A 139,367-nucleotide genomic window follows, 5' to 3' on the forward strand; every position below is an offset into this window, starting at 1 on the left:
AATTTATTTAAAAAAAAAAACTATCCCGCAGAAACGCAGTAACAATATTTAAATGTGTATCAAATAAACGCGCTAGCGCATCATGGAAAATATGCCAGCAGAGCAGTTGCTATTCATAACGCCATGTTCACTAAATAATCGTTCTTTATTACTTATATTTGCATTTTACCACTCGCAAATACCCTGTATTAGCCTAGACCTTGACTTTAAGCCATTGCATCAAAAATAAACATTCAGACTGTAATGTATCTTTTTAATCACATAGATTTGTTAACAGAATCAATGATATGTTATAACAGTAATTCCTTTAAAATGTTTTTATAGGACATGTTTCAATATTAAATACATCAATTTTATGGAGTTGGAGAAAAACACATGATGTATCGTATAGTGGTTTAAATCTACTACGTCATGGAAAAGTATATGACGTCACACCTTTATGATGTCATAGTATACAGGCAGAGCAATTGCGATTATAGAAAAATAAACAATGCATATGCAAATATACAGCAATGTTTCACATTTCCCATGCAATTGCTTTATTACGGGGAAAGAGGGATTCTATAAGGATACAAATTTCAAAGCTTTAGTACATGAAGACTGAACAAAAAAATCTTTAACAGAAATTTTTTAATTCATTTTTTGGGCAATTTACTGGGGGCCCTAATTTACATCATCCTGAATGAAAAAATCAATCTATTATGCCCTCACCTTTCCCTGGCGTTAAGAGCTAAGTGTTAATCAATCAAAGAGACTTACTGATTCATTGTGAAGCATCATTTTGAACTGGCGGAAATATCTATACCCTTTGTCATCTTCGTCTTCAGCCAATTCCTTGAAGATTTTCTCTGCTTTATAACCAAATTCTATAACTTCGTTATTTTGGTTCAAAAGCAATGATGTTGGAGTTTTCAATGATTCCAACACTCCCTTTGAACCAGTATTCCATTTCCCTGTGGTAATTTCTGAAGGATTTTCTTCTCTCCAAAAGGCATATCCGGAATATGTTGTTCCAAAATCCAGGGCCACCACAACTGGCCACTCTTCTTCATTTTCTAATTTTAACATTAGGCAAAATAACTTACTCTTCCGCTTTCAAAAATTAATTAAATTAACAAACACATGCACAACTAAAAACACCAATTTTTCAAGCTCAAATTTTATCTGATTGCATATGTAAGTTTTGAGAGCTACCTTTAGATCCCTCTTCACCAGAACGTCCATATATTGTTTTAGGTACTGCAACCTGAGATTGTCGCACTGGCCTTGGTTTGGGGTCCAGTATTTTCTTTGGTGCATATTGTTTTGGTTTAGGTACATCTGTTTGTCTCTCCATGTCGCAATAGGAACTTTCCCAGTCCATCTTTCCTTTATGAAAACATAGGTAATCAAAGATTACAGAGCTTACAAAGACAAGGCATCACCTTCATGAGACAACCATTCATATATAATTTAATATCTTTTTACACAATATTATATTGTATAATATTATGTGATACATTATTATATCATGAATGATTAATTTCAAACTCTCTGCTTCCCTGATATGCAACACTCTTAAAACCAAAACTTTATAATTACCTGCATGTGACCTACGAGATGAATAATACATTTGATTTTTTCTACAATGGACTGAATATAGATGGGGTATTTCCGAAATACTACAATATTGGTTATCATCATTTCTGTCTTCCAATGAAATATCACTTTTCTCATTGTGTTCAGCTTTGGCTTCAAACTAAAAGAGGATGAGGGTTTTTTTTTTTGAAAACACTCAATTTGATATGTTTGTATCAATTTGTCCCTGAATCATATAATAAAACAATTATTCATGTATTTTCTATCAATACAGTGGATTCTGGTTTTACTGATAGTCAATTTGTCAGGAAAAATTTAGCAGACAAACTGAATACATGTATAAGTTTAACTGGTTTAGCATTTTTGTGGTCTAGCTGATGCTAGTATATGATAAGATATAACCTGTTCTAAGATGTAACTTGTAGATTTTAAAGTGTAGATAGGGTATCTGATTACCGTAAAGTCTTGTTTTTTTCAGGGTTTTTTTAAGCCAAACTTTGATCAAAAGTGGGTGGGGGTGCATATTATACATAAGAAGAAAATGTTTTCCCATTTTTAGAGGATGTTTCTGGATACTGTTGGAGTATGACTGCCAATATCATGTGTTATGCAGGTTGTATGAGTGTATATAGACTGAACTTATTTTGTCGTGGTGTTAATCATAGAGTTATCATAGGAATTAAATTCATCAGATCTTGAAGCATGTAGTGGCAATTGTGTTAATCGGAGAACATTTTTAGACTGTCAAAAAAAAGAAGGAAAAAAAAGTATTTTTCTATGATCAACACGATAAATTTTCAATGGTAATCATTTGTTACCATCATATCAGATAACACTGCATCATTACTTAGTGCAGCATGTCGCATTTAATCATTCCCCCATATCGTCTTGATCTGGATCAATCTTTGGGGAGGCAAAAACCACTCTAAAGGAGCATACCTTTCTTATGTCATTGAGACCATACCCATAAGGTATTTGTACATACTGTAAATTTCTAATTATACATGAGGAATTTATATACGCGTTAAATCGCGACACGCACGCCTCGCAGATTTTAAAACCTCGCCATTATTCTTGAGAGTTGGGAACTATAAGATATATGGATAAATGTTGTGCGTTCGCGATTTTTAATTCTAGCGATTTGATACAAAACAGCAGGATTGCGAAATTAAGCACCGGTACTCGCGTAATATAAGGAATTTACAGTAAACAACAATATCATATGGGATAAGTCACTTTTACCATTATACTACTATAGTTTGCCCAAATTGATAGTATTTTGTTATGGATAGTCTTTTTTTATGAAATAAAGATTTGACTGTAATAACTATAATAATGAAGGTGGCTAAAAAATTACCCTTTATCTAATTTTAGTGTTTAACAACAACCACATCTATCTATCAAGCAGGTTTGAGTGACGTAGGAGATTTCTTTAGCATCCTTAATAATGGAGATCAGGCCCTGCATCTGAAGCTACCTCTGCGTTTCATTACATTACAGTCTAATGTCTTCCACTGGTATGGGAAGGCGCTCATGCTCAACCTTATTTCAATTTATTTATTCACATTATTGTATATACCATCCGCACAATCAGACATGGCGGCTTACCTAATCGTACACGTTTAGTCTGACTTCGAGTCGTTCGTACTTAAGGTGGCTTACTACATATCACATCAGCAGGAAATTAGCTCATTTTAAATGATAGATAGCATTTTACATTAGAAGTATTAGAATATAAGTAAAAATGGTGAAAAAATTTGTAATTTTGGATAGAAAAGTGAACAATATGAACAAAAGCCCTAGGCAGATTCGAACACCTGACCAGCGGTTCACTAATCTGATACGTTAGCCACTGAGCTATGATGCTATTCAATCAAATCGATTGATGCAATCAATTTAACAAAACATTTAAATTAATTGCCATCTTTTGACGTACTGTCTTAAAAAGTATAAGCCTTGATGTAGTGAAGTACCCTAAGTACATGTAACTTGAGCTGAAACCAAATAATAGCAGTTCCTTTCCATTTTGTATGCTGGCATAGATCTGCCACCACTTGTTAGATAATCATGTCGACTTGTTATATCTTGATGTCGACTTGTCAGATAATTATGTTCACTTGTCAGTTCTTTAAGTTGACTTGTCACTTATTCACGTGTTTAGGAATTCAACACTTTAACCTTTCCACGCCCAATTTGTGCCATCCATTTGAAATATATTTTCTGACAAGTCGACATCAGGATCTGACAAGTCGACATAATCATCTTTTAGTCGATATAATTATTTGACAAGTCGACATAATTATTTGACAAGACGACATAACATCTGACAAGTCAACATCATTATCTGACAAGTCGACTAACAATATGAATGATAATTTTCTTGAAACTAGTGGCCATATTATTTTTTCTGTCAGATAATTATTTTAACTTGTCAGATCTTTATGTCGACTTGTCAGATAATTATGTTCACTTGTCAGTTCTTTAAGTCGACTTGTCACTTATTCACGTGTTTAAGAATTCAACACTTTAACCTTTCCACGCCCAATTTGTGCTATCCATTTGAAATATATTTTCTGACAAGTCGACATAAGGATCTGACAAGTCGACATAATCATTTTTTAAGTCGCATAATTATTTGACAAGACGACATACGTCTGACAAGTCAACATCATTTTCTGACAAGTCGTCTAACAATATGAATGAAATTTTTCTTAAAACTTGTCAGATAATTATGTCGACTTGTCAGATCTTGTTGTCGACTTGTCAGATAATTATGTTCACTTGTCAGTTCTTTAAGTCGACCTGTCACTTATTCACGTGTTAAGGAATTCAACACTTAAACCTTTCCACGCCCAATTTGTGCCATCCATTTGAAATAATATTTTCTGACAAGTCGACATAAAGATCAGACAAGTCAACATAATAATTTTTTAAGTTGATTTAATTATTTGACAAGTCGACGTAATTATTTCATAAGACGACATAACATAAGACAAGTCAACATCATTATCTGACAAGTCGACTTACAATATGAATGATAATTTTCTTTAAACTAGTGGCCATATTATTTTTTCTATCAGATAATTATGTTAACTTGTCAAATCTTTATGTCGACCTGACAGATAATTATGTAAACTTGTCAGATCTTTATGTCGACTTGTCAGATGATAATGTAAACTTGTCAGATATTTATGTCGACTTATATGATATTATGATGACAAGTAAATGGCAGTTAGTGGCACTAACAAGCTTTGACACCAAAATATTGAGTCTCTATGGTGGCATGGATCTGCCACCACTTGTCAGATAATTATATTGACTTGTGAGATGATTATGTCGACTTGTCAGATATTTATGTCACTTTGTCAGATCTTTTTGTTGACTTGTCAGAAAATTATCGTATTGCGTAAAAACTCAATAATTTGTTGTCAAAGCGTGTTATTGCCAGTAACTGTCATAAACTTGTCATCATAATTATCTAAAAAGTCGATAAAAAGATCTGATAAGTTAACATAATTATCTGACAAGTCGACATAATGATCTGACAAGTTAACATAATTATTTGACAGAAAAAATAAAATGAAGAAAATTATCATTCATATTATATGTTGACTTGTCAGATAATTATGTTGACTTGTCAGATATTATGTCGACTTGTCAAATAATAATTTCGACTTGTCATATAATTATGTCGACTTGTCAAATAATGATGTCGACTTGTCAGATGATTATGTCGACTTGTCAGATCCTTATGTCGACTTGTCAGAAAATGTATGTCAACTGGATGGCACAAATTGGGCGTGGAAACGTTTTAGTGTTGACTTTTTCCAACACGTGAATAAGTGACAAGTCGACATAAAGATCTGACAAGTCAACATAATTATCTGACAAGTCGACATCAAGATCTGACAAGGCGACATGGATATCTGACAAGTGGTGACAGAACTATGCCACCATAAGTCTCTATTCACTATGGTTATTTTCTGACAAGTCAACATAAAGATCTGACAAGTTGACATAAATATCTGACATGTCAACATTATCATATAAGAAGTTAACATAATTATCTGACAAGTGGTGGCAGATCTATGCCACCATAAGTGGCCATATTATTTTTTCTGTCAGATAATTATTTTAACTTGTCAGATCTTTATGTCGACTTGTCAGATGATTATGTAAACTTGCCAGATATTTATATCGACTAATATGTTATTATGATGACAAGTAAATGGCAGTTAGTGGCACTAACATGCTTTGACAACAAAATATTGAGTCTCTAGTCACTATGGTTATTTTCTGATAAGTCAACATAAAGATTTGACAAGTTGACATAAATATCTGACAAGTCGACATTATCATATGGGAAGTTCACATATTATCTGACAAGTGGTGGCAGATCTATGCCACCATAATTTTGTGTCATTAGAGCTTATAAATTCTAGGCGCGCTTACCCAGGCATGCATTTGAAAACTGGAGTTTCAATATGACTACCAAAAGCGAATCTAGTGTTGTCGGGATCACAAGGTTTCAATTCAATTTATCTACATGTACAAATGGATAAACAATGAGATCAAGTAAAAATCAAATTGTTTGTAGAAAACATCCCTAAAATAAATTACATTTCTTGAACTGGCTTGTTTCTGCCAAAAACTTACTAAAAACTGTTGACAGAAGACAAAAATGCAGTAAATATAAAATATTACATGTTGCAATTGCTTTGTATGCAAATTGCGCATTCAAGTACAGAACGATACATTTTTTAATAACTTAGAACAGCACAGCTGTAGACTTAAATTGAAAGTTTAGAAAACTGAAAAAATATAAAGGTAGGTTATTCGTGTCCATTCGACAACTATTTGTTGAAAATAAAAGGTTGAAGCTTGCCCGATAAAGTTGTACCTTTGTATAAAAATAAAGAAGCCCGTTTAAAAATATGTCTCAGAAACTTCCAGTCGGCACGAGATATATTTGTGTATGGAGGTACATTAAAGTTATATTTTCATTGAAAATATATGTATATCTTTCATTTACGACAATTGATTTCTTTTGTCCCTCTACCGCCTTCTAAAAAGAATTTACATGTACTTTAATTTATACCTAAAATACTGAAAAACAAACTTGAGACTGGTAAGAATAGAGATGTCTGTCACATTCAACACCGATTGTTTTGAATTGACATATATTTTTTTTCTAAAAAAAAATTACAACGGCAATGTGCTTTATTTCTAGGCACAGAAATTCTAAGATTAGTATAAACTTTATTGTTTTCCTTTTCCAAAAAAAAAATCCCATGTCGACTGAAAAGAATAGGGTATCCTTAAACATAAATGTAAAAGATTCACCCTTTTTCTCAACAAATGACTGTAGAGTGGATACCAATGACCCCTTTTCATATTTTTACATACTTGTGTACGCAATTTATGCAGGGTATTAAATCGTCTTCAAATATCAAGACATGTAAACTTGTAAATCCGAATATGTAATCGTGTTGGTGTGTGAGTCTGAGAATGAATATGTGCAATTCTGATCGTGTAACTTATAAAATTCGGGCATAAACACGTGTAAGATTTGACTCAGTTCCTTCGCATGATGCACAATTTGCAGCGTTATTGCCTTCATCAGTTAATTAAACATACAACTTTGCACACTTTCAATCCGTAGTTTCTGCATTTGTATCTTCAGGCTCGGCAATAGCACATCTGACATAATAAAAATTGACAAATGTAAAGTCTACAAGTTTGTCGAATTTTTACATGACCTTATATGGCAACTGCCTTGGTGCGGGGAAACGGCATGCCGTAATCGCCGGAATAGATGAAAAATAAACATAAAATTCTGCTTAACTGTTGCGATAAGCTACATTTTTTCTGCCAAAAATACCGTTATTATTTTTAAAAAAAAATTGAGGCATGATTGAAACTGGACCAAACAGGAAGAGAGTCATGCATATAAAAACCGTCGCCGATGTGACGAATGCACTAATTTCTGTATTATAATTCTTATGCTATTATACGATTAGGGTTAAAAAGAAATGCCTAATATCTTATTTCTCTAAAAAAAAAATTGACATGTAATTTAAACTTGAAATTAAGTTAATGCATACTCTTTTCTAGAAATGAGACGGATCAAGAAATTTCCGAGGGGGTAAATATATTTTGAGCGGCATGAGGTTCGCAGACCGCCATGAGGTCCCATGTAGCTCCATTGCTTCTGAATTCTAAGAATTTTTAGAGAGAATATTTAACCGGGTTTTTCGATTGTTGAAAAAGTGAAAATGACGGGCGGGCGAGTGGCTGCCAAAAAGGTACCCTTATTGTACCGACAACTCGTCGTACAGTTTTCGAGATAGGAAATTGTTCTTTTGCATATCAATGCATATTTCATATGTTATACATATGTTATACATATATCAGAGGTATGCAAATTGCTAGGATTTTGATTTCTAATAATCTATAAAAAAAATATCAGCTGTTGAACATCATCATTTTTTGGCAAAAACACTGCATAAAGAGTACCCCATTTCTTTGGATAGATAGTATTTATCAATTCAGGATTGACAAATGGATTATGGATACTGTTCACACAAAAGAAAACCAGGTTTGCTGTCACATTGACAGCTTTTCTCTTGTTATTTTTGTTATTTAGTTAGAATAAACAACCTGCAAAGATTTCGTAATTTTTTGCGGAAAAATGTATGTAACTATACATGTATTTATACTTTTTTTAAAAATATCAAAATGATTTTGTTGTGCAAGTGAAAGATAAATAATAAAACATACTATAACTGTTATAAATAAAAAGAAATTTTATAATTATTAAATAAAGCACCAAGTCTTGTTAAAAAATGAAAGGTTTTAAAGAAATAGTAATGGTATAATAGTATGTTTATGTTTTTGCAATTATGATTTTTCTTCGGAAATTGGATTTCTGAAAGTAAGGAACGGGGTGGGTCAGATGAATTTGATTGTAAATGAACTAGTAGAGTTTAAATCATAAATTATTTGAAAATACATGTATATACTGTATTGACGATAATTTTATAAAATTAAGTAGTTGCTTTATCACAAACAGTACATGTTTACAAGTGGCTGTAAAGCTGTATTTTAATAGGTCTCCGGAAAATTTTTTTATCAACCAATTTCACAAAGTGAGTCTGTATTGAACCGACATTCAGGACGTCATGTTCATATCCCATAATAAATGCTTGAAACTTTAAAAAATGCCAATTTTCACCTGCATGATAGGCTTTTTTCCCCTAAATATTGCCGACATAAAATGAAACATTTTGAAAAATAATTTATACACATTCTAATTTCACGACAGTTAACCTTATCTTTGGAATTTTTATTTATTTATATTTATAGGGGTGTCGCTTCTTATGTCTCATATTAGTCAAAATCTCAAAACCAATGTCTTAAAATTCTTTGTTTTTCTTACCGATAACTTTCCGAAAAATCATACTTTCTAAGAAAAGTTGTCATCCAGAGATAATATGGTTATAGACCTACCTTATTTTTTTTCTCATATTTATTCCGTCCCTATTCCGGCGATTACGACATGCCTTTAGCTGCAGCTAGCCTTTTTCTATCGGTGACGTCACTGTTTCCATATATGGTCATGTCAAAATTCGACAAACTTGTAGACTTCACAACATGTCAGCCATGATATTAAAAAACGGAAATACAAATGCAGATACTACAGATGGAAAGTGTGTATTATAGTGGCAGGTTATATGTAAATAACAAACAGCATTTTACAGCTGCAATTAGCATCTATAGGAAAAAATAGATTGAAGGCCTGTGGGGTCAACTCTAAATTGTTTATCACTGAGTTTTATAGGTTACATGATCAGAATAACACACATTTATACTCAGACTCACACACCAACACGATTACATATTTGGATTTTCAAGTTTACATATTTGGATTTTCAAGTTTACATATCTGGATTTTTGAACACGATTACCCTCCATAGCAATTTGCATACGAAACAACGCGTATATCATCGTATTTATTGCATTTGTATCTTTTAACAGTACACATTGTGTCAGTTTTTGGTTTAATCAAGACAGTTCAGTAAATGTTTATATTTTGGTCCACATGTGTACAAGATGGCCGTACATACAACGTAATATGCAGAAGGCCCAATGTGGGATATTTTATTTACTTTTTAGATTATTTCAATTGCCTTGTCAGTCTGAAAGAAGCAACAATCATTTTCAAACGGGTTGTGACTTAGAATGAGTTTTATCATGACATAATATCATAATAGACACTTATTTAAAATTCCTACTTTCGGTTTGATAAGTTTTGTAAAGTTTTGTAAATTTCAATTGAATAAACACGAATAAAATATTTTATATATAATTGATAATTTGATTAGATATACAATTTTGAACACAACAAATACACGATAAATACAATCTTATTTCCAAGGGAATTATTGTTGTCCACCATCAACAAAATCAGACATGGCGGCTTACCTTACATTGCACTTTTAATCCGATTTCGGGTTGTTCCTGAGTATGTTCTTACCTAACCTGAGCTGCAACCAAATGATGGCAGTTCCTTCTAATATTGTGTCATTAGACCTTATGAACTCTACCCGCGCTTACCATGGTATGCGGTTAGAATCTTCAGGTTCAAGAAATGCTAAATTTTAAAGGAAATACCTGTTAAATGTATCAGAAAGTGCACACCCTTTCTGATTCGGTCGGTCGATTAAAAAACCAGGGCTGCATTTAACAAAAGATTAAGTATTTACAGTCTCGTTAAATTATCTTTAAAGAACAAAATTGACATAAAACCATTCGTTTACAAATATTTCAATTCCCATAATTATATTTTCAAGCCAAAAGAATAAATCATTGATTGGCTGGTAATTAATTAGCATTCATTAATTTGGTCTTAAGTCGTAAGTTCTTTTGTAAAACACAGCCCAGGCCACTAAATTATCTATAAAATGACATAAAGATATAATCCTTTTTAGTTTAAAGGTATACTAGATGATACCCCACGCAAGCGCGGATAACACTTTACACATTATAATAATATAATACTTAATATGTTGAACAATTTTTTTTTTTTCAGTTTTATACTTCGTCCAAATTTTTCCTAATTTAATCCTTTTAATTTGAAATAAAAAACAAACTGCATTCTTGGATATTTAAAGGAACAAGCAAGAATGAAAAATCTAAAATAAAATTGATGATATACACATGCACATGTACGTGGTCTTAATCCAGTTTGTTGCAGCTGACTTGAATAAAAATAAACTTTTTTAATTCTACATGTATTTATTTCAAACCAATCAATAGGTATTTAATGTATCTCTCTAAATTTGGTTCTTTGGGTAAATTTATAATATGATTTCTATTACTGTCGCAAAAAAGAATCTCAGATAAAAGAAAACCAATCTGGAAGGGGGGGGGGATCCCCATTAAACTTTCCCGTTTTATGCATGTATCGTTTATCCATACAGTATTATAATTATAGCAATCGCAATTTTCCGAGAAGTTGCGATTGACATGCAGTATATAGACGTAGAATACAATTATCTGTTCATTAATGTTTAATATTTACAACCAATTTATGAAATTAAAACACGCTAGGTTATGCATTATTATCCATTTGCTACATATTTTAATCATAAGTTGTCAGATTCAATGTAGCTGGTCAAAGCCGATGGTTAACTCTCCCTACACTTTCCGCCATGATAACTCGTTTCTAGGCACCCCGTTCTGGAAAGTTCTTTCCATTAATACGAAAATCGTATTAATTGTTCCATTTTATTTATTAACTTTTTGTATTAACCGAAGTCCGATCCAAGGTATCTGCCCGCGATGCGTGATGAACTCGTCCCGCACTTTTCGTTGATTAGTCAATCCACGTTCTTGGTAACCCCGTTCTTGAAAGTTCTATCCCATTCTCTCACCAGAGGTCGTGCTACGCACGCGAATGAGATCGCCCACTAAATACTAGTTGTCACAGATTTTCGATCGGAATTAATTACAATTATATTTACTGTAAAACAAAGAATAAGAGAATAATTTTACATTGTTTTTACATATTTAATATAGTTTGAATCAATACACATAGAAAGTAATTGTCCTAGTATGGGAACTGGTAAGGTCCTCCACTGTTGTCTATTGCCACTTGGTCTTGACAAGTATGGACTTGTGAGGTTCTCCAAGGGACAATGTTCTCTACTGGCCACTTAGTCTACACAAGACCTCACCAATATTCGGCCACCATCGGTGAAAGTGGTTTACACAATAGATGGAACAAGGGACCTGCGCCAACATAGTACACAAACACATTAAGTACATGACAAAAGCAACTGTGGCTTTTACACCAATACGCACCATACTTTACTTACAGGCTATACGGTCATGAATGACACACTTAGCATAGACGCTTATTACACACAAAATACTGATATACAGTCTTAAAGAAGACTTACTGTAAAGCATGTTAGCTTTTACACTCACAAAATACTAACTCAATTACTTAAATGCAGTGTTGCATAATACTACTAGTGACTACAAAAGGAATATGACCATAAAAGTCCGCCATACTTATAATAGATTCAAACACGTGTATCTTAACATAGACATTTAAATTCAAACGTAACAAATAAGCATAAAAATGATTGGAATACCATGACTGGGTGTTTTAGAACAGTAATGAACGAAATGACGATAAAATTGACAATTAATAAACCTCACCTCAGAAAAAGCCAGTACCAGGTTCACTCCAGAGTTAGCACACAGCTATTTATATTAACTAAATGCATAATGACTGGATGGTATGCACGAGAGAAGTATAAGTGCGTCCTTCCCTCTGGACTGCCGCGTCCAAACTGATACTGCACGGACTGGCGGGTTTAAGGCCCAGTGAACTGAGGTTCAATATGGGTATTTACAAATACGTATGACTAAAACACTAAAGGGCGCACCACGGGATATGTGGTAAAGTTAAAATACGAAACTAAATATATACAATGATAAATTTTAATGTGACACTAGTAAACGAATTAACTTATTTTATTTATTGAACATTTGTCAAATTTTAATTATTAGCTCACCTGAGCCAAAGGCTCAAGTGAGCTTTTTTGATCACAATTTGTCCGTTGTCTGTCGTCGTTGTCGTTGTCGTCGTTGTAAACTTTTCACATTTTCATCTTCTTCTCAAGAACCACTGGGCAGGTTTCAACCAAATTTGGCACAAAGCACCACTAGGTGAAGGGGATTCAAGTTTGTTCAAATGAAGGGCCACGCCCTATTCAAAGGGGAGATAATTGAGAATTATTGAAAATTTGTTGGTATTTTCAAAAATCTTCTTCTCAAAAACTATTAGGCCGGTAAAGCTTAAACTTGTGTGGAGGCATCATCAGGTAGTGTAGATTTAAGTTTGTTCAAATCATGGTCCCCGGGGGTAGGGTGGGGCCAAAATTGGGGGATCAACTTTAACATAGGAATATATAAAGAAAATCTTTAAAAATCTTCTTCTCAAAAACTATAAGGCCAGAAAGATTCAAATTAATATGGGAGCATCCTCATGTAGTGTAGATTCAAGTTTGTTCAAATCATGGTCCCCGGGGGTAGGGTGGGGCCACAATTGGGGGATCAAGTTAGAGAGAATATATAGAGAAAATCTTTTAAAAAATTTCTTTTAAAAACTATTTGGCCAGAAAAGCTCAAATTGAAATGGAAGCATCCTCAGGAAGTGTTGATTGAAGTTTGTTCAAATCATGGCCCCCTGGGGTAGGGTGGGGCCACAATTGGGGGATCAAGTTTTACATAGGAATATACAGAGAAAATTTTTAAAAAATTTCTTCTCAAAAACTATTAGGCCAGAAAAGCTCAAATTGAAATGGAAGCATCCTCAGGAAGTGTTGATTCAAGTTTGTTCGAATCATGGTCCCCAGGGTAGGGTGGGGCCACAATTGGGGGATCAAGTTAGAGAGAATATATAGAGAAAATCTTTTAAAAAATTTCTTTTAAAAACTATTAGGCCAGAAAAGCTCAAATTAAAATGGAAGCATCCTCAGGAAGTGTTGATTCAAGTTTGTTCAAATCATGGTCCCCGGGGGTAGGGTGGGGCCACAATTCGGGGATCAAGTTTTACATAGGAATTTAAAGAGAAAATCTTTAAAATCTTCTTCTCAAAAACTATAAGGCCAGGAAAGCTCAACTTTGAGTGGAGGCATCGTCAGGTAGTGTAGATTCAAGTTTGTTCAAATCATGGTCCCCGGGGTAGGGTGGGGCCACAATTGGGGGATCAAGTTTTACATAGGAATATATTGAGAAAACCTTTAAAAATCTTCTTCTCAAAAACTATCAGGCCAGAAAGACCCAAATTAAAATGAGAGCATCCTCATGTAGTGTAGATTCAAGTTTGTTCAAATCATGGTCCCCAGGGGTAGGGTGTGGCCACAATTGGGGGATCAAGTTTTACATAGGAATATATAGAGAAAATCTTTTAAAAAAATTCTTTTAATAATTATTAGGCCAGAAAAGCTCAAATTAAAATGGAAGCATCCTCAGGAAGTGTAGATTAAAGTTTGTTCGAATCATGGTCCCCGGCCGGGTAGGGTGGGCCACAATTGGGGGATCAAGTTAGAGAGAATATATAGAGAAAATCTTTCAAAAACTTTCTTTTAAAAACTATTAGGCCAGAAAAGCTCAAATTAAAATGGAAGCATCCTCAGGAAGTGTTTATTCAAGTTTGTTCAAATCATGGCCCCCTGGGGTAGGGTGGGGCCACAATTGGGGGATCAAGTTTTACATAGGAATACATAGAGAAAATCTTTAAAAATTTTCTTCTCAAAACTATTAGGCCAGAAAAGCTCAAATTAAAATGGAAGCATCCTCAGGAACTGTAGATTCAAGTTTGTTCAAATCATGGTCCCCGGGGGTAGGGTGGGGCCACTATTGGGGGATCAAGTTTTACATAGGAATATATAGAGAAAATCTTGAAAAATTTTCTTCTCAAAAACTATAAGGCCAAGAAAGCTCAACCTTGAGTGGAGGCATTATCAGGTAGGGTAGATTCAAGTTTGTTCAAATCATGGTCCCCGGGGGTAGGGTGGGGCCAAAATTCGGGGATCAAGTTTTACATGGGAATATATAGAGAAAACCTTTAAAAATCTTCTTCTCAAAAACTATTAGGCCAGAAAGACTCAAATTAAATTGAGAGCATACTCAGGAAGTGTAGATTTAAGTTTGTTCAAATCATGGTCCCCGGGGGTAGGGTGGGGCCACAATTGGGGGATCAGTTTTTACATAGGAATATATAGAGAAAATCTTTTAAAAAATTTCTTTTAAAAACTATTAGGCCAGAAAAGCTCAAATTAAAATAGATGCATCCTCAGGAAGTGTTGATTCAAGTTTGTTCAAATCATGGTCCCCGGGGGTAGGGTGGGGCCACAATTCGGGGATCAAATTTTACATAGGAATATATAGAGAAAACATTTAAAAATTTTCTTCTCAAAAACTATTAGGCCAGGAAAGCTCAACTTTGAGTGGAGGCATTATCAGGTAAGGTAGATTCAAGTTTGTTCAAATCATGGTCCCTGGGGGTAGGGTGGGGCCACAATTTGGGGATCAAGTTTTACATAGGAATATATAGAGAAAATCTTTAAAAATTTCCTTCTCAAAAACTATTAGGCCAGAAAAGCTCAAATTTGAGTGGAAGCATCCTAATGTCGTGTAAATTCAAGTTTGTTCAAATCATGGTCCCCGGGGGTAGGGTGGGGCCACTATTGGGGGATCAAGTTTTACATAGGAATATATAGAGAAAATCTTGAAAAATTTTCTTCTCAAAAACTATTAGGCCAGAAAAGCTCAAATTTGAGTGGAAGCATCATCAGGTATGGTAGATTCAAGTTTGTCTAAATCATGGTCCCTGGGGGTATGGTGGGGCCACAATTGGGGGATCGAGTTTTACATAGGAATATATAGAGAAAATCTTTAAATTTTTTTTACTCAAAAACTATTAGGCAAGAAAAACTCAAATTTGAGTGGAAGCATCCTCATGTAGTGTAGATTCAAGTTTGTTCAAATCATGGTCCCCGGGGGTAGGGTTGGGCCACAATTGGGGGATCAAGTTTTACATAGGAATATATAGAGAATATCTTAAAAAATTTTCTTCTCAAAAACTATTAGGCCAGAAAAGCTCAACTTTGAGTGGAAGCATCCTCAGGAAGTGTAGATTCAAGTTTGTTCAAATCATGGTCCCCGGGGGTAGGGTGGGGTCACAATTGGGGGATCAAGGTTTTCATAGGAATATATAGAGAACATCTTTAAAAATCTTCTTCTCAAAAACTATTAGGCCAGGAAAGCTCAACTTTGAGTGGAGGCATTATCAGGTAAGGTAGATTCAAGTTTGTTCAAATCATGGTCCCTGGGGGTAGGGTGGGGCCACAATTGGGGGATCAAGTTTTACATAGGAATATATAGAGAAAATCTTTAAAAATCTTCTTCTCAAAAACTATCAGACCAGAAAAGCTCAAATTTGAATGGAAGCATCCTCATGTAGTGTAGATTCAAGTTTGTTCAAATCATGGTCCCCGGGGGTAGGGTTGGGCCACAATTGGGGGATCAAGTTTTACATAGGAATATATAGAGAATATCTTAAAAAATTTTCTTCTCAAAAACTATTAGGCCAGAAAAGCTCAAATTTGAGTGGAAGCATCCTCAGGAAGTGTAGATTCAAGTTTGTTCAAATCATGGTCCCCGGGGGTAGGGTGGGGTCACAATTGGGGGATCAAGGTTTTCATAGGAATATATAGAGAACATCTTTAAAAATCTTCTTCTCAAAAACTATTAGGCCAGGAAAGCTCAACTTTGAGTGGAGGCATTATCAGGTAAGGTAGATTCAAGTTTGTTCAAATCATGGTCCCTGGGGGTAGGGTGGGGCCACAATTGGGGGATCAAGTTTTACATAGGAATATATAGAGAAAATCTTTAAAAATCTTCTTCTCAAAAACTATCAGGCCAGAAAAGCTCAAATTTGAATGGAAGCATCCTCATGTAGTGTAGATTCAAGTTTGTTCAAATCATGGTCCCCGGGGGTAGGGTGGGGCCACAATTGGGGGATCAAGTTTTACATAGGAATACATAGAGAAAATCTTTAAAAATTTTCTTCTCAAAAACTTTTAGGCCAGAAAAACTCAAATTAAAATGGAAGCATCCTCAGGAAGTGTTGATTCTTTTTTTTTTTTTTTTTTTTTTTTTTTTTTTTTTTATATATTTATTTCATAACATACAAAAGAGATTTTGAGGCAAAACCTCCACAGAGGCCCTCTAACTATTCCTCACCTTGGGTGCCAGGGGCCCCCTGGATCGGAAGTTTGTTATATACAAAACATTTTTAAATATAATCATAAATGACATAAGTTGATAACATAACATACAAAAGAGATTTTGAGGTAAAACCTCTACAGAGGCCCTATAACTACTCCTCACCTGGGGTGCCAGGGGCCCCCTGGATCGGAAGTTTGTTATATACAAAACATTTTTTATATGTAATCATAAATTGATAAAGTTTACATTCTTATATTGGTATCTGGTTCAAAAGTAGATAAAACTGAGAAATAAGAATATACGTGTCTATAAATCTATACATATAATGCCTTTTTAAGCATACGCATGCGTAGTTATATAAATATTCTGATATATAATTATGTTATATAGTTCAAAATATAAATATGCAGTATAGTAAGGTATAACAAAGCAAGTGCAAAGTAGCAAAATATAATGTATTAATACATGAGCCACTCTCTTTCAACCGGAGGTAGCATCCCAACACATCTCCAGAGTCTCTATAAAGCTACCCCCGGACTGAATTACCTACATGGTGGCTGATCTACCATGTAGTGAGTTTTGTACAATTATAGCTTTAAATATAATTTTTTAAAGAAGATTCCATCACAGGTCTTACGCATATATTTTAAAACATTTGAGTAGATCAAAACAGAATCTTTTACCGCATAAAACAAAGATTGTTCTGTTTCTTCAGTGTTCTCAAGTCGACAGTACATTTTATGTTTATATATTTTATATGAAATAAAAGAGAAAAGTAGTGTTGATTCAAGTTTGTTCAAATCATGGTCCCCGGGGGTATGGTGAGGCCACAATTGGGGGATCAAGTTTTACAATCTTTTTAAAAATATTCTGGGAAAGTTTTCGGTCCACAACTCAGTACTTAGTGTAAAAGCACAGGTTATGAGATTAAAGGTATATTTAAGTTTGATGAAACCATGATTCCCTAGAGAATAGTGGGGCCACGAAATGGGAAGGGGGGGGGGGTTATAGGAATAGAGAAAAATTTTCTTACAGGTACAACAACAAAAGGGGCTTGGTATTTACCAAACAATAAGAGGTGGATAAAAATTGGCAGATTTTCAATTTTTTTTTAGCAAGATCTACTGTACTCAGTTGTCAAGATATGTTGATACTGTAATGCTAATTTGATCAGAATTAAGGCAATTGTTGCTCAGGTGAGCGATGTGGCCCCTGGGCCTCTTGTTATATATTCTCTAAATAGGCTCACAGTAAATTTATTCACTCTATACGTAATCATTCAATATTATTTCGTTGCAAGTATATATTTTGATCGAGATTATCCCTGACTTGGATCCACCAGAGCGTGCCCACAACCTTACTCTCATTTTTGCTGTTTCGGACTTGTTTATCGAAACTAAGAGTAGGTTTTTGATTAATTTCACAATAATAAATTATCAGATAAAATTCAATTATACCTTACGGACATCATCTCACATCTGTTGAAATACCAAATGTGTAAGCAAGTACTCCTACAAACATTAGAGAGACTCTCTGCTTGTCGGAGATTTATGGAGTCAGCCGAGTGTCGAGTTAGACTATATTGAATACATACGACTACAACAAATATCGAAATTGTTCGTACCATTTCCAATTTATCTATTTTCAAGGTATTTATAAATAAGTTTCCTTGAAAAACAATGCTTTAGCATACATTACTTCGAATCTATCAATTATTTTCAAGAACAAAGTCTTGTCAGCAGCGATGGTTTGTGCTGAGGTCCAAACACTGTATCACTTTCGGTTTGTCTGAGTAACTACATAGGAGAGTTGATTAAAATCAACTCCCAAAAACCTAAAAGAAGTAAAAACAAGTTTTGCACGCTAACAACATGCAGGCGAAAATTTTTAACAGATCATTTTTGATTTGCGTTTGACCAAAATATGCCACCACATACATGTTGCGATAATTGTGAGCTGAAGTGCGAATATGACAAGTGTATCTTAGCCATTGTTAATAAAATTGAAGACAACGTTGTAATGAAGTCGCCAGAACCAAGTCACAAGAATTACAATGCTACATTACTGTTAGAAGTTTTACGTTCATATTTTGACGCTAAAAACAAACATCTACATTCGAAACCCTGAAATTTTCACTGATCTGTCTCGTTCATTGTTAATAGATCTTACCAATTCATTTGAAGATATTACAGATGAAAGTTGATTTTAACGAAAGTTTAGTCACTCGCAATCTCATTTTTTTTTAGCAAAGTATACGAAATTATACAGAATGTAATTAATGAAATCTAATTAATTTCCATGTTCAACAGAAAACTGGAGCTTTTTTGTTTCTATCCAGCGATGGTAGTCGGTGATATTAATTTTTGTTAACGATGATGCTTGTATTTTAGGAAAATGTTCATGTCGGCGACCTTCTGCAACCTGACATTTCGTCATAATGTTCCGCAATTTCTCTTATGCTCGATATTGCACTTGATCTGTTTCTAATATTTCTTTCTGTTTTGTTTGAAAACATGTGTTTGATATGTTCTTTTACTTCTTTTATCAAATACTAGTACTCCATCCTTCTGTATGCAGGAATATGTCCGTTAAAACGTCCCGTGGTGTTGACAAAAAATCCATAAAACTCTTCCTTTGCAGCTTTCTCTGACAACATACATGTTTGGTGTACAAGTAACCTCATGATTTCATATGCATATTTATGAGCATAGTTTTTCTTCAAAGACATATGCCCCGATCTCTAAGGGGCATCTTGCATAGGTTTAACCAGTCTTTAAAGAGTAAACCAAGTTCTAACAATCGCTGTGAATAACGCAATACTTTGTCAACTTTTTGGGGTTTTTTTTTGTAGGGGGGTCGTTTTAATACAGACAATTTTGTATGTTTGTCGTTTGCCAACTTAAAGGGTACCTGCAGTGCCGGTCATTTTTTGATCTAATGGATATCTATGTGTAAAAACATCATCCTGAATATTTTACAGCGATTGCATAAGTAATTTTCGAGATATTTGGGGAAAACCCGATTTCACACCTGAACGAGTTTTGAATCAAGCCGATTTGGCGCGAGATGAACTGTGACGTCACGGGGTCAACTCCGCTATATGAGATACAGGAATATCGTATGAAAACTGTTCGTTTTCTTGCATTGTTTTATCGATATATGAACATTTTTTCTGTTGTTCTATTTCCTTATCAACTCTGGATGACTAATTATACTGTTGTTTGAGTTTAACCCGTATTTTATCGAACAAAAATGCCGAATTCGGACAATTGTTTGCTTCATGAATTTCGTCAAATGTATAACACATTTTACATATAAATGCACACCATATGTAGCAAAATGACAATTAATCAAAGCATTATTGTTATAAGAAACATATTTTGTTAATATTGCCATTCTTTCGAATGATTTTTTAGTGACATTATTAACTGATTAATAATATTGATAATACATAATGAGATTTCGTAAAAAGGTAACTCGGGGTCTATTCCTCGTATAAGGCATAAAATTACAAATGATGTCGCCCGATTATCCAATAATATTGATATCGGACCAATAACAATCAAAATAGTATGCATTCTTTAACAAACAAACACGGGATGATAAACGGATCAAGGCGAAAGTCCAAGATGGCTGCATGAATTTGATTAAGTCTGTCTCGTATTATTTTACAAATACGATAATAGAATTTAATTTTACATATATTTACATCCTTTGTTAAAATGATCCAGTTTATTCAGATTTCATAATGATTCGTTGTCAGTATTACAATTTAAGCTATACGGAGTTATAAAGCGTTTAATTGCTGACCATAGCGCTCGAAAGAACGTTGCACTTTATTAAATAAGAAATTATAAAGAACAATGTAATTACTTCCGAAATAATTACTTGATCACATAAAAAAGGTTTCAATTGCTGAATTATAAATTTAGTCATTATTAAGTGATTAGATAAGTAACAATAAAGGCATTTACTTCGAACATTAGTTTTACTATTTAATAGTATCATGCATGATTCTTTGATCACTGATTGACGGACTATACACATGTTTTAGCTGACGAATGCTTGATTTTACACAGTCTAATTTATTTCTCTGTTTTATCTTTTAACAACTGAGTAGCTAATTATACACAAATCAATTTACCCGCCTAGAGGTGTGAAACCCTCTCTTTGTTCACCAGACTCGTGTACCTTGTGTATACATACACCAGATACACGTGTGTCTGGAGCAGTGGCTTCGTTAGTTTACCTGTTTACCTGTGTCATCGTCTCGGATCACTCGTGTGTGAAAGGATATTATGTAATCAAAAAAATGAATAATGAACATGAATTTGCCCATGTAAGCGTTTTAAGATATCGTATTCATTGGAAAAAAGGCGACGAGAATAACAAATTTTAAAACCCTTTTAAAAGAAATCTGATTGTAATAAAATAATAACGGATACAAATTTCTAGATCTACAATACTTAAATAATAGGGTTTATCATCTCTGGATAAACCAGGTTATTTTAAGCATAGGTGTTATGTTAATGTTTCAAGATCCATAACTCTTGTTAACTGTCATTGTTGCAAGATCCATAACTCTTGTTTAATACAACTATATAACTGGGCATGCGCGGTTGCTACTTCCTTTTCCTGCTCAAATCAAAGTTGATAGGTGGCACAAATTCATCTTAGAAAAACCCTCCCACGCACCTCTTGCCAATATTGGTTATTTAATGATGTATTATTAGGTGTGAAGAACAGCTTGGCATTAATATATAATTTTCTTTACAATTTAAAAGGTTTTCCTTTTGTCAATTATTGTAAGGCTGACAATTTCGTATGACATGTATGTGTATGATTAGAACAAAGTTTTTGGCTTTTGTTTTTATTTCTACTTTCAGCGTCATGGTCTCAATGTTTCATCAACACCAGTTAAGACAGAAGATTATGCGCGTGTCTTTTACAATACAAATAATGGCAGAATTTTGCAAAGAATGCCACCTCCATGGGGCACTGTTATTTCCAGGTCCCTTGGGTCAAGGTGGTATTTCTTGTGCTTGGACTCGTTTTTCGTGTATGCTGCCATATCGATTTGATGATCGGCGCATAATTTGTATTTTGATGATTGTGAATAAATGGCCATGACAAGCACTTCCAACAATTAGTTATAGTTATTGTTTAAGATTCCAAGGTCAAGGTTAGAAAAAGGTCATTTGAATAATGCTGCCAGAATTAGCTACTGTTTACTATGTAAATAAATAATTTTATTAGTGTCTTAAAATAACAAGATTATAAGTCAAAACATCAGACCTATGTCAATCATTTTGGCTGAAAAATCGAATTTAATTTGTATACGTTGAAAGGAAATTTCCCTCCTGTTGACCTCGTGACGTCACTTCCGCTGAAGCCTCGTTATCGCCTAATTCTGTTTTTTCTTGATTAGTTTTCCCAAAGCAGTTAAAAATAGCCACTTTGAAGAGGCGTAACTCCGTTATTTTTGCACCGATTTCGATGCGTTTTTTTGCATTAAATTTTGGTAAATAAACTCTTTAACATATGTTTCACATCGGCTGGGCTGCAGGTACCCTTTAATCTCAATAATCTGCACTTCTTTTTCCACTGAAAAAGAATGTTTAAGTATTTATCAATCAATGCAACTGATATTTAATAAAGGATTTTATTTTCAAATTGGGTTTGAATTTTATTTTTTAAATTAATTTTTATGATGCCTCAATATAGATTTATTACTTACCTTCAACTTCTTCTTCAGTGACAATGCTGGTGTTTATTTCGTTTTTAGCATATTCCCTACTTCGTCAAAGAACCCCGATTTTTTCATCTCGTTGTCAATGAATTCAGAGGGAAGGTGCTAAGTAGGCGCGGAATTCCAAAATACGCCAGAACACATTCTACAATGTACATAACGACAACAGATACAAAATAGTCATTATCTGCATCGTAGTGGGTGTTGATATTTTCATTGACGTTTGTTCTGGAGATTATGTTTTTCAAATGACTTAATGTTCCCCTATCTCCGACACTGTTCTCTTTGTATAAAATTTTGAATGCCATTTTCAGGAAATTCATTTGCATATGGAATAGCTCAAAGGTTATGGGGCTTAAATTTACAAAACGGTCTTTACGATCATCTTCATGTGCCCTCATAGCCATTGCCCCAGAAAATCGTTCTCTTGTCAACTGATCTCCTCCAACATGAATGAAAAAATTTGTTTCATTTTTGTCGCTCTTCATGACAAACGTCAAGAACAAGTTCATCATAAAATTCAAAATATCTGCAACATCTTTATAACTTTGTTCATTTTTGTAGAGCACTAGAAGAGAAATTACTTAAGACTTTTGGAGGAGTTCAGGGCAAGTTGATAGACTTATAAATGCAGGGACAATATCTCGAAACTGACGAAAGTACGGCAAGTGTTTGAAAATAACCCTAGCAGAGATGATCGTATAGTCTCTAATTAAAATTTCATTGTCTTCTGGCGATGGTAAAAATGCATGTATTGGTGTCGTACAGAAGTCTCGCTGTGGATAGGTCTTTGATAGATCATATATGAAAAGAGTTAAATTTAGCCCCCATAATTCGACATTTTTTAAAGTGTTTCGGGTACAATAAAATGTTATATTTTAGAAGAGTTAATGTAGAATATAATTTTTACCTATTTATTTGCACTCACTGGCGGTATATGACGTCAGAAGTGACGCTATTTCTAAAATTCAATCAAAATCAGTCAAAAGTGGACATTTTTTGTTATCTTTTTATGAATGGGAAATATAGAGCGCATGCTTGAACAAAGAAAAAATTGTTGTCACTTATTAGTCTTGGCTAGATACATCTCTGATTAAAATATTTTGTTTGTTTTCTGAAAGAAAAACTGCTTGAAAACAATCTGTTTTATGCTAAAATGCAAAAATGGCGGGAAAAGGTTGTCTTTACGATGTCATATTTCTAAATTGTGGGCAGTTGAACCAAAATGAACTTTAGGTTAAACATCACATATATATTCATACAAAGAAAACAAAGAATTACAGTAAAATGATGATGTTCATATTAGGGGGCCATTTAAGGCCCATATCATATATAGTCCTTTGCCAAGAATACAACAGAAACATTAAATTGTTTGGCGTATGCAGAATTCCCGACTTAAATCGAAAGTGATCAATCAAAAGATATCAAGTTAGTACCGAGAGTATATATGAATGCTCAAGAACTACTCGCGCTAACGAGAAATAACTTCAGATGTAATAAGTATTTTTTCATCGAACAATCTGCCATTCCTGGTATCCAAATACCTATCAGCATCTGCAACACTGATCCTTTCCTATTTGCCATGAAGTCACTGGGTTGTATTCTGGATGCACAGTTCATTAAACGCCAAATTTTACGACAATTTAGGGAATCCTCCGGTATACTTCGATTCTGTTTTTGAGTGTTTTTACAAAACGATTGTACAATTATAAACAATGTTTGTTCAATAATTTTCCGATTCAAAACAGAGAGAGAGAGAGAGAGAGAGAGAGAGAGAGAGAGAGAGAGAGATTCGTGTGGATATCATGTATCGTTTTATATATGGATGATATGTTATAATTATTCCATGTTGCAAATAATAAATATAATAGTATTACACAAATGTATTAAACCCGATGCTTATGCGAAAGAGTTTGTCAATAAATATATGTAGGAATTTAAAAAAAAAACTCTGTTGTTTTGCATATATATAACAAAATAGTAAGAAGATGGCTGAATAAGGCGTGTAAATGAGGATAGATAAGATACTATAAAATTAAAATATGAAGAATTCTCATTATTTCTTTCTAAATTATTGAAAACAATGTATAATTACCACAACATCGATTTATAACCTTTAAATATGTTAAATATTTGGCATTAATAGGTTGATTTAAACTGGCGTATGCGTGTCAAAACTTCCAAATGGTGTCATTTTTGGAACTTTAATGCCTTTTCTTTTAAAGAGTGGGTCTGGGCCCCATATTTTTTTCATAGTCTTTATAAGGTCTTTTTGAAAATGAAACCGAAACGTGCAGAGATGACCCACTAAACTTTAAAATGTCAGTGTGTATCCCAACAATTGAACGTTTTAAAGAAATACTACAAGTCTGTAAATTCTTGGTTGAAGTTGAATTTAACAATGAATTCGTGACTGAAATAGCTCAGTGGTTAGAGCACCAGACATAAGGTAACATTTTAGAGCTGGGGTTTTAAGGTTGTGGGTTCGATACTACCAAAACTTTAGAATTTATTTTTTTTCTTATCGTTTGTTAAAATATTCAAAACTGAATATAGTTAGAAACTGTACTTTTGTAAACTTGAAATATAACATTATCTAGTATATTCAGTTGGAAAAAAATTAATTTGAAATTGTTTTTTACGACTAAACCAAATGGGCATTTGCGCTATCTTGTTCCCCCATCTTCTTACTGTTCTTCAGTCGAGCTCTGGTATTTAAAGACGAGAGGGGTGAAAGTATGTATTGGTGGGAAATTGAATCCACTGTACAAACATTACGATCGCCTACAACCTGTGTGATATCAGGCGGAACGATGTCACGAAGTGTTCGAAATTCCACCTCAAAAATTGATTTACTGTTATTATAATCAACCTTTATTCGACAATATGGAGCAAACCATTCCGAATCTTTTATTATATCATGGACTGCCATCTAGAGATCAGATAGAAGAATGGACGGAGACTGAAGCATAAGGTGTTGATTTTAGACGATTTAATGACACAAGTAGCAAAAAAACGAAGAAACTGTTGCAGTCTTTAGCATCACGGCGCATCACAAGGATTGCACTGTGTTGTTGTTTTTTCATAAAATTTATTTTGTCAATCTAAGAATTCGTTGTTTGTCTTTACTGTCATTACGTCGTTTTATTCAGATATTTAAGAGACTCGAAACAAATATTGTCCTTTGTAGCCCAAGACTACCCAGGTCAATCCTCATATTTTAAAGATGCGTATCAAAAAGCAACATCGAAACCCTACGGATACCTACTGGTCGATATGAATCCAGCCAGTGATGATCGTTATAGATTGCACACACACACACACGGAGACACCATAGTATATTTACCGAAAGAATAATAAAAGAAAGAGTTATTTTTAGAACCATGAGCCATCTGGTAACATCAAATGCAGCATTTCTCAAAATGTTATATTCGGCGGATCCTAAACAAAAACAAGCCTTATTAAAAACCATGACAGAAAATCAACAACAGGCTTTGTATGAAGTAATCTTTAACGTTTACAAAGGGACCTTTCCACTAACAAAATACTTTATTAAAAAATTGTCTCCATGTCGAAACATCATTTGTAAAATAAGCAGCAAGACGGTAAAGAAGAGTGTCAAACGAAAACTACTGCTACAGGAATACACAATACTACCGATCTTAATTAAACCTTCTTTGGGTGTTCTGAATGATAAATTGAGACTTACTTCTACCAAAAGAAAAGTATGACAAGTAGTATAAATTTTTTAAAAGGGCCTCAATGGTACTTTCCAGTCATTTTTGTTAATTCTATTACTTTTCAACAACATGTATCATATAAACCAGTATGCTATTATTACAGGTAAGTACCTTTTTATGTAGAAAAGGCTCAATTTTAAGTCCCAAAGTGAAAGATACCAATTAATTTATGTTTTTAATTATCCATGAATATTTTACAATTTCTGTTACTTTGATTAACATATCAGAATCATCACCTCTTAACAACCCCATCACCCTGCCTGAACTATTTCATGTAAATATGCTCTCTCTCTCTCTCTCTCTCTCTCTCTCTCTCTCTCTTATCTGGGATTTCCTTTAAATCTCGTCACGTGTCTCTCTCCAGAACTAAATATTCAATTGATTAATTCGAGCACTGAAAACCAATTTTACATGATAAGTACGGGTTATTTTGAACTGCTAACGGAATTTTACTCTGTTTTCTACATTGTATATATTTTTTCAAAACCCTTTTTGGTAAACGTTTTTTTCTTTTCTTGGTTAATAGAATAAAATTTAGAGAAAAAATAGCATGAACAATGAATGATGTCTCGAGAGTTACTTCTTCTAACAAAAGAAAAGTATGACATGCTTCTGAAATCATCATCAAAAGAAGAAGAAAAATCATTAATACCACCGACTACTGATGTACCACACGAAATGACAACAAAGAAGATTCAACAAGGATTTGGATTTGTTAAAAAGAAAACAAAAGGACCTCCGCCTGGATTTTCCGTGCAAAAGACTATACAAAAGAAAAAGATTTCCCGGAAATGGTTAAAACTTAAATTGTTGGTGTATGATTTTAAAAATAGAAACAAGCATATTAGTAGTTAAACTTTCCAGATTGGATATCTTCATTATAATTAGTGCCGTTTGAGTGACAAATCGTATTATTCAGAAAACAAATACTTTAGAACGGCAGTCAAGAGACTTCAGCTACACAAGAGGAATGTACATACATGTATTCGGATAGGTGAGGAGCAATCAACTCGGAATTCTAAAGCAGTGAGAATTCCTTTTCATTGAACACAAAACAAACTTTTTTAAATGTTAAAAGGTTTAAAAATAATACCAAAAATGCGAGAAATTTAAAAGGAAGAGAAGACGCTTTACACATGGGTAAGATGGTCATCTAACCTGTGTCTTTTACTAATTAGTCATGGACTCATTGACAATTAAAAATTGTTAATTAGTAAAAGACACATGTAAAAAACCGTTCTCCTAATTAGAGACAAGTCGCAACGTGAGAAATTAATCTTGTGGAGGAAGACAGTACAAATGAGTTTCCAAATCAATTGATTCCTCTGGTTGAAATCTATCCGATAATTAGGCAATCTTATTTCAGAAGTTTCTGCAGAAACGCGTTATTGCATTTGCTGATCCTAGGGGAAAACTGCGTTGAAATGTAAAGACTGACAAAAAAAAAAACTACATACAACGGCATACAATAATTATTATTTTGTATGTACACTTTAAAAAAATAGGGTTAAAGTTATAATCTGGATTTTTTAATCGTTATACTTTGTGATTTTGTAATAGACAAATGTGTGTAGCCCAAATGTGTGTGTATATATATATATATATATATATATATATATATATATATATATATATATATATATATATATATATATATATATATATATATATATATATATATATATATGGTGTGGATGGTTCCGTCTACAAGCACCTGTGCTAGTAATAAAAAAATATCCCTTATATCAAGCCGATATGCTTACCATTTGGTACGCATATTATTAGATGGCGACAAGCTCTTCAGTTTCGGAAGTTATATGCGTATATTGATTTAGAAATAAATGTCCGTTTTATCAAATTAATCCGGAGAAGGCTTTGTATAGGAATAAAATGTTAATTTATGATTTAAATATGCTTGTTCGGAAATAAGAATACTTGTCCGGAATGTCCAAAATCCAAATGTTTGATTGGTTGGTTGTGTCCGGACAGAAAAGGACAAGTACTCGTTGGTTGGAGAAGTTTATAAACACAAGTTAGTTCCAGCAGCAGTATCATTTGATCACTCGATCATATCCCGTTCGTTTGAGCACTCCTCGGAGAACTCCATATAAGGTAGATAAGCAAGATGAACGTGGTCGTAGACGATGCTAATTTTTTTTAGGACTTCGTCGTCCGGACAGAATCTGGATAGTATATAAAAGTAGACCCGTCTTTCCAGTGTTATAGTTCTTGTTTTTAGTTGTGGTCTATAAAAGGAACTGTTATATTTATTTGAACTGTTTCAAGTTTAGAATTACGAGTTGTCCGGATTGTTCGTTTTATTGCTGTTCAGATTTTCTTAATTCATTAGTTCAAATAGGTTATTCATTTTTATAACGAGTTGTCCGGGATTATTTACAGTTTACTGGAAATTATGAGGACTTAATTAGCTTACCTAGTACAAATGGGGAGGTGGTGTGATTTTACCAGATAGAATTAGACTGCGTGTGTCGAGTTTACTAGCTGTCCGGATCTGCGCAAGTTTATGCATATAATATTTATTAATTCAGTACAATTCTTTTACGCTGTTTATTGTTGATATTGAGCACGAGAACAACAAATCCTGCAGATACGAGAACTAGTAGCATTTTCTTTATTTTTTATGACGAGTTTTTAAACCGGTGATAGCCCCGGGACAGGTTGTATTGTTTGAAATGGTCAGCATCTTAGTCTGTGTTGTGATATTGATATTTTGCCATCCTGAATAAATTGTTGTGTGTTAGAAAAACGGTGTTTTTCTAGATTTTTGTGGCAAGGATCGCTCGACTTGTTACAATTATTGGGAGTTTATTTTAATCAACTCTCCTATGCACTTTCTCGGGCAAAGCGAAGTGAAACAGTGTTTGGACCTAAGCACAAATCAATACCGCTGACAACACTAAATTCTTAAAAATAATCGATAAATTCGATGCTATGTATTCTGAAGCATTGTTTTTCAAGAAAACTTATTTATTAATACCATGAAAATAATAAGATTTTAAATTGTATAAACAGTTTAGATATTTTTAAAGTCGTATGTATTCCAACGCTAGAGTTCAATGTAGTCTCGTTCAACCATACGCTTGGCTGTCTCCGTTAATATCCGACAAAACAGAGTCTCTCTTGCTTGTCGGAGATAAACGGAGAAAGCCGAGCGTTTGGTTGAACAAGAAAAGAGTTCAATCTTGCCTGGATCCATACAATTTCTCAGAAATATATCGATTACTGATACTACTTGCCATGCAAAATCGCATATCGTTGATTTTGAATAAATGATAATTGATAAAATCAACTCCCGTCAGTACTTCAGTACTTTGATATGCATTAACACCTATACATCCATTTTCACACCTCACAGCCTTATTAGCATAATCGGAACCTTTCTGGTTTTTATATTCACGAAAGAATGAAAAAACCCGAGAAAGTCAAAACTTCGTATATCTCGGGATTTTAACGAGACCAGTCTCATACTCGTGAAAATCGAGAGAGGAGTTTAAATGGAAAAAGTAAGTAAAAGTTTTTGTTTCTTATATTGGCAAGCTTTTAAATTATTTAAAGTTGCAGAACAATTGGTTATTAATGTGAAGTCGAAGTTTGGGGTGATCAGCCTTATCTCGTTAAATTTTGTTCAGCATGAAACAGTCTGAACAGCAATCCTCGATTTTGTCAACAATCTAAAACGTGCTATGGAGTAGTCATTCGTCGGTAAGAACATACTTACTTACATTGTTAAACTACTCAAAAACTCTTTTAAAAACCTACAATGCATTAAGTCTAGTACACATGTTACAAAAATGTCGATAATTACTAGTAATAGTCGTTGGTGAAATGTGACTTGAAAGACATGTTTTAGTATGAAATGTATATGCAGGTGTATTATAGTCAGTTTTTACACATATTGTTACGAAGCATACGTTAAAAAAATATTGTATGTTTTTCCTAGAATATTGAGTTTGTGTCAATTATGCTTTCAGTCATTTCCATACAGAATTTTCTCGACACGTACAATGTACACTGTACACGTGGTTTTGATATCTGTATCTTATTCAAACTGTTAACTTTATGTCTTATTTAACTATTAATGATGAGAGTGTTTATGAATCAAGGGTCTGCATTTGTTATGTAAATATAACATTATACGATTGAGAGTATGAGAGAGAGATAGACTCAGAGAGAGAGAGAGAGAGAGAGAGAGAGTGAGTGAGTGTAATTACAGTGTACATGTAATTGTTATTGATTGCCTTGCTTCCATGAACTCAGGGTTGTCTCTAAGACCTGGGAGGCGGGAAATCCCCCCCCCGCCTATAATGCCTTAATTACCCGGCTATTATTTCATTTCAACACAATGCAGCTATAAGCAAGACCTCCAGACCCCCCTTCTACTTTTTCATTTCTTCCTTCTACTTCAAATTTTAGAGACAACCCTGATGAACCATATATATATTTCAATAATGCCACATTGCACTAGAAATATTGCTGACAAAGATGTTGAGAGAGATCAGAGAGAGAGAGAGAGAGAGAGAGAGAGAGAGAGAGAGAGAGAGAGAGAGAGAGAGAGAGAGAGGAGAGAGAGAGAGGAGAGACAGACAGACAGACAGAGAGAGAGACAGACAGAGACAGAGAGTATGAAAAGCCATAACAAATTGTATAGTTATATGTCATTTCCCACGTTTAATATAGCTGTTATCATGGTAATGTTTGGACCATGTCTCAGATACTGCATGTGCCAATAAAAAAGTGTAATCTAGGACACACCCTATTGTTTTGATAATGACAGCATTTAGTTTTGTAATGATAGCTAGTGTATCGTTTTTCTTCTAATCTACAGATTTACCTGCGGCTTCCAGATGATCTGAAGATCAGGGATATAGAAAATATTGTCAATTTGATATTGCTGATGATCCAGTCAAATCTGCTGAAGCCCAGAAGGTACTTCTTTGTCATGTAATAAACTTACAACTTGTCTTCCATATGTAGATATATTTGGTTTAAGCTGATTAAAAGCCAAGCAAGGTCTTCTAAATAGCTACAATGTCTTGTGTAAAAGGGAAAGGTTTATACGGGCATCTTGTTGCAAATCTGCTTGATTATTTGTATTTTAAGGGGTGGGAACCTCTGAAATCCGGAATACCAGGAGTTTGAAAATATTATAAACTTTAGGAGATGTGTTTTACACTCTCTGAGAAAATGGGATTTGCGGAAATCCCATGAATTTCTTATGCTGGAAATATGTTTTTCAGATTAGTTTTTGTTATTGACGCAATCATATTTTGGTGTACATAGAATGTTGATAGTTGAAACTCATACAGACAATCATATGTTACATAAGTGTTACATAAGTGTTTATGACTTTGATCTTTGTTCAATATATTTAATATCTTTCTGTCCACTGGATATCTAAATATCTTTGAAGTTACACCATTGAAGTTACGGTACACATTCATTACATTTATCATGTGTGTGCAGAATTGATTGAGCCAGGTTTCCTGATGTTTTCATATAAGTGATACATTGTACTGCTTTAAAAAGTATATATCACTTGTGACTTACTGGTATATTAGTACATATTTCATTTGTAAAATTATTTGACAAATTTAAAGTGTTTTGTAGTACTGAAATGTTTTTATGGCTTTTAAAATTACTGAAAGTACATGCACATGATGCAACTATCTTTTGACGCTGTTTATGTAACAAAAAGAAACTGTCAGCTGGGTTTAAAATTAGTGGCAAAATGATGTAATACATGTATGTACAATATTAGAAAAGATTACATTGTTAGTAATTGCACATTCCATAAATAACTTCATTGAATATATACATGTAAGTATTTGATGAGTGCACAATGTTTGCAAAAATTACATGTAATTCTCTTAACACTTTATGTTTACTCTATTTTAGTTTCCAGACCATGACATTAATGAATATTTCTTGAATGGAATGCATGAGGATTAGAATGGAACCTTATTCTGCCTTTTTACCAACTCACACCATCTTTTCAAGATTTATGGAGCCAACCACAGAAGAATTTGTTCTATAAACATCATTCATAACATTCTTATTTATGTTGCATAACTTTAAATGTTACTGGATGAATTGTGTTCACATAATGAATACCAGCAAACTTTTTATCGAGTGCACTTATTTTGTATTTTTCATACCCATCCATCTAACATATGTTTTTATATATTCATATACATGTAACATTTTTGAAAGCAGCTATTTTTTTTAAATTGGAATTTAGCCTTACTATTCTATACAAGTTTTTTTTAAAGGGACTTGGACGCGATTTTAGATGAAAATTTTGTTTTCAATTTCTTTATGCATAAAATGATTTACTTGCACATTTTGAATAATTGACCATAATTTGAATGTTAGAAGTCAAGTTATAAGAGAGATACAGGGGTAAGAATTTATTGTTATGTAAACAAAGCCCGAGTCTTATGTTTGTTTACAAATAATATAAAGTATGAAATTACCACTTTTTTAAGAAAACGATTCATAGAAAAGAAGGTAAACTGATTCGATGTGATCATAAATGATATTATTAATAGAAAAAAGCAACATTTGAATGAAACTTACACCAATAAAACACATATGTAAACAATAACAAGACTTGCGCTTTGTTTACAAAACAAAGAATATTTAATTCTTTATCTTTCTTTTAACTCAGTATTTGACTTTCAAATGTTGACAAAGCATTAAAAATACCCATATCAACCATTCTAAATATTGAAAATGGAAAGATAAAATTTTGAATTTTAAAGCTCAAACCGTGTCCCTTTAATATACTCTTTTGTATACAAACAGAACAAAAATACTTAGTTACAATGGGAAATGGACATAATATATATAAAAGTGTCTGATAAAAGTATAGGTCTTCTTAATGAACAGAAGAAATTGACAGAAAAATATTCAGTTTTAGCCATGAAATACAAATATTAATATTTTTTAAGAATATTATTTAATCTAAAGAAGTTATGAAAGTTTTTTCCCCTTTATTCCAATGTTTGGAAACAAATCCAATATATAATTAAAATTGCTGTACAGTATATCCTATTGATTCCTATAATATATCACTTTAGTTTCTTGAACAGCATGTTTATTACTTTTTTTTTCTTAAAATGATGTATACAAGGTCATTAATTTATTTTCATTATATTCAACTAGATACAAATAGGCCTTCTGCAACCTTTTCATTGTTTAAATGGTATGGAGTTGTAGTTACCTTTCATATGAAAAATGACATCTAAATCTTAAATTGCTGTACATTATATCCTATCCATCTAATGTATCACTTTATTTATGTTGAACTTCGTGTCTATTAGTATTATGATTTTTTTTAGAATGATATATGCAATTTCATTAATTTATTTTTCATTTTAAGAAAATTCATTTTAAAAAAGATCTCTTACAACCTGTGTATTTTTTTTCAGTTTACATAACACAGTTTATTATATTGAATGTAGTTTTGTAGATTTATACATGTAGCTACAAGCAATATACATGTACATTTAATATTCACCAGGTACATGTACCAGCCTACTATATTTGATAAATAAATGTACTTCTTTCATGCCTTTTACTTATCGTTATATGTATTATTTATAATTAAAATACTTAGAAAACTAATCTCAATTTATTTATTTTAATAAGATTAAGAAATGGACTATAGTTAATGCACGTTTTCAAGAGTTGTCTCTCTTGGGGACAATAATGAATGCTCCCCAGGGTTCATGACCCTGAATATTGAGTAGGCTGTGAGGTGTAATTTTGACCCTGGCCTAGAGTCAAAACCCATACTTTAAGGGACATGAAATTTAAAATTTTAGTAGAGGACTTCCTGGTTAACATAATTATGAAATAAGTTTTTCATAAAGATGTGTGAGAATAGAGAAGAAGATTTTTAAACATTATATGCCTTAACACTATATTGCCATATTGCCCCCCCCCCCCCCCCCCCCATGTCCTGAACACCTGACCCAAGGGCCATGAATTTCACAATTTAGGTAGAGGAATTAGTGGACATCATAACCAGGTTTTCAGTTTTTTCCCACATGTGTGAGATTAAAGAAGATTTTTAAAGATTTAATACATTTTTACTATATGGCCATATTGGCCCCACCCTAGAGCCTGAACACCTAACACATGGGTCTTGAATTTCACAATTTTGGTTGAGGGCTTCATGGACATTATATTGGCCCCACCCTAGAGCCTGAACCCCTGGCACAGGGATCATGAATTTCACAATTTTGGTAGAGGGCTTCATGGACATCATAATCATGCATTTAGTTTTGAACAAATATATATGGGAGCAGAGATGATTTTATACATTTTTACTCTATGGTCATATTGGCCCCACCCTATTTCCAGAACCCCTGACCCAAGGGCCATGAATTTCATAATTTTGGTAAAGGGCTTCAAGGACATCATAACAATGCAAACAGTGTTTTCCTCAAATGTGTGGGAGAAGAAAATAGGATTTTTGAAAATTTGGCTTTTTTTGCATATTTGGCCCCACTTGTAGTGCCCCGGGGGTGGTAGAGCCACGAATTTCACAATTAAGATTATTTAAAAAATGGTAACAGTTAACTTGTAATTTTAAAGAAGAAGTTAAAAACATAAAATTGTTGACGGACGACGCACGTCGCACGACGGACGAAAACGGATAGCAATAGGTCACCTGAGTTACTCAGGTGACCTTAAAATGCTGTCTTTGATGATTCATGCGGGATATGAAGGTGGCGATACTGCAGAAAAAATACATAACCCGCGTCAGAAAAAATACATAACCCGCGTCAGAAAAAATACATAACCCGCGTCAGAAAAAATACATAACCCACGTCAGCGTTTGCTGACCGGAGACGCTGCAAGAGCACAGAAACATGTTGATCAAAAGTGTCAGTAAAGATGAAAATATCAGCTATTAACATTGGAAACATTTTGCAACACCTGACGGATAAGACGACAAAATGTTGCTCGTGCTAAGACCAACCCAAAGGGCATTTTAGTGAACTGAAAATGACCTAAAAGAGTCTGAAAAGCATTTCAGTGATAAACACTCGCTATTTAGTTGATGTTCAATATGCAAGGACATACTATCATCAGATTTATTTCGAGGAGTCCGGGATTTTGTTCAGGTCGCTAAGTTCAACCAATCGATAAACGGGACGTGTAGATTTCAGTCCTGTCAGTTTCAATAGAGTTATGAATTAACAATAAGTTTCCGTAAAGAAATATTGAAGAAATATATGAATTTGGTTGGTCACGTGATCAAATCCTGTAAAGCCCGAAGAACTTCTCATAAATATCACAAGTATATTGTAGACGCAGTCAACAATGTTGTATTGTAGTTTGTTAAAGAAACTGAACATCAAATACATCAGATAGACGAATTTCATTGCTGTACTTCTTACATATGGTACGTATATCTGTTTTGGTAGGTACGAATATCATAGGAATAAACTCATTTTCATAAGGCCAAGGATGTTGTCAAATTCGAATTGTTATAAAGTTCAATGTCATGAGTAAATTTTATTCTAAACACAAAAAATATTCATAAGATGAATTATTATTGACATAAAATGTGTTATATTCACTATATTATGGAATTAGGTTCAAACGAAAATAAACTTATAGCAAAACAGAGGAAATTCAGACAAAAATTTTCAGATTTGGTTTCCGCTGAAACGTTTTTGCCAGTGCCTTAATAATAAAAGTTTTAAAAAAATCGTTAGTAAACGTAATTTAACATACTTTCTCCCAGTTTTATCTCAATTATTCATTAAGATAATTGTATAGCACACAATGAAATAATAATGAAAAATGCTTTAAAACGTTAAAAAAAACCCACCATATCAAAATTTATATCATTGACCTTATATAAGTTTTATGCCGGCAGATTAAATTCAATATCAGTAGTTTGATACCATAAATGTTTTCATTTTATTATCATTCAGTTTTATGTTAAATTGAATAAAAAATATGAAGGGACTTGAAATTCGGACTGGAATATTTTTTAAAATTGTTACTGAAAACTTACTCCTTTGTATCTATTTAGTGTCACTGGCATTTATAAACTGTATTTCATTTTTAAAAGAGTTTGGTTATTTGTAATACATGTATTTTAACAATTAAGAAAATTGCAAATCATAGTGTAAAGTTTTAAGTGTTTGTTCTTAATTTTTTTTTTAATATTCAATAGCCATAAACTCAACAAGAGGCCCAGGGGCCACATCGCTCACCTGAGCAACAATTGCCTTAATTCTCATCAAATAAGCATTACAGTATCAAAATATATTGATAACTAAGTACAGTAGATCTTACTTTAAAAAATTAAAATTCTGCTAATTTTTATCCACCTCTTTTTTTTTTTGGGGGGGGGGGGGGTAAATACCAAGCCCCTTTTGTTGTTGTACCTGTAAGAAGATTTTTCTCTATTCCTATACCCCCCCCCCCCCATTTCCTGGCCCCACTTTTCTCTAGGGAATCATGGTTTCATCGAACTTAAATCTGCATAACCTGTGCTTTCACACTAAGTACTGAGTTTTGGACCGAAAACTTTCCCAGAATATTTTTAAAGTTTTTCTCTTTATATTCCTATGTAAAAATTCAAACCGCCATCACGGCCCCGCCCTATCACTAGGGACTGAGATTTTGCAAACTTGAATTAACATTACACAAGTTTAAGCTTTTCTGGCCAAATGATCTTTATAAAGAAGATTGTTAAAGATTTTCTCTATATATTACTATGTAAAAATTCATCCCCCATTGTGGCCTCACCATACACCTGAACTATTAATTAAACAAACTTGAATCTATACGATATGGGGATGCTTCCACTCAAATTTGGGCTTTCCTAACCTAATAGTTTTGAGAAGAAGATTATTAGGGCCCCGCAAGGATTTGCGGGTGCCCTATAGTAATCACTCTGTCCGTCCGTCCTTCTGTCCGTCCGTCTGTCACTCTTCCGTCCACAAATTTCCTGTTTTTTTCTAATAACTTTTTTTATGGTTGCCGAATCAAGTTCAAATTTGGTATGGTAGTTCAGTAGGCAGAAATATATATTCTGATGCTAAGTTTGGTTCTCTTTGTCTTCTGGTTTGGAGCTGGGGTGGTGGGGTAGATTCCTGATTAACTATGCATAAGAATGAATGGGCAAAGAGAGATAACTGCTGAGAATGAATGGGCAAAGAGAGATAACTGCTGAGAATGTTACCATTGTATACATGGAAGGCTGTGCAATATTTGTCCCTTTGGATTAATTAACCTTCCACAGGAAGAAAATCCTAAGCTTTATCTTTATCTGTCACATTGAGATTAATTACTGCACTGCCTGTGTCTGCAAATGAACTTTGTTTTGAAGTTAAGGTCAATTTTGAATTATGTGTAGTATTGTGTACATTCTTTGAAATAATTTTAACAGGTAATCAGATATTGACCCCATTCTGTCATTTCTGGAAAAAAAATCTTATTGTTAATTTAGAAGAAAAGGACGAGAGAGCAGAACATGGGATTTGCGTAGGCATAATGAAGTAAAATAATGTGGAGTTTTATAAACAGTGTAAATATTGATTGTGGTGTATAAAACATGGGATAAATAGAATCTCATATGATTTGTAGTATAATATGATTTTTATCCAACTTGAGTGTTTTATCCCCTCACTAAGGCTCAAGAAAAAAACATTAAATTGTTGGATGAAAATCATATCCAACTACAAATCATGAGATCCTATATATTGCAGTTCTTTACATCTTATGCCGGGCATTTATTTTTCATCATTGTTAATATAAAGAGGATGGAATTCAAAGTTTTTTTCACTTCTCTATATTAATTGTCATAGCAGGGCCCTTCCTGACTGGTCAGTTTTCTAGTTAAAGAATGTCTTTATATATAAAAATTTATCCCCCATTGTGGCCCCGCCCTACCCCCAGGGACCATAATTTGAACAAATTTGAATCTATATTATCTGAGGATGGTTACACGCCAATTTGAGCTGTCTTGGCCAAATAGTTTTTAAAAGACATTTTTTAAAAGATTTTCTCTATATATTCCTGTATAAAAATTTATCCCCTAATTGTGGCCCTACCCTACCCCTGGGGACCATGTTTGAACAAACTTGAATCTACACTATCTGAGGATGCTTCCACTCAAATTTCAGCTTTGCTGGCAAAATAGTTTTTGAGAAGATTTCTTCTATATATTCCTATGTAAAACTTGATCCCCCCATTGTGGCCCCATCCTACCCCCGGGGACCATGATTTGAACAAACTTGAATTTACACTATTTGAGGATGCTTCCATTTTAGTTTGAGATTTTCTAGCCTGATAGTTTTTGAGAAGAAGATTTTTATAGATTTGGTCTATATATTCCCATGTAAAACTTGATCCCCCTCTTGTGGCCCCTCCCTACCTCCGGGGACCATGATTGGAACGAACTTGAATCTACACTACCTGAAGATGCCTCCACACAAGTTTAAGCTTTTTAGGCCGAATACTTTTTGAAAAGAAGATTTTTGAAAAATACCAACAAATTTTCAATAATTCTCAATTATCTCCCCTTTAAAGAGGGCATGGCCGTTCATTTGAACAAACTTGAAGTCCATTCACCTAGTGGTGCTTTGTGCCAAATTTGGTTGAAATCTGCCCAGTGGTTCTTGAGAAGAAGATGAAAATGTGAAAAGTTTACAACAACAACGACGACAACGACAGACAACGGACAAATTGTGATCAGAAAAGCTCACTTGAGCCTTTGACTTTCTTTTCTGCAAGTGAAAAATAACACTTCAATCAAAGGTCCATAACACACAATAGATGTTTTTTCATTACCATATTTTTCATTCTGAGTAAATGTCATCCTTGATGGAGAATATGCATTTTTGATTTATTTTGCAATGCTATTGATACTTTGCGGGACGGAACCAGTTAAGAGGCACCCAGTCGGTACGCAAAAGTTGTTACATGAGAAGACTCAGTAGGCTAGCCCTTAAAAAATCATTTAACCCGCTGAAAAACGACATAAAAATATAGCAGTGCTAACAACGTTTGCCGCCATCTTATGATATGTGTACAATATTTCGGAATGCTTATATATATATTTGTTATATTCAGTAGTATATTCTCACTATATAACTCTTTATAGACAAATAGTCAATAACTGTAATATTAGCTCGTCCGACAAATATTGACCGGTCAATATTTTTTTGATATTGACCGGCTAGGAATAATATCTAGAGAACATTCCCTCTATTTCAAATAATCGCCTCTGATTTGTTGATTCGTTAACGATGACGTAAATAACTCTTCGCGACTCCAAAACAAGATGACGTCATAATAGACAGCCAGTCTAGGCAAATAAACAATGGACGCGCAATGCGACGGTTTGTGATCATAACGGATATTAGGATTTGCGAATTACTGTGAAGTAAAATCAGGTAGAACATCTGTATTTTAATTCTTACGGTCGGCGGAATATCACCAGTGACCGTTTGATCTGAGGATATTTTGGAAATTAACTTTGCACAAAATTGAATTCTTTGTTGAACTGAGAAAATTTCGGCGATCTGTTTTCAATTACTTTCTTAAATTTTGGTTTGTTTCTTCGTATAACAAAACAAATGTTGACTGTGTTTTCGGGCAACATTGATTATATTAGCCCCCTTGGGACGAAAATATTGCCCTCCGCTTCGCGTCGGGCAATATTTCGTCCCTCGGGGGCTAATACATGTATAATCAATGTTGCCCTCAACCCCAGTCAATATTTGTATATTATATATATATATATATATATATATATATATATATACACAAGCTTTTTTCAAAAATATTTGATCAATTGTCTTCTTCTTCAAAGAAATAAATTTCATCGGCAAGCGGCTAAAAAATGCAAGATCAAATTAGAAATAAAAAAAACCCTCTAAGATATGTAGCAGTTCTTTCATTTATTTAGGTAGCCCATCCATAACTGAGTCGAATTTAACAATATTCCAAGAGATGATTTGTCTACTGTTGAAAATGTAGGAGGAGTTCAAGGAATGATCTAAACTACAATAAATACCGTACATGTACGTACTATTAAATTTATCATGGGGCTGATATAAACCAAACTCAGGAGTATGTAAACTATGTAGTCAATTAAATGAACTTTTTGCACTTAAAACTTTTTAAAAAGTTTTCTCCCCTGTGCAAAAAAATAGGAAAAACTAATTTTCCCCAAAATATGAACAGTTAATAATGATAATTTTGGCATTTAAAATATCAAAGGTAAATCTTTATTATTTGATAAAGCCCTTAAAATCACAAAAGACTTCAGTGACCAAACTTCCAATCTATAAGATATGAAATGTGGTTGTTATGGATGGAATACCTAAAGCACACACGAGGCCAATGTGCCACTTCGCTTAATTATACCCGCACTTTCTAAAGAAAGTTCGGATATATTGTTGTTACCCTGTTCCTTCCGTCCGTACGTCTGTCACGTTTTACTTTCTCAAACTGCTCTTACATCTTATAAACCAGCAAACTGAACTCTTTGAGTTTAATTTGGGGTATCATGTTGTTTTGTAAAAAGGTTTCAAAAATTCTCCGTTAGTCCGGGGGGTCGAATAATTGGTAAAAAATGACGGGTTTTTTTTCTCACAAAAAAACCTTCTTCCTTGAACTCCTCCTACATTTTCAACAGTAGACAAATCATCTCTTGGAATATGTTTTAGAGTATCCTATAGATGCGCAATACTGTTTCAGAATTTTCAATTTTGTCCTGGGGGTCATTTAATGGCTGAAAAATGACATTTTTTAAACAAAAAAAAAAAAGATTTACAGTCAAGTCGTACACAGACCAACTCGTATACAGGTCAACTTGTATACAAAATTTTCCGCATAAAAAACCGAAGTCAACTCGTATACAAAAATTTCCGCATAAAAAACGAAAAGTCAACTCGTATACAAAAAATTCCGCATATAAAATTGGTATGCTTAACACAGTCAACTCGTATACAAAAAAATTTCAAACAAAATAATAAGGAGTATCTTTATTAGCCTTTGAGAAGTCATCGGAGGTTTGGAGAAGCAAGAAACACCGCGCTTGATGTTTTAACAATTATTGTTTTGATGTGTAAAAATAATTACCAAATAATGATTGGATTGACACAATTAATTATCGTTATTTTTTTGTTGTAATTTCACATCGTTACTGTGTTTAATGATAATGCACAATTATACATGTATGAATTTTGCAATCTTTGTAATAGTTGATAACATCCATTTTATTTTTTACGCTGAATTACGGAAGCAATATATAAAGAAATTTTATTACAAGAAACCAAGTGTTGGGAATTTTTGTATACTGGTTTTAAAAACGTCATTTTTTTTTTGCAGTAGCCAAATGATATTCTAGAATATAATTGGGGGTGTCATATTGAAGTGTAATCAGGTTCCAGAGTTTTTTTTTTTTAAGAGGATCAGTGGGCAACAAAAAAAAATGACGTTTTTTGCTAAAAAAAAATATGGTTCCCAGAACTCCTCTTACAACTTTTGGAGTAGCTACGTCATCTCTTGGGACATAATTAGGTTTGTCCTATAGATGTGCAATAAGGTTTTCAAAATTTAAATTTCATCCAGGGAGTCAAATAGTAGCAGAAAACTGACGTTTATCGCTAAAAAAAAAACACACCATAGATCCAAGAGGTCCTCTTATGATTTAATGGATAAACACATCATATCTTGGGATATGATAGAGACTGTTCTATAGATGTGTAGTAAGGTTTTAAAAATCTAAATTTCGTCCAGGGAGTCAAATAGTAGCAGAAAATTAACGTTTATCACTCCAAAAAACATAGATCCTAGAACTCCTCTTATGATTGAATGGATAAACACATCATATCTTGGGATATGATAGGAACTGTTCCATAGATGTGCATTACGGTTTTGAAAAATTAAATTTAACCCTGAGGCCCATTACCTACATACCTTTGATGCCCTTTAAGGATCAAGAATATATACATGTATGGTTAAGGGGTGGAGATCTCAACCGTTTTCGAGATATTCGTTCACTTCCTGTTCGAGGGGGTCACGACCACCCCTGGGGCCCATGACCTACATAACGTTTGATGCCCCTTGACACAAGGAACAAGAATATATATGGTTATAGGGGCATGGTCACGATTTGGGTCAAATTTAGAAATGCATTTCTAATGATCAAATGATATTTGGGTGTCAGTCGATGAGTTTTAAGCAAGATACAGGGCTCACAATTCTTCGTCATGTAAACCAGGCTCGTGCCCTGTTTTTGTTTACATAGGTTCAATATACCAGTAAAAAAATATTTTTCAGGCTGATTTGTCTTCTTTTTATTCATTTTAAGCATAAATAAATAGTTACTAATGATTAACACATTTATTTGAGGTCTAAAACTGGAATTTTCACTTCAACATTCAAAATGTAAACAAAAGCTTTGTTTACATAGCGAAGAATTGTAAGCTCTGTGACTTGCTTACAACTCAACAAATGACAATCAAATTTTGGTTGCCTATTAAAAATGCCTTATTGAAGCATTGTAAACATTAAAATCGAAAAATAATTTTTGACCAAAATCGTGACCATGCCCCTTTAAAGGGTGGGGATCTCAACTGTTTTGAAGATATTAAGGGACTTGCTGTTCGAGGGAGGTCAGGACCACCCACAGGGTCCATGACCTACATAACATTTGATGCCCCTTGACATCAGAAACATGAATATATATGGTTTAGGGGTCATGGTTATAACAGTTTCTGAGATATATGGTAATTCCAAATTCCTGGGGGGTGGGGATAACCCCAGGGGTCAGATCTAATAAACCCTATATATTGCCAGTAACAGTCATTATATGATTATGAAAACCCTATATTATTATCTTTGTCCGTTTTCAAGTTACCATTTACAATAGAGTCTACTAATCTTCCTATAATGTTCAATGTTAGACCCCACACCCTTTTGACACCCCCCCTCCCCCGAAAAGTGGTTGTCTAACCCAAAATGAAAAAAAATCAAACCAGGGTGCACAACTGGATATGCAGTTGTATCATATCCTAGAGTTTTGTACAATTCTATTGAGCCATCTCTGAGAAACAAGTTCAGACCGGGAGAGAAGAAACAGAAGAAGACGAAGAATAATAAAACATGTATTAAGAACTGTACAAAAACAATCAGTCTCTAAAATTTCATTTGGGAAACTTAATAATAAAGATTAAATAGAGATAGGATCATCAAACATCAATAATTTAAAGATAATTGACAATTTCTGACTCTAAGGGGGTCAGGATGACCCCTTAGGGTCATGACTTACATGCCATAATGATCTGATGGGCCATGACCTAAGGAGGAATAATATCTTTGGATTAAGGTGGGAATCTCAATGGTTTTTATGATATTTGTTAATTTCAGGAAGAGCACTTGGGATCATGACCTACATAATATCTGAAATGCCTTGAACAAAGAAACAATAATATAATATGTACATGATAAGATTTAATTTAAGAACCCAGATATAGATCAATCATCTATGTTTTGTAATACTTCCTATGTATATATACATGTATGTGTTTGTGTTTTGTTCTATACTATTCATGTTCATGACTGTAGTATGGCTTAGTCTTATTTTAAATTACATTAAAAAATTGTCAAGTGTATGACTTGGAACCCCCACCCCCAAACAAACTCAAATATAAACTGTTCTCCCCCCCCCCCTTAATTGTCGAATGATCGATTAAAATCAAAATATAATTTGGGTGTCTAAAATCTTTCATAAACTGGTAAAAAATATCATTCTTAAAAAAAATTACATTATTTACACCTTGCATAATTTACAAATGATCTGTTGAGATATGATCAGGTCAAATTTCTACCTTGGGATCAATAACTAATATTCATTAACAAGTTAAAATTAATAACAATAAATGATTCAAATGATAAATGTTTATACTCCACATTCACACCCCCCCCCCCCCCCAATCTAACCTGGTTCTAAAGATTCAGTCTTCTTAATACATTCTTACATGTGTACAGTAGCAAACTTTAAATCATTTCTTAATTGCTTTTTCTCTCCTGATGCAAATTAACATTTTGGAAATTGCTTAATTCAATTTTTAAGATTTATAAACAAAATATGTTATATGCATCTGTATTTGCCTATTTGGGGCAAGTCTTTTGTAAAGTCTCCTAAACAAAGCAGTGTCATCATTAGGCTAGGAATTACCCACATGGATCAAACACTACATATGAATATGATAAAATACTTTATTATTTCTAGTTCTAGAATATCAGTGTCTCCAAGGGGGCATAACCTATATACAATTTGACGCGCAATGACACATAGAGCAAGAATACATTATATGGTTTAGGGATGAGGATCTCAGAAGTTAACAAAATATACAGTGTATCATCATGTCCTATTTCATAAGGGGGGGGGGGTTAAAGACAACACCTGGGGTCATTAATGTACTTTACACCATTTGATGCATCATAATGACATTAGAAGATATTTTGTATTTTCCTGTTTCGTGGGTCAGAACAGTCCCATAAGGTCATGACCTACATTGTATTTGATGCATTATAATACATTAAGAAAGAAATACTCCTTCCTTCCTATCATAACTCATAAAAAAATGATAAGTGTCTACACTTACTTACATGTAATACACAAATTCAATACGAAATTGTTTATACAGGGTCAATATGGTCAACTCAATAGTGTTAATAAGTCTGACAAATGAAAAAAATAACTTTTGCAATTAAAATGACAGAAACTTTTCAAATGCGATAGGATAGGAACCGATGATAAGCTTATTCAAATATTAAAAATGATGATACAGTATGATGTCAAAGGGAGATCACCTTTAGAAAGTGAAAGTAACCATACATGTATGTATACACGTGAAACTGTAACGTTTCTGGGTTCAGGTATTCGGCTGCTCTGCCTGAGCAATTTAAGAAATATGTAAATAAATTATAACTTTCTCAATCAAATATTTTAATCAATAATATTTACAATATCCCATTCTTTTATGGAGTGCGCGCGCTTTCTATTAACCTTAACAGCTATCACAAGCTAATACAATAACAAATCAAGTCTCGAAAGCCTTATTCAGGCATATAAGACTTATACTAATACCAAGGCTTTGTCCTCACCTATTACGAAGTGAACACCTTCAGCTTCAGACTACAACTGCCTAACAACCACGTTGTAGCCGCTTATATACTATCACAACCCACGTGATCAAAGAGGATCGAAAGGGAGTGATAAACCGGAAGCGCTTATTACTCAGCTCCAGTAGGACACAGACCACAATTATTTTTCCCGCTTATTCCTAAATACAAAAATAAATTATATAAAATATTCCACGGGCTCAAATGAGTTCAAATACAGCATACCTATAGAATGACACTAGTCCAACAACATATCCAAACTACAGGAAAATCAATCGAGATGGGACTGAGATATGGCCCCAAAAATAACCCCTACCATGAAAAATTCACTTTCACTTTGGAATTTGTGTAAACATTGGCCTCTTTACACCCTTTCTATTGCGCCTGTAAAGATAATTTTTCTAAATTTGTTCCTGCCTGTATTTTTTTCAAACCTTCTTCTTTCCATCCATGCCATAAAAGGAACCAAATTCGACCATTTAGTACCCCTAGGAATTTTTAGAATGGAACTACTTGCGTCAATGAGCACGGGGTAAAAATAGTGGTATGTGACCAGTAAACAGAATGGGATAAATGATCTACTCTTCAAAACCCCTTGCATAGGCGTCGGAAAGGGGGGGGGGCTGAGGGGAGGGGGGCTCAGCCCCCCCCCCCACACACACTTTTTTTGCTAAGTTAGACCTAACCATTAGGCACATAGCAGAATAGAGGGTTCAGCCCCCCACCACTTTTTTTTCGCAGGAAACAGCATTGTTCTGTAATGTACGTTTGAAAGATTGAGAAGTTGGAGACAAAGGCATACCCCCCCCCCCCCACGGATTAGGATTTTCATGATTTAGGGGGGAAAAATGTTATGGTCGGAAAGATTTTGCTTTGGAAGTAAAGGATACCCCCCCCCCCCCCCTCCCAAGGATTAGGATTTTCGTGATTTTGGGAATTAGGTTTTTTCTATCAATATTTCTGAGGATCAGTCAAGCCCCCCCCCCCCCCCACTTTCAATTTGCTTTCGACGACAGTGCCTTGCACTATTTTATTAGGTAAATAACAGCTTTAAGGTGGTGCAGGACACCTGCATATTGTGATGTATACTTCCTATTGAGATAAACAAAGTATAAATAATATTTAAATATTTATCCCCAAAATAATGTTACCTAACATTGAAGCGCAATGGGTTTGAGCGTTTACATGTCTGTAAGAGGTGTATTTTTTATAATCTTGCTTTTGATATAAATGAATTTTCATTGGGGGGGGGGGGGGGGTCTGGACCCCTCACTCCCACCCCTTCTCTAAATCTGTGCACTCGATGATGTACATGTAGGCACACAGAAGCAAATCTAAAGCCGGCAACCGCCACGGGGAGGGGGCATAATTTAATTTTTAATTGTGTTTGTAATAATTATATAGACCAATATACTTTCTATGACACGATATGTTAAGATTATTGATTAACTGAAAATTCACTGCAAACAGATCAACCCCAAATTGCACATAAAGTGCTGCTCATGTGTATTATCATATGGGAAGGGATTTCATTCTTCAGTTATGAAAATTATAATTTTTAAATGTATTACCAGAGCTTGCATGTGACCTTCATTTTTAATTAAACTGGTACAAAACAGTGTTTTAGGGGCAAACACTTGGTGCGGGTATTACTGTCTAATGACAGCATCTAGTTTTACTTACATGTATTTTTTTACAATCACTTTATTGATTTGTTAAAAGATGTAAATATACACATTAAAATTCTTTCTGCATTGCCGTCACCTGCATATCAAGCATGAATCACCAAAGAAAGCATTTCGTTGTTGAAAGGGACATGGTCACGATTTTGGTCAAAAATTATTTTTCCGATTTTAATATTTACAATGCCATAGAAAGGCATTTTTAATAGGCAACTGTTTGAGTGTCATTTGTTGAGTTATAAGCGAGTTGCAGAGCTTGAAATTCTTCGCTTTGTACACAAAGCGTTTGTTTACATTTTGAACGTTGAAGTAAAATTTTCAGTTTTAAACCTAAAACGAATGTGTTAATCGTCAGTAACTCTTTATCTATGCTTAAAATAAATAAAAAGATAGACAAATAAGCAGGAATTTTTTTTCTGGTATATTGAACCTATGTAAACAAAAACAGGACACGAACCTTGTTTACATGACAAAGAATTGTGAGCCCAGTATCAGCTTATAACTCTTAAGAATGACTCTCAAATTTAATTTGATCATCAGGTATGCATTTCTAAAGCATTGTAAATAATAAAAACCTAAAAATATAATTTGACCAAAATCGTTAAGAATAAAGAACCTACACCATCTGGGGATGCTTACATATTAATTTCACAAATTGTAGTATTTAGGGAAAGGAATCATTCTTTGAGTATTATGAGGTGAAAAGTTTTGTCGGGGCGTGATCAAATCCAATAAAGACCGAAGGAAAGGAGTTTTAAAAAGACATTTACCTATATTTTCATCGGTTCGTGATCATATCCTTTTTAAAAAGGGTTTCGTTCTTTATTTTTATAATTTAAAACAATGTTTTGTATTGTATTTGTTTGATTAAATTCAGCTTAGTGGTTCTGGAGAAGAGGTAAAAAATGTGAAAAGTTTACAGACAAACGGAAGGATGGACGGCAGAAAAGTGATGCACAGGTAAAATCTCAGTCACTACTGGCCGTAAATGATCGTGTGTGTGCTACGGGGAGATCACTGCAAAATTGTATAATAATCCTGCCCCTAGTGAAGTTATCTATACATAAAACACAGGGAATATAGGGCTCACTCCTTTCAAAAACAAAATTCAGCTGTATGGATATCATTTATTAACGTAATGTTGTTACAAAAAATGTTAATAAAAGATTCAACTCAATTATAAAAGATATTATATTAAATGTTTAAAATGGTTATAACACATAATATGTAGTAGTTTAAGTTTGTTTATTACCTATATAAATCTTTTCATATTTAACATTCAGCTGGTTATTTAAACGAATAGTTTGATAACAACAAATAATCCTCTTCCAGTTGAGACTGAGAAATATTGAAGAGTTCCAAAAATGGAGGGAATTTGTCTTATTTGTAACAAGGGACATGAAACTTTCAAGTTTCCCACTGTCCTGGAAGCTTATTTTATCCGGATTGCAAAAAAAAATTTAAAAAATAATACAAATGAAATCAGACACAAAATTTAGAAGACAACTATATACACAATGTACGATAAATTTGCAAATATTTTCATAATACAAGATGATGAAAATATACTGCATTGTTACAATATCCAAAACGAGCAATTTAATTATATTCCATACAGCACAAATTTTTCTTTCTCAAAAGTCAAACGTTAACTTTTATATTTGCATAAATTCCTTTGCATTGTATCCATATATTGATTACATGTACTGACGTACTCATGATTATAAATTGTTTGGAAATAACGTATCCGATTTACATAATGATCCAATTCTTGATTTTCTCTTTTCATGATCACTTTAACATTGAAAAGCATGCAATACGTAAAAACTTATTCTGGCACTGTATGATATCAAAAGCCTTTTTAAACACGTTAATGACATGTAAAAATAAAAGAGTTACAGATTTATCTCATTTTAACAATTACATCTTACTAGTTATTCATAAATATTTTAGAGTTATATACGTATACATATACAATCAAGCATTTATTTTAATTTAATGGTCAAACTTGGACTTTTATAGATAAAAATAAGGTTTGACACAAGATTAAAAAAATAAAAATAAAAACAACACAAAAGTACCCATCTAAAAAACCAACAAATTTTTTTTCTTTGGATGAATTATTGTGCAACAAAAGCTTGTTTCTTGTTTAAGTTTTCTATTAGATATTGTCAAAACTTGTTTGCTCTCATTTAGCGTCTCCCAATAAATCGAGCACGGTTTCTTGTTTTTTCCCGGTTGTCTTGTCCACACCGCAAACAGTGATTTCTGTTTCACCAAATTTGATAGACACCATCACTGACCGTTTTGTCCCGCCACTTAGATCTGGCATTTCCACCGAGAGTTTACCAATACATTCACAGCCACGATCGCTGACAAACTTTGGATCTTCTTGATCTGACTGATAGAACTTCAAAACCATCGATTTCATGTCCTTTGATGATGCAAAAACCTCTTTTTCGACTGTTTTTCCAGCATCAACTGATTCTCCAATGGCGACCATTTTCTCAAATACACCAACACAATAATTAGCGTCATCATACTTTCTCTTTCTGGTTTTGGGATCCCCTTCAGCAAAGATTCGCATGCAATCAAAACCATAGGTATGTCCAGTTATTCTTGATGAAATAATGTCAATGTCTTGTCCAAACATCACTGCTCCGTTTAGGACAGCAAGAACTGGGTCTGTGGGAATAATAACATTGTATCCAGAGAACCTCTCCTTAAACTGCCTAACAATGAAATCTGCCTGGGCAAATCCACCCACAAGAATGATGTCTTTGATGCCTTTCATATTTTGATTATGTAAGGCTTTACCCACACTGGTATAAATGTTGCTGATTTTGGTCAGGTCAAATATCTCCTCAACCAACTTTGGTTCAAAACTTAACTTCCCTGTGCGCACCTTAACTACATCAGCATACTCCTTCGACTGAGTGATCAATTCCTTATAACTCTTGCCCTTTACCGTTTTGCATAGATCTGCCAAAGATGGAAGAATTGTTAACTGGAGTTTACTACCAACAGTGATATCTCTCTTTTTAAGCTCTATGTTGGACTCCATATCCATATAATCTGCAGTTTGCTTTTTAAATTCCTCAATGATTTCTTCTCCAAATATACTACACATGATTTCCCAGATTTTCTGGTTGATCAGATTTCCTCCCCATGAACCTCCAAAGGATCTGTGCAACTGCTTCATAGTTTTGTCCTCGTTTAGCTCTAAAACTGTCATATCTGCTGTTCCACCTAGTAAGTTGAAAAATGAAAACATTCTTAAAAACATTTTTTTTGCTTGAAAGTCTTATTTAAATTCATTAAGTCTCCCCAAAAGTAAAGTGGATTTGATGCAGATCTTCACAGAACTGGTTATCAGGTTTGTGAAAAATTGCTCTTATCCCTTAACATGGGCTTCCTTACAAAAAGATTTGATTTTGTAGAACAGTTGTATTTAACTTTCACTGTTGTTTTACTTTCTCTCCTCTTTGCAGCATTTTTTTTAATTCCAAGAAATGCTTAAATTCATTTACAAGTGAGTATCAATATAAGCATAACATGATTTCTTTAGACCTTGTTGCTTCAAAAAACAGGTGGGCAGACAAACTATCTTAATGAGGTAACAAGCATTATTCGATTTATCAGATCATCTCATTTTAAAGAGGTCATTGACAAAATTTAATAATTAAATTTCATAATTCATAAACTCATTTGGAGTTAAATAAGTATCAACTTACCTCCAAGATCAGCCACCATAATTTTGGTACCAGGCTTGACTGTCGTAACAGACTCTTTTCCAAAAACTGTTTTTGCCCCTTTGACTACATAGATAGCTGCTGCCTCTGGCTCCAAAGCAAGTTTCAGTTGATCAGATGGAATTTCAGCCTATTGTAAATTTTTAAAATATCATTTTTCAGTTTATATATAACTCAAGCTCATGCAAATTCAGGTATCATAAAACAAAACATTTCAATGATTAAAAAAGTAACAGTGAAAGAACATTATTTCATGTAGATTCAGTGGAACATATGGAGCTACCTGTTCCGCAGCCTTTCTCATAAACTGTTTAGCTGATTCACCCCATATTGCTGGCACAGTCAGAATCCATAGTATTTCATCATAGGGAATCGTCATTCTTTTCTTTTGAAAAAGTTCAATACACTCATCCTTCAGATATCGAATGGATAGAGAAAACACATCTAGTGCCTTCATAGGGTTGTTCAAGTGATCTTTTATTTCCATGTCCATGTTAAATAACTAAAGGCAAAATAAAACAAAATAAAATATGCAAATGACATTAGTTCAAAAACACATTACGGCTGCGTTTTACCATAATTAAAACTAACGACTTAAGACCAAATTAATAAATGATAATTAATCACCAGCCAATCAATGATTTATTCTCATGGCTGGAAAATATTATCATGGGTATTGAAATATTTGTAAACAAATGGTTTTATGTCAATTTTGTTCTTTAAAGATCATTTTACGAGGCCCTGAAATTTTACGACTTTGTCCCAATTTCTTCTGTAAAATGCAGCAAAAGTTTCAACGAGAGGCCGCTTGTTCAAGATTACATTTCATGATACGTTATTTACAATTCCTTGCATTTGCCTGGCTATGAGGAAAAGGAAAACTGAATATCAATGTGGTAGCCCAACGATTAATTCTATTTTTTTCTTTTAAATTGAAGTTATTTATGAAATAAATAGCAATTTTAAAAGTTCACTGGGATATGAACTTGGTTGGTCATGTGATCAAATCCTGTAAAGCCCAAAGGGCTTCTAAGAAGATTTGATCACGTACCAACCAAGTTCATATCCTAGTGAACTTTTCAACATTGCTGTTTATTACTTATACCGAGCGCAGCGAGGATTAATGGTAACACGTATATATAAGAAAATCAGTAAAAAAAAAAAAGAGTTGAATCAGGGGTACTAAGGGATAAAAAAAATCTTCCAGCCCTGGGCGCCGCCATATTGGCCTCCATTTTGTTTTTAAAAGTTAGTTCATTCATTGATTGACTGGCACTTATCGATGTTTATTGCTCCTAAACTAAATTAAAAACTTTCCAATGTTTCAATTGAAGGTAATTTAAATTTTAAAAAAATTAAAGTAAAAAACAGATAAGTTTAAATAGTGCTTCAATCAAGAAATACGACTAGTTTTACGTATATCTTATCAAATTATTAGATTGAAAATAAAAACATTAACATCAAGGAACTGATCTTTTATATGGATACTGAATAAAGTTTTTAATTTTTATTACCGGTAGCCGAGATATGAATTAAATGAAAGAAGAAATAAAATTTTGTCGGAATCACATAACTCTCTTCGGCTGTTTTCGAAGACAAAACTTGTAAAACTGTTGAATAATAAAGATTTTAATATATAAATATTCATTGCATTGTATCTCCTCTTTTAAAGTGATTGTAAAGTCAGTTCATCCCCTTTTTAGCAGTAGACATTTTTTCTTAAACCTACATATAAAACTTGACTCATTATGTAGACTGAGCACGCGACGTTTAGTTTAACTTTGGCTAGATCCTACTGTGTGCATTTCAAATAAATTGTTGTACACGTATCAAACTGTACTGTGTTAAATCTGCGCTCGGTCCAACGGTCACACTGAATACATATCATTTACATTTGAGAATGGAAAACTGTTCAGAATCATTAATATAACGGTGTTTTCACGTTTACAATATTGCAACCGCCAAGCGATAAGCGCGTGCGGTTATCATTGTGAAGTCACGAAAACGTTCATACAGAATTGAACGTTTTCGCTTCTAAATAGGTTCATATAAGGAAGCATATTTGCAAATGTATAATATATTTACTTTTGGACCCCACAATTTTTCAAAAGTTCATCTTTTCATAATATGTTTTACGGTGCGACCGTTGGGGCGAGCACAGCATGTGATCAAACAATGAATTATAATAAATCAATAAAAATAAAATTAACAACGTAAAATTTGAATGCAAAAAAATAAAACATACCTATTTTTCAGTAATTTTTCATTATTCACAGTTTTTAGATTTGTTATAATTTATTTATTTATAAGTAGAACAGTAGTTTAATCTCAGATACAATGTTGTTGTATAATAAAGATGTTAATATATAAATATTCATTGCACTGTATCTCCTCTTTTAAAGTGATTGTAAAGTCAGTTCATCCCCTTTTTTTGCAGTAGACATTTTTCTTAAACCTACATATAAAACATGACTCATTATAGAGCCCCCCCCCCCCCCATGTTAAAAAAAAATGTCATTTTTTATCTATTTACACATAGATAATCGAATTATCATGGATTTGCCCCCTCCACTTTAAAAAAAAAAATTAATGTTTAAATATTCTTTTTTTAATTTACGCTTTAAAATATTTGCTTATCAGATTAAAAGAACATGGTGTTTTTACTGACGCCGAAAAAATCTATCGGATCAATGTGTAAACCTTTGTGACGTCACTCGATTATTTTTTATTCAGAGTGTACTGACGTGAACTTTAGAGGTAGCACTGACTGTATGTCGTATGTACATCGTTATTGTTTTTATATTGTCTTGCTGATTCTCGCGAGAGTGTGAAGTGATAAAAATTGCCATGATTACAGGGAACTACTGGGACGATTAAAACAATGCATTACTGGTCCGATTTACTGACGCCAAAAAAATCCGTTGAATGAATGTGCAACTAGTCCGAATTTTCTATTCCACACACGCCTTGCCGGTAGAGCTCGCTTCGCTTCGGCGCTGCGCGCCGGCGAGCTGCGCTCGCTATAATATATGATTGCGCCCAAGAAAAAAGGGCCCTTATGGCATTTGTATAAAACGAAGAAAAACCATCATAAAGATATGACATTACGTAAAGAAAAAAAATTCTTGTTGTGTACAAAAGTGCCCGGTAATTTTGTTACTTTGTTTATGAAGACGCAATTAATCCAAATTCGGAGAAAAATGTGACAGAAATTTTTGTTGCGAACGCACAAACGTACAAACAAGAGTAAGTCAAATGTCAGTATACATCTGTTCTTCCGAATGAGGATATTATTTACAAATATGGGTAATCACAGGCATCACCTTTACGAGACCACTGTTATCATATGATATGAAAGTCATAGTTAACAAATGATGATTTTGGATATTCCTGGATACTGTTTTGACACAAAAAATTGTATGATAATCATATATTCATTTCATACGGTATTATAAGATGCAATGTTTTTCAATACAATAATATAAATACAAAATTGCATTATATGATACTTACAATTTATATCATAATATGTAAACGGTGTGACCGTTGGGCCGAGCGCAGATTTAACACAGTGCAGTTTGATTTTTGTATAATAAAATCTATTTAAAACGCACACAGTAGGATCCACCAGCATGGTTACCTACTCAAATCATTCGTCACAGTTAAACTAAACGTCTCATGCTCAGTCTACATTATGACGTCATATTTCAGACGTAAAACGTCTTCGGAAATAGCCAAAGAGACTTACGGGATTCCGAAATATTTTTTTAATTCTTCTTTCATTGTTCACCAATTTAATTCATATGAATGCCAATGTAATAAAATTGAATACTTAATTTAGAATCTTAAAGATCAGTTCCTTGACGTTAATGTTTTTATTTTCCATCTGATGATTTGATAAGACATACATAGAACAAGTCGCGTTTCTTGATGGAAGCACTATTGAAACTTATCTGGTTTCCTTTTTTAAATTCTTTTATTTTAAATTACCTTCTATTGAAACACTGGAACTTATTAAATCGAGTTTAGGGGCAATAAACATCTATAAGTACCAGTCAATCAATGATCGAACTAACTTTTTAAAAAACAAAATGGCTGCCAATATGGCGGCGCCCAGGGCTGGAAGAAAATTTTTTTGGCCTTAGTACCCCTGATTCAACTTTCATTTTTCGCTGATTTTCTTATATATGCGTGTTACCATTAATCCTCGCTTCGCGAGGCGGGCTTTGTCCGCCTCTCGCTGCGCTCGGTATAATACAATATAATACTGTAATAAATAATGATGACATTTTAACATGTGATACGACATTGAATCATGCTATACATTATTTTGTTTTCCCCCGGACTGAAATGTCACATTTTCACTGGTTTAAACATAGCACGTGATTGCCTCATACATGTATATCTCTATATTTGTTCGGTGAAATATAATATTAAGCTATATGGCCGTCATCGGCCGATGCTTTGCTTACTCATTTCGACATTTCATAGTATTTACTACTTAAACCGCATGCCGTAAGTTCTTTTAAAAGTATTTGGAGTAGTTGCCCTTTGAAATTTTTTCAAATTAGACGCGATGGAAACAAAGCGTACTGGTTGTTCAGGTCTGCTTAAGTACGAATTTAACATGTTTATTCATATAATTATACAAATCATACTATACAAGAGGCCCACGGGCGACATCGCTCACCTGAGGAACAATAGGTATGATAAAATCAGCTTAATGGAGTCATAATACAAACTATCTGGACAATGTACAATAATACATGTACATCCTGTATAAATAAAATCCATTTTCCCCCCTGGTTTTCTTATGTTTATAATCATTAGTCCCTAACAGGATGATTTTAAAGTCATTTCATATGTTGAGTATTGCAGTTCTCAAGAAGATCCTTAACAATAGTTTATACATGGGATATAAACCTACATCAAACTCTTAACCTTCTTGTGAGGCCAAAAAATTATCCTGGGGCCAAAGTCTTAACAACAAGAGATGTTTGTGAAACACTTATGCCCCCCTCCCTTGGAAAAATCCATAAATAACATGAACGTAAACTGAAAATAACTAGAATTTTTCTAAGTCCAAGGGCCATAACTCTGTCGAAAATTTCTCTATCATACCCAAAATAATACTTGACCTAGATATTATCATGATAAACCTGTATACCAAATTTCATTTCAATATGTTCATCCTCTGCGAAGAAAATGAGCGGAAACTGCAAAAAACTAGAATTTTACTACGTCCAAGGGCCATAACTCTGTCGAAAATTGCTCGATCGTACCCAATAGCGAACTTGACCTAGATATTATCATGATAAACCTGTATACCAAATTTCATTTCAATATGTTCATTCTCTGCGAAGAAAATGAATGGAAACTCTTGGTGAACTGACCGACCGACAGACAGACAGCAGCAAAGCAATATGCCCTCCCTTCTTCGAATGGGGGCATAAATTATAAAGAATCATCTGATTGATAAGCTTCAAAGAAGAATATTTTTAAAGATTTACTCTATATATTTCTATATAAAACTTCGACCCCCCATTGTGGCCCCACCCTACCCCTGGGGATCATGATTTTCACAACTTTGAATCTACACTACCTTGGGATGCTTCCACACAAGTTTCAGCTTTCCTGGCTGATTAGTTTCTGAGAAGAAGATTTCTAAAGATTTACTCTATATATTCCTATGTTAAACTTTGACCCCCATTGTGGCCCCATCCTAACTCCGGGAGTCCTGATTTTCACAACTTTGAATCTACACTACTTAAGGATGCTTCCACAAAAGTTTCAGCTTTGCTGGCTGATTAGTTTCTGAGAAGAATATTTTTAAAGATTTACTCTATATACTCCTATGTAAAACTTCGACCCCTATGGTGGCCCCACCCTACCCCCGGGGGTCATGATTTTCACAACTTTGAATCTACACTACCTGAGGATGCTTCCACACAAGTTTCAGCTTTCCTAGCTGATTAGTTTCTGAGAAGAAGATTTTTGAAGATTTACTCAATATATTCCAATGTTAAACTTCGACCCCTCATTGTGGCCCCACCCTATGCCCCGGGGGTCCTGATTTTCACAACGTTGAATCTAAAATACCTGAGAATGCTTCCACACAAGTGTCAGCTTTCCTGGTTTTATGGCTCATGAGAAGAAGATTTTTGAAAATTTCTCACAATTTTTCATAAATTCCTAATTATCTCCTTTTGCAAAAGGGCGTGGTCCTTAATTTTCACAACTTTGAATCCCCTTAGGCTAAGGTTGCTTTGTGCCAAGTTTGGTTGAAATTGGTCCAGTGGTTCTTGAGAAGATGTTGAAAATGTGAAAAATTTACAGACAGACGGACAGACAGACGACAGACAAAATGTGATCAGAATAGCTCACTTGAGCTTTCAGCTCAGGTGAGCTAAAAAGGTACTTAAACAAGCCTGCGCTCAATGTTTCTTAGTCGAAAAACCGTCGGGAAAACACCCATTTTTTGCAACAAACCATCAATTTTACAAAGTAAGACTATCTTCATGACGTCATCTCTACATTATTACGTCGCTGTAGTGAAAACCTATTACACACTTATTTTCAATTTGATTTCAAATATCTTCTACCTTATTTTTAAAGCTTTATATAAAACTTTAATTTTGGGGGCAAAAAATGCATAATACCGCACATAGTCCTTTTCATGTTTTGAGAAAATGCAGGAAAAGGCCCATTTACGTGATGTCATTGCAGCATGTGGAATGATCAATGTTGAAAAACCTCTAGATTTTTGTAACTAGCATATTCAGTTATAAGTTTTATCCATATATCTTTATATGATGTTTTTCTCTAATCAATAAAACATGGGGCCAGAAATTGGACATTATAGCATATACCAGTAGTTCTCTTCAGTTTTTACCTAAATGTTGAGCCCCCTTTAAATTGGGGGTTGTGAACTTCACAATTTATATATATTAAAGGGACATGGTCACAATTTTGGTCAAATTTTATTTTTCTGTTTTTATTATTTACAATGCTTTATGAATGCATTTCTAATGATAAAATGAAGTTTGGGTGCCGGTCGATGAGTTTTAAGCAAGATACATGGCTCACAATTCTTCGTCATGTAAACAAGGCTCGTGTCCTGTTTTTGTTTACATAGGTTCAATATACCAGTAAACAATCTTTTTCAAAATGATTAGTCTATATTCTTATTCATTTTAAACATAAATAAACAGTTCCTAACGATAAACACATTCAATTCAGGTCTAAAACTGGAATTTTCACTTTAACGTTCAATATGTAAACAAAAGCTTTGTTTACATAGCGAGGAATTGTAAGCTCTGTAACTCGCTTATAACTTAATAAATGACACTCAAATTTTGGTTGCCTATTAAAAATGCATTACTAAAGCATTTTAAACATTAAAATCGAAAAATCGTGACCATGCCCCTTTAATGATAACACAAATCTTAGTCAAGATATCCCTAGTAGTTTCAAAAAGAAGCTGAAAATGTTAAAACAATAATGCTCAGCAGTAATGACAGAAGAAAACGGATAGCACTAGGTCACTTGAGTGACTCAGGTGACCTAAAAATCATTTCAAATTTTGTGTCACGATTTTGATCAAATTTTATTTTTCTGTGTTCATTATTTACAATGCTTTAGGAATGCATTTCTTATGATCAAATGAAATTTGGGTGCCAGTCGTTTAGTTTTAAGCAAGATACAGGGCTCGCAATTCTTCGTCATGTAAAAAAGGCTCGTGCCCTGTTTTTGTTTACATAGGTTCAAAATACCAGTAAAAATCTTTTTTTTAAACTGATTTTTCTATTTTCTTGTTCATTTAAGCATAAATAAACAGTTCCAAACGATTAACACATTCATTTCCTGTCTAAAACAAGACTTTTCACTTCAACAATCAAAACGTAAACATAAGTTTTGTTTACATAGCGAAGAATTGTAAGCTCTATAACTCACTTATGACTAGACAAATGACACTCAAATTTTGGTTGCCTTTTTAAAATGCCTAACTGAAGCTTTGTAAACATTAAAATCGAAAAAATAATTTTTGACCAAAATCGTGACCATGCCCCTTTAAGAAACGTCTAGAAAATCGAAATGCCACAAGGAAATTTTGATGGTCTAAATGTTGGACAGAGTTGGGTTATACTACATGTCCAAGCTATTTCTGGCACTATATACCATGTTTCAAGGGGAAAATCATTTAGAATATACTAATCATACTGATTAATGGTACCTTTTCATTGTAAAGATTCATTTTGAATTGGCGGAAAAATCTAAATTCTTTGTCGTTTCCATCTTCCAATAATTCCTTGAATATTTTTTCTGCTTCAAAACCAAATTCTATTACTTCATTTTCTTTATTCAAGAGCAATGACGTGGGTGTTTTAAGTGATTCCAACACATTCTTTGACCCAGTGTTCCATTTCCCAGAAGTAATATCTAAAGGGTCAGTATCTTTTTTCCAGAAGGCATATCCAGAATATGTTGTTCCAAAATCCAAGGCCACCACAACTGACCACCACTCTTCTACAGAATAAAAAATTTATGGTAAGCATAAAAACTTACTCTTTCACTTTCAAAAGTTAAAGCTAAACACTGCTCATAAAAATTTATATTGCAAATTCCTATTCAAATATTAGGAATTAATATCTAAGTAAAATCATCAGAAGCACATCTTGCATATTCCAAAATCTCACTTATGTAGTTTGGTCCAGTGGTTTTAGAGAAGAATTCAAAAATGTGAAAACTTTACAGACAGATGGACAGACAGACAAAAGGATAACAAACAGTAGGTGATCAGAAAAGCTACTTATATCTTTGTTTTAGGTGAGCTAAAACTACGGTAAGTTTAAATCTGAAAAGTTTCGCTGGTATCATGTAAATAGTCTGCTCACAATCAAACTTGTCTTCAAAATTTTTTAACAACATTCGTACCTGTTTATTTGCTGATGGTTTTCTTCTGGTTCCGTAAAGAACTATATATGATATTAGTCAAATTTGACCCCCATCATTCGCAATTTTTAAAATGATTCAGGAACATTAATTTGTTGTGTTATTTTATAAAAGAGTTGACATGAAATATGTTTTTCACCTATTCATTTGATTTATATGCACTCACTGGCATTATATGATGTCAGAAGTGGCGCTATTTTATAATTCAATCGAAATCAATCAAAATTTGACATTTTCTTATCTTTTTTCGAATGGGAAATATAGAGCGACTCTTTGAACAAGAACAAACTTTTTGTCACTTATAAGTACATGTATTGGAGAAGTACATTTTTGGTGAAAATATTTTGTTTGTTCAAGCAGTAAGCTCAATGTTTCCTTAAAGCAAATATGCTTTAAAACCAGCCGTTTTATGCTAAAAATGAGAAAATGGCGGGAAAAGGTAAACTTTATGATGTCATATTTTTAAATTGTGGGCACTAAAATCAAAAGGAAAATTATGAAAAAATTTCAAATTAGAATTTGTACAAATAAAACAAAGAATTACAGTAAAATGCCAATGTTCATTTCACGGGGCCATTTTAGGCCCAAACCATATATAGTCCTTTGATAATTTTATCGCAAGCAAACAACACAAGGTCTGCATCCACACAAGTCAGACCTCTAAGGTGAAATACTTTGAACTGTTTTAAAAGAAGTCTGCCGTTTATATAGTGTAGGAATTGTGGGGATAGGCGATGAAAGAGAAATATGGTGGAAATGCCTTTTACAGGTAGTGCTCAGCTTTAATTACAGTAATAAACAACGGTACAAGAGATTTTTAAAACTGAATTGCATACAAAGGAGTTGAGAGATACCTTTAGATGTATCTTCACCAGATCGTCCAAATATTTTTTTAGGTGGGATTGCAACTTGCGCTTGATATGTTGGCCTTGGTTTTGGCTGAAGTCTTTTCTTTGGTGCATAATGTTTTGGTTCAGGTTCATCTTTTTGACTCTGAACACCTTCCCAATCCATCATACTACTTTCATCTGTTTCAGTCAGGTCTAAATCTGAAACTAACAAAATTATTTTTGCAAACTTTAATAAATATCTTTCTCCAAATTTTGTTTAAGAAAAAAGATGTATTTAAACTTAAATGAATCTTAAAACCACATAATATCAAACATGCACTTATATTAAGGTCACCCTTGGCTACTGTAGTTACCCTATAGCACATTACCGATTAATTTGTTGTAATAACATGAGGGAGCTTACATATACAGGTAACTCTTGACAGCTCGAAGTTCATGGGACCAAGGAAAATCTTCGAGGTATCAAGAGTTCAATTTTTCAAGAGTTTGGAATTTTCCAGGTTGACCGACGGGTTTTAAAATATAGTCCTACCGGATGTTATGATTAAACCATTTATTTAGTGGTAACCCTACGCACGTGCTTAAGCAACTTTTTCTTTTAAGTCAAATATATACAGAACTGAATGTTTTAAAAACTAAATATTGAATGAATTCAAAATAATTATTTATTTTATGCATTATATTAAGACCAGATTGCTCAGTACTACTGGACTGCGAGACGATCGACATATCATAAATGAGATATTTGAGTATCACCCATTGTTTCTACTGTATGGTTCCCTCACCAGTCGAAGAACTAGTTCAGCTGTAATCATTATAATGACAATTTTGCTGATAAGCATAATTTTTACAGTTTTATAATTCTAAAATTTGACCATGACTCTATATTATCGTTTCGTCATTTCTCGTTTTCATTGCGTCTCCAAATTATCGAAAAAATGGTTGGTGTTAATTATAGATTAGGTATCAGTTAGGTCAACATCAAACGATTATCACCTTGCAGGACAAGGCTCGCCTGAATAAACAACCCCCGACTCTGGTCCCGTGTCTAACGCCTATAGCCATTTAAATGACCAATTAGGTGTTAATTAGGTTTAGCGCTTGGAGATACACAGCGACTTTGAGGTATCAAGAGTAAAAAACTATAGACTATGAATAACGGAACTGCAATTTGACTTCGAGGAATCAAGAGTTTCGAGAAATCAAAGAGTACGGGAAATCAAGAGTAAATTTGCATAATTATATAAAGAAAAAAGTTGGGACCCTAGACTCACTTCGAGCGATCAAGAACTTTGAGCGATCGAAGTTAGAGCCATCGAGAGTTACCTGTACCTCTCAAATATGCCATTATGACCATATCTAGAAAAATTTGCAAATAATCAACAAAAATATGAGGAAAGTCACTTGTACCATTGGTTTGTTAAAACTAATAATACAGGCAGATATCTATATCTCGATGTTTGGGGGACCACGGAAAAACTTTGAGATATCCAGATGTTCCAGATATCCGAAGGCAAAATTGTTGGACTCCATTGGAGTTTTCTTCCGACATATTACATGGGATTTCCTATATGCACTACAAGTTGAGAACCGGTGTGAACTGTAGTGATTGTGGACTTATCACACATGTGGGTTGATTATAGCCTGTGACATCACCACCGGAGGATTTCCAGCATGAGATGCTTTTACTGCCAGTTACAAGTCTGCAGCCACAGACTCAAAACGTGTGTAGGACAAGGCGACTGGCGAGTCCAGTGGTACCCTACCCACAGATTACTGTGTTGTTGTAATAGTAAACAACATTGAGATGGTGACCATCTTAAAGGGCCCCACTTAAATCATGGACAATAGAATGAAAAGCATTTCAGAGAATATATCTTCGGTCTTGACCTATAACTTAGAAATTTTCCAGCTGGCATAAAACTTTTAATTTATTCTCATTACTCCTTACATACAGGCATTTTTGTTCAACCTGAGCACGATTAAGCAAATGGGAAATAATCTATGGTCTAAAACTGATTATAAAGAGATCTGCTATGACCTTCACATTGACTTGGTTCATAAAAGTTCTGTTAATGTGAAGAAGGAGCCAAATAGGGCCAAGTGGAGAGTATACATATGTTCTAAAAAAAAAAAGAATTTTGCATGATACAATACAAACTTGACACTTGCCCTACAAACATCATTCAAGATCACTGTAAACCATTTGATCATAGCCAAACTGTGAGTGAAGTATGAGCAAGATTGGACCAAAGGGAGAAAAGATATTTTTTACTATAATCCCGCAATAACCTTCACATTTGACTTTGGTTCAAGGTTACTGAACACCCTTTACTAAGAAGCTAATAAGGTTAAGTGGAGAGTGTATATACTCTAAAAAATATTACCTTGACCATAAGATATGCTCCAGACAAGTATTTTTTATATGATTTTGCTATGACCTTCAGCTTCAACCAAGAAACATGGTTCAAGGTCACTGCATATCCTTTACCCAAAGGCACTCTTAGGGTGAAGTATAAGCCAGATTGGGCCAAGAGGAAAGAAGATATGCTCTGGACAAGTGATCTTGGACGGACTGACAGACTGATGGATGGATGGACAGAAGGAAAGATGGATGGATGAACAGAAGGATGGACAGACTTATCACTTGGGGCGCCTGCAGAGTGAGACCCTAATAAATACTACATTGGCGCCAAACTTGAGGCCCTGGGCTTGCTGGATATTGGGAGGGAAAAAAATTTCTGTACAGTAAGCTGTAGACTTTTTTTAATAAAAAGTTGCGCTGAGGCCAACATGTGGTAAAATTACTTGCCAAGAATTGTAAATTTTTCCATCTCTGCAAATATATTCCTGCGCGGGCATGTTAAGGCTTCCCGATGGATTTTACAGCGATATGTAGAAAGTAACTTGTCTGTACTTCATACGATATGACGTCATAATTACCTTTGACGTCACGATCTGCATTCCTGTCGATAGTTCTCAGGGAATGTACATGTATCTTAACGTTAAAAGTGAATTATATCAAACCAGTATAATACCGCATGTTTCCTTTACATAGATGCTGCAATTAATTCTAGACATACAGAATTAATTCATAATAAAAACCAGTATCAAATAATTTGCAGTTTTAAAGCTTCGTTTTAAGTAAATGACTATTTATAAACTAGTGGTTTTGAGACTATCCCTGCTACTTGTAAACAACTGAATGAAGAAATTTTAATGCATGTAAAAACCAGCTTGGCGCAGGTGAAAGATCAACACAATTTTAGAATATTTTACGTAAAATTGGTAGAGAATATAAGTACCAATGTGAATCGTGCTTGGGAAACCTACGGATTTACCCCAATCTTTTGTTAATCCTATTTAATTAGTAACAATATGCTTTATTTTGATGATGTTGTGGAATGTTTCAACAATATCTTCCATAAACGAAATATCTATTTCTTTCCCAAGCAAGAACTTCAAAGTATATGACTTAACAAAGGATTATTATTAAAAATATGTATGATTTAATGTCATTAATCACCTGCGCCGATGCGATTTAAATAGATCATTTGCAATATAAGTATTCGCCCGTCACGTGATTACAAAGTACATATGACGTCACGAAAATGCATCAAATATAATGTTTAACATCGATGTCAATAAATGTAACATAGATTTTAAGAAATACACCAGGGGATCTATTCACAAAAAATCGTACGTCTATGATTACACCTTAAACTTACGTCAAACGTACGTTTACGTTTATGGTGCTATTCACAAAAGCAGTCGTAAGATAATAACGCTGTCGTACGTCTGTTACAGTCGTAAGTGCGTCTAAGTTCCTAGTTACCGACAATGTTCATGCGCAGTGGGCATTGTGGAAAAATGACGTCACGCTATCATTTACATTCGCGGAACTTTTATAGCGCCTTTGAGCACAGATGTATATAACGAAGTCACTTCTTTTCTTCCCATACGCCTATTTTAATGTATGTATGTTTACAATTATCGACAGAAAGAAAATCCACATGTGCCTGACGTTAAAAATAATTCTTATGTACATGTATTATGATAAAATATTTCCCAGTTTTATAATAGTGTTATTATATTCCTGGGAATAATTTTGTTGTGAAAAGAAAATGTTTGAACGTCAGACGCATGTGAGAAAATCCAAGTTCTGTATGAAATTTATGTCATGTTTTTAACTTACAAAATACAAAAAATCTACTGCAGAATTTGTTTGTAATAAAACGTGGCATTTTTAAAATACTGTCAAAAACACTTTGAGTTTATCGCTACATGTACATTCTACATATGCCGGTTTATTTTGTCTGCTCGGCGATTATAAAATTACTAAGAGTTATTACCCAGGTCGGCGTGTCCATTGATAATTTTCCTTTCGATATTGTGAATTTTTTTAAAGGTCTTCTGAAGAATAAATGTAATATTTCTTTCATATTTTTTCTGTACAAAAGTGAATAAGAAGTTATTTAGTTCATGACTTTCATTAGATTTTTATTAAAAATATGACCTAACATGGTGAATTTTTGTGCATAATTTAATAACTCTTGAGATCATGCTTCATTGTATTAATATTTGGCGGTTGAATATTTGGATCTTGTCGTGAGCTGAAGCTCACAATAGGAAAACCAACGTGCAAAGGTATAAATATTTCGGTCTTTTTAATAAGTTTAAAAGTTGTTTCAAAAAAAAAAAGATTTGAGCTGGGTCTACCAAAAATAATTAAATTTTTTAGGGGGACCAGACGGACCCCCCCCCCCCCCCCCGACCCATGCATGATATGTAGTACGCTGGTTACATTAAATACTGATATCTTATTAGTGTGTATGCATATGACTACTGTTTAACTGATTTAATGCATTTGTAGGAATAAAAGAAAACGCCTATAGTATCAAATAATTTTCGTAGTTTTAACTAATACTGAGTCGATATACCCGGTATAACGACAAAAAGTGACCCTGTAGAATACTGACCCGGGGGTCAAATTTCTACGGAGAAAACTGACCCAGGGTCAGTATTCTATGCCAAGTAGGGTCCTTTTTCTACAGTAGAAAACCATTCCAAACCTGTAGATCTACGACCCCCACACGTTGAAAACTGGCCCAATCAAATTTTGACCTCGCTTAAAAACAACATCAAAAAGTTTCTACTTAAGAAAAAAATAATTGCAGAGACCAGTTAGTGTATTCCAACAAACACGAAAGGTCGCAAACTGGTTTGCTTTGTTCAAATTCTTATATCAAATTTCCCCCCATAGAAGAAAACTTGTTTCCTTAATATACAAACAACACGTGCAAGAAACTTAATTCTAATCAAAAGGTAATGATTAACGCTTAAATAAGTTATTGGAGGATGCGATTTTGCAGTGATTCACAAATGACATTATATTATGCTACTGTAAACGTATTATATTTGGCGTGTACGATATTTGGCGGAAATTAGTTTATGAACATGTCGGTGTAGATTTGAATTCGCGTATTCCTGAATGTGACTATTCTTTTACATATATGTATGACATTTAGCGATGTACTTGATTTAGCGGAAGCCGCATTCCGCCAAAAACGCTAAATACACAGCCAAGTGTAATACTTTTACAGTATTTACATGTAATATTTCACATAATAAAATATTGTTTAAATTATTAAACATTATACATGTATGTATTAGACCGAATGCTTTTTACCTGACAGATCATATATTTTGCCTCAAATAAACTGTAAAGGTCTTCCCTTCCAGACTTTCTGTATGCAACATGTTGACGATGACTTAATTTTTTACTTATCGGCAAACATATCTCAATAGATGATATACTTTATTAACACTCAGTTAAGAGTTCACTTTTTCAAGAATATTAATAAAATAACCACTGTTTTTTTCTAGATATTCTAGATTGAGTATAAATGCCTGGAACACTTACATGTTTGTGCTAAATCAAAGGAGAGTTTAATGTTAAGTCAGAATATGCCGATATTAATTGCTAGATTCAGATGTCGTTTATACATGTAAGTACCGCGGTTGTATTCAATAGGAGTCAAAGTCAGTGCTACATGTAAAGCCCTTTTAGTGTCGTTGTTACTTTGCGATTTGCTATCACTGTTATATACCGAAGTTTGCAAGTACATTTTGATATTGATTACGATAGTGATCGATTTCAAACTCACACAGAATCATCCAATATGTGTAAGGTTTTTAGTGGTGATTTTGGATTATATACTTGAATGATTATAATTGAGCTTCAAATAAGATTAAGAAATTTAAATTTCAACCACCATTAACATATTTTGCAATACGGGATACAAAAGGATCTCCGGCACTGTTTTTTCATGGCAAACCACAGCGCGTTATCAAATAGGAGTTTCTTCTCTTAATTCTGCTTATGACAAAAAGAAGGTAGAACTGTCATAACTCAACTATAAACATATCAATTATAGACTTACGTCAACCCAATAGTAGACGTAAACTTACGACTGTTTTTTGTCGTAACGTCACACGTACGACATTTTGTGAATAGCCAAAATCCTACGAAAAAATCGTACGTCAAACTTACGTCTAAGATTAAACGTACGATTTTTTGTGAATAGATCCCCAGGTCAAAGTATTTTTGTGATGATTCAAATAATATCGTTTTCCAGCCGTATTTTAGCATCGGGACGCCTTAACTTTGCTGCATGATAAGACAGACATTTCAGTATTAATTTGTGCAAGATTTCATCGGATATAGTTGCAAATGTATTTCCACTGTTTTTGTGTATTAACCAGGTGCTATCAAGTGCGCCATTTTGAAAAAAAACGATATGTTAGGAAACGCATTTCTGTCTTAAGGTTAAGCGAAAGTGATAGCGAAGACACCCTTATGCCCACAGGGTAACCTTTTCCTCCTGTGCATGTCAGCGCGTGTCTTGCAGGCATAGTTGATCAGAGTACCCCAATCCTACTAATGGGCTTAGCGATGAGAAGACTGTGCACTTTGACATGCCTAATCCTTCCTTTATGTCCTCCCACTCGGTAGTAAGTGATATTCTAAGGGTGGGATCAAGCTCCCAAGCAGTCATACGAGGGGGGTTAGCAGTGCTCATGGTAGCCATTATATTAGACCAGCATGTTCCAGGGCAGTCAGTCATTATACTCTGGTGTTAGTCAGGCATCAGTAGTAAGTAGCTAGCCAGTGGATGATCATGATCATGGTTCTTATGTGGCTCCTACCCCTGGAAGACTCCCAACAATTAAAAGTGTTAGTACTACATCTAAGTCCAAGAGTCACATTGTTGAAACCCCACAGCCCCTACCCACGGCCAGTGGTGTACTGACACCCAATACCTTTGTCTTCAATTCCCCATGCACCCAAGGTAAGTTGCCCCACCTCTCCACACCCACAGGGCCTACACCCCAGCCCTCAGGAAGTCAACATGCCAGTCCATGGGGGACTTCTTTAGGGACTAAGCATTCAGACCGGGGGGACAATTGAACACAAGTTTCAGCTTTTCTGGCTAATTGGTTTTTAAGAGGAAGATTTCTCTTTATAATCTTAAGTAAAACTTTATTCCCTCTCCATTGTGACCCCACTCTACTCCTGGAGACTTGGCCCAGTTGCTTTGCAGAAAAAGATGAAAATGTAAAAAGTTTACAATGACAATGACAGACAAATTTTTATCAGGAAAGCTCACTTGAGTCTCTTGATCAGGAGAGCTATAAATGCTAAAATTATAAATTGTGTTAAAGAAATTTTAACTCACTTCTCATTTCCTTCCTCTCCACCTCATATTGGCATTGATAGAGCACTTCACCTGGAGTGCGCTTGTGTTTATCACCCATTACTGGAAATGAAATGAAGCATAAACATTAATTGTTGCTATACTTTGAATGTTCACTTTTCACTCCAATTTATTACTTATATATAACTTTGTAATATATACTTACACTGATCTGCAAAGTTCCTGTCTTTGGGATACTCTAAGAGCCATGTTAAACCTCTGTCATTCAAAACTTTCTCTATACCAAGAACATAGGCATCATTCAACAAAACATATGTAAGAAATTGAAGCGCTCTGTCTTTGCGACTTTTGCCTGACTCAGAACTAATGAAGTTCACAGAATGTTTATCAATGCCACACAATTCAAAAGTTTCCTCCATGTGGCTTGACTCAATTTCATCAACTGCTTCTGCAATTTTGGAAAGCAATCCCAAACGGACTTTTTCTAAAATTTAGGTAAAATACATTGGGCATAAATGAATGATTTATCATAAAATTGAAAACAGGGTCAAACACTTAAAGAGGCATGGTCACGATTTTGATCAAATTCTATTTTTCTGTTTTTGGGAGTTGATTTTAATCATCTCTCCTATGCAGTTACTCAGACAAACCGAAAGTGAAACAGTGTTTGGACCTCAGCACAAATCATTGCTGCTGACAAGACTTAGTTCTTGAAAATAATTGATGAATTCGATGTAATGTATGCTAAAGCATTGTTTTTAAGGAAACTTATTTATAAATACCTTCAAAATAGTCAGATTTTAAATGGCACGAACAATTTAGATATTTTTTGAAGTCGAATGTATTCCTACGCCAGAGTTCAATATAGTCTCGTTCAACTCGACGCTCGGCTGTCTCCGTAAATCCTTGTCGGAGATTTACGGTGTCAGCCGAGCGTTTGGTTGAACGAGACTAGAGTTCAAAATTGCTTGGACCCATACAAATTTCGAGAAATATTTCTATACTGATACATAGTTTGATTGAATTAATTTTATCTTTATATATTATTCAACATGATTCATATGGGGGTCCAAAAATTCATATTATAAAAATGTGCGTAATTCAAATTAGGAACTACATGTATTTGTCATGCAAAATAACATATCATTGATTTTAAAATAAATAAACAACTACAAAATCAACTCCCGTCAGTTCTGCAGTACTTTGATTATCATTTACAATGCTTGAGGAATATTTCTTATGAAATTTTAGTGTCAGTTGTAGGCAAGATACAGGGCTCACAATTCTTTGTCATGTAAACAAGGCTCGTGCCCTGTTTTTGTTTACATATGGTTAAATATACCAGTAAAAATCTTTTTCAAGCTGATTTGTATATCTACTACTTCGTCTAAAGCGTGAATAAACAGCTCCTAACGTTTAACACATTCATTTTAGGTCTTACACTGGAATTTTTACTACAACATTCAAAATGTAAACAAAAGCTTTGTTTACATAGCAAAGAATTTCAAGTCTGTAACTTGTTTATAACTCAGCCAATGACACTCAAATTTTGGTTGCCTACTAGAAATGCCTTTTTAAAGCATTATAAACATTAAAATCGGAAGAATAATTTTTTACCAAAATTGTGACCATGCCCCTTTAACAAATCTTTTAAAAATTAATATACAGCTTTTAATTTATATTTGTCATTTCTGACCTGCTTCTTGATGCATTTTTTCAGATGGCTTGATTTTAACAGCAATGTCATCTTTTCCCAACTCATCTAAAGATCTGATGAATGCATCAAAGGCATTCTCGACTTCTCTTTGTTTAGACAGCAACAAACTAAGGAGGGTTTCTACTTTCTCTTTCCTTGTTTTCATACTTGAAATTTTTTTGGTATCATCTTCATTGAAAACATGCTTTTCAAACAATTTTTTTGCCATGGTTGATGGTTCCAACTCTTCAACAAGCAAGTTCCAGTTTCCTCGTATTTTTATTTCGTCATCAGTTGGTAATTTATCTGTGTTTATCAAATTAAGCACATATAAACAAATACAAAATATATATATATATTTTAATGATCCAAAAAATAAATAATTATTAAATAAAATCATTTTTGCCAAGTAGAAACTAAATTATTATGGATGTTCCAAATCCCAATTTGATCAATAGAGCCCAGCTCTTTATCATCAGGACCCCCTACATAAAGATGGAATATTTCTTAATATTCACAATTGCATCTATATTTTCTTAAATGAACCTACAGAATAGCGGAAGTGTATGAAATTTTTCACGACGTCACAATGATCATAGCATGCGCTTATCACTTGTCTTATTGTAAATTAAACATAAACATAAATCTCGGTAATTGTAACAATTCTGAACAATTTGCCTTTTTCAAATGTACATGTAAATATAAGTAATAAACAGCAATGTTGAAATGTTCACCAGGAACTTGGTTGGTACTTGATCAAATCCTCTGACAAGCCATTCCGGCTTCACAGGATTTGATCACATGACAAACCAAGTTCATATCCTGCTGAACTGTTTAACTTGCTGTTTATTTCTTAAATGTTTGTAGACACGTTCTTGTGTAGCTCAAGGTAATGCAACAATATCATTCTAAAACTAAGCCTGATAAAAAGCTACTTACTTCCAGTTTCCTCCTCTGGTACACTGACAGTGACCTTAATATTTCCTTTAATCATATCTTCTTTTATATTAGAAAAACGCAAAAATGTTTCAATCAATGTCTTCATTTTTTTCCCATTTTCATCAAATAGCATCTGACAGGCATCATCAGTCAGTGCAATTAATCTTAGTACCACTGACCCCAAAGAGATACTTCTCACCATCACCTGGGAAGACAAAACTTCTGCATGGAAGTCAGGGTTAATGATTAGTTGATCAATTTTTTGTTGTAACTCCTCTACATCTCCATCTTGTACAGGGATTGACATAAGTATATCTGATCCCGGGGCTGCTTGAATTTCTTTGAAAATAAAAAAGGCATAATGGTACTTCATATTACTATGATCTTGTATTTTGTTAATCAGAACATTATTCCTTTAGTAATAATTGTTAAGTATAAAAAAAGATATGAACAATAGCTCTTTATCTTTTCTTTCTACAAGACCTTTTAAAAACTACTTTTTAAAAACACCCGAGATTAAAGACAACTGGCTAAATGGGCCTCATCGCTCACCAGAGCAACATCGGCCTTATATGGGCATTCAAAGGATATTGTGCCATATGGCCCCTCGGTAGATTAACCAAAAATGAATATCCAAATTTTACACTCATTTCTGCATATACATAATTTTTTACCTTAGTTTATGGAATATTATTCTTACCGAAAATAAGATTATATGCAATATAAATAACTAAATTTTCAGTTGGTGTTCACAGTTAACTTCCTTAGGTCTCTTTATTTTGGCCCCCCTCCAATCATTTAAAAAAACGATTAAAATACACGAGGGCATCAAGTTACATTTTCTCCCTCCACTACTTACTAGTTATTGTATTTATTTTTAAAAATCCTATATGTGAAAGAAGAAGAAAAGTGAACCACAATGCACCAGAATGAATTTGATCAATTCCTCAAATTAAAAACATTGAAAAATTTCATTGGCCTTCTCCATTATAAACGTTTGTCGTTTACCAGGCATGAATTCATTTGTATGACATTTCATATTTTTACTCACTTGTCTGATGAATAAACTTAACTGAAAAATGTTGTTACATATGTTAAAGAGCTATAATTCAAATCAATGCTTTGGCAAGCATGTCGCTCTATAGTACCAAGGCCCACCCATTATTTTCATCAACAAATGTCTACAAAGATGTCATGATTTTCTGTTGCAATAATTAACAAGAATTAATAATTAATAAGAACAACACTTATGCTTTTATCCTCATTATAATAATGTGTCAGGACTATGGAAACTGTTTAAAGGACGTCGTTTTTATTTTTGCTCTAAAAACTATCAAAAATTTGTGTAGATTTTATGCAATTCATCGTTTAAGAAGGGACATCAGAAAGTAGTTACAGCATATCATCCTTTTAGCAAGACATTTCTACTGATCAACCAATATTTCAGCGTCAATCATAGAATTATAAACAAGATATATAGCTTGGTTTGAGTCATGTTTTTGTTCACGAGTTTATTACATTCAACTTAAGACTTTTAAACTTGGTATTTCCTATTTAGCATAGCTGCATGAATTTAGAATATAAACGAACTCAGCAGGCCTCTCACACCCATTTTTGGTACTGGGGCCAGGGCCATTGGATTGGGAACAAGAGGCCCATGGGGCCACATCGCTCACCTGAGCAACAATAGGCGTTCAAAAGATATTGTACCATATGGTCCCTCGGTAGAATAACAAAAAATAAATATTGTAAAGTATTCGAATTTTACACTTATTTTTGAATACACGTAATCTTTGACATTTTACCTTCATGAAATACTATTTTTTTACCGGAATAAGAAAATCGTACGTAAGATATAAAACTAAACATTTGGTAGGGGTACACTGTTAAGTTGTTGACTTCCAATTACCTATATTTTCGTTCTGCCCCCCCCCCCCCCAACTTTGTAAAGCGATCAAAATATATGAGAGCATATAGATACATTTTTTTCATCAACTACTTACTAGTTATTGTATTTTTTTAAAATATATAATAGTTATTATTTTTTATTTTAAAAATCCTACATGTACAGATGTGAAGAAGAAAAGTGTACCTCAATGTGCTCAATTCCTCAAATTAAAAACATTTGTCTTCTCCATTATAATTAAATGACTGTTATTTACTTCGCATACAAACCAGGATAATTTTCCGCTGTGATATTTTCTTAGGAATAGTGATAATTACTTTATCCCCGCAACAGAAATGTGTCAGAACTATTGGAAACTGTTTTAAAGATGTCGTTTTTATTTACTCGTGTCTTAAAAACTATCAAAATTGATGTAGATTTCACATTATTTATTGTATAAATAGGGGGCCCAGAGAGAAGGTATATACAGAATATCACTCTTTTATGTTGTTTGTACAAGTATTTAACATACTCTAATTCATATATAATTTCTAATGTTCAACCAAAATTTCAGCGTCAATCGTAGAATTATAAGCAAGATACCGAGCTCACAGTTCGTCTAGGTTTGAGTCATATTTTGTTCACATGAGTTTATTACATTCAGCTTAAGATTTTGAACTTGGTATTTCCTATTCAGCATTTAAAATGGGAAAAAAGAATGGCCTAAGATTTTCAATTCTTTTATTCACTCAAGACCAGTTCACTGGTATTTATTTGGGGTTCAAAATCAGTTTATACAAATGTACACAAACACAGTCAAGGATCACATGTACAGTAGGAGTAAAAATGACGAAAAAAGGTTTTACAATACAATAAGTTGTTTAAGTTGGTTTCTGGAAGAACCGACTTTGAAAATTTTATTAATAAATATTGACAGAATTTTTACTTTTTTAATCTTTAGTTTTTAAGATCTGTGTACAAACATAGAATTGTGAGCAAATCTCTGTATCTTGCTTATAATTCGAAGCTTAACACTCAAATATGGTTAGTAAATAGAAATTGTAAACAATTAAACACAAGAAACATGCACTATAACAAATAAAGAACACAATTTATTTTTTCGAAATGAATCATATATATATTTATGTATATACCTACAGATTTCGGTCAGCGATATCAATCTCTATTTAAACTGAATAAACTCGAGAAAATGCCGAGCATCTCAACAAAACCTATTGCATTAATCTACCATTACGCAAGAGATAATGCCGAATTAAAGATAGAATGAATTGTATTTCTGTACTTTTTTGATACATCAGATTTTGCTTAATTTGCGCAGGTAAACAGTTAACTGTTTGATTTACCGAAATCTCTGTTTGATTTGATACGTAAAAATCACGAAATACAGACGAAAGTTCCCAGGTTACAAAGCATAAATAATGAAAACGAAACGAAAATCAGAACAAGCTAACACCAACGTCATGTGTGAAAACTGTCAACGCAATGAAATATTTAGCCTTACTTTACTTCACAAAATCGGCACCAATATATTTTGCATGTTTCAAAAATTTCCCTTCATACGCGAACTGTTGCACAACAAGCAAATTCATCATAGTCAGATCGACCCTTTTTCGTATAATGTCATGGCTGCTTTAAACAAAGAACCTCGTTTTAGAAGTATGGAATACGAGTCTTGGTAAAATGGGTATGCAAACCCGGGCCGTGGTAAAATAAAAGCTGGGGCAGATCGGCAATCGGCAATTCCAAATACGCATTATTTTGCAGCAATATTTACTGCGAATACAAATATACTGGTCCATCAAATATCCTGAAATTCTAATGAGATTGGCAGATTAATAACTGCCAATCTTTTGTTTTGCCCAGGCCAAGTCTTGCCTACCCATTTTACCTGATGCCGAACCCTAAGCTATTAAACTGATTGAAACACGCCTTTCCTTTATTATTATTTTCGTAATAACTCAGATTTGAAACAGAATTAGCGCTTAATTTTTGCAATTTATATTTTCCTTTCCATAAGGATAATTTATGCTAAACTTGAAATTACTCAAGTTTGAAACAGAATTAGCCCTTAATTTTTGCAATTTATATTTTCCTTCCTCTAAAGATGATTTATGCTAAATTACGTTGAATTTGACTCAGTAGTTCTTGAGAGGAAGATTTTTAAAAATGCACCCCCCTTTTTCTACAGTTTCGAGGTTTTCTCCGCTTTGAAGAAAGATTGGTCTTTCATTTCTGCAATTTATATAATGATGCTTTGTGCCAATTTGGTTGAAATTGGCCAAGCGGTTTTAGGGAAGAAGAAGAAGAAGTTCAAAATGTAAAAAGTTTACAGACGGACGGACAGACAGACAGACGACGGACAAAATGTGATCAGAATAGCTCACTTGAGCTTTCAGCTCAGGTGAGCTAAAATGATTCTTCAACAATTTTCATTAAAAGATCTTGCTGAAAATATTTGTTCAAAAACTCATGAATAAAAGAATATGGCAGATTAAAAAAGATGTCTAAAGCCATCTACACGTAAATTGCAGTGTCCAAAGGCATCATTATAAAGGAAGGGGTTAATTAATACAAGCTGTATTTCTAAGAATATTCTCATGCTTAAAGATTTCTTTACTTCAATGAATTAATTTTTGTACATGATGAGAAATAATCAGAACATCTAAATAGCTTTTCCCCTAAAAAAGTAATAACAAAAGTTCATAAACCATTATTTCTTCTGTCATTAAGGTACATGTATTCAATTTAAAAAAAATAGCCTAACAGATTGCTGTTTTATTAATCAACAATTAATTACCTTCTACATTTTCAGGTGCTTGTCCAATATGCCTGATCTGTATATCACTTTGGTTAGCTTAAATAAAAACAAGATATTCAGCAAACCTGACGCCATCCTTTTTCTGCAGAAAAATCTTTAGGCCTTATCACAATAACCTTATCAATATCTATAATATTTAGATCAGATAGCACTTTCAATGTTATAGAGATTTTAATTAGTTTATGACACACCTGAGACTTTGTGAGTATTGAACAGTATAGTTTTGTTTCATTATGTTTTATGTAAAAAGAAAAAAAGAACTCTAGTTTAGCTGAAATGTCTTGAGTCGAAATTGCAATATTCTGGAACTCCTTGAGCAAAGTGTCATTGAACAGCTTGATCATGTCTTGAAATATTAGGGTTTTTTTTTTACCCAAATGTTTTTGGGCCAAAGTGTCTAACATTTATTTCAAATTCATTCTTAATTAAATCTGTTTCATATCAGTCTTTCAAAAGAAAGAAAACAATTTTCCATTTTTGTTAACTGTATAAGCAAGTTAATTAGTTAATCTAGTATTTAGAATGAAATTTGTCTGGCAGTTCTTGAATAAACAAAAAATATCAAAATTTTGGGGGTTGATGACATTAACAAATGCTAGAAAAAAATCTTAAAAGCTCACTAGAGTTATGTGAGCATTAGAGAAAACTCATAATTTATCTAAAACACAAATCTGCATTCTTTTCTTTACAGTTATCATTTAAAGAAAATCTAAAGACAATTGTAAAAGAAAACATATAGATCTCACTTGGTCTTTGTTGTGTTACGGGTTGCTGTCCAGATTGCCTTCTCCTTATTTCATTCGTAATATATTGGTTTTTTCTCAATGCATACGAAAAACTTTCCATTGTTAATTCAGACCCATCTCTTAACAGTATGCCACAAATAGCTTCAGCCTTTTTACGCCTGCCTCTCGTGTTTTCCACTTCATCATGATCATCAATTGAAAATGCCTCTTCTTCTAAAAGAACATGAGAAATGCGTGCTGGATCTAACTCATCAAGAAGACAGTCGTTCATATCCATCATCATTTTAACGTTGAACTGAAGGTCTACTCCCTCTCTTCCTAAAATTCAACAAGAGGCTCGATTGCATTAACAGTCACCTGAGTATGATACAATCCTTGTAATGGGTGTGTTTATTATAATTAATGTTAATGTAAAAAAAAAAAGGATTGTGGAAAATTTGCTGCTCACAATGAAATGAAATGGTTAAAAGCATTAATGTGGAGAAAGTTAGGAAAGCAAATAACATAATAACAAGCTTGAAATTACTCAAAATAAATTTCTCATGTATTAACAAGTTATTGTTGAAAAGAGTGTAACTTTGTACAAATTTTTTCCCTATATATAACTAATAAAACTCTGCATTTAAACAGCGCCCTCACCCAAAGGTAATGAAAATCACACCCTTACCATCTTTTCCTCTTTTTTCAAGTCGTCCAACCAACTTCTTCAGAAAAACAAAGTCTGTATTTTTAAAACATTCCAGAATACAATCACACCAAGGCTTCCCATTCCGTAGGGCTGTTTTGATTATATAGCTCTCCTTTGGTACCAGTTCACCAGTACTGGTTACCTTGCATCCATTAATTTCCAGGTAATCCAACAACTTTTTTTTACTTACACAATCTTTAAAGTACTTCAAATTTTTCCTGAAGTTGAATCTAACACACTTTACTGCACTCATTTCTACAAAAGAAAATAAAAAATTTAAAGGGGCATGTTTCCAATTTTGTTGTAATTTTACTTTTCCAAGTTTAATATTTACATAACTTAATTAAGGTATTTTCAGAGTTTCTTAGTTTGTATGAGGAAGAGTTAAAGCAGCATTTCTTTGTGTATCGATATACCGTATAACCGGTATTTTTACATGCTGCACATTTTTACTAATTTTTATGAGTTTTATAAATCCGTAAAAATTAAACGCATAAATTTTCACAAAAGTAAAATAACACCACGCATAAATTTTCTACATCGTATTTGAGCGTTTTTGGTCACGTGGTGAAAACAGTTCAGATCTTGATTTTTTTAAAATCATAATAATTAAAGACTTGTAAACAGAAAATCAATTTTCTGATTTGTATGCCTGTTAAATGTAACAAAGTCATGGTGAAATTTTCCCCCTTTTACCACAGAAGATTTTAATTTTTATGGACATGTCCAATTCATAAAAAATTTACGCATAAAAATTCAAATCTTCCAATTGTAAGACAAATTCGTAAAAAATCAAAGCAGTAAAAATTCTGTTATACGATATTAATTTGATTACAAGACTAGGTTTCAGAACAAACAAGTGAAAAGCTGTCAATGTGACAGTAAACTGGGTTTTCATTTATGTGAACTGTATCCATAATCCATGTCAACCCTTATCCTGTGAAATGGAGTACCCTATTTGCAATATTTTGCCAAAAAATAACTAAGTTAAAAAGCTGTTTTTCATAAATTATCGGAAATCAAAATCCTAGCAATATGCACACCTCTAATATAAGTACAATTGATTTGCAAAAGAACAACTTCTAGCTTATCTTGAAAACTGTAGGAGGAGTTATCCGTACAGTGAGGGTACCCTGTATGCAATATTTTGCCAAAAAATGACTTAGTTCAAAAGGTGGCATTTTTTCAGAAATTATCGGAAATCAACATCCAAGCAATATGCACACCTAAAATATTATGTAAAATTGATCTGCAAAAGAACAACTTCCTATCTTGAAAACTATAGGAGGAGTTATCTGTACAATGAGGGTACCCTTTTGGCAGCCGCCCACCCACCCTCCCGCTTGCTTGCCATTTTCACCATTTTAATAACCGGATTTTTCCGTTGGAAAACCCGGTTAAAAATGAATTCATCTTTGATATCATATGCATTCATTGGTGGATCCAGAGGGGGGGGGGGGGTTCCGGGGTCGGACCCCCCCCCCCCTTTCTCTGGGACATAGGAATTTTTTTTGAAAACTTCTAATGCCTATTTAAAGGCAATTTTTCCCATTTATAATATAAATACTGTAATTATCTCAAATAAATGCTATCCAACGAATTTCTCACAACGTACAGTACACGTAATTTACATGTATTTCTGATATGAAAAAACCCTGACTATTTTTTTTATCGAAAAAAAGTACTCCACTTCAGCATCCGGTGTTCAATTCCACGAGTAAACATACAGTTTTGAACTGATAAGCCATTGGGTAAAACAACACTCAAGTACAAGTACACACATTTGTTTTACTTTTAAAAGCTGCTTTCAAATGTATTGTACACACATTTGTTTTACTTTTAAAAGCTGCTTTCAAATGTATTGTTTAGTTAACATAAGTAATTATAATAAAAAAGTTTTACTTCGTTTCATATGGAAAAAAAAGAAAAATCTATTTTCTGGAATGCTAGCTACCTTCATACCCACATGAAACATAAAAGAAAGTCTTTTTTGTTTTGTTTCCAAGAATAAGAAATTATGTTACAAAAATAAAGGGTTTATATGTAAACCATTATGAAAATGCACAACTTTTCAAAACTTTCCTGAATATGATCGCATATAAACTAGTGCCGGTTTATGTGGCGCACCCATTACAGAGGTCACATCAATTAAGTTCCCTGGGACGACTATATTGCTTGTACAATTGTATTACCCGGTACATATGTTCCATCTATTCTGCAGATAAACTTTTCCAATTTTGTGTTAAATCCTATCATTTAGACCTTTCTTTAAGAAGGCAATCGATAGAAATCAAAATCGATAAATAGTTCAGAATTTACACATCAAAGACATGAAAAAATTATCAAACAAGTGAAAAGCTGTCAATGTGACAGCAAACCGAGTTTTCTTTTATTTGAACTGTATCCATAATCCATGTCAACCCTGAATTGATAAACACTACCAAACGTATCCAGTGAAATGGAGTACCCTATATGCAATATTTTGTCAAAAAATGATTTAGTTCAAAAGCTGGTATTTTTTTCATAAATTATCAGAAATAAAAATCCTTGCAATATGCAAACCTCTAAATATATGTACAATTGATTTGCATAAGAACAATTTCTTATCTTGAAAACTGTAGGAGGAGTTATCCGTACAATGAGGATACCGTGTATGCAGTATTTTGTCCAAAAATGACCAAGTTCAAAAGCTGGTATTTTTTTTCAGAAATTATAAGAAATCAAAATCCTTGCAATATGCACACCTCTGATATATGTACAATTAATCTGGAAAGGAACAACTTCTAGCTTGAAAACTGTAGGAGGAGTTTTCTGTACAATGAGGGTATCATATATGCAATATTTTGTCAATAAATGACTAAGTTCAAAAGCTATAATTTTTTTCATAAATTATCAGAAATCAACATCCAAGCAATATGCACACCTAAAATATTATGTACAATTGATCCGCAAAAGAACAACTTCCTATCTTGAAAACTGTAGGAGGAGTTATTTGTACAATGAGGGTACCCTTTTGGCAGCCGCCCGCCCGCCATTTTCACCATTTTAATAACCGGATTTTTTCGTTGGAAAACCCGGTTAAAAATTTATTTTATAATAGCTTGTTTTCTGAATTAGTCTGAATTATGTTTTGTTTCTTAGTGTTTCTTTCTATTAAGCACAGACGCACGTTCTCATTGCTGTAGACTTGGTTTTTGTAAGGCTAGAAATTATGCAAATCTTCCTTACCTTAACCAAACACTTAACTAGTGGGTATTTTTTTTTTTTTACAAAAAAAACACATGTCTCCCCTTCTCTCCAAGGATTGTAATATGGGGCAAACGACTATTATATGCTTTGAGCCTAAATTGGCCCCCTAAAATGAACATTGTCATTTTACTGTAATTCTTTGTTTTATTTCTACAAATATCCATTTGAAGTTTTTTCATAATTTTCATTTTGATTTTAAAGCCCATAATTTAAAAATATGACATCATAAAGTTTACCTTTTTCCGCCATTTCCTCATTTTTAGCATAAAACGGCTTGTTTTGAGGCAGTTTTTCTTTAAGGAAACATTGAGCGACTGCTTGAACAAACAAAATATTTTCACCAAAGATGTATTTTTCAAATACTTATAAGTGACAAAAAGTTCGTCCTTGTTCAAAGAGTCGCTCTATATTTCCCATTCGAAAAAAGATAAGAAAAATGTCAATTTTTGATTGATTTTGATTGAATTATAAAAATAGCGTCACTTCTGACGTCATATACAGCCAGTGAGTGCATATAAATCAAATAAATAGGTGAAAAACGTATTTCATGTCATCTCTTTTATAAAATAACACAACAAATTAATGTACCCGAATCATTTTAAAAATTGCGAATTTTGGGGGCCAATTTGACTAATATCATACATAGTTCTTTTTTCTTGATCCGCACATGTAAAAAAAATGATGATGTTATTTTATTTATAATAAGTGAAAAAGAATGTCAGCTACATGGTATATATCATCCATATATGATAAAAGTCATTATTGTAAGGAATATTTTCATGATAATTGACCCCTAAATCTAAAAAGGTCAAGGTCAGAAAGTTGGGTTTAGTTCACTTTTTCGCTAGATCATCTAACTGTTTTAAGTTCAAAGTCTCTCTGTCAGAGAATTTTGAAGTTATGGTCTAGAAAACAAAAATGATTTTTTTTTTATTTTGGTAGGTTCCATCTAGGTAACTTACTATCTATATGTGATACAAGTTTAAAATCTGTATGTTTAAGGAATCTCATGTTATGATTCATACAATATTTTTTTAGAAATCGAATCAACTTGAGACAAAAGATTGGTCAAGGTCACAAATTATGGTGCTGTGCACTCTTACTCAATACCATCTACCTATGTTCCAAGTTTGAAGTCTTATTGTCAAATGGTATTCAAGTTACAACCCAGATAAAATTTTATTATTTTTTCTTTATTTGACCTTGAGTAAAACAAGGTCAAGGTCAAATATTAATCAATAGAACACCTCAGTGTATTATTATTGTTCTTTGTTTAAAGTTTAAAGTCCTTCTGTCAAAGTATATTTAGGAGTTGAACAATGACGTTTTTTCCAATTTGACCTTGAAATAAAAAATTAAGATCAAGGGCAAACATTTTGGTAAGGTTCAACTTGGTTATATACCATCTATCTATGATACAAGTTAAAAGTCTGTATGTCGAAGGAGTCTTAAGTTATTGTCCGGACAATACTTTTTTAAAAACGCTTTACCTTGAAGAAAAAATAAGTCAAGGTCAAAAAATTTGATGGCATGCACTCCTTCTTAATACCATCTACCTATATTCTAAGTTTGAAGTCTTAATGTCAAAGGGTATTCAAGTTACAACCCAGACAAAGTTTTTTTTTCTCTTAATTTGACCTTGAGTAAAACAAGATCAAGGTCAAATATTAATCAATAGTACACCTCAATGTATTATTAGTGTTCTTTGTTTTAAGTTTGAAGTCCTTCTGTCAAAGTATATTTAGGAGTTGAACAATGACATTTTCTCTAATGTGACCTTGAAATAAATATTTTTGGTCAAGGTCAAAAATTATGGTAGGGTTCAGCTTGGTTATATACCATATATCTATGATATAAGTTTGTTTTAAGTCTGTATGTTGAAGGGGTCTTGTGTTATGGTCTGGACAATATTTTTTAATATAATACTTGACCTTGAAGAAAAAAATTAGTCAAGGTCACAAATGTTGGTAGTGTGCACTCCTTCTCAATACCATTTACCTATATTCCGAGTTTGAAGTCTTAATGTCAAAGGGTATTTAAGTTACGGCCTGGACAAATTTGGATGAAGAAGAATAAGAAGAACTAGACACGATCTCGTTGCAAGCAACGAGGAGGTCTTCAGTCCAATTTTCAGAAGTTGATATGACGTCATCGACTTTAATTTTCGACAACAAAACATGATCAGGAAATAGAAGTTGAGTACTAATGCTTTCCTGTAATGCTTTTTTAAAGTTCTCTTACGTTGCTTTTTTAAATACTTGCATTTCTTCCAATTAAGATAGAAAAGATTAAACTTTTTACCTCTGGCCCCTAAAAACCCTAGTAAGGTGACGCTTGAGAAAAGCAGGATATTTAAACGTATTATACTTAATTTTGTTTTTATATCCTATTACAAAACATATCTTAGTAAACGACTATATAGATAAAAGACTTTATGATCATCTTGATCCCTAATTTGAGGAGTCACTCCCTTTTTCTTGATACCAAATGAAAGGTCTTTAAATTTTAAACATATTTTGTGAAATTCCTTACTGTTCATGAAATATATGGGGAAAAATGTTTTAGGGGCTGATCCATTATCTTATCATAGGGGCTGTTTAACAAAATTTTTCTTCTATACTGCATTTCAAAAGATTTTTACTTTCTGATATATGGGTGATTAATTTTACAGACCTCTAAAAACACCTAATTAGGTAACACATGATAAAATCATTACATTGCTTGGATACATAACTGTTACATAACATATCTGCTTTTTAAAATGACATTTCACAAAATATCCCTCAGTAAAGGACTAGAAAAAAGTCTTTAGAGCCCACTGGTCCCTTAAGTTGAGGGGTCAGCCTTTTTTTCTTAATATCAAATGAAAGGTCTTTTAATTTTAAACAGATTTTGTTCAACAAGTGTTTAGAAATTCATTATCGTACCTGAAATATATGGGAAAGAAAGTTTTAGGGGCCGATTCTTTATCTCCTGATAGGGGCCGTTTAATGACATTTTGAAGGTTTAATATTGTTTAGTACAACATTTTGAGCATCTTTTCTTCTATACAGCATTTCCAAAGATATTTCATTTCTGATGTATGGGTGATTAAAATGTTGAACATTTGACCTATAGAAGCCTTTAATTTATAACGTAACACAGCATAAAATCATTAACATATCTACTTTTATGACCTTTCACAAAATATCTCTCAGTAAAGAGCTGTTGATAAAAGATCCGTTATAAATTTGTTGTGTTCCAAAAACAAAAACGAAAATGAAAATTGGTCCCGTAAATAAGATTGATGAAATCTAATATATATCAGAAGAATTGAAAATTTTGCAAGAATAGACGATCAAGACCTATTGCATTAAATACTATAATTAATTTGCAACATTGTCCTCTTAACCAGATGTTGCCTAATCCGGCCAATGTTCACTTCAAAACTATTAATGAACAAATGTACACTGCTCTATTTTGGTTCTTTTAAATAGTCATGCGGCCGCTGGCAAGGGATCGGATACGTTCACATATAGATATTGTTCACATACACATCTCGGAATCCAGCTAGATTTTAAATGCGACTCAAATGCATTGCATAGAAGCAGTTCTTTTGTCCATAATATGTTTCACTAGAAAATAAATATATGTTAAACACTTTTCGTTTGTAATCTGGTACCCTTTATGTCAGTAATACGCACAAATACCCCGTTTATTTGCCAAATAAAACACAAATACGTGGTAACAAGTCTATCTTTTTACACTCATATTACGCAATACCCGAACAAAATATTATTGTTACGACATTGATAAGATCATAATGAACAACTTTAGCAGCGACAGCCATATCAATATCTTAACCGCTTTTGAGATAGTTATAAAGTAAAAACTTTCAAGGGCTCTAGGTCCCTAATTTGAGGGGCCAGCCCCTTTTTCTTAATGTCATACAAAAGATCTTGTAACATAAAATATTTTTTCTTGTACATGTCTTAACAAAATATTTTTGAGAAAAAAGATAAATAAAGAAAACCAAGCAAAATTACAACGCTTTTTCATCTCAATTTTCGAGCCCTATCGAGCTCCAGCGTTTCTTGTGCTAGGCAAACAAATGCGTTTGTGCATACAAACAATCTTTTGTCTATCATCCCTGAAATTTTGAAATCGATATCGTGTGTAGTTTATGAGAAACTCATCGACAAATCAACCTCCTAAAAATCCTTAAAATGCCAATATCTCAAGAACGGAAATGACGTCATCAACAAAAAAAAAATCCGATAAGGTTCAGATCATAGGTAGTAAGATCTAAAAATTTCTTGCAAATCGGTTGAGCCATTTCTGAGATATCGCGTGTACAAAAAGTGTTAAGAAAAAAAAAGAAGAAAAAGAATCCGCAGAATAACAATAAGGTCTTCCGTTGGAAACGGAAGACCTTAAGAAGAAGAAGAAGAAGAAGAAGAAGAAGAAGAAGAAGAAGAAGAAGAAAGTCGACAAAAACAATATGTCTCCCCTTGGAAAGGGGAGACATAAATAAATGCAATGCTCTCTGATATTAAAATAGATATGAAATAGATATTGACGAAATAAATCGTTATTAAATTTACGCACGAAGAACGTTCAAAAGGCCGTGTTTATTGACAAATAATGAATTTTGCACGGATTGATTTTCATCAATTGGAACACCCCCTCTTTCAAATTGCTGGATCTGCCTCTGTGCACTGTTTGCAAAATATTGTATGTGACTGTGTTGTCCTTACTCTGGAATCCTGAATAAATGCGACAAGATCTTAGAAACTACAGCTTGTCTGAAAGTTTGATAATAATAGCAGAACAAAAGAGGTATAATTCTCTCCATTATGGTGACAAATTTAAGACGTATTTGTCTCTAGGTATTAACCAACCTTACTTTAACATTAAAGCAAGGGGGAATGGCAGACTGTTTATGTCATCCTTGCTATGTCATCGATTAGCAACCTTGTACGTGTATAAGCGAGAAAAAGAGCTCATAATTACATCATGGCTCTTGCCATGTTTTTGTTTACATCTAGGTTGCTAAATAGATAATACATTAAAAAATTAACAGCATTATACAATGTAGAAACTGTTAAAACCCAATAAGTGTGCAATTAGAAATTTTAAACAAAAACATGGCACTTTTGAACTTTGTTAATATACAAAAAGCCAGTAAAATTTTGGCTGACCTATTAGAAATATCTTAGTAAAATATTGTCAACATAAAAAATTGACAGAAAAATTGTGACCTTGCCCCTTTAAAAGTTATTGCTACCCAAAAGTTGTACGACTGTGAAAAGTTTCTTACATGCAGTCACTTTGTCCTGATTTTAAAACTGCTCTTAGAATAAACTTTTGTTATAGAATAATGACTATTGATCAAGTGGTTCCTTTGCTACCATTCTTCTTATACAATTTGTCCTGAAAAACCCTGATTAACTAAAGTTCTAGTTACTGTAAACTAACTTTTATTTGTATGAAAAAAAAAATTATGAATTTATTGGGAGCCTTGTCTTTGCAAATATTTCTCGTCGCTAACCAGTCCTTGTCATATGGTTGTTATTATATAAATAGTGCCTGTTTGGGAGGGTAACAGTTGAAAATGACACCCTGATAAAACTATTGTCAACCGACGCAAAGCGGAGGTTGACAATGGTTTTCGAGGGGTGTCAATTTCAACTGTTATCCTCCCAAACAGGCACTTTTTATTTTATTATACTGAATGTCTTAATTTTAGAGAATATTTTTACTGCTTTTATATAGAAATGATGTGAACTCTACGGCGAACCGTACACGCATAATTTACGCACATGTAACAATTCGTTGTGTTACCCGTTGCTAAGTGTGTTGCTAATGTTGAGGGTAATAGAATGGATTATCAACTGCGTCTAAGCCAATCAGATTTCAGTATTTAACATGAAAGTATAAACAACATTATAATGTCTGGATAATTCTCGGTCGCAAACATTAGTTGTCACGAACCAGTTTATCGGAAGTAAATCTACAAGGATAAATCATATCATATGTAATTGTGATACAAGTGTATCAAATTTTACTCACCTGAAGAGTGTAAAGGGCCATTGCTAGGATTGTTTCTGATGTATTCTACAGCTCTGCTACACTTGCTTTGTTCTAATGCATGGCAAAAGACAGCAATCTTGTCTGGCTGTTGTCCAATTTTTGTAAGTAATTTCATTGCTTTCTCTCTTTTATTTGACATCTCATCGATTTCATCATGCTCATCGGAACTCAGTACAGCATGGCAGTAAAGAATGTCACCCACTGGAGTTGGTTCCATCTCCTCCAACAACACTCTTTCAAAATGAGGCAGTTTATCATGTGTCAAAAAGACATCTTGTTGGATGCCATCTGGAACAGAATAATTTTGAATTAATGAAATATGGTCACACTTAACAAACATTAAATCTGCATAATATTTCTTTTTCATTAAGGAGAATTCAAATTAATGAATAAATTTGAGAATTATTCACAATAGATTAATTGCTTCAACATTGATTTTACATATGAAAACCTTTTTTTCATGAGATTTCTTTTACATCAACAAAATTCTGTGATATTGCCCCCAACCAAATTGTAATCTGCAACTCTCTAAGACTTTGGAAAATGTTTTAAAAATATGTATAATAATTTCAGTACATTGCTACTCTATTTTAATTTTACAAATGTACCCTCTTTCAAAATGGACTATACCCTAAAGACAAACTTATTTGACACCCAAGGGTTTTGGTATGAATAAATGTGAAAATTGTTTGTACTACCGGTATATTCATTGATTTTAGATGTAGCCTACCTTTTCCTTGGACAGATTAATTTTAATGTAAAATATTGTTCCCCCCACCTCCTCAGATTCTGATGACCCCCAGGCAGCTTCTATGTGAAATTGTAACTTGTGTGTCCCTCTTCCCACATTGAAACCCCTTTCTTATACCTAGGAACTTTGGTATGAATGAATATTAGAATTCCTCACAACTTCCTCTCATATTAATTCATGTCTGTTTATCAATCACATGCATAACCACTGGTTATATATAGAAAACAAAAGATATCACTTTCCGGTTGTGCAATAGATACAACTATTTTACATACAAAGATTGTCAGTTGACTCGATGCAGGCAATTGTTGACATTTTAATTAAAATATAAGAATGTTGTGAAATGAGTGTTATTTTTTCTATTACACAAAAATAAAATGCATGGTTTGGTTATAAGCTGTTATCTGCTTTAAAATTTTTCTAAAATGTGCAAATACTGAATTCATTAAAATACATGCAGACTTATCAAATCCTATATAAAGCCATGGACAAACCTGCATTAGTTACAGACTGTACTGCATTGCAAAACTGGGAATATAAATTTTGGTAGCATTTGAACTTTTCCAAGAATTCCTTGCAAGCACTTTCCCCCTTTGAGATAAGACATTTTAGAAGCTCCCTCTTCTTAAAATAGCCTTTTCCATCTCGCATGTCTTTCTTTTTATCATCAGAGAGAGGTGACTCGCATAAATGGCAAAGATAACAAACCAGCTGTGGCTCCTCATGTATGTGTTCTAACATGAACAGGTAACCTTTCTGCACTGGAAAACATATATATAAAAAATAATGACATTTCATATATATCAATGAGTTTTATTAATAGTTTTCATGTAGCAATAATGGATATTTTCAAAGACAGCATACATTCTGTGCAAAAAATACGATGAAATGGAAAAAAAAACATCCCAAGGTTTCAGACTGAAATAAGTAACTTTGGGATACCTGACATTTATATCAGAAAAGTAATAGGCAACTTTGTCCAAATTACCTAATCTTCCATTGAAAAAGAGCTGCAATTTGAATACATTTGAAATGGTTTTAACTTAATTTTTTATATTTCGGTAATTTTTTCTTAGATTTTAATTTAGTAAAATGTACATCAACTCCAACTGAAAAAACTCCTGTTTTTGTGTGCCAATGAATTGCAAGTTTTTGATTGTGAGGAACTGTAGCTCTACTGATTGTCAACCCAAATTTTCCCCATAGAACTACAAACCTGCAGCTAAGTGTAAGCTTTTGTTACACTTCGCTTTTGTTGTTTTCAGTTACCTGCTACCCATTAACTTTTTGGGTCCAAATATATTTATTATTCATTTACTATTAAACAATTTTTATTCGCAACGACTTTATTTCGCAATGAACTGCCGATAAACTGGTTCATGACGACTAATGTTTGCGACCAAGCCTTATCCAGACCTGTATTGTTATAAAATCATTAGACAAAAGATTGGTTCGTTGCGAGAAATATTCGCGACGACAAGGCTCTCGCTAACCTTGCGAAAATTTCTCGCATGCGAATAAAAGTTGGTTTACAGTACTTGCAAAGAGTTTAAAACATAAGGTTCTTGTATGGGAGAAATGCAGCCTGTCAGTTTACCCAAATCTTCCAATAAGTTGTTAATCCTTTTTGCAGGGAACACTATTAATTACTGGTAGGTTCAATTAGTTTATAAAGCTAAGACCTGATGTCTGACATAAGACAGTGTATGCATGGTTCATAACTGGAGGTACTGTGAACAAGCTCACAAATGATATCCCCCCTAAGAAATATAATAACTCAAATATTTTCCTATTGGAAAGTAATGGATTTACCATTTTTCTTAAAGTCACCTTGTACTTGCAAAATGACAAAAACTCAAGGTCTGGACATATTTTCAGGTCATAAGCAATCTTTGTGTGAAGTAGGGAGCTTCTAATAATTTTCCATAACAGGATATGGCATAGACAGGAGTTATGCATTTTTCTTACAATGACCTTGAACTTGCAAAAATGACCTTGGGTTAAGATAATAGTAAGTAATCTTTGTGTGAAGTACTAACTTCCAATGTTTCTCCATAAAAAAGATATGTACCAGACAAAAATTATGAACTTTTCCTTCAAATGACCTTGAACTTGCCCAACTGCAAATGACCATGATCATGACAAACCCTTAGGTCCAGGCTTGGGGCGAATTACATTGTAAAGTAATGCATTACATTACCATTACTTCATGTATTTTGGCATTAAATTACCATTACTTGATTTTCTTGAAGTAATGCATTACATTAACTTTACATGAGTAAAGTAATGCGTTACAATTACCATTAGTTGTTTTAAAAAAGTAAAGCTTATAAAGAGTTTTTCCAAATGTTTCAAATATAAAACACTTTTTAACATATCTACAGTTTCATGTTCAGTATCAGGTTCAAATTCAATGACTATACAAGAGTCATTCTATATTTGCTCAATACTGTATTTTGGGGGGGGGGGCATAATAGGCCAGTATTTTTTTTCTCTCATGCGCGAGCCCCGGCTTATCCCCTGGGATCGGCTTATCGTTGGCTCAAAGTTGAAAAAATGAAACAGTCAAATATAAAATCCACTGTTTTTTATCCATTGTACAGTTGTAGCAGTTTATTATGGGGGTTGGGTTTTTTTCTTCCGTTTGAACTATTGTTCGATAGTTGTCCCGTTGATAATTTTTGTAATGACATCGTGAGTAATAAAATGTACAGTACTGTACGAGGTATGTCTTTCAAAGGAATTTTTTTTTCCCACGTTCGTGTGCTTTAGTCAAGCTACCTGCCAATAAGCTACCTGCCAATAACTTTTCTTAGCGTATTTTTAACGACTATTTTTAGAGACGTCCGATCCCGAATGCATTGTAAAATAAGATTAAAAGTCCATACATTATGGTAGGGTCTCTATACAGGCCGCCTAGCGCCCAAACTAAGAGGAGTGCCATCTAGCTGAGACCGGATCCACGGGGGTACGGCTGTCCTCTGACGGAATCCGATCTCAAAAGGGGCCATACTGACACCGATTCATGGCGCCAAGGCGCAGAGTTGACCCTATCATATAGGTTCCATACATTATTGTAGGGTCTCTATACAGGGTGCCTAGCGCCAAAACTAGGAGGTGTGCCATCTAGCTGAGACCGGATCCTCGGGGTACGGCTGTCCCCTGACGGAATCCGATCTCAAAAGGGGCCATACTGACACCGATTCATGGCGCCAAGGCGCTGAGTTGACCCTATCATATAGGTTCCATACATTATTGTAGGGTCTGTATACAGGGTGCCTAGCGCCAAAACTAGGAGGTGTATCATCTATCTGAGACCGGATCCTCGGGGATACGGCTGTCCCCTGACGGAATTCGGTCTCAAGACGGGCCATATTGACACCGATTCCTGGTGCCAAGGCACTATATTTATGAAACAAAAATTACTGTGTGTTTGTTGTATATATTTTAACAAACTGTTAATAAAAAAAATCAATATATTTGGGAACACTGATGGTACATTTGTGTTTTGTATAGATGGTGATATATTTAACTAATCTTACTCAATCAAGAATTGCTCTCACTATACTCTTATGAGAGATGCATGCTCTCTCTCTCTCTCTCTCTCTCTCTCTCTCTCTCTCTGTACATATTCGTTTATATTTATTGCGATTAAATGATAATGTAATTATGGCTTTTTTTTTGTTTTTGTACCAGTATTTGTTATATTAGAATTTCAAAAAAAAAATTATACCCGATTATACATGTAACATGTTATATCTTTCTTTTGTTCTTTAGAAAAATTATCAATAATACTAGTATTTGCATTTATGGTTACGATTCTACATGTATTGCAAAGATGAAACAAAGCGCTTAAACAAAAACTGAACGCATACTGATTTTCTCTCTCAGTTTCTTTTTACTGCTTCTATAATTCATTCTTATGACTCTGATATTATGCATGAAGTTTTAGTAGCCTTTAATTTAGGATAAATTTGAGTTCGTAATAAAGTTCCAAGCACATGCTGAAATGATAACTATGAGACGAAAAAAAAGTTTAACATATTTTATAGGCTGATTGATAACCATAAAGCATAAATTATTGATCATAGTACATTGTAGTTGGCTTTAAGATGGTCGATATAAGTTTTCAATGTACATGCTAAAAGCATCAATATCATCTTAGTAATTAGCTTTAGAGTGGCCGATTTTATTTTACAATGTACATGATTTCGCCCATGTTTGTAAAAAAAAATATAAGATATGACTATTTGAGGCGCTAGGTGCACTTTCATAACAGTACCGAAGTTATTACAAAAAAGAGCTAGAGCCACGAAGCATCAAAAATTGCCCTATCATTAAAACTTACCATATTTTGGTAAAATATAGTGTAGAATCTTAGCTTTTCATAACTGTTTTTCTTTTTTCGATATCTATCATACTTTTTTATAAACGGAGTTTACAATATGGCATTGTTTTGATGAAAAATGTAGAACAGACGTCATTTTTGTTAAGTAACGTCATGAAATGATAAAACTACGTATGACTTGAATCTAAAGAAATAAACAAAAAACAAATAAAATTATCATGTAGACATTATAATTAATTTATGAAAATAAATTTATTGACGAAAATACCATGAAAAGCTTATTTTCAATAAAGTTTAAAAAATATTACAGGGACCAGTGCTGAAGGTCAATATAACGGCGGTACATTTAAATATGTCGGTGTCTTAAAAGTTCTTTATTCTGCAATTTGAAACTGCATGAAGTAATGCTGATGATGCGCAGTGTATAACTGAGGATTAATCATTGAATTCTACCAATGTAATCTCCAATTATTAATAATAAATATATAAATATGACTGAGATACGGTAATTGAATTTAATGGAGATATATGTAGTTTCGAATTTTGATGCATTACTGTAACAGTTTGTGTACATTATTCTACATGATTATTTTACTTGTTTCAAGGCTTCGATATTTTCACCCAATCCTGGCGCTTTACAGCAGTTAGATGCCAAGGTTCAGTCCTTTGAAATGTTTTATTTTCCCATTTTTCCGTGGGCTCACCATGCGTTCATGTGCGCTCACCGTGCGTTCACTTGCGCTCTCCGCTCCGTTCATCGTTCACAAAACGCACACCGTGCATTCACAAAGATTTCGCCTTGCGCTCACTGCGTTCGTTTAGTGTTCACTTATTGTTTAGTCAGATAATAATATATTTAGGCTTATAACAATTCGAAGAGTACATATATCGTTCAACGTTCACTTTGCGCTTGCGCTTGCGTTTGCGCTCTGCGTTCGCTCACAGTTCACCGTGCATAAGCGTTATCCAATTCGGATAAGCGTGCACTCACCGTTCGTTTAGAGTGCACTCACTGTGCGCTCACCGTTCACGAACTGTTCAAGTGAAAAATAAAACCTTTTGGCGACTGTGTATATGTAATGGATATACTAGTATGCCGAAACCAGTTCTGTATGAAATAATATAAAACAGTTTCGAGGCCCGTTATAGGGCCGAGATCTGTGATATTTTTTCATACAGAAGTGTTCTAGGCATATATCGTACTTAAATCACTCCATTGAATATCATTGTTGATTCCTGACACAGTCCGATTTTAAAGAATAACAGTATTGTAACAACTGTCTGGTAATGGTCTGATATTAGGAAGCTCTCTAATATATCGGACTGTCACAAGTAAAATTTTTGACTGCTGGAACAAGGGAATGACATTACAGCAGTTTTTTAATGTTCATTAATTAAATGAAAATAGAATATCGATTTCTTTAAAAATATTCTTATGAGTTAATTATTCCTTTTAAATGCCATAACGTCTATTCATTTACATTACATTTTTTCTAGTGATATTCATGTCTTATGAGAATTGTTACAAGTGATAAGCTATCCGTAAATGCCTTGAGAATTAAAATCATATTTCAGAGAGAGAGAGAGAGAGAGAGAGAGAGAGAGAGAGAGAGAGAGAGAGAGAGAGAATGAGAATGAGAATGTGGGTTAACTATTTTGAAGCGAAGATAGGTTAAAATTAACAGTTTTATTTAAAACATCAAGCAGTAGCACATAAATAATGTTATAAAATTGTCTTGAAAAGTCGAATTCATAGCAAGCATGTAGAATTTGTGTTATCACATATATAGATTTGTAATGAAATCGGCTGTAAATCGATCTTCTCAGAGGGTAGGGAAGGGGGGGTGAATGGAAACAAATACTGCTTTAAATCTCTCTGTACTCATCGTTGTTTTTTTTTAAAGAAAGGGCCCGGCAATCTGAATTTTTTCTATGTGCCATACAAGAAAAACTTTAATTAGATTTAATACGCATAAAATAATCAAAGATAATTTAAATCGAGAATTTTATAGGCAAAAGTAAGTCACCGATACAACACATTTAGGGTGAATTTTTATTTTATTGGACAAATTATCAACAAAGACATCGCAAGTAGGATTAGACTTCTATATAGTGCACATGCTGATAATGTATTCTAAGCTGTGTATACCAAAAGCCGTCTTCATCGAAACGGACACAATCGATCTTTTAAGAAAGGAGTGTAACTGCATGTAACGGTTCACCGGAAATACATTGACCACGCGACGAATCAACACTGATCAACAGGTGGCTGATAAAGAAAAGACGTATGCATTGGCAAAATGTTTTTATGCAAGGGAAGATGGCTTAATATTCAATTACAGCTGTACTTAGGAATTAAATAATCAAGTTTTTTGACGGAATAAGTTAAGTTTATCATAATTTTATGTACATGTTTACACGTGATGTCGACTGTCTTTCTCCCGCGGTATTCAGGAACACGTACTTGTGTTAAAAAATATCGCTTGCATCTCTCCTTTCGTTTATCGATTTCACCGTTTGACAAAAAACCCACAACAAGCTACTTATACATGCTATCGCTTATTCTATATAAAGGTATAGGAATGTATATTAACTTACGTACGTACAATGTTAACTTTGCCAATTTAATTTTTTTCTGTTTGTTAGCAATGTTCACGTATCTCATATTCTACTGCAATTGAATAATACCGTGGTACATTGAAATAATGGGTTTTAAAAATGCAGACTTTACTGGTAAATTCTATTGGCAAAATACTGAAAGAACTCAAGATTCCATGTACAGATTCAACTGACGTCGCAAACGTCAAACTATGACGTCATTGATGATGCACAATGTAAGCATGAATACACAGTATAAAATTACTAGATAAAACATGTTTAAGGTCAAGATCTAGTAAATGATTCCAGACTGTCTTTTAGGTGCTAGAACCATTATGACGTCATAATTGATTTGATGAATTTTTTCCCTTATTTTACGGCTTTTAAAGAATTATGTGTAAAATAAAACAATATTTTGACATTCTATATTTAATCAAGGGAAAAGTAATCCCGGTACCTATATTCTAATTGACATCATTTTAAAGAGGATGTCAAGACCTTGTATAATGCCGTTTTTGCTGAGACTGTAGGCATTCTAGATATATTTCATTAGTCAAAAATGGACAAAACTCCGAGATTTGTTACTTTTATCCTTCATATTTCATAGAAAACGATTGTTTAAAACATGATTTTTCATTGTGTTTACCAAAAATTTAAGCCCCGGTACACCCTATGAAACAAAGATATTGTTATGAAGCATCATTAAAAGAATTTATATCCTGAATTTCAAAAACATGTAGGCACCTTCCATTTACTAGATCTTGACCTTAAGTTCAGTTTATATGCATTTCTTCCTCAAATATTTAATAAAATGATGATTTTGTAAATAATCACAAATAATTCTTTATCATTATTAATTAAATTCTGCTATTTCAATAAAAAGGAAGCAAATAATTACCCTAAAATAGAGTGGTCTGTTTTATTTTCTGTTACTAAAATTTTCAAAATTTGTAAAATACACATTGGCCACACTTGAGTACCTCTACGAAATTTTGCAGGCAGAAGCATTTATGCAATATCTCTCAGTTTTAAAAGTTTCAAAGAGGTACTCAAGTGTGGCCACATTCAAATTTGGGAAATACTGCAGTAAAATCTACAATTTTCAGCTATTTTTAACGATCATAGTATGTTTGATGATGCGCATGTGCTAAACGGTGGGGCCGAAGTGAAAAAATTTCATATGCATAGAAGCAGAATATTGTGCCCTACATTATAAGTAATTACAATTTGTATTGTTTTAAACTTGAGTTTTGTGAAAATTTTAAGGCACATTTTGATGCTTCGTGGTTCTAGCTCTTTGTGAAGTTAGGCCACACCAATTTTATTTCTTGGTCATCAGATTCTAGGCAAATAAATATTGTGGCAAGCGGGCGATTTATTGATTTTAATTATAAACATAAAAATTATGTGACTTCAAAGAAAAGAATTAAGGCGAACGATAACATCTTAATTGAAAATGTCATTTTCCCCCTCTTTAATACATAAAAAAAGCAATAAAAAATTGGGGACTGTATTCGCCATTGTATCAGACTCCTCCTGATTGCTAAGTTTATCCATGCACAAATACAGGTATTATTATTTACTTGTTAACCTTAAATTGCTGACAATCTATTTGGTACATGTATGATTAATGGAAAAAAGGTGGAATCATGACGAATAAACATACGAAAGAGCCAAAAATGAAGCGTATTTTTGGAAAAGCCCCTAGGCAGGTGCGCGCGGATCCGGCGACAAAGAATTCAAATTGGTGTGACCTTTCACTATAAATATATGACATCGGATATAAGCCTTTATATATCAAATAATTTCTGTATTAATATATGTTTGTAATATTGCAAGTGAATAGCATGATGCATGTTGGTGATATGAGATGGCCTCCTGTTCCATAAAGACAATTCTACATTAAATTTTGTCATTTTCGGTCAAATCGTCCGCTATCTATCTATCGATCGATCGATCGATCAACCAACAGAATGACGGACAGAGAGGCAGGCACTTTTGCCGTTCAAGAATATTTCCATATAGAGATTTCATTTACTGCCATTAAATTACTTGCTTCAAAAGTCCAAAAATCCAAAAACTGGCTTTCTATAGGAAATCCTCAAATAGGGGTTTTATGTCGTGCCGCAAGATTCATTCACATCTTGGCTTTGCATGTTTTTGAGAATCTGTAAAGGACAGACATAAATGACGTCATCGATGTGGTTTGATACGTCATCGTTTAAACCCGTCATATATAAACGGATGCAGATGATCTACATCATTGTGAATTTCTGTTAAAAGGAGACGAACAAAGAATTGTTTGCTGAGTTGAACTCATTCTATTTAACGCACTGATTATTAAATTTTACTCAATTATCGTATAATTCTATAAAATTACATTAAGCCGTGTATCTGTTAACGAACTTTGTGAAAGTAAGTAAAACGAAAGAAATGGTTTTGGATTAAATTTTAATCTTTAAAGCATACGATATTGTTTTATCAATTATGATTCACATTATCCGTTATACTGAGTTTTATCGCTAGAAAAAGAAATGAAAAGACAAAGCGGCAACAAGAAAATCAAGAGAGAGAAAATTGACTACGCTGTTCTTGGACGGGCTTTGAGAACGTTCTGTACACCTTCCAATGATGATGATCTTTCAGAAAATGGCCCCTTTGGGCAATCAGCTTAACTCTTTAAGTTGGTCAAACTCTATGAAGAATAGAAAATATCTAAAGCTAATATGCAGCCGATAGATATTTCGTCTGATGAGGCAGACGATTTAAGTCGATCAACAAGAAAGTTAAGAAAACAGAAAGTTCCATTTACTCCCCAAACTCACAAACAAGATTCCAAAATTGAATATTGCATTTGTGGAAAGGAATTTGAATTGGTAGATGATGGCAGGATGATCGAGTGCCAGTGTTGCAAAACCTAGTACCACTGCTCTTGTTTAAAGTTACCAAAATTACCACAAGATGTAACTGGAAAGCAAATTCAGTTTAAATGTGGAAGAGGCTCTTGTAATAAAGGTGATTTTTTGTTTTTATTAAAGGGCAAGTCTGCAACCCCTGGTAGCTTCATTTTACAAAACATCAATTCCGCCGAAAAATCCATAGCTGAAATTGAGAAAGATAGTAGAGTTCTAGAAAAAGGAATATTGAGGTTTTCAGAAACAAAGAACGGCTACAGATACAAAGAATTGTCTGAGAAACTCACGAGGTGTCTTCTTAACTTACACAAAATCAATGTATAAAACCAAACTAAAGTAAGGTCATACAGAAAGAGAACAGTAGATTATGTCCATCGCCTCATAGAAAAGCTAGACAATATTAACACAAACAACCAAGAAGAAAACGAAAGTAAGAACACATCCAAATTAAGATGAAGATTATGAGTTGAAAAAAATCTCTCATAATAGGGATTCTGATTTATGCCCCGATATCAACTCTGATTCAATTCTGATAACGAGAGTCTCCTGTTGTCTTAACACCACCTCATGGTTTGCAATCAGATTTCCTTCATCATGACTCTGATTCTTCAGTTCTTCTAGATTCTGACCTTCTAAATGATACGACATCAAAATCACAACATGACATAGATATTGCGGTTCCTCTATCGACCTTGTTGCAGAGATCTGACATTGCTGATATACTTCACTGCGATATACCAGAGTATTTTAATTATGAGATTCCAGCTGAAACAGAATTTGTTATTTCAAATGATGACACTCTTCATTTAAAATCCATACAAAATGGAAGAACGTATAGGAGAGGCCAATGGCAACATATTTTTGCAAAAGGCCTGAAAGATTCAAACAAACACTGCGTCTTCATGTTCGATGAGCACAGAATAAGCAGTGCTCATTTACGACGGAAAAAATACGATACACCTTTATTTCAGTGCCGAGCACATTGTAAATTCAGCGATTGTCCTGTTGAAGTTCAAATTAAGATGTTAAAGGAAGGCATCGCCAAGGTACAATACAAAGGGCAAATAAAGCACAAAACGACCGAAGAACATGCACGCCAAATCAGGAAATCAGAAAGAGACTTCTTCAAAGAAAAATTTAGGAACAGGGCAAAACCTCTGAAACATTTCAGAAGAATTAAAAAGGCAAACAATAGAGATACAGCGATTGGCTGCCAAAGACTCTCTAAAGTGTGTAGGAAAATAAAAGAGAAAAAGAAATAGTTCGACTGTGAGGGAAAATTGGTGCAAGAAGCAGAAATCAGACTTCTTGGATAATGTAGGCACCTTTCAAAAAGCACCATTACAACCTCTGTCTTCCCCTAAACCTACTGAATGAGTGATACAGTCGAACAAAGATTCCTTCTGTCCAATCGACAATCTTGGTGCAACCTGCTGGTTTAATGCAACAATGCAGAGCCTTTGTGTAAGAAACATGGCAAAAGGTATCCTTCGCTTGTTTGAAACTGCCCCAATCAACTTAAGCAAAGACCAGAATGATAATATGAAAGAATCTATGCGAGATATTATTCAATACATTGCACACAATACATTAACAGGAGAGAAGGTGCCCAGACAAATAGTTCAAGCTGCGTTACGCAATTTATGCCTTGTAGTTGGAAATCTAGGGAGACATCATGGAGAACAGCAAGATGCAAATGAATTTCATATGCAGGCATTGTCACCATTAGCACATGATCTTGGTGAAAAACTCGAGGTCAGCCAAGTGTTTACCTGCATTGATTGTGGAAGACAATCCAACAAAAATGTTTCCCATCTCCAAAACTTGTGTCTCACAATTCCTAAAAAGCCAGGTATCCAAATGTCTGTAAGTCAATTATTAAAAGACTATTTTGAACATGACATCATAGAAAAATGTTTATGTGGGGGGTTGCTTGATTTGCAGCAAAAGTTTCTGGATGTTCCGAACACATTGGTGATAACAATAAATCGTTTCGAGTATGATCAAAAAAGGCATCACTGTAGAAAAAATGAAGTACCAATACAACCTGACAAATCAATTGATCTCACACCGTATACGGAAACACTACAGAACGTAAAATATGCGCCGTTTGTCATCACGGTCGTTCTATCCACAGTGGACATTATACAGCTTTCGTATACAAGGATGGTCATTTTGCAAAGATAAGCGATACCAATTTAACATTAGGTTCCGAGTCTGAGCTGTCCAAAGGTTCCTATTTTCTATTCTATGACAGAATAGAGACCCCACTTCCTTTGTACACAAATTCTGTTTTGCAATGCATAGGCAATACAAGAGGATTTCGTTCAGCTTTGGCGTAACTTGATAAGTTTTCCTCCCAAAAATGCACAGTTATGATGGAAGGCATTAGAGATGGTAAGACGTTAAACCATGAATCACTCGACTTATTGAAGTGTACAATTGCACAAACATCCCACTGTCAAACGTCAGATGTTCCGGAAAAGTTCGTTAAACAACTTCTGGAAGGATTGTTTGGAAATGCTTCAAACAGTAACACATTTAGAATTGCATCGGAGATTGTTGTCAGCTGCAATTCATGCAAAAAGAAAAGTGTTGTGCCTGAGACACATTATGCAGTATTAACTCCACATTCTTTCTCATGTAATGATATAGCCAAATCATTGTGTCTAAATCATCCTTGTCCTTTTTGTTCGTCTAAAAGAGCCGAATGCAAAACATACTTATCATGGCTTCCTGAGACAATGTGTATTGCTACAAACAAAATGACTTCAACAGGAAATATGCAACTAGATGTTGATCTTGAGGAATTCATTGATCCTACTGTACCCCTGATAAGTTCCAGTTATAAGCTGCAAACTGTGCTTGCGCATGATAGTGGAGAGTATATTAATATCATTAACGAAAAAGGCAGCCTCTTCATCAAAAATTCTATTGGTCAGCTTGTCCCATTTGAACCCTGCAAACTAAATGCTATTGGTTTAGTTTTATGTTTTTATGATAGGGTACAAAAGCAGGTTTTGTTGAAGTCTATTCCCAAAAAAACTTTCACTCTTTCTAAATTATCTGTTCTGCATATTCCAGAGCTAAATGTTACCGAAAAACAGTGAAAAAAATTCCAAGGGTGTTTCAACACGAAATATCATCTTGATAGATCCGAGATTCAGTCTATATCAAATGATATGTATTGGCTCTCAAGTGATGATATAAATTGTTATATGGAGATGCTGTCTGCTAACACAAATAAAGATGCTCATATGGTAGATGCTGGGTGGTTCAGTCATAAAGTTATTGACAGTGTATCCTCCAATATTCTTAACGAGGCCGGGTCTAATTTGTTCTGCCCTAGGGATTCCTTTCCCTGCTCTACGTGTTTAAGTTATTGCTAAAAGACATCAAATGGTCAAATAAAAAAAACCTTTTACCTCCTGGTTTGTTCCAGGGGTCTTATCCAAGTTGATTTTTGTATGCCAAATTTCCCAGATTTGTCAAAGAATGGCTATTTTTTATTTGACAAAGGCGGAAAAGATGATCTATATAGTATTATTAAAACATTCAGACATATTTAAGTAATAAAAGAATATATAACATCACATATTAAGGGTCTTTAATATAAAATACATGGTTACTCTTTTGAAATATATGAATTAAGCTATACTTTGGCGGGTTAAGAAAACGCAACAGAAGGCTAGGCTTGCTGAAACCACTTCACGTTTTCGACCCGAGCCCAAATATAGCTTATACTTTGAGACATTTATGTTTATTCCACAATATAACATTAATTTTACGCATCAAACGAGCTATTTTCATCAAACTTCGCTGAATATCTGCAGTCTTGAAACTATCACGCCATGGCGTCAACCAAGCAAAAAGATGACGTCACAATACAAATAAAACGCTGCGCGAAAGCGTGCGTACTCGTTCTGTACTCGGCCTCGTTAAATGCGACATGTTTCAGCTACAGTGCAAAAGTGTCAATTGGTTTGAAAAATCTCACATTGTCATTCCAATAAACATTCGAAATATTCACTGGATTTTATTGATAGTTGATATTAAAGAGAAAACAATCTATTACTGTGATTCCAACGGCAAACTAAATAGAGTGATTCTCTTTCAGTTGTGTAGGTATCTAGCCTACGAATACCTAAGAAGGAATGGCAAAACTTTGGATATTAGTCGGTGGCAATATATTGAATACTGCAAAGATTTAGCATTCCCTTTGCAAAAGGATGGCACAAGTTGTGGAGTTTACGTTTGTCTAATGGCTAAAGCTATTTTGCCTGGAAAAAAGTTGCCCTTGATGAATCATCTTGCTCATTACATGCGAATGCAGGTGACAAGGGAGTTGTTGTTAAGAAGAATAGAGGATTGAGTTACATTGTCAAATATACATGTTACGTCGAAAATAAAACATTAAAGCTGCTTGGTCCAATTTTATATCAAGTTTTGTGCACGCTTTCAAACGGGGATTTTGTTAAGTATATGTATAATAATAGACATGGCAGTAGTTTTCTCAGTCAATCAAACCAAATTTGCATAATAAAAATAATGTACAAAATTTACGAACAAAACAAACGACATAAAAAGGGTATCGCGTTTTTTCGCCTCATATGAAAATTCACCCTGAAGCCAAAACTGGTAGGGTTGTGTTACGACTTTGACATCGCTATAAATAAAGGTAGTAATATCCAGGCAAATTGCAAATTAACTTATGTATGTTTTGTTCGCTAATATTTCTGAAGTTTCCTTTGCCTACAATCGATGCATAGCATGCGAGTTTAATAACACCAATCATTCGGGAGACGAAATCAAACGGTTCTCTTTTTTAAACATCCCATGATGCATTTTTGTTTGTTTTTTCGTTTGCCCAAAAGGGAATAATTTTTATTTACTTTAAATATTTCTAACTTTGAAAGGAGACCGATTCTGCTGGTGTAAATAGGAGAAAGTCCACAACTTTCTAAGATAAATGGTTTGTATGGAAAATTATTTGATACTGTAATTTCAAAATAAATCGGACCAAGCAGCTTTAACTTTTCAATTTATTCCCATCTTGGCTTGATCCTGAAAAGAGTGATTGGTGGAAATAAACGCCCAATCTTTAGGTTACCTTATTTATTAAAATGACAAGGGTAGAGACGAACGATTTCATACCAAGTCTAATGTAGCTGGCATAAAACAACAGAAAGATCCATTGATGTCATCTGTTTTTGGTTAATGGTGAGAAAATATCTCAGTATATCAAAACCATGGTGAGTTGTACATATTTTTAATAAAGTCATTGGTTTGTAGTAGATATAGTTGTGAATGTTTTGTTGATGCAAAGTAAGGTGATAATTGCCTTGGAAAAATTGTAACCAATTTTGATCTGAATCCGTAAAAACCAGCTGGTGTTACGCTTTGGAATTATGTATCGTTTTATAAACAGTGTTTAAGCTGTGCTGTTTAAATCAATAAGAAAACCATTAGGTCGACGCTTAGAATCCGCAAGATCTCGACTCCTTCAAATTGTTCTATAGTGTGTTTGTAATATGATGAGAAATATTCTTTTGTCATCAAAATAATATATCATAATCATTCATAAGTTGTACATATTTAGAAAATGAACACAATTTAAGTATGTTGTACATAACGCAATCAATATTTTGTTGAGTCAATTTTTATCACAAAGACAAACTTATTCTTGAAAATGACTCGGGTAGAAATAAAAAAATGTTTGCCAAATTTTAATTTCACTAGCATTTGAACAATGATGTGATTCGTCATTTGTAAGAAATTATGATTTAAACAATTTTGTAAAAGCCAGAAATCAGGCTTTGAATTTGGACGATCTTGTGTTTAACCAAATTGGTACATTGTTTTTGGTTCATGGCGAGGAAATTTCTTTGGGGATTAATATAATTTGTTATACTTTCATGTTAAATACTGAAATCTGATTGGTTAAGACGCAGTTAATAATATTTACTATTACCCTCAGCGTTAGCAACGCACTTGGCAACGGGTAACATTAAAAAATGTTATATGCGCGAAAATTATGCGCGTACGTTTCGCTGTAGAATTCACGTTATTCCTATATAAAAGCAGTAAAATTTTAAGACATTCAGTATAATAAAATAAACAGTGCCTGTTTGGGAGGATAACAGTTGAAATTGACACCCCTCGAAAACCATTGTCAACCTCCGCTTCGCGTCGGTTGACAATGGTTTTCTCGGGGTGTCAATTTCAACTGTTACCCTTCCAAACAGGCACTATTTATATAATATCATTATCATTGATGAGTTGTGCAAATTTAAAAAAAATGGATACAAAGATGTTGTACATAACGCTATAGATATTTCGTTGATGTAAAATTAGGAGTCATTTTTCATCAAAAAAATTAAGTAACTACTGGCATTTAAACAGTGAATTGATTCATCTTTTGTCTTTTGTTTTGGTTTCAAGACGAGAAAACATCTCAGTATAACATAATTATTGATGAGTTGTAAATATTAAGAGAATTGCCCTACCAGTAAACTTGTTGTGCATATCGTGGGGGATATTTTGTTAGATGCAAAAAAGATCAATTGGCGTAAACAAATTGCATGTAAGAACTGATTTTGAAATGAATCCTTTATTATTATAATTCGTCTTTGAATTCCTTTTATAAAATACATTTATAACATATATTTAATGTATGGTTGAATTTAACCATTTGATAAAAGCAAAAAAAAATGGGCTATGAATTTCCACGATCTCGTGTTTTACTTTTTTGTCTTTTGTTTTTGGTTCATGGCGAGGAAATATCTCTGGTTATCAAAATGATATATCATTATCATTGATGAGTTGCATGTATATATTTAGAAAATGGATACATATATGTTGTACATAACGCTATAAATATTTTATTGATGTAAAATAAGGAAACCATCTTCATCGGAAGGATTAAGTAAACCTATTCTTGAATATGACCAGAGTAGAGTTGACGTACTTTTTTTAGGCAAGTTTTTGGTCACTGACATTTACACAGTGAAGTGATTCATCTTTTGTCTTTTGTTTTGGTTCAATGCGAGAAAATGTCTCAGTATAACGTAATTATTAAAGAGTTGTGTATATTAAGAAAATTAGAATGATTGTGTTGTACATTTCGCGAGGAATATGTTGTTAGATACCAATTAAAGATGAATTTGCGCAAAAAAAGATTGTAAAAATTAATTTCGAAATGAATCCTTGATTAAGTCATATGGGTTTGAATTCCTATTATTGCACGATCTCATGTTTAACTTTTTTGGTCTTTTGTTTTTGGTTCATGGCGAGGAAATATCTTTGGCAATCAAAATAATATATCATTATCATTGATGAGTTGTACATATTTAGATAGTGGCTACAGAAATGTTGTACATGACGCTATAGATATTTTGTTGATGTAAAAAAAAAAAAGAGTCCATTTCCATCAAAAAGATTATGTAAACCTATTCCTGTAAATGACTGGGGTAGAGATAAACGTTTTGGTTTTTGTTTAGGCACGTCTAAGATCACTGACATTTAAACAGTGAAGTGATCAATCCTTTGTCATTTGTTTTGGTTTCAAGACGAGAAAATATCTCAGTATATCGTAATAAATTATGAATTTTACATATTAAGAAAATTGTCAAACTAGTAAACTTGTCGTTCATATCGTGGGGAATACTTTGTTAGATGACCAAAAAAAAGATTAATTTGTGTAAAAAAAATTGGGTAAACTGATTTTGAAATAAATCCTTGCCTATGGTGATACGTCTTTGAAATCCATTAACATTTATAACATATATATTTACAGTACTGAAGTCCATTAAAAAAAACCCCGCAATTCTATTCTTATAAACATCACTTTTGTTACATTTATTAAGCATAAGTAGTCATTTACATTCAGTATTGCCAAAACCTAAAAAAAAATTGACCTCAAATTTATATGATATTAAGACATCAAAATATGTATATGCTAAATGAGCAGCAAAATGCTAATGAAATCGGATTTTTAGACTCTAGTTTTTTATAGAGTGGGTCATCATACCAATTTTTAAAGGGGTATACTGATAAATCATGTTAATGTCTATCTTTTTCACTTAAAAAAATAGTACCAAGACCCACTCTATAGTAAAAAGTAAGTTTTCTTCCTTAAATTTCCAAGATGAGCACCAAATGGCAACGACCAAATTATGTTTGCATAATACTAAATTGAGGCTGTTATTTAAATGGATGAACACTTGTGAATCCCTGGTGTAGAGTTTAGCGAGGAGTTCTGGGAACGTAAGTATCTTGAAGTGGATGTTCGATTCCAATAAATCGTGTTGTAAATACTTTTTTAAATCATGTTTTCTTTGTTTAATTCGAAAAACTCATTTGATGTTAAAAAAAAAATAAAAACAAACAAAAACAAAGAGAGGGGGATTGCGGAATTATCAATTAAACATATGCACTTAATCATTTTATTTTTTTTTTTTGCGTAAAAGTTGTCTTTAGTATTATTTTTTTAAAATAACATGTTACTTTGTTGAGGGGGGATTACAAACTATGGACTTTAAGACAACAGGTGGAATTCTTTATTCTATGTACATGCATATGATAAATTCTTTAGAGATATGTAAGCACAGGAATATTAATATTTGAAGTTTTTACACATATCATAATACTAAATGTTTGAAACATACCAGTGATAGGGTTGTGGCCATTTGTGGGCACATGCCTCAGCGTATTCCCAAAGGTGTTTTCTTTGTACATGGAAGGGAGGTTTTTATAAGATTTTTTTGTTGAACTTGAAGGGGTATAAAGGATTCCTTCCATTGGAGTGCTGTTTTATCAAGAAATATTTGTCTTTATCCTCACTTCTTCTATTTGCCAAGATGCTTTTGTTTGTTATGTTTCCTTGTATAAAAGAACTCATATCATCTTTTAATAAACCATTTAACTGAACCGCTCAACTGAACTTAGTTCGAAAGTTCTACATTCCTTCGATCTAAATCCTAGTTGTCACGATATTTTACCATTGTAATGCATTTGGAATATACCGTATGATATAGTAAAATGATTTTATGTAGGAAAGAGCACATCATTCTGTATATTTTAGCATAGGCTATAAATGCACTCGATCACTTTTTAAAGATTGTCAAAAATTTTAGAATCATATTTTCATTTGAATTGTGATGTCTTATAAAAATAGTATTTGAAGTAGCGAAATATATGTAAATGTAGAAAAATACAAAAATTTTAAACTCTGATCATTACATTCTCTCTTATCGAGGCCGGGTGCAGTTCGAGTACGTACGCTCTCGGGCAGCGTTTTATTTGCATTGTGACGTCATTTTTTTGTTGCTCGGTTGACGCCATGGCGTGATAATTTCAGCTGCAGATATTCAGCGAAATTTGTTTAAAATCGCTCGTTTGAGGCGTAAAATTTATATTATATTGTAGAATAAATATAAATGTCTTGAAGTATAGGCTATATGTGGGCTTTGGTCGAAAACGTGAAGAGGATTCAGCAAACCTATCCCTCTGTCACGTTTTCTTGCCCCAACTTAATCTAGCTTAATACATGTATTTCAAGACAGTAACCATTTTTAAAAGTTGATTTTAATCAACTATGCAGTCACTCTGGCAAACCGAAAGTGAAACAGTGTTTGGACCTAAGCATAAATCATCACCGCTGACAAGACTTAGTTCTTGAAAATACTAGAAAAAATCAATGTAATGTATGCTGAAGCACTGTTTTTCAAGGAAACTTATCTATAAACACTTTGAAAACAGTCAGATTTTTTATAATACGAACAATTTATATATTTTTTGTAGTATCATGTGTTTCTACGCCATAGTTTAATAAAGTTTCGTTCAACCAGATGCTCTGCTGTCTCCGTAAATCTCCGACAAGCAGAGAGTCTCTTTTGCTTGTCAGAGATTAACGGAGATAGCCGAGCATCTGGTTGAGCGAGACTAGAGTTCGATATCAATAGTGCTTAGATCCGTACTAATTTTAGAATTGTCTCGATTACTAATACATAGTTTGAAATCTATCTTTCAATATTACACAACATGATTTATATGGGATTTCCTGGAAAAAATTTTGAAGTTGAAGATGTTTGATTGTAATGATTTTCTAATGATTGTCATAAGTAAGTCTGTATGTGTGTGTGTGTGTGCGTGCGTGTCCACAATCATTTTTTAACCATGTTATTTAAGGATATGAACAATTCTTCTCATGCAACACAAAGTGATTGTGCACATTTTTTTAAGTTATTGTAAAACATTATTTTAACTTACATGTACAATATTATTGTAGAATTTAATTCACTGAACCTTACTTATATTTGATTCACAGATTCTATTGAAGAACACAAGGATTATGTCCCAAGTGGTATAGAATCAGTGGATAAACCATCATGCACCACATTACCATCAAAGAAAAAATGGACAATGGAATAGAACATTTGAATTTTATATGGACTTTAAAGATTAAAGTCTACCAAGAGAGGCAAAAGCACTGAAAGTAAAAAACAAAAGCAAATTTCTTGCTGATAGAAGTATTCATCAGAAAAAGAGTAAAATGCAACATATGCTGAGACTTAAATGAGTTAACAAATTTAGGACGTTTGGTCTTGCAGTAACAAATGATTCTGTGATAAACCCTTTAAATTTAAACAGTAATTGGACGATCATTCCCTCATGAAATACCCTGGACTTATTCATAAACAAGAGTCGTCTGTATGCTTCATGTTTTAGATTGAAGATTGAATGTGTATGTGTTATATCTGTATTACTCTCTCTGCTTCCCATCTGCAACATGTGTACCTGTGGTGTAACCTTATGGTTTAGTTTTTATTCGTTTTAAAATCTTAATATCAGCAATAAGATGTTGTAATTTCTTATGTGTTACTTTTATGTTTAAGGTTAAGTGAACATGATTGAAATATGTATTGCATATATTTTAAAAGTTTATTACAATGTAATTTAGAATACTTATAGTTTTTAAAAAAGGACAATCATATTAATATCTAATACATGTATTTACATCTAGTGTATATTTCCCCTTATGTTTGCAGAGGACATCTGTGACGTTCAATTTCTCATGACACCTCTGGGTTTTAGTCTGCTGGCCATAGACCAGAGGAGTGTATGCGATGATCTGTTTGTGTAGCTTTCTGTTTGTCTCTCTGTGAACAATTTTCAAATGCTACTACTATTACAGCTATCAAGAATGTTCACATATATATACATGTCTTATGTTTGAAATCATGCATGACACATTTATCTAACTTTGAGAAATAAAATATATAATCTTTAACTGACAAAAGTGTTCCCTTAATAATGTTGTTTTACCTCTGCAAATAAAGGTATCATGGTATAAAGGATTTACCTTGTCTGTCTGTTAATCTGTGTGTCTACATTACGGATTGCTATGCCATAGCAATATTTTTGGTGGGGGTTATGCATTTGCTGCTGCCTTTATTTGACACAGAGATGGTCATGGTCATGTAGGGATTCGTCATGACCTAGACGTGGTAGTACATGGACAAGGTGACAAGGAAAATAATGATTAGGGGTATTACCCTAATACAAAGTCACAAGGAAAAGCGTGTAGGACATTTTGATGTGGCCTAAGCTATAACCGAGTTAAGTTGTTCACACCTTAATTTTTACAAGTAGTTTCAAACCAATGGCATTTGACACTTTAGGCGTCAATGATTTTAGTGAAGAGGTTTTCTGGTCTGTTACCATATTCTCTTTGAAGATAATTATAGAAACCAAACTTAGAAAAACAATGTATTTGAAGACATTTTCTTTTTATCTTTGACACCGGTTAAGGACAATGTTTTGATCTATGTTTATCTTATCAAAAGGGGTACACAGACCAAACTTCTTCCTGAGATGCATTAACATATACTAGTATATGATCATTTCAAAGCATGCTTTGCCTGCTGCTTCTGACTTAAATTACATAAGTCTGAGATTCATAAGCACAGTATCTAAATCTTTTTATTTCAAGGGGTTTACAAAGTAAATTTCTTCAGTGCATCACTGGCTGCTCTGTTCAATGCATTACATGTAGTAAAAAAATCTGCCACCTTTTCAGGAATGCCCCATACTATGCACTGTTGCCATAAGGAGACAACGTTAGTAATTCTTCGGTTACTTTTATAAAACAAATTCCCTTTAAAAAGCCTATATATATATATATATATATATATATATATATATATATATATATATATATATATATATATATATATATATATATATATATATATATATATAAGTCTGATAAAATGATATTTTGTATTTTGTGCTCCTATACAAATCATATTCTGCTGTATGCTATACATCATTGTTTTTGCACCCATACATGGTTTGTGGGATATATCCCATAAAGAATCTATATATATATTGCCATGACATGGTTTGTGGGTTCCTACCCACAAGTATGTTATATATATTATCTACTATATATCACTGTGGGTATACTCACTGTGGGTATGTATACCCACAATGTGGTGACCCACAACGTTATCTATAACTTTGAAACCATATATGAGTAATCTTTATATTTGTCTTATATTTGGCTTCTTTATTAAAAACTATTCCTAAAAATGCGTTTCCTTTTGTAATAAGCCTATCACTTATGCAGGGTCCCACAACCCATGTTTATGGATCATGACCCGCAAACCATGTTCAGTACATATATATATATATATATATATATATATATATATATATATATATATATATATATATATAGACCCTAATTTAATGAATGTATGGAACCTGTATGATATGGTCAGCTCAGCGCCCTTGCGCCTGGAATCGGTGTCAATATGGCCCCTTTTGAGACCGAATTCCGTCAGGGGACAGCCGTACCCCCGAGTATCCGGTCTCAGCTAGATGGCACTCCTCTTAGATTGGGGCCCTGTTTAGAGACCCTACCATAATGTATGGAACCTGTATGTTAGGGTCAACTCAGCGCCCTGGCGCCTGGAATCGGTGTCAATATGGCCCCTGTTGAGACCGGATTCGTCAGAAAACACATGTACCCTCGAGGATCCGGTCTCAGCTAGATGGCACACCTCCTAGTTTGGGCGCTAGGCGCCCTGTTTAGAGACCCTACAATAAATATGGAACCTGTATGATAGGGTCAACTCAGCGCCCTGGCGACTGCAATCGGTGTCAATATGGCCCCTTTTGAGACCGAATTCCGTCAGGAGACACCTATACCCCCGATGATCTGGTCTCAGCTAGATGGCACACCTCTTAGATTGGGCGCTAGGCTCCCTGTTTAGAGACCCTACAATAATGTATGGAACCTGTATGATAGGGTCAACTCAGCGCCCTGGCGCCTGGAATCGGTGTCAATATGGCCCTTTTTGAGACCGGATTCCGTCAGGGGACAGCCGTGTCCCCGAGGATCCAGTCTCATCTAGATGGCACACCTCTTAGATTGGGCGCTAGGCGCCCTGTTTAGAGACCCTACAATAAATATGGAACATGTATGATAGGGTCAACTCAGCGCCCTGGCGCCTGCAATCGGTGTCAATATGGCCCTTTTTGAGACCGGATTCCGTCAGGGGAAACCCATACCCACGAGGATCCGGTCTCAGCTAGATGGCACACCTCTTAGATTGGGCGCTAGGCGCCCTGTTTAGAGACCCTACAATAATGTATGGAACCTGTATGATAAGGTCAACTCAGCGCCCTGGCGCCTGCAATCGGTGTCAATATGGCCCTTTTTTAGACCGGATTCCGTCAGGGGACAGCCGTACCCCCCAGGATCCGGTCTCAGCTAGATGGCACACTTCATAGTTTTGACACTAGTCGCCCTGTTTAGAGACCCTACAAAAATGTATGGAACCTGTATGATAGGGTCGACTCAGCGCCCTGGCGCCCGGAATCGGTGTCAATATGGCCCCTTTTGAGACCGAATTCCGTCAGAGAACACCCGTACCCCCGAGGATCCGGTCTCAGCTAGATGGCACACCTCCTAGACTGGGCGCTAGCTGTTTAGAGACCCTACAATAAATATTGAACCTGTATGATAGGGTCAACTCAGCGCCCTTGCGCCTGGAATCGGTGTTAATATGGCCCCTTTTGAGTCCGGATTCCGTCAGGGGACAGCCATACCTCCGAGGATCCGGTCTCAGCTAGATGGCACACCTCTTAGATTGGGCGCTAGGCGCCCTGTTTAGCGACCCTACAATAATGTATGGAACCTGTATGATAGGGTCAACTCAGCGCCCTGGCGCCTGGAATCGGTGTCAATATGGCCCCTTTTGAGACCGGATTCCGTCAGGGGACAGTCGTACCCCCGAGGATCCGGTCTCGGCAAGATGGCACACTTCCTAGGTTTGGCGCTAGGCGCCGTTTTAAAATTCTATAAAAATACAATCGGGTTCGAAAAGCTTCAATTTATAGTCGATAAAAATACATGAAAATTCGCTATTGGCAGGTAGCTTATTGGCAGGTAGCTTGACTTTAGGAATGAGAGTACCAATGCACCGGATGTTGACATCAGAGAAGTGTTAATACAAGATTAAGCCGCGCAGAAAAAGGTATGGCTAATGTGATTGGATGAATTAATTGCTGAAATAATGATTATTTAAAAGTAAATTTATCACTGTTTAAAATGAATGATGGATTGAAGAAGTACTGCAAAAAGTGAAGAAATAAGAGGGGTTAAAATAGGGGGTGGGTGTCAATTTTGGGACTTGGATTTATTTGCTGCAGATCGCTGTAAGTTGTAAACAAGCTCAATTTTGACCTATAAACGCCATGGGACCCTATGTATTTCTATTGATTTTGTGTTAGTGCTTGGAATGAACTTTCAAATGTGACCAAGGATATGTCTGTAAGTATAATAGCAAGCTAGCCAGGTGGGTTTAGGTTAACATTGAGCCCTATGGGAAATGAATTGGTACTCTTTTCCCTATAGAGACCCTATTTTTTAAATGTTTTGTAGCTTAAAAATCTCTTTTTAAATAGATTAAATGATGCTAGCCAATGCCAATTTAATTCGTCTGAGTTATTTTTCAGCAGACCATTTATTGTACATGGAGTGCGCAGCTTGATCGAAAGAGTGATTCGGATCAAATACTGCCTCCCATACTTTTCAGCCATCCTTGCAGAGGAGTTCCGCAGTCTTCTTTTAAGCCTGAAGTGGTCTCGTGCAATGAGGTTGATGTAAAACAAGGTTTGGGTCACACACCCTGAGACTACATCCACTGTCAACAGTGTCAGCATCTGGTAGGTTGCCATGTTTCATTTTTTTTATCCCCAGTTCAATGATTTAGAGTTTTTGGGCTAGAAGTTTGGGAATAATATTATGTCTAGTTTGAAATGTAGAATGAGTGCCCCCCCCCCCCCCCCCCCCCGGGTTTGGAAAGGGAATGTTTAATTTACATGATCATTACACATGAAACAGAATGGGGACCACTTTCTAGTCTTGGGGTGACACCTGGGACTCTTGTCAACTGAATATGGAATATACTTTATTTGCATGATAATATTTGTGAAGTTTTAATAGTTCAAATGCTTGAAAATGTCAACAGTGTAGAGAACAAGACAGCAGTTTTTAGAGTTACTTCCCTTTGGCTTACTGGTCAGTGTTGCAGAATTTCAACATAATGCAATTTCTTTTATTTAGACTAGCTGCATCTAATTTTTAATTTTTTTCCTTGAATGTTATTCTGACTGCATAGATCACATGTGGTAATACATGTAATTACATGTAATTTCATGTAATTGTGCTTTTTATGTACCCCACCCCTGAATAATCATTTGATTTTGTATTTATGTGTGTAATAATGATATATATGTATATTTGTAAGACATGTATGATAAAAATTGATGTATAAACATTGGTCTGTGCAATGAATAACTTGTAACACTGATTTTCTCTCATTCGTGCACTAAGGAGGATTTTCATTTTTTTGCCTCCTCTGTCTTCGGAGATGGTGGCACCAGGGCGTCGGTGTCATTTTGTCACTTTATAACGCTGACAGAGAGTCTGTATCCATCTGATCCATCATGACAGATATTTTTCTTCATGATGCAGGTAAAATTATTAGTATACTAGTCTCTGTCTCTTTACTGTGAGGCATATTTGTGGTATTCAAACCAGAACAATTACCCTTCTAGATTTTTTAACATTGTCAAAAATTCTCTTTTTCTAGGTGTAAATTCCAAAAATTTTACAATTTATCAGTTTTGTTTATTACTACAATGACTGAGCTGTAATATAATGTCAAAAATATGTACCTCTCCTTTTTCAAATTTACTGTAATACAAAATGACAGGGGGCACCTGCTAGTTCTCTAAGCTGCATTAGACTGGGGGGTGGTGATATTGTTTGCACCTGCTCAATCAACAGGAAAGGCCAGATTAGGATTAATTGGCTTATCAGAGTCAATAATGATTAAATTTTCATGATGTGAATATTTTTTACTTATAAGGTAATATTTAGCCTGTTTAATTTGCATAATTCACCAGGTTTTCATCTAATTTAAGAGGTTTTCTCAAATTCTGGGTAGAATCCACCCTTATTTAAAAATTTTATCAAATTAGTTCATGATACCCTTAAATACATTTAAACAAACACATTCATTCCGTTTTTCCATGTATTTTATTTGTTAAAGTCATTAAAAAGCAGTCAATTCATCTTGAGTCTCACTGTGAGCCCACTCTCATTACAGCATTTGCCGAGGGAGAGAGCCTGATACTCAGATGAGCACAGCATAAATATAAATCAAGATCCAGGACTCAACTTTCATACACAATTAGAGGTATGTATAAGGTTCATGAAAAACACAAATTTGCCTAATTCTGAGGTGAGTAAAATTATGAGTATAGTCGTTCGTGTATGAACACTGGAAACTATTATTGCATAGTAAAAAAAAAACGAAACTTGGTAGAATGTAATATGACGGAATTTTTGTGAATTTCTTCATGTCTGCGTTTGTGGGAATCACTCGTCTTGGGTGTAGAATAAATGTAATGCTTTGTGTTTTTACAATGAATTTTCTGTTGGATAAAATAACGGTATTCTGGTGCCGTGTGTATATACAAGGTGTGAAACCCGTGACTAAAACACAGCCTGGGGGCACGTAGTGTACACTGTTGCACTTCATTGCATTAACTGTGTTTTTATAATATTACAACTTCTCTGCATAATGGCAGGTCACTATTTAATTAATTAATGGAGAGAACACTGATTAAATATCTTATGTATGGTATTTCGTTTTCTCATTCATAGTGATTACGGGGGATAACTCTACAGTGTATTTGAATATGAAACCTTGTGTTGAGCTCATGGACGCCATACCTCGTATTTACAAGTAGCTTTCAAAGTATAATACTTGATTAAATGAAACTAAGCAATAAGGTTTTCATAAAATATAAAAGGTTTGGTATAATATTATACTTAGTTCTATCAGACAAAACCAGGGAGGTTGGTGTTGCAATTAAATTTACACTATATTTAAAATTACGATACGTAACGATATACCGACGAATAAGGCAGAGACCAAACAGCCACAAAACAGATATAATTTTTAAAAATGCTTAAAATATATATGTTTAGCAGATTTGATAACTTTAATTACTCTTTTGACTTTCTACATCGATATTCTGAAAGTATATATACTTAATACGACGACTTCCTTAATCAGTGGTCATACTTTCACTACAGTAATTATCAATTAAAAATCGGCTTATATCCCCCAATTTGGCTAGTCTAAGGATTTTTCCCAAATTTTGTCTGAAAATAAGCAATTCAGCCTATGCCCCATATCGACATATGCCCGAAAAATACGGTATATAATTATCTTGTGGCATTATGAACAATATATTACATAAGTAAGAAGATATTTATAGGCATTTGGCATGATACAATATCAGATATGAAAGAGACACAGAATTACATGCATAAAAGAAAACAATTTATGGAATAATTTTACGGTTATTAAAAGCTAAATAGAGATATTTCCCCAGATTACAAAAAAAAATATAATTTTTGGCCCTTAATTGTATTAATTTATAAACAGAGGGTTTTTCCCAGTTATATTTCTTAACATATTTTAATCTGATTTCTTTATACTGATGATACTTTATGACAAAAGATTGCTGTTGCACTTTATGATTAAAGTTTCAAAAGGTTCATCTTTTAACTGCATTTTGAAAATCTTCCCAGCTATACTAAATAAATGTTTTACAGAAGCAGTGGAAGCTGGGACTGAAAGATTCTTTGGCAATCTTTATCTTAGGATATGTTAAGTGCAATAGTAGAAAAAAATACATGTATCTTGTATTTTCTATCAGTCCAAACCAATATACTTAATATACAGAGAGAGAGAGAGAGAGAGAGAGAGAGAGAGAGAGAGAGCCTATCTGAGAGAGAGAGAGAGTAGACTTATTTTCAAATGGGTTATAATATTGGAAGTGATTTTGATTTAAATCATGGATAGACAGTGCATTCATTTTACTTTTATGTGCATGTCTGTCCTTTATTTTATCGGGGCATAGCAAAGGGAAGGGGATTGGGACTTTAGTTTAGCACTTCTAATAACAATAAATTGTTTTGATACTTACGGTAGATTATCCTGGGGGCATAGTGTTTTGTTGACACATTTTTATTGAAGTGCAAACTAATTGGAGTAGATTGTTTAAATGATTTAAAACTCTTAATAACAACACTCTTTAAAATGTTATGAAAATGTGTTGTAATATCTAGTAATATTAACAATTTAAAAATCAATTTTAAAACATCTTTTTAATAATACAAATAATACATTTTTAGCTCAAGAAGGAATTCTTTCTTCTTTAAATAAATTTAAACAAATTCAATTTCAGCTATCATTTATTCATCACATTTTCTTTACAGTGAACATGCATTAATAAGCATAGTAATGCAAAGTAATGCCATGTAATGGCAGCATTACACTAGATTTGGGAAAGTAATGAATCACATTACCATTACTTTAATGCTAATTTTGTGGCATTACACATTACTGGCATTACTTTGAAAACATATAATGCATTGCAATGCATTACCATTACATTTAGAATTACCCCAAGTCTGCTTAGGTCATAAGCAATCTTTGTTTGATGTACAAACTTCCAATGTTTCTCCATAAGAAAGATATGGACCAGACTCGATTGCACACTGTCAGACAGATAGACAGACAGACAGACAAGGGGATTCCTATATACCCCCCCCCCCCCAAAAAAAAAAAAAAAAAAACTTTGTTTGTGAGGGGTAAAATGATCCATATGAAACAATTAATAATCATGTTTTACATGTACATGTACTACCAGTCTAATATATCTCATGAAAGGTGGTCATCATAACGGCGTTTCTTGTATGAAAGGAACAAAGTCAAGATTTTGGTCAATTTTTTATTTCTATTTTTATTAGTTACATTGCTCAAAGAATGCATATTTCTGATAACCAAATGAAATTGAGTGTCATTTGTAGAGTTATAAGCAAGATACAGGCCTCAAAATTCTTTGGTATGTAAGCAAGGCCCGTGTCCTGTGTTTGTTTACATAGGTTCAATATAGTAGTAAAAACATCTTGGTCATGCTGATTTGTTCATCTTCCTTTTCATTTTTAGCATAAAGAAACACTTTCACAAGTTTAACACTTAGGTCTAAAACTGGAATATTCACTTCAGTGTGATTAAACTTTGTTTAATATTTATTAATTTCTGTGATCGAATTATAAGACGAGCGCCATCTTGGATTTTTATTGTGGCCCCTCATCTCCTCTTTGGGTTTTGTTTTGTTGCCCCGTACCTAGCATAAGTAATTTAACAAGAGATGTTTGTAAAACACTTATGCCCCCTCCCTTGGAAACATCCACAAAGAAAACGAACATAAACTGCAAATAACTGAAATTTTTCTACGTCCAAGGGCCATAACTATTTCAAAAATTGCTCTATCATACCCAAAATCAAACTTGACCTAGATATTATCATGATAAACCTGTATAATAAATTTCATTTTAATATGTTCATCCTCTGCGAAGAAAATGAACGGAAACTGAAAATAACTGGATTTTTTCTACGTCCAAGAGCCATAACTCTGTCGAAAATTGCTCGATCGTACCCAATATCGAACTTGACCTAGATATTATCATGATAAACCTGTATACCAAATTTCATTTTAATATGTTCATCCTCTGCAAGGAAAAGGAGCGGAAACTGCAAATAACTGAAATTTTTCTACGTCCAAGGGCCATAACTCTGTCGAAATTTGCTCGATCGTACCCAATATCAAACTTGACCTAAATATTATCATGATAAACCTGTATACGAAATTTCTTTTCAACATGTTCATCCTCTGTGAAGAAAATGAGCGGAAACTGCAAATAACTAGAATTTTTCTACGTCCAAGGGCCAAAACTCTGTCGAAATTTGATCGATCGTACTTAATATCGAACTTGACCTAGATATTATCATGATAAACCTGTATACCAAATTTCATTTCAACATGTTCATCCTCTGCGAAGAAAATGAACGGAAACTGTTGGTGGACCGACCGACAGACCGACAGACAGCAGCAAAGCAATATGCCCTCCCTTCTTCGAAGGGGGGCATAATAATTCTAAGTAACTGACCAATCAAACTAGCCCATTGTTTTGACCTTCAACCAGAAATAGGGATATCCCCCTAGGCCCCGATTGCTAACGCCACCTAGCGGGGGTATCCCTCAGCCAATCAAAATTTGCTAATAACAATAATAATGATAACAATTTCAATTATTCAATCATTTCTCTTATTATAAAATAACAACTTCTATCAGCCAATCAAATTTGTCAGGGCCCCCTTTTACTTTCTTGTATCTTTGTTGAGGGTCACTTTCAAAATTTACGCTATAGGCAAAGCCACGCCAATTTATTCTACTGCTTTCAAGGATTTTAACTTCAGTTAGCCATTGCAATTGTGATTTTGTGACGAAATATATTTTTGTGTGTGTGTGTGTGTGTTCTTTTGTGTACTATTGTTTGTCTATTGTCATTGTAGTTAGAAAATGAGATTTACCATGATTCTTATGCTTTTCTTCATTACCATATGTGCCTAATAAATCATGGTAATTTGCCCAAACTGGTTTTTCCTTGTTTTTACTGCTATATATGTTATCCAGATAGATAAAATTAATACATTTAAAATGTAAACACAAGCTTTGTTTACATAATAAAGAATTGTAAGCTCTGAATCCTGCATAAAACTCAACAAATGGCACTCAGATTTTGGTTGTCTATTAAAAATGCCTTACTGAAGCACTGCAAACATTAGATTTGGAAAAATCAATCTTTACCAAAATTGTGACTATGCCCCTTTAAAGAATAATTTTGCTTGATTTTCAAATATATGTGATTTGCATTGCTGTCAAAGCTTTTTATTTTTTTGGTATACGTACCAGGTCCCTCTCAATTGAGAAACTCTTCAATAATTCTTTTTTTTTGGTCAAATTAGAAAACTTAAATAATAATGCAGGTACTTATATTATCAAAGAAAATATATTTAATTGAAATATCATTTATTTACCTGGTAATACTTAAAATTCTAAGTTTTATCACTACAGTTGAACTTCGATATCTCGAACACTGATATCTTGGATACAATGGATATGTCGAAGTTAATTGTAAGTCCAAATGACTTATTTTACCCTCGATACCTCGAATACTCTGATATCTCGAAGTTTTTTAACAGTCCCATCTAGTTCGAGATAACGAAGTTTGACTGTATTTTGTTGTAAAATATCTTTATTTACCAATGAATTTGGTAATTTTATGTAATGAATTTTATTAATTTCCATTCGCATCTCTAACTTGTAAAATGAAGTGTAACTTTCCCTCACATTTTTTTACTTACCAGCAAGATGATCCATTTCTGCTGAATCTGAAAAAACAAAGAAGCAATGTTAATCATATGTACATTGTAGCTCATTCGATATGAGGAAGTGTTCTAATAATTAAAATGATAAAGTGTTCAATATGATTCTAAATTTCAGAACTTTCAAATAAGTCCAAGAATATCATCTAAATAAATTTTTAAGAATATATTTTCTTCTTATTTACAATGGCTTGTTGTCAGTATAAGCTTATAAGAAAACATCATGAATTTTATTAATTTTCATTTGCATCTCTAACTTGTAAAACGAAGTGTAACTTTCCCTCACATTTTTTTACTTACCAGCAAGATGATCCGTTTGTTCTGAAACTATTTCTGAATCTGAAAAACAAAGAAGCAATGTTAATCATATGTACATTGTAGCTCATTTGATACGAGGAAGTGTTTTAATAATTAAAATGATAAAGTGTTCAATATGATTCTAAATTTCAGATCTTTCAAATTAGTCCAAGAATATCATCTAAATGAATTTTCAAGAATACATTTTCTTCTTATTTACATTAATGGCTTGTTGTCAGTATAAGCTTTTCAGAAAACACAAAACTAATACAATTTTAAAAATTTTACCCGAGAATTGCTTGTTGTTCCCAATTTTTACAGTAGGCATTGGAGAAATGTTTTGGTGTTGGTCTTCTTCATTGCTGTTAAGATACAAGAAAATTTCATTCAAAATTTAATTTCATGTGAGGACAACAAGCTGAATAGGTTAATACATGATTCTAGAATTTTTCAAAGGGTGATCAAGGTAAAGGAAGTGTGTATGTGGATGTCTATCACATTCTTATAAACAAGAGATGTTTGCGAAACATTTATACCCCTTCTCTTGAAGAACACTGTGAAAAAAATGAATGGAAACTCAAATAATTGGAACTTTTTCAAGTCCAAGTGGCATACCTCTGTCAAGAAATACTTGATCATACCCAAAATCAAACTTGACATAGATATTTGTATGATAAATCTAGCTGTTTAACAAATTTTATATCAGTAGGTGCAACCTCTGCGAAGAAAATGAATGGAAACTGACTGACAGACAACAGTAAAGCAATATTATAATCACCCTCTCTTCTTCGAAAGAGGGCATAAAAAGAATCAGTAGTGAGGAAATACTTTAGTATATTATGGAACACCTTATTATATGCATATGGATGAAATGATATGAATAATATCAAAATAATTAATTGTACTTATTAAGCACATTAAGCATGTCTAATCGACCACAAATGCAAATGAGTTTAACAAAACTTATGAAATAAAAGTAAAACATTTAAAAGGCCCAGCAGGTTTAAAGCTTATGAACAGAAAATCAGTTGCTGACTCTTAAACATATTTAAAAAACATAAAAGATTGGCGTTCATTTTGTTTATTTACAATGTCAGAATATGAAGGTGTCCCACGCATCCTTAAGTAAAAGATCACTATAACTAAAAGTCATTACAACCCCATTCCTGAACCTGAACCCAAAATCAAGGGCCGTGAACATTATAACTTTGTAGAACCCTCAGATTTCCATCCGTGCTCCTTCTGCATGATTATATGATTATGCATACACTTTTCCTGCAATTAATTACTGGGGAATATTGGTAGGTGGAATTAATTATAAATTAATAAATGAATATTCATAGGATGAACAATAAAGTCCCTATTATTTAATAAAGAGGTAAAGCACATGTTGACAAAATATATAGCCAATTATATCTTATCATGAACCAAAAAAAACAACTTTGGCCTTAAATTGTAGCAAACTAGCATGCACAAGAATGAAGAGAAAGAAGGTTTTAGGGTCATATGATGCATGTTTAAGTGACCACCCTCCCCCCCCCCCCCCACTTTCAATTTGCTTCCGACGCCATTGCTCTATATCTTATTTCTTATATACCCTAGTTATGGCCATGAATATTAAAATATGTTTTGTATAATCTAATATCATTACAAAACGTACCGGTGCGGAAACGATGTCTCGGTACGAATCGCTCATTGAGTGAAACGATTTTAGAAACACCCTGTATAACGAAAAAAACAGTTTACAATACACTAATTTCTATATAATTTAAATGAAATGATGATAAACAAAAATTAACTTTATTTTTATAATAATTTGGCTCCTTTCATCATTTAAATTGCAAAATATAGTAGATAATTCAAAATTCAAAAATTTCTACTTTCGTTTTGTTTTAAGATAGGGACTAACGTTAATCATGCTAATCAATGTATTAACACTTTATTCTGACTCTAGAAACAACATTTTAAAAACAGAAAAAAGTAAGAAAACATTATTTCACATATTCAAAAGGAAATAAAAGTTGATGTAACCTTTTCCCCATAAGTTTTTCTTCGATCCACCATTTCCAAATGACATCTCCGTCATTGTAAAATCAACATGGCGGCAAACCTACCGATGGATGAACGTAAATTTAACAAGTAATAGCTTTCCATAAAGCTTGCCTACGGAAGCCCGTTGGTGCCACGTAGGAGAAATATTTTATCTAGCGACCGCCACTTATTATTTAGCGGCCGCCACATAATTTATCTGGCGGCCGCCACTTAATATCTGGCGGCCGCCATATAAATCATTTGGCAAAAGGAAAGTGTTATTGTATCTATATTTGGTTAAGAAGATGGACGTTGACACAACCGCTACTTTTAATATTCATATGGGTTTACCTACAAAGAAATTTTGTGTTCCCTGGAAGTTTAAATCATCGAATTATTATTAGTTTAAGCTGGCTCTATACACAACTTTTTGATGACGCAGTACACAAAAAAGTAAATCTGGAAGCATGCATTTCCGGTACTGACCGATTTAAACTGAGGCGAATTGTATGGGGACCGCTTTTTTGAAAAATTTGTTAAATGAATAGATTTAATTTGATAATAGGAAAATTCATTACAAGTTTACAAGTAATGTGGGATGTGACACCTTCACGTTGTGTGGTATTATTTATCGAAATAAACAATAAAAAGAAGTATAGTTTTTAAAATAGTTTCTTTCCCATCATCGATATCTTACAGCGTAGCGCAGTGGGTTAGTGGGTTCACTACAAACCTATATACGTCATGAGTTCGATTCCGATTGAGAACAATAAGTTTGTTAACTTAACAAAATTTTCTTAAACGTATTTTTGGTTGAATACTGTGAAAGAAAATTCTAAACCGGTGAAAATATTTCAATTATGATATTCTTTAATGCACATTAATATCGACACCTTAAGGAAATGGGACGGTAGCTTTGAATCTCTCTTATAGGTTGGGATACATAAATCCTATAAGCTTAGTCAATTATCCCCTTCATTTATTTGACTTAGTTTTGCATTAAAGCGAATTTATTCACTTATACAGGCCTATAATGAAATATGTACTATGTATTTATCATTCCAGCATTATATTTAGGAAATTTTCTTCAACTCAGAAATGAAAAGTCCCCAAGGTGGGACTTAGGAACGATAACCCTTACCTGCGGAACTTTCATACCAAATAACATTTAAAACATTTTTGGTGTTTATTTGCGATGATTTTCATTAAATTTTTTACGTCACATTTATTGAAATACATTTTCTTATATTTCTTTCTCCGAAACACGCTACCGACCTCGGAAAATCAAGTATGTTGAATTTACATCGAGATCGAGAGTCGCCATTTTTACATGTAAACAAAGTGAACCACATGAATTTACGGAACTGGTGATGGTGTTTAAAAGACTATCCGAGGCAAGTGAAGAGACGATATCAGTAGTAAATTGCATGAAGAATTTAATGGTACTAATTGTTTTCACAGAATTTGCGTATAAATAAGGTAAATTAGTCGAAAACTAGCGCACGTTTTTCTGCGCAATAAATATACAATTTTTTCAATGGGTGGCCTTGTAGCTCTCCGGTCTGTCAATATTTTTTCCCGGAGAGCTACAGTTCTGCAGCTACATCAAATCAACAGATAGACGAATTTCATTGCTGTTTTTCTTAAATATGGTACGTATATCTGTTTTGGTAGGTACGAATATCATAGGAATAAACTCATTATCATTAGGCCAAGGATGTTGGCAAATTCAAATTGTAAAAAGTTCAATGTTATGAGTAATTTTTATTCTAAACACAAAAAGTATTCATAAGATGAATTATTCTTGACATAAAATGTGTTATAATTACTATATTATGGAATAAGGTTCAAACGAAAATAAACTTATAGCAAAACAGGAAATGTAGACAACATTTTTCAGACTCTATTTTCCGCTGAAACTTTTTTGGCAGTACCGTAATAATAAAAGTTGAAATTTTTTGGGTTAGTAAACGTAATTTAACATACTTTCTTTTGGTTTTATCGCAATTATTCATTAAGATAAGTGTACGGCACGCAATGATTTAATAGTGAAAAATGCTTAAAGACGTAAAAAGACACCATATCAAAATTTCTATCATTGACCTCATATAAATTTTATGCCCGCAGAATAAATTCAATATTAGTAGTTTGATACTATAAATGTTTTAATGTTATTATCATTCAGTTTTTTGTTAAATAGAATTAAAAAATGTGAAAGGGCTTCAAATTCGGTCTGGAATATTTTTAAAAATTGTTACTAAAAACTTACTGCTTTGTATTTATTTAGTGTCACTGGCATTTATAAACCGTATTTCATTTTTAAAAGAGGTTAGTTACTTGTAATATTTTAACAATTAAGTAAATCACAATCATAGTGTAAAATTTTAAGGGATTGTTCTTATTTTTTAAAAAATATATTCAATGGCCATAAACTCAAAAAGTAGGTCATTGACTTTCTTTTTTGCAAGTGAAAAATAACACTTCAATCAGAGGTCTACAACACACAATAGATGGTGTTTCATTACCATCAGAGGAATTATTTTTCATTCTGAGTAAATGTCATCCTTGATGGAGAATATGCATTTTTGATTTATTTTGCAAGGCCATTGGTACTTTGCTGAATGAACCAGTTAAGAGGCACCCAGCCGGTACGCAAAAGTTGTGAAGAGGCTAGCCCTTAAAAAATTATTTACCCACTGAAAAACGACATAAATAAATAAATATAGCAGTGCACACAAAGCTTGCCGCCATCTTATGATATGTGTACAATATTGCGGAATGCTTATAATGGCGTCATACGACAATTAACTATGACCTCAATCTTTTATATATATATATATATATATATATATATATATATATATATATATATATATATATATATATATATATATATATATATATATATATATATATATATATAATTTCCCAATACAACAAAAAATAAATCGGCACAGTTTTAAATAATTTAAAAATAATAAATATCCAGAATAAAATCACAAATTGATCCTATTAACCGCAAACGTTTTCGCCATTCCTGGCTCTTCAGGCAGTTATATGTACAAATGACTAATGTGTAACGTAGTAACGTCAATAAGCAAAAGTTCATTGTGACGTCATAATAACGTTAAAGTAACGGAAAGTTAGAGTCACAGAGCAAAAAGGCGCTAAAAAAATAATAATCGCAAATATAACAAATGATTCAATTATATCACATGCATATAATAAATTTTTCACCGAGTGCGATTAAGTTTTGGTTTAAATAATTTAAAAAAGTGGTCTTCCTTGGCTAAGCGCAGTATTTCATTTTCATTTGGAAGTTTATAAAATGGGAATAGGGTAAATTTTCCCTGGCCGCATTCAGCAAAATGTTCACAGCATGGAGTATTACGAACACTCGGGTCTTTAATCTGTTGCTTGTGGACACGAACACGCGCGGTTAGTTTCCCCGTCTGTCCAATATAAAATTCTTTGCATGTTGGGCAAATAGCACATTCTACTACAGTTATTGCCGAGATCAAATAGATGCCGCGGACATTATTCTCCAATATACCACGAACGTCATCAGTAAATTATCAAATCATAAATACCTATTTGTCTCGCACTGACCATGAAAGTACAACTTTCAACCGTAAAAAGTTTTAAAACTATGTCAATTTCACGTGTTAGTTCCAGTCAAAACGATGTGTATTGCCTCAAATTTCTATTTTTAAGAGATCAATGCGGCTGTTCCTAGCACCTCCCTAGCACATTTTCACTGCGTGTTTTTACATAAAAAATATAACGTATAGTAGGAATAATCGTATTACATTGCCCTTAAAATATTAGGAACATGATTTAAAGATATTTTATAAATAAGTAAAAAGTATTAAAAATCCAAAGAAAAATTCTGTCTGTCGTCTGCATGTGATTCCTTTAATCTATAAACATTACTAACAAAGCCATTGGGGTTACACGGAACAGCCGTCAAAATGACCTAGATCGTCTCTCTATAGGAGAAACGATCTGTAGAAATACTGGGCTGTTAGTAGAATAGAAATAAAGTTCTTGTTATCGTGAATGTTGCAGGATAACCTCCTCGGTCTCGAAATGTTGTTTGAAATATAAAAGCCTCGGCTAACGCCTCGGCTTTTATATTTCAAAACAACATTTCTCGACCTCGGAGGTTATTCTGCAACATTCACGAAAACTCGTACTTTATTTCTTAAATAAATAACATTTTCCGATTTACAGTTCATCGACAAATTGGCGCGAATTTCCATCCCAGACTTTTAGTAGAACTGTATTTCCTTCTTCTATGTAGGCACATGTACCACATCTCGGGTCGCCGCATTTTTTCACGGATGGAATTTCCTCCTGCATTGTAAATCGGGCCTTGGTCAATATGTGTTTAAGATTGGGTGCTTGTCGTTGGCTACTGATTATGTCCTCGGATTGTAATAATTTCTTCATATTTTTTGACTGTTCTAATATAGGGTAAAGTCGTTTTGCGTCTGTTAGAATATTTCTGTTCCTTGGATTGTGGGTCACAACAAAAGCAAGTTTCCCGTCGTTGTTGCGATTATTAGAAGACCGGCGAGGATTACGTAGAACATGTAATGGAATTTGTGTCGTTCTTTTTACTCCAGCGTTGATTAAATTTTTCGGGTATCTCTGACGTTGCAGAAATATTTTTAATTCTTCCAGACGTTTAGATCGGAAGGTTTTGTCTGTGATAATTGTACAAATTCTCCGTGCTAAGTTAAACGGAATATTGCGTTTTGTGTGGGAAGGGTGGCATGATCTAAAATCCAGATATTGGTGTGTGTCCGTGGGCTTACAGTATAAATCCGTTGTTATACATGACCCATTTTTTATAATACGTAGATCTAAAAATGGAAGTTCCTTGTCACTCTTCTCCATCGTAAATTGTATTACATACATTAGGACTAGAGGCCATAAATTACTGGATAGACAGACATCTCTAAATACTCGGTTCTCAAAAGAATTCATACTTGAAGGACTAAAATTAGTTCTGGAAAATTACCACTTTCACTTTGACGAGGAATTCTTTTTACAAACAAAAGGTACCGCTATGGGGACTAAAGTTGCGCCCACATATGCTACGTTAGTAATGGGGTATTTAGAAAATACACTTTTTGAAAGAACATCAGAAGTGTTTGATGCCGAACTTAGTATCTATATAGGATCCAATTGGAAACGCTTTCTTGACGACTGTTTCATTTTCTGGACTAAAGGGGAAGACGACTTGGAGAAATTTCATTCTTTACTAAATACTTTAAATGAATCAATTTGTGATTTTATTCTGGATATTTATTATTTTTAAATTATATATATATATATATATATATATATATATATATATATATATATATATATATATATATATATATATATATATATATATATATATATATATATATCCAAAGTCTCTTTTTCAATGAATAATAAAAAAACTTTTAAAACACTGTTTCAAATATTTCGACCGTGTTACCGGTCTTCATCAGTCGGTGTTTATTGTCTATAGCAACACAACGTAGAACATATACTATGACGTCATAATGTTAATACAGTCTGGCAAGTGACGTCATACAACAATATTGCGCCAAAAACATATGAAATATAGGTGAGAGTCTATAGAAAGCACATTGATAGCCGTAATTAGTACATAAACAAGTAAAATATGAAAAATGTATAGATAACGGGACATAAAATAAAGGAAATGTCTATACAAACTAGTAATAATGTAGTCTAAAGACAATAATGTTCCCTTTTGTTGATACCAAAAGGCATATAAGTATTTAATTTTTTCTTCCACAAATTTTCTCTGAATTTTCTGTAACAAATTTTCCAGATTTTGTAAAAGACCTCATCTCGTTGCTATTGAATTCCAGTCCTCTTCCAAAGTCAACTAAACACATCGGTGGATCCTGAATGCACATCAACCAACAATATTGCACACACTTGTTAATTAAAGGTTCACATTTAGTGGCCATTTTTCCAAATGTTGATTCCATATCCTTCAATACTATCTGAAATAAAGTAGTGAAAGAGCCCGGTAAGTGGTCGAAATAGTCATATCATACTTGTATGATATCAAGGATACAAAGCTCTTTTTAATCAATTATTTACCGTATGCAGACTTGATTCATTTATCACCACTTCGGAAAAGTTTCATCTTTGTACAATTTTTCGATACCTATTACAGAATAATCCTCAACTGTATGTTCGTCAGTATAAAAATGCATTGCTACAGGGTCGTTAGTTTCTCTCCTATAAACCAAATTCAGGGGTGTGTAGTCAATTAAATGAACTTTTTGCACTTAAAACTTTTTAAAAAAAACGTCTGAAGATTTTTAACAATGAAAGCGCTTATGTTTTGCAGTTAGTGTTGCTTTTTTTCTTTTATTATATTTTTACCGGACACTGAGAAAATACTTTTGTGATTTGGATATCTATATATATATATATATATATATATATATATATATATATATATATATATATATATATATATATATATATATATATATATATATACACACACACATACACACACACACACACATACACAAGCTAATTTCCAAAATATTTTATCAATTGTCTGTTTATTCAAAGAAATAAATTTCATCGGTAAGATTAACTTTTTCTGGCTGAAAAAAGCAAGATCAAGTTAAAAATAAACCTCTAAGATATGCAGCAGTTTTTTCAATTATTGAGGTAGTCCATCCATACATAAGGCGTATTTAACAATTTTGATTGATCTAAACTACATCAAATACCATACGTATAATTAAATTTATTATGGGGCTGATATAAACCAAATTCAGGGGTGTGTAGTCAATTAAATGAACTTTTTGCACTTAAAACTTTTTAAAAAAAAATTCTGCCCTTTACAAAAAATAGGAAAAACTAATTTTCCCATAATATGAACAGTTAATAATGAATTTTTTGGCATTTAAAATATCAAAGGTAAATCTTTATTATTTGATAAAGCCCTTAAAATCACACAAGACTTCAGTGATCAAACTTCCAATCTATTAGATATGAAATACTAGTATGGTAGTTATTGATGGACTACCTTAAAGCTGACATGAACTCATAAAAGCGTTTGGTCGCCATATTAGTTTTCATCGCTCCTCTACTGCCACTGGGGTATATATACCGGTCGAGAGAGTTACGGTCGGTTGCATTCCGATCGAGGCATTCAGGTTACACGGACTTCTAAATGCATGAACTACATATTGTAGTAAAATCGTTGTAGTAAAGAATAATGGAAACAGCAATCGATAAAATACAAAATATATTTATTCTTTGAAAGAATTTCCAAGTTATCCGTACTATTTTGCACAAATAGTGCAGCCTTACTTCACATGCACATCGAACACGCGTGTCGTTCATACAGAGTGCATAACGTCTGCATCTTTTTGAAGTCACCGGCGGCACTACATACAACACAGTAGATAAATGATAGTAAATCCAAGAAAGTAACAACGTGACATCGTTTCCATCGGTTTCTACAAAAAAAAATCCATGCGATCATTGACAATACTCGATCTGCCACAGTGTGTGATTGCGCATGTGCAATGTTATAACACACACAGGAAAACGGTCTACAATTATCGAGGATTTTTGAAGCATCTGTGTCTGCATTTCAGTTTGTCTTGTTTCGTCGTTCATTGGATATTTCTTGCCAGTGCAGTAGTTGTCATATTATTTTTTATTCAAAACGCGTTTCTACACGTCTTTTCGTCCAAGGTAACGTGTTCGGGTGAATGAAATACCTGAATGCGGTGAAGCATGAATAGTGCTTTCGGCCTATATAGGGGGTGTGTAGCGATGAGCAGAACAATAGAAATCGACAACTAATATGGCGGTAGTCGGAGATAAAAGGGAAATAATGCGTATTTATGAATTCATGTCAGCTTTAAGCACACAAGAGGCCAATGGACCATTTCGCTCACATGAACAACAGTTCTCGGTTTCTCTTTTGAAATTTATGTCACCTATAATATTGTGAAACAAGCATTCTTATATTTGACCAGATTTTACAATACATCTATCGAGTACGATTCCATCTATTTTTTTTTTTTACGAAAACTTATCATAATTCATAGCCCTGTAGAAACAGACAGGACTGAAATCTACACGCCCGTTTATCGATTTGTCGTAACCTTAAGCGACCTAATAAAAATACAGACTGCACGAAATAATCATAATTGATGTCAGGCTCTTTAGCTAACGTCCTGATGTACATTAAGAGTAATTTAGTTAATTTTACTTACATGTACTTTTTACAATCACTTTATTGATTTGTTAAAAGATGTAAATCTACACATTAAAATTATTTCTGCATTGCCGTCACCTGCATATCAAGCATGAATCACCAAAGAAAGCATTTCGTTGTTTAAATCACTAAGCGTACTACTGTTGTATTTCTTCAGTAAATGATTTTTAAACATAAATCCTATATATATGATATATGTCTATGTTGAGCAATGATCGGGGGAGGGGGGGGGGTTCAAAGTTTGTACAATTAATAATTTATCTTAGGATGCTTAAACAACTCAAAGAACTTGCAGCACTGTAGTACTCGAAAATATTTTCAAATGTTTTTCTATATAATTGAATGTCAATTCTGAACCCCTCTTTGCACCCTATTATTAACCTGGGGTCATGGCGTTAAGAATTTAGAACCTACACTATCTGGGGATGCTTACATATTAATTTCACAAATTGAAGTATTTATGGAAAGGATTCATTCTGAGTATAATGAGGTGATAATTTTGGTCAGGGCGTGATCAAATCCAATAAAGCCCGAAGGAAAGAAGTTTTTGAAAGACATTTACAAATGTACCTATATTTTCATCGTTTCGTGATCATATCCTTTTTGAAAAAGGGTTTCATTCTTTATTTTTATAATTTAAAACAATATTTTGTATTGTATTAGTTTGATTAAATTCAGCTTAGTGGTTCTGGAGAAGAGGTAAAAAATGTGAAAAGTTTACAAACGGAAAGATGGACGGCAGACAACAGGTGATTAAAAAAGAGCCAAAAAGTGATGCACAGGTAAAACCTCAGTCATTACTGGCCGTACGTGATCGTGTGTGTGCTACGGGCGATCACTGCAAAAAAAAAGAATACATTACATATATATACAAATGTATAATAATCCTGTCCATAGTGAAGTTATATATACATAAAACACAGAGAATAGAGCTCGCTCCTTTCAAAAACAAAATTCAGATGTATGGATATCATTTATTAACGTAATGATGTTACAAAAAATGTTAATAAAAGATTTAACTCAATTATAAAAGATATGACATTAAACGTTTCATATGGTTATAACACATAATATGTAGTACTTTAAGTTCGTTTATTACCTATATAAATCTTTTCATATTTAAGATTCAGCTGAATATTTACACGAATTGGTAGATAACAACAAATACCGGTAATCGTCTTTCAGTTGAGACTGAGAAATATTGAAGAATTCCAAAGTGGAGGTAATTTGTCATATTTGTAACAAGGGGCGGGGAACTGTCAAGTTTCACACTGTCCTTGAAGCTTATTTTATCCACATTGCCAAAAAATATAAATTAAAAAACAAATACAAACTAGATCGTTCTCGTTGCGAGCAACGCGTGGGTCTTCCGACCGATTTTTGAATTGATCACATAAAACTCATCAATTCAAAGATGAAAATAGTAAATCTAAGCGAAAATGAGTGAAACATTTTTGCGGCACCCGGGTCTTGAACCCAGGTCGCCTGGGCCATGTCTACGGACTCTCGCTTCAGGACTTTGATGCTTAATAGATCGCGTTATTTGATTTTAAAACAAATTACATATTCTGAATCAGTAAAAGGGTCACTATCATCTAGTTTGAAAAAATATAAAAAAAAAAAACAAAAAGTTGAAAATTTTCATTTTTTGAATTTCCTTGCAATGACGACCGGCCGTGACGACAGACATTCTCTTGACCGAGGTACACTAGCAAAACGCTAGATCTGTCATGTCTGAAAATGTCAGCCCTTTATCTTTATTCGTTTTTGAGAAACGTCGCAGACAAAATTGATTTTTTAATAATCGTAAAATGACGATAACTTCCGACCGGAAGTAAATTTTCAAAAACTGTTATGGCGGTATAAATTCAGAGTACGAGGCATTAGCCCTGAAAATTTGAAGAAAATCGAATGAGCCATCTCTGAGAAATCGCCTGCACAAAATGTGTAAGGAAAAAAAGAATAATAAAATTGAGAAAGAAACAATACAATAATAGAAGGGTCTTCCGCTGAAGACGGAAGACCCTAATGAAATCAGACACAAAATTTAGAAGAAAGACAACTATATATACAATGTACACTAAATTTGCAAATATTTTCATAATACAAGATGATGAAAATGTACTGCATTGTTACAATATCCAAAACGGGTAATTTAATTATATTCCATACAGCACAAATGTTTTCTTTCTCAAAGGCCAAACGTTAACTTTACATTGTATCCAAATACATGTAATCAAATTGATTACATGTACTGACGAACGGTTGATTATAAATTGTCTTGAAATAACGTATCTGATTTACGTGATGATTCAATTCTTGATTTTCTCTTTTCATGATCACTTTCACATTGCAAAGCATGCAATACGTAAAAACTAAGTCTGGTACTGTATGCTATTAAAAGCCTTTTTAAACACATTTTAAAGACATGTGAAAATATTTATCAGATTTATCTCATTTTAACAATTACATCGTACTAGTAGTTCATGAATACTTAAGAGTTATATAAGTAAACATGTATGTGTATATACTTGAGCATTTTTTAAGAAGATGGCGGAACAAGAGAGTGCAAATGTTCATTTGGTTTTTTCGTAAAAACAATTTCAAATAATTTTTTTTCCAACTAAATATACTAGATGATGTTACATTACAAGTTTACAAAAGTACAGTTTCTAACTATATTCAGTTTTGAATATTTTAACAAACGATAAGAAAAAAAATAAATTCTAAAGTTTTGGTAGTATCGAACCAACAACCTTAAAACCCTAGCTCTAAAATGTTACCTTATGTCTTGTGCTCTAACCAATGAGCTGTTTCAGTCGCAACTTCATTGTTAAATGTTAAATGCAACTTCAACTAAGAATTTACGGACTTGTAGTATTTTTTTAAAACGTTCAATTGTTGGGACACAAAATGACATTTTTAAAGTATAGTTGGTCATCTCTCCACGTTTGTGTTGATTGAAATCGGTTTGATTTCCTTTAAACCCTATTTAGACTATGACAAAAATATGGAGCCCAGACCGACTCTATATAAGAAAAGGCATTGAAGTTCTAGCAATGACAGTATTTGGAGGTTTTGACATGCAAACGCCAGTTTAAATCAACCTATTCCAAATATTAAACATATTCATAGGTTATAAGTCGATGTTTTGGTAAATATACATTGTTTTTAATAATTTCTAAAGAAATTATAAGATTTGTTCATATTTTAATTTTATAGTACCTTAACTATCTTTAATAGGCAGTTTACACGCCTTATTCACCCATCTTCTTAACGCTCAAACTTGGATTTTTATCGATAAAAATAAGGTTTGACATAAGATTAAAAAAAATAAAAATTAAAACAACACAAAAGTAACCATCTAATAAAGATGAAAAAATACCATGAAATTTCCTTTCTTTGAATGAATTATTGTGCAACAAATGCTCGTTTCTTTTTTAAGTTTTCTTTTAGATATTGTCAAAACTTGTTTGCTCTCATTTAGTGTCTCCCAATAAATCGAGCACGGTTTCTTGTGTTTTCCCGGTTGTCTTGTCCACACCGCAAACAGTGATTTCTGTTTCCCCAAATTTGATCGACACCATCACTGATCTTTCTGTCCCGCCACTTAGATCTGGCATTTCCACCGACAGTTTACCAATATATTCACAGCCAGGATCGGTAATAAACTTTGGATCTATTTTATCTGATTGATAGAACTGCAAAACCATCGATTTCATGTCCTTTGATGATGCAAAAACCTCTTTTTCGACTGTTTTTCCAACATCAACTGAATCTCCTATGGCTACCATTTTCTCAAATACATCAACACAATAAAAAGTGTTATCTCTCTTTCTCTTTTTGATTCTGGGATCGATTCCCTCAGTAAAGTGTCGCATTGAATCAAAACCGTAGGTGTATGGAGTTATTCTAGATGAAATAATGTCGATGTCTTGCCCAAACATCACTGCTCCTTTTAGGACAGCAAGAACTGGGTCTGTGGGAATGATAACATTGTATCCAGAGAACCTCTCCTTAAACTGCCTCACAATGAAATCTGCCTGGGCAAATCCACCCACAAGAATTATGTCTTTGATGCCTTTCATATTTGGATTATCCAAGACTTTTCTCACACTGGTATACAAGTTAGTTAAGGTCAGGTCAAATATCTTCTCAACCAAACCGGGTTCAAAACTTAACTTACCAGTGCGCACCTTAACATTGGTATATCCTGATTCAGTTATCAATTGCTTATAACCCTTGCCCTTTACCGTTTTGCACAGATCTGCCAAAGATGGAAGAATTTGCAACTGAAGTTTACTTCCAGTGGAAATATCTCTCTTTCTAAGCTCAATGTTGGACTCCATATCAATATAATCTGCAGTGAGCTTTTTAAATTCATCAATGACTTCTTCTCCAAATACATTTGTCATGATTTTCCAGATGTTCTCATTGATTAAATTTCCTCCCCATGCCCCTCCAAAGGATCGATGCAACTGCTTCATAGTTTTATCCTCGTTTAGCTCTAAAACTGTCAAATCTGCTGTTCCACCTAAAAAGTTAAAAGTGAAGAAATTCTTAAAAACTGTTTTTTACTTTAAAGTCTCATTTACATTTACTAAGTCTCCTCATAAGTAAAGTGGACTCTATATATATCTTCTCAAAACCAGTTAATATCAGGAATGTAAAAATTGCTCCCATCCCTTAAAGGGGCATGGTCACGATTTTGGTCAAATGATATTTTTCTGTTTTATCTTTAACAATGCTATAGGTATGCATTTCAAATGATCAAATGAAAATTGAGAGTCAGTCGTATAGTTATTAGCAAGAAACAGGGCTAACAATTTTTGTTACGTAAACAAGGTTTTATCCTGTTTTTGTTTACATGGGTTCAATATCCCGGTAAAAAGTCTTTTCCAAGCTGATTTGGCTATCTTTTTCTTCATTTAGAGCATAAATAAACAATTTATAACGTTTAACACATTTATCTTCCTAACTGAAGTATTGTAAACATTAAAATTGGGAAAAAAAAATTACCCAACATCATGACCATCCCTTTAACATGGGCTTTCAAATAACAAAAGGCCCATGGGCCACATTGATCACCTGAACAACAGTTCTTGTATCTTGAAATTTATACATTATAAAAATATTATAAAATAATTTAAAAACTCTCAAAAATTCTTAATGTTCCAAGATTTGAAAATTCATTAATTCGAAAACAATACTAAAACAAAGGTAATTACAGATTACAAATACAAAGCTAACAGAGACATGACATCACCTTTATAAGGCATCATCTCTATGAGACCATCTTTATCATAATATATGAAAATCATAGTTAATGATCTTAGATATTCATACTATTGTTGACACATTACCGAATATCATATGCTAATTCTGAACATGCCGCAAATTTGCGGCAATTGTTTGCCAGATGCCTTATATTTTTGTAAGGGTTGCCATTTCCTCTTATTATTTCCTGTCTAAATGGCAGCCCCTTTGAAACCATTGTAATGAGAACAAGATTAGGTTTTCAAAAAGCTAAGAAACTCAGCCAGCGGAATATCAATTTTAGGATAGAAGTGAATACACAATCTATTTAAATACAAAAGGCCCAATGGGCCACATCGCTCACCTGAGCAACACTGGCTTTATATGGGCGTTCAAAGGATATTGTGCCATGTGGCCCTTCGGTAGATTAACCAAAAATGAATATCCGAATTGTCACTTATGTTTGCATATACTTAATCTTTGACATATTTACCTTCATGGAATACCATTTTACCGAAAATAAAATCATATGCAATATAAATAACTTAATTTTCAGTTGGTGTTCACGGTTAACTTTCAGTTCCCTTTATTTTACCCCCCCCCCCCCCCCCAAAATCACTTAATAAAATGATTAAAATACATGAGAGCATAAAGGTACATCTCCTCCCTCAACTACTTGCTACTTATTGTATTTTTAAAAATTCTATATGTGAAAGAAGAAAAGTGTATCTCAATGCACCAGCATGAATGCGCTCAATTCCTCAAATTAAAAACATTGAAAAAATGTAATTGGCCTTCTCCATTATAGACGATTGTCATTTACCAGGCATGAATTCATTTCATATGACCTTTCATATCCTTACTCACTTGATTGAAGAAAATAAACTTAACTGAAAATGTTGTCACATATGTTAAAGAGCTATAATTCAAATTAATGTATTGGCAGGCATGTCGCTCTATTGTACCAAGGCCCATCCATTATTTTCATCTTTATTAAAAAAAACAACAAATGTGTATAAACAAAGATGATTTTCCATTGCAATAATTTTTTAAGAACACCGATAATGCTTTTATCCTCATTATGATAATGTGTCAGGCCTACGGAAACTGTTTAAAAGGCATTGTTTTCATTTACTTGTGTTAAAAAAAAAACTATCAAAAATTTGTGTAGATTTTATGCAATTCATCGTTGAAGAAGGGGCACCAGAAAGTAATTACAGCAAATCATCCTTTTAGCAAGACATTTCTATTGGTCAACCAAAATTTCAGTGTCAATCGTAGAATCATAAGCAAGATACATAGCTTGGTTTGAGTCATGTTATTGTTCACATGAGTTTATTACATTCAACTTAAGAATTTTAAACTTGGTATTTCCTATTCAGCATAGCTGAATTTAAAATATAAACAAACTAAAGGATGACCTCAGCTTTAAGTACACACATATAGTAGCATTGAGCACAAAGCTCTGTATCCTGCTTATTACTCGAAGCTTGACTCTCAGGTAAGTAAAATTATAGGAATTTGTAAACAATTAAACCAAGAGAAACTGCACTAAAACAAAGAGAAAACTCAATTTATTTTTCATCATATTTATACTTTAGTTATATATTTCTATCAGCGAGAATAATCTCCGTTTAGATTGAATAGACGAGAAAATACTTACAACTAGCCTAAAACACATTGCAGTAATCAACTATTACGCAAAACCATACCGTATTACCATTAGAATTTGTATTTTAGTTGTTAAAGTACCGTACCTATCAATATATCTTATTTTCTGCAAGTAACAGTCAGCTGTCTTACTTTCCGATGTCTATATTTGATTGGTACGTAAAAATTACAAAATACAGGCGATAGCTCCCCTAAGTTACAAACCGTAATTCATGAAAACGAAACGAAAATCAAAACAAGCTAAAACCATTGTCAAAGGTGAAAATGTCAACGGATTGGAATATTTAATCTCAATTTACTTCACAAAATCGGCATTAATGTATCTTGCACGTTTCAAATATTCCTTTCGCGCGCAAACTGTTCCACAACAACCAAATTCATCTTTGTCAGATTGACCCATTTCTTATACGTTCAAAATGGTCACATACCACTATTTTTACCCCGTGCTCATTGACCACGCAAGTAGTTCCATTCTAAAAATGTATGTATTATTTCAAAAATTCCTAGGGGTACTAAATGGTCGAATTTGGTTCCTTTTATGGCATGGATGGAAAGAAGAAGGTTTGAAAAAAAATACAGGCAGGAAAAAATTTAGAAAAATTATCTTTACAGGCGCAATAGAAAGGGTGTAAAGAGGCCAATGTTTACACAAATTCCAAAGTGAAAGTGAATTTTTCATGGTAGGGGTTATTTTAGGGGCCATATCTCAGTCCCCTCTCGATTGATTTTCCTGTAGTTTGGATATGTTGTTGGACTAGTGTCATTCTATAGGTATGCCGTATTTGAACTCATTTGAGCCGGTGGAATTTTTTATATGATTTATTTTTGTATAAAGGAATAAGAGGGAAAAATAATTGTGGTCTGTGTCCAAATGGCCGCTTCTTTGTTTCAAAGAGGGTTTTGAGATATGGAATACCGAACCCGAAGTTAAACTGATTGACCCTCTTTCTTTTGTCTTATTATCATTTCCGTAAATTACTCAAATTTGAAACAGAATTAGCCCTTAATTTTTGCAATTTATTTTTCCTTCCCATAAGGATAATTTATGCTAAACTACGTTGAATTTGAGTCAGAAGTTCTTGAGAGAAGATTTTTGAAAATGCACCCCCCTTTTTCTACAGTTTCGAGGTTTTCTCAGCTTTGAATAAAGATGGGTCTTTCATTTCTGCAATTTATATTTGCCTTACCATAAGGGTGCTTTGTGCCAAATTTGGTTGAAATTGAATAAGCGGTTTTAGAGAAAAGTTCAAAATGTAAAACGTTTACAGACGGACAGACGGACAACGGACAAAATGTGATCAGAATAGCTCACTTGAGCTTTCAGCTCAGGTGAGCTAAAAATACGAGATATACATTTTCCAGAGCAATCATAATATACATCTGTACATTTCAGATTGCACCTCTATGTTTTATGTCTGTATGTGAGGAGACAAGCTTGTTAGCAGTGCACATATGACACCTACTTATTACTTAAATTTTGTAACTTTCAAAAAGATTGCTCTCTAAATGCCATGGTCCACCACTGCCAATATATATATTCTCTCTAATCTTGCTAAGATGGGAATAGGGTAAATTTTCCCTCGCCGCATTAAGCAAAATGTTCACAGCATGGAGTATTACGAACACTCGGGTCTTTAATCTGTGAAAATTTACCCTATTCCCATTTTATAAACTTCCAAATGAAAATGAAATACTGCGCTTAGCCAAGGAAGACCACTTTATTAAATTATTTAAACCAAAACTTAATTGCACTCAGTGAAAAATTTATTATATGCATGTTATATAATTGCATCATTTGTAATATTTGCGATTATTTTTTTAGCGCCTTTTTGCTCTGTGACTCTAACTTTCCGTTACTTTAACGTTATTATGACGTCACAATGAACTTTTGCTTATTGACGTTACTACGTTACATCTTAGTCATTTGTACATAACTGCCTGAAGAGCCAGGAATGGCGAAAACGTTTGCGGTTAATAGGATCAATTTGTGATTTTATTCTGGATATTTATTATTTTTAAATTATTTAAAACTGTGCCGATTTATTTTTTGTTGTATTGGGAAATTATATAGTATATATATATATATATATATATATATATATATATATATATATATATATATATATATATATATATATATATATATCCAAAAATAAATAGTATAAATCCACACACGTAGTATTATATGAAAAAAAATCACAACACCGAAATAAACTCAACTAGTTTCATTTTAAATCATCAGGAGAAAACTCCTGATGATTTAAAATGAAACTAGTTGAGTTTATTTCGGTGTTGTGATTTTTTTTCATATATATATATATATATATATATATATATATATATATATATATATATATATATATATATCAGGCTTGGGGCGAATTACATTGTAAAGTAATGCATTACATTACCATTACTTCATGAATTTGGGCATTAAATTACCATTACCATTACTTGATTTTCTTGAAGTAATGCATTACATTACCATTACATGAGTAAAGTAATGCATTACCATTACCATACATGTACTTTGTTTTAAAAAAGTAAAGCTAATCAAGAGCTTTTGCAAATGTTTCAAATATAAAACACTCTTTAACATATATCTACAGGCTCATGTTCAGTATCAGGTTCAAATTCAATGACTATATATACAAGAGTCATTCTTTATTTGCTCAATATACAGTATA

General features: G+C 33.4%; 3 protein-coding genes and 2 long non-coding RNA genes across 10 annotated transcripts in view; 1 reads left to right on the forward strand and 4 right to left on the reverse strand.

Annotated features, from left to right (window-relative positions):
- Nucleotides 1–10,247, reverse strand: part of LOC128192801 (heat shock 70 kDa protein 12A-like) — a 15,377-nt gene extending 5,130 nt beyond the window's left edge. The window contains exons 1-3 of one of the 3 annotated variants that reach the window (XM_052865780.1): nucleotides 10,115–10,247; nucleotides 1,195–1,368; nucleotides 760–1,055 (exon numbers count right to left, since the gene is read on the reverse strand). In XM_052865780.1, coding sequence (XP_052721740.1) covers nucleotides 760–1,055; nucleotides 1,195–1,363 — 465 coding nt within the window. In that variant the 5' untranslated portion in view covers nucleotides 1,364–1,368; nucleotides 10,115–10,247. Of the gene's footprint in view, nucleotides 1–759; nucleotides 1,056–1,194; nucleotides 1,369–10,062 lie in introns of all 3 variants that reach the window. The other 2 variants (XM_052865781.1, XM_052865783.1) reach the window with 2 other exon arrangements.
- Nucleotides 10,248–29,736: 19,489 nt separating this feature from the next.
- LOC128192802 (uncharacterized) lies at nucleotides 29,737–32,550 on the forward strand. The gene is made up of 3 exons (XR_008244564.1): nucleotides 29,737–29,900; nucleotides 31,223–31,323; nucleotides 32,293–32,550. It is a non-coding gene; the product is annotated as an uncharacterized LOC128192802 (long non-coding RNA).
- Nucleotides 32,551–48,359: 15,809 nt separating this feature from the next.
- On the reverse strand, nucleotides 48,360–121,593 carry LOC128192798 (uncharacterized). 4 transcript variants are annotated; one of them, XM_052865775.1, is made up of 18 exons: nucleotides 121,467–121,593; nucleotides 119,724–119,797; nucleotides 119,439–119,477; nucleotides 119,118–119,144; nucleotides 87,885–88,151; nucleotides 86,619–86,927; nucleotides 77,298–77,573; nucleotides 76,631–76,948; nucleotides 75,864–75,920; nucleotides 71,161–71,499; nucleotides 70,222–70,527; nucleotides 68,731–69,009; nucleotides 68,547–68,627; nucleotides 60,811–61,011; nucleotides 59,238–59,530; nucleotides 51,288–51,506; nucleotides 50,987–51,134; nucleotides 48,360–50,501 (listed from the first exon to the last, which is right to left on the reverse strand). In XM_052865775.1, exons 1-18 carry the CDS (start codon nucleotides 121,475–121,477, stop codon nucleotides 49,441–49,443), a joined length of 4,305 nt encoding a protein of 1,434 aa, XP_052721735.1. In that variant the 5' UTR covers nucleotides 121,478–121,593; the 3' UTR covers nucleotides 48,360–49,440. The 4 variants fall into 4 exon arrangements, with proteins under 4 accessions (XP_052721735.1, XP_052721737.1, XP_052721736.1 ...); XM_052865777.1 differs by lacking the exon at nucleotides 121,467–121,593 and adding an exon at nucleotides 121,096–121,145; XM_052865776.1 differs by lacking the exon at nucleotides 119,439–119,477.
- Nucleotides 121,594–126,936: 5,343 nt separating this feature from the next.
- LOC128192803 (uncharacterized) lies at nucleotides 126,937–127,909 on the reverse strand. The gene is made up of 2 exons (XR_008244565.1): nucleotides 127,599–127,909; nucleotides 126,937–127,498 (listed from the first exon to the last, which is right to left on the reverse strand). It is a non-coding gene; the product is annotated as an uncharacterized LOC128192803 (long non-coding RNA).
- A 2,798-nt stretch (nucleotides 127,910–130,707) lies between these two features.
- LOC128192800 (uncharacterized) overlaps nucleotides 130,708–139,367 on the reverse strand; it is a 71,045-nt gene continuing 62,385 nt past the window's right edge. Inside the window, exon 17 of the mRNA XM_052865779.1 lies at nucleotides 130,708–134,287. Within this exon, the coding sequence (XP_052721739.1) occupies nucleotides 133,233–134,287 (1,055 nt within the window). The 3' untranslated portion in view covers nucleotides 130,708–133,232. The remainder of the gene's footprint in view (nucleotides 134,288–139,367) is intronic.

The sequence above is a fragment of the Crassostrea angulata genome, chromosome 7 (genome assembly GCF_025612915.1).
Source record: "Crassostrea angulata isolate pt1a10 chromosome 7, ASM2561291v2, whole genome shotgun sequence".
NCBI classification, from domain to species: Eukaryota; Metazoa; Mollusca; class Bivalvia; order Ostreida; family Ostreidae; genus Magallana; species Magallana angulata.

Bases quoted from the DNA above. Each gene is read 5' to 3' on its own strand.
- LOC128192798 (XM_052865775.1), bottom strand. The intron at 77,574-86,618 runs GTGAGTAAAATT...TTTCTTTTGTAG, and splicing joins TGGCCCTTTACACTCTTCAG to AAATGAGTGCAGTAAAGTGT. The intron at 51,135-51,287 runs GTAGCTCCATAT...AATTTACAATAG, and splicing joins TGAGAAAGGCTGCGGAACAG to GCTGAAATTCCATCTGATCA.